Source organism: Cydia strobilella, chromosome 22, assembly GCF_947568885.1.
Source record: "Cydia strobilella chromosome 22, ilCydStro3.1, whole genome shotgun sequence".
NCBI lineage: Eukaryota > Metazoa > Arthropoda > Insecta > Lepidoptera > Tortricidae > Cydia > Cydia strobilella.
In genome coordinates, this window is record NC_086062.1 from 2,840,256 (window position 1) to 2,984,434 (window position 144,179).

The 144,179-nt window shown below is 37.1% G+C and overlaps 2 protein-coding genes and 1 non-coding gene across 3 annotated transcripts; 1 reads left to right on the forward strand and 2 right to left on the reverse strand.

The window, feature by feature from the left end:
* Positions 1–1,424: 1,424 nt before the first annotated feature.
* On the reverse strand, positions 1,425–1,497 carry Trnas-gga (transfer RNA serine (anticodon GGA)). Its single transcript has one exon. It is a non-coding gene; the product is annotated as a tRNA-Ser (tRNA).
* Positions 1,498–9,556: 8,059 nt separating this feature from the next.
* On the reverse strand, positions 9,557–46,230 carry LOC134751435 (protein boule). The gene is made up of 4 exons (XM_063686844.1): positions 45,520–46,230; positions 15,240–15,302; positions 10,477–10,657; positions 9,557–9,734 (listed from the first exon to the last, which is right to left on the reverse strand). Exons 1-4 carry the CDS (start codon positions 45,886–45,888, stop codon positions 9,589–9,591), a joined length of 759 nt encoding a protein of 252 aa, XP_063542914.1. The 5' UTR covers positions 45,889–46,230; the 3' UTR covers positions 9,557–9,588.
* Positions 46,231–50,452: 4,222 nt separating this feature from the next.
* LOC134751602 (dual serine/threonine and tyrosine protein kinase-like) lies at positions 50,453–105,130 on the forward strand. Its single transcript, XM_063687077.1, has 24 exons — positions 50,453–50,709; positions 61,887–62,005; positions 62,623–62,786; positions 63,566–63,682; positions 64,409–64,816; positions 65,876–66,063; positions 68,239–68,349; positions 69,231–69,355; positions 70,512–70,621; positions 70,764–70,880; positions 72,190–72,306; positions 77,252–77,366; positions 79,384–79,583; positions 80,473–80,611; positions 80,871–80,958; positions 81,635–81,802; positions 83,897–84,026; positions 85,510–85,720; positions 88,592–88,724; positions 89,813–89,991; positions 92,689–92,837; positions 94,424–94,586; positions 96,061–96,173; positions 98,925–105,130. The coding sequence occupies exons 2-24, from the start codon at positions 61,891–61,893 to the stop codon at positions 99,048–99,050; spliced, it is 3,486 nt and encodes a 1,161-aa protein (XP_063543147.1). The 5' UTR covers positions 50,453–50,709; positions 61,887–61,890; the 3' UTR covers positions 99,051–105,130.
* The last annotated feature ends 39,049 nt before the right edge of the window (positions 105,131–144,179 follow it).

Genomic DNA, 144,179 nt, shown 5'->3' on the forward strand with positions numbered 1-144,179 from the left:
GATCTTCTAATTACTACAATATCTTGCCTTTTTTAGCTGTGACGCCGGTGACTATATTTTTTACCATTCGTGTACTTTAATAGCGAAAGTATACCAAATTTATGAAATATTTTGATTGAATATTGTATCACGTCCAAGGTCATATTTCACTATGACTCTATTTTGTGCGTTTTATTAAAAAACGAAGACTTACATAATACTCACATCCCCTAATTCAATACTGCTTAATTTTCTTATTTATTTTAATTACTTGATTGTAAATTTATAATTTTTTGTCGAAAATGATCGTAACCGGTTATTTTTCGGACGTAACCGTAACCGAAACCGGTTATGAAGTTTGGCCGGTTATTGCATTCCCTAGTGGGCGCACGCACGCGGGTGCCATTGTACATAAAATCCTTCTCATGCATCCACTGCATCTTCTCAAATGATCTTTACGTCTAAGACCCTAATTTGTTTAACAAAAGCTATTGTTTCTCTTGTGTGAGCGGTCGGCCATTGCGTGACACGCGCTCAGAGACAATGCCACACAATGGCCGACCGCTGGCACAAAAGAAGCAATGGCTTTTGTTTAACAGGTTAGGGTCTTAGGCGTAAAAATCATTTGAGGTAATTTATACTATAATTGCGTTGCTCATAATTTTTCGTTAACTTGCTCATCCGCTCCGTGTACCCGCGCTAGCTAGAGGACACCCTAAGACTATATATTTATAAATAAGACATTTATAATTTCAAATGTTCGGCTATTGGATAAATAATTTAATTTAAAATAACTCAGGTTGGATGGGTTAAGAGAAACACTTGTAGGGAATCCTCATACTGTTTCACTTCCCCATTGAGTTATTATTACTATAGAGAAGCCATACTAAACAATGAAACTGTCGCAAACGCAACCTGTACAACGCGAACAAAACGTCGTAAGCGCCGTACAAATTCATGGCGCTTACGCGTTTGGGTCGCGAGATTCACGCTCCGCTTCTATAGCGAGGTTTATACTAGCAAGAACTTGCATTCAATTTTCGTTACATTGCGGTATCTGATCAACCTTTTGAATACAGTTTACTTTAGTAGTCGGCAATGTAACTTAAATTGCATGCAAGTTCTTACTAGTCTAAACCTCGCTTATGGTTTGTTGTCAAAACGACAGCAACTCATGGCGCAAAATACTGGTTCTCTGTGCTCGTTCTATACGTTAGTAATAATAGTACAATGCCCTTGCCCTATGTAGGTTCATCAATGACAACAATATCAAATTATTACTTGAAAAATATTTAATCAAACAATATAGGTTTTACACAACTTTGGGAACAAATCAAATTATTTTATTAAATATTTCTCATTTGTGTTTAAAGTAGTCACACTACTATATATAAATTATAAACTGAAATAGGTGTCATATATTAAAGAAAAAGTGACGAAGCCAGTGGTGAAGGCCGGATTCGAACCGGCGTCTTTAGCAATCCGGGCTAACGCCTTGAACCCCTAGGCCACCTCGCCACGGCAGAACCGGTCCCAATTTCTCGACTATATGCCATATTACTAAGACTAGGCGTCTTTGACCAACTCTAAGGGCAAGCAGTACGCGCTTCTTTAATATATAACATCTATTTTAGTTTATAATTTATTTATTTATTTAAAACATCAAAATTAAGCTGATGTATATTTTGATTCAATTTAAATAGCTACTAATTATTCACTAATAGGAAGAAATATTACACAAGACAACGTGACATGCATATATGACAGGTGTGGCGTATTATTTGGTGTCATTTCGTGACATATTTATGTTTTATAAATTTTTAATGACACCAATTATGAAGACGTTTTTTTTTGTACTTATAAGTAATTTATATATCTGACTGGAATAAATAACTAATATAAATATAATTTGTATACTATATCAGCGTATTGTCTATTGAGAGAATATTAAAGGCATGACAGGTATCCTTATATGACCCTAGATAGATATATATTTATATTTTATCTAATAAAATACCTAAACGAAGTGGCAGTTTTTACTTTTTTAAAGAATTATCGCAGTTTGCAGTGACATATAACATGAAAATACATGATAAATTTTATATTTTTAAATTACAAAAATTTATTAATTACCGATAATAATGTATGCATTCTTTAAAAACATTAAATTATATATGCAAGGGAATAAAAATACCTAAAGCTTTAAATAGATTTCATATACGCAAAGACTTAAATAACTATTCGATATCCATCCATATTATTACATTATTTTCTTACGTTAAATACTTAAGAGACTTACGCTATAACACACAAAAGTTAACAAGAAGGATAATAGATTTATAATAATTATTAGCATTTAAAATATCTATTACTCCAATAACAATATCACATACATTAATAACTAGACAATAATTATAATATAACAATCAACAAGAACATTCGATGATGCAATGGTGTAAGGTACATTCCAACACGCTCTGCCTATATATAAGACAAAAATACTTTTCTTTCTTGCCGTCTACTTCTTATTTCTAATTATACGTGTCTTATTGCTAGTGTCTTATTCATTTTACGTGCGTAGCGAAACACAGCAATGATTTACAAATGTAATTTTTGGTAAGAATATTTAGATCAGTACGGTTTCACTCACTATTATTTTTAATCGCTTTTAATTTTTGTTCTAAAAACCAAGATCAAATTACCTATAGTTTGTTGTCTGTATAACTGCATATATTTGTGTCACGTGATTAATGTTAGTAATATAATGTGGTATGGTGAAAAATGTGATATTACAAAAAAGAGTATTTTATTATAATTCGGTATATTTTGATATTTTTAGTAACGTTGAAATAAAAATGAGCGTTGTTTGAGCAACTTTATTTTTTTCTGGCGTTTTATGTTTCATGTCAATGTATTGCAACTTGAGTTTAATCGTTGACACAATCGATTATTAAATTTGTGTAATGGAAAATTATGGATCACAAAAGTAGTTGATTTAATGAATAATAAATCTCATGGGTTAGTTATTTTACTTTATCAGTAATACCTAATCAAGTACATATAGTTAATAATAAATTACGTAGTGTTGGCTTCGGCTCCACGCACGTCTCCCAAAGGTCCAGAACACGATTGTTCCGTGATGAGAAAGACATACAAATTACGTAGAAACTACAATGATAGAAGAATTGATAGTGCGTTCTTTGTTTATGCCATACTTTAGTAACTAATGGTATGAAGCTTTGCGTAGCGAATGGATCTTACAAGTAGTTAACAATTAAATTATGTATTGCTATAATTTTATAACTATCACACAGAAAATAATCACATATGTAACTATTTGTTAGTTCAATGTGTAACAAATGAATATAATTATTATTTATCTCCACGGGACTTAATCGCGTAAAATAGTTTTAAATTTACCTCCGACGTTTCGAGGACGGCGTTGTCCCCGTGGTCTCGGAGAAGACCACGGGAGATTTCAATCGAGACGAAGGTTTTAAGATCTCATCCACATGGAACCCAGTCATTAGTAAGTGTAAGCGAAACCAAATATCGAAAGTTGAAAAATCGAATATTGTGAGTGTTGTGTGTCGACCCGGTAGCATCCCTAGTGCGCAAAACGTTCAAGTTAATAAACAAGACCAAGTGCGGGTAGTTCGAAAAACTCGCGCGCCTAGAAGATGTTGATGTCAACTTTAGCCAGTCTTCTCCGAGACCACGAGGACAACGCCGTCCTCGAAACGTCGGAGGTAAATTTAAAACTATTTTACGCGATTAAGTCCCGTGGAGATAAATAATAATGAGTAAAAATCGTGAAAGTTTAAATAAATGAATATAATATAGCAAAAACTACTAAAACGGAACAATATATTTCGTTGAGTTGGTAATGGATTATACCCAGTTTTTAGCTCTCATTATTATTATTTTTTATTAAAAGATATTATGTTCTATAGGTAATAATTATTAAATCAAAATTATTAATGCAATTGGTTGTGGTTAATAGCTATAATTCGTTAAATTATTAAAAGTAACATATTGTTTTAAAAGATAAATATATTTTTTTCCTCTTACAGAGGTTACACGGTTAAAGTCGCCGAAAATCACAATTTAAATATATGAAATTTAATTGTTTTTACAAAAAAATCAAAAATGTAACTTCATTACCAACTCAGCAGGTCAAAATATTATTTGTTATTTCAATACCTATTTGTGGAAGACTAACAAATTAGTCTACAAAATTGTAGAATTAGTAGTCTATAAAATTCTACTGTTTTACGAATTTCTACGAATACTATTGCGTTGACACATGCACTATAATCCTTTCAATTACTTATTTTTGTCACTAAAGATCTGTAAAACTTTCTGACACTAGTATTTGACATTGGTGACGCCAACTAGTCGATGCTAGTTTTGTCAAGCATTACAGTTGTCAGACACTATTTACCAGTAATAACAGTAGGAAATTCCATTTTATTTCTTTCATTTAATGCCATTACTCGGTGTGAATTTTAAATTTTGAACTAAAATCGACTTATACATATTTTTCAGTTGAGTATTCAACTTTGGACCAAAAAAAAAATACATTAAACCAAATTATGTTATTGTCAAATTATTCCAGTAGAATAAAAAAAATACAAAAATGTGTAATTATTTGTCATTTGTTCATTTATTCGTAACTGAGAACTATTGCAATATGGTGTATGATTTGTCACTTGACTAAACAAAACTTGTACATACTTAATAATCAACTTAAATTAATTTTTCAAAAAGTCTAAGATTTTCGAAACCTGCTGTTCATTATTTCTAGCATCTGACATACTTATTTTAAACAGTATATCTAAAGGTATGATGATCAAAAACAATTATCGGTCTACATCAACTTGTAAAGGTTTCCAAAATGTGTTTGGGATGCAGTGAGACCATGATTGCGAAAATTTCAAATTCGGTATTTTACAGTTCTTAATGAAGGGATGGTGGGATTTGTGGGTTACTAATTAAGTAAGCAATAAACATAATTAATTTGCATACTCAAGGAAAAGTAGAGATGAGTGCTGAAATCCAGCCTTAAATATAAATCTAAATGTTTTTTTTTACAAACGAGTAAAATGTAAACGTCTAAAGGGTAAATTTCACAAAAGTTATATTCCTGTTAGATAGCCGAGTGCTAGTTACATTTAAATGTGTTAGTTTAATATTAAAATCATAATCTCACTTAAAACAAATAACATACATATATTATCCAAAAATTGGCAATGAACATGTCAACAAAATTCCAAAATTTAGGATCTTTTGGACTTTTTCCTTAGACGAATGATATTTATTATCTTAGTCTATGCATGTGCGAAACTAGGTATACACTGGTATCATTCATTCTTATAACAGCAAAGATTTCTAGATTCTATATTCTATTATGTCATCAAGGACCTAATTCACGACAACACAGATGTAATTAACAAGGGGAAACCTTGTGATTTCCTTTCGAATACAAGAGTCAGTCGAATCTTTATCATAATTTTGCTACGGCGTAATGATTTCAGCGGGAAAATCAAATAAAACTTTTATTAAAAGAAAATTCTAAGACGGATATATAAAATAAATATTAATGATAAATATAAAGAAGATCATCTTGACAATAATAAAGCAAACACTAAGGAGATTGTTGGTTATTATTGTACGATAAAGGTTTTCCAGAAAAATATAGTATCAACATGTTATAAAAACACAACATGTTGATACTGTTAAAACGATACATCATTCTACCACGAATACAAAGATGTACACATATTTTTTTCGGTTTAAAATTAAATCTTCTTCAAATATATATATTTTATACCTTTAGTCATTTCTCATTATGCAGTTTAGTTTATAATAAAAATTGCAAAGTAAAAATAAATGTAATATGACGATATAATTTAAATGTAATATTTAATTTTCCTCGCTGATAGCCTGCAACAACTTTTTCAACGTTTCTATCCTGAGATACAACACAAGCACACCAATCGCAACTGTATTGTCATCGTCCCTGTACTTTACAACTATGAAGGAGACTTATTTGCCCAAGAGCTTAACAATTTTGAAACAAAACTTAGTACAGTTGCAGCAAACATTTAAGAAGATATTAAAACCGTAGGGAATGAAAATTATGGTACTAAACAAATAGTTATTGAGGTTGGTAAGAGTAAAGTTATTATCAAAGATTTCGTTGTTAAGATATTTGAAGAGAATAAAAAAAAAAGCATAAAAACATGAAATTAAGTTTAAGGATTATAATAAATAAATAAATACGTTTTAGTTTTTAGTCAAATGGCAGATACAACTGATACTCAACGAATATAATTCAGGACGGAAGTTTAATATAAAATGGTTCGTGAAGTAATTGATAGCATCCGCTACCTGAGGCAAGCTATCGCACGCTACATACAAGTCAATACACTACATTGGAATCTAGATCATATCTCACTACAAATAGAATACAAATCAACATGACACATAGATTACTAATAACTATATTTAAAAGTTAGTGAATATGATCTTAAAATCACAACATTACAAGCCAATTTACTTAAGACTTACACATACCTAGATACCGAATACACCTACATATTGGATAACCTATTCGATTATATTAATATTGTCTAAATTACATCGTTTAATTTCACACCTATACGATCTAGCGAGAGATTATATACAAGTTATATAAAATAAATAACTATAGCATACTGATTTATTACTTTCGATATGTTAGGCAGTAAAGACACTAGGCCACGTAAAGTTGGTACAAGCATTGTAGTGATAGAGATATTTAAATATACTATGATAGATTTAAAAATTCTTGTACTGGAGTAAACCACTTTAAATCATCATCAACTGTGTGCCAAACAACGACTCAAACAATGGAAAATAATAAAAACACCCCGAATTATGTTTGACACATGAAGTTGATAAAATTAATAGGATACTTAATAAAGTAAATTTAAAGGAAGATAATTCATAAGTCGAGTCAAAAAGTACACTTTGAGCAGTGAAGCTATGCGATTATTCTAAACTTATAGCTAACAGTAATAGTTCGTAAAAAGATGATAAATTGACAGCATTTTTGGTTACACTAGTCGTATATGATGTCGAGGTATCATAATATAGTAATTGAGATAAAGCCTTACAACTAAGGCTGGTCATTTGACATACTTTGGTGAACTAGGTCTATTACTATCATGTCTCAAAACTAGTGTTTATACTCCTTTAGTATTTTCAATAAATTATTTTTCAAAAAAATCGTTTTTGATGTCATCACTATGTTCTTCTGGATCGTGTTGATTCTTTTTTTTTTTTTTTTTCAAATAATATTTCGAGTTTTCATTTTTGCGTTCTAACATTTTTAACAATTTACATAATCTGTCTCTGTTTCTGATTACTTACCTACTTCTTTTTACCAAATATGCCAAATGACATCAGCTGTTAAATAGTGAGAAAATACAACATCCAAATGATTAACATTCACGTACAACGTTACGTATAGATTTTTATTATTATTCCCATTCAAAAGCAACATGAAAGTTCGGATACTTGGTCCTATTATCCTTGCAACAAATAAATTTTAGATTTTAGTAGATTGGATATTCTATAAATCTATAAGAAACACAACTATGGCTACAAAGATCCCATTATCACATTCTTCATGCTTTATTGATTGTCTTTTAAAAGATTTAAACTTAACAATTAAAAAATGGTCTTTAGAATTCTTAACACGATGATCCAAATCGACTGGTAGCATGTTTGCAAGCTTGTGAAAAACATCACCGTGCTATGAATTCTCAGTAACAGAGAACATTGCCCCTTATCTACGTTATTATCAACTTGTTTTTTATTAAAAGGTGTAGCGGGCATTTCGCCTATAACATTATCATTAGTTATTGCAGGATTATTATCAATAATATGCCTAAAATTTTCCAACACAATTAAAACATTGGGTAAAGGATTATTGACTTCAAAATCACCACGTGGGTCATTATAGTTTGAAAATTTGTCAATTTATAAATTCTTCTCGGTATTGATTGGTGAATTGGTGATCTAAAATCGATAGTCCTTTATCACATTTTGGACCCCAGACTTCTTTCAACAGTAACATTAAAAACTAAATATTTAAAAAATATTTCTCTCTGTTCTAGGTATGGGAATCCGAAAACAATCTTATACTAGGGTAAACAAAACTCCTTTTAAAGGATAACAAGCAGTAACAAATCTGTCTTTTAGAGTTTATGTCTTCTATACTAGCAACTTATCTTTGTGCAATTCGTTGTGCTTACCATGCACAATCGCACATTCTTATGCTTATGAATATTTCTATAGATGTTTCAAACCACTTTAGAAAAGAGCGATTGGACAAATCATTCCAAAACTGTTTTTTTTTATTCACTATTTTTCATAAATAAATGTATTCCAATTTCCAGAACAAAATGTTATTTTTTTTTTACAATGAAAGCCACAACACCAAGACATAAGTTTTGAAAAATTACTCGTACTTATTAAGAATAGTAGACCATGTTCTAGTTATAAAGTACCTACATCATCATAAATTAAACTTAAAGAAATAAACATGTTTAAGATAATATCAATTATGATGCTGTAGGTAAAACACATCCGAGCATCAATGTTTAAAAAATACATAAGTATGTTATTATGGTGATTTGATTATATTTTCACTATTTGTACCTAACTAAAGCGTACGATTTGATGCATCTATAGACGTATAATAATAATGATAGCACGTGAAACCTGTTCACTCTTACATCTAACTGAAGCTAACTACATTGTTATCAATGTAAGAGATAGACGCCCTAAGACAAAATCGTCAAAAACAACACACCTGATTAGACAAAAGTCTAATTGAACACTTCTTGCACCACTTAAACGTTCCTAACTTTCATTGTCGACAATGAAATCGAGCGCGCATTAAGGAAAAAATAATAATGTAAGTTGGATTGAGCATGGTGATGTTTGGAAGACTTGAGTAAATGAACGGTCCAAAATAAAAACTGATTTTAATTTAGCTTTTAGTCCGGTGGGAAATCATAAAATAACTTGAAATGAGGAAGAATTGCGACGGGACTGATATACTAGATGCTGTTTTACAAAGAAAATTATTCAATAATTCATGGCCTATAATAACTTTATAATGTGTCACAATTAAATTCTCGTATTGTGGTTTCCCTTTACATGTTGGTATAAAAATTTGCAGGAGCAATATTATCCTCAAATTCCATTTTGCTCGCTTAAACTCTCTCGTCTACAAAATGTCAAATGTGAAGTGTTATCAATATGTCAACTACTTACAAAAAGCTGTCTTTTTCCATTCCTTTATTTACTGAGGCTAATATGTTGAAAGAACAATAAAGTTGGGTGTGTTGCAGATGGTTATTTTTTATGGACAACTTAGTTTTAGCTGAAATTAACTTTTGATAGATATTCCAGAAAAATATGACACAGGCATCATACAATAAGAAATCAAGAAAAATCATGACGACAGCATCTAGTCTCGGAAGCAAATGTTTTAATAAAAAACTAAATTCTGAATAGCATTTAGTCTCCATCGCAAACCCCTCAACGAACGGTTCAGTAGATATACGCAGGGTGAAGAGGGGGTGGCGGCACGCGGGGCTGCTTGTCTAGGGGGGCGCAGCATGAGGGCTCGCAACAGGCGGAGTATGGCGCTGGTACTAAAGTGTACTGCGTTGGCGGGGCGTAAAGCGCTGGGGTTGCTGAAATAATTTAAAATATTTAGATTATTTTATTTTTTGCTGAGGACCAAAGAAAAGTATATTATTTTTATCTCAATAGGCGCACATTTTATTTTTATTTGTATATTTTGCCCCTTTATTAGTTAAATTTGAAGAATATACCAAATATTGCTGGAAGAAAGTAAAATTAGTAAATTTGATGGTCATCTATTTATTTTAAAGAAAGAGGGGCGCAATATCATGAATTGAATAGAATAGAATAGAATAGAATAGAATAGAATAGAATAGAATATATTTTATTTGTAGTAATTGTACATCGTCATATTCAAAAATTATTTACAATTAGAAGAACAATACAATTATTATTAAAATTATAAAATTAATAATACATTCATGTTTATCCATGTATGAACACCAAGGACTTTCCTTATACTTTTCTCTAGATATCAAATTTAAAACAGGAAAAATAGGACTAACAAATTCTACACAGTTTCTTTAGAACAGATTCGGTACTTCCTCTACGACGAAAAAATTATTGATTGGTCCAACAAAGAATACGATGTTTTATACATAATATTTCCCTGGCTTTGCGGAAGAAAACTTCTTGAGCTAGATTAAAAAAGATAAAATGAGAGATTGAGAGAGATAATGAATTGATATTTTATGAGAAGAGTGATAGAACAACAGACATTAGAAGACAGGGATCAATAATTCTCTTCACAAAGGAGTAAAATGGGATCTGGTAAGTAAATAAATAAGTTACCTTGTCTATCAATGATGTACGTACTGTCAAACGGCAGTGGATACATGGCGTACGGTGGCGGTGGCAGTTCACAGGGCGCGCACGCGGGCAACGGCGCCAGAGGGGGCGCGCATAACAACTGGTAGCAGAGAGGGGCGGGGAGCGGTGCCGCCTCGGAGCCTAGGACTGGTAGTTGGCTCATCTGAAAATTTTAAAGAAGCTATGAAATTAGAGCTGAGACCTACCATTGACGGATTGATCAACGTCATTCTCTAGTACGAAGACTATAAAGAACAAATATGTTCGAATTTTGCTATTCGGTTTTGCCACTATACGAGTAAGCTAGATGACATTGTCCAGTAACTTCTCACCACTTTTTGCATACCGTCCTTTGCGGGATGTGCCTTTCTTATTGCTGTAATGCAAAAAACAGGATGAACAGTTATGAACAGTGTTCACTGAACACGTATGATTGTTATGGGATGCAGTAAATAATTGTTCTCGCAGAACTAGACCTCAGTGAGGAAAGGTTCGTATTGTTCAAGCCAAGGGCCTGACACTCTTTGATAGAGAAAGTCTTTTTACGATTCCTATAAGAGGAAAGAGAAAATAGTGCCATGCTTTGTCCTTATCACCGACCGGGTGGCATCATAGGTAGGAGGCGATGGCGAAATACCGAAATTTATAAGTGAAAGAGAAAAAATCCTATGCTGCCCAAATTTTATATGAATATTCTTTCTTTTACTCCCGGTCGCTCGGTGGCGCGTCTATAACTACTTGTATATACCATGTCTATGGTTCAAACTGAGTGTAGCGTCCATTTTAAACAAATGCAATCGAATGTGGCGAGTGCACCCTGCTCGAATCCCTTGGAATATCGACGCCACGCTGCCACTGTGACTGTCATACGTAGTTGTACACTTTAAGCAGTGTTATTTCCATCTGGCCTGAAGTTGACCTTACTACAAAAATTCAATCATGTTCCACGAAACTAGTAGCGCTTGTCAAGTTTATGTATAATTTAAAATTAAAGTAACAAGTGCTCGCAATCTTCGAGAATAGTCAGCACTTCTATTTTTCAGCGTTTACTGGTTCTTTCGTCATTTCTTTTATTTAACATCCTTAAATTTTTATTTCAAAATTCAATGGACACAAAAGTTCTAGTATTTATGTTCTGCAGAAATATTTTGCTGTAAGTACATGCACGATAAGATAACATTAAAAAATCTCAACCCAAATCTGATCAAAAGCAAATCTCTTCTACAGCATCCCATTGATCAGATCCAACCTTCCAGATGCCTCAAATATTCAGTCCGTATCGACCCGCTCTGAAATAGCTTACTCCACGCATAATTATTTAAGAAGGAATGGCAGGCGGGTATTCTAATGGTTAGGTTAGGTTGGCGAGTCTAATATGAACCCCGTTTTTTTAAGATTAGAATTTTTCTAACCTCAAAAGTAGTTTTAAAATAACCTTTTCTCCCTAAATGCTAGGGATCCTATTATAATAATATCTAATATTGCGGTACAATAACATGTAAACGACTCAAAAATTCAGTGTATAGTTACTCTGATTTAATGTTGGAGGAAAAAGTTACCACTACTTTAAATTTTATAATATTTGTAATAAAAAAACAGAGTACAATGTTTAGAACCATCCTACTGATTGCGCCATTTAATCTTACTAAAAAAACATTATTAACCACTCCAACTGCAAACCAAATGAATGTCAAAAATTTACAACTTTCAATATTGATGATGATTTTACAAATATTTTTAAAAATCGGATATTTGTTTCTGACACATGTGCCGTTTAAAACTTTCCAAAATGGCGAAATTTCGACATAGTAAGATTTCGGAAGTATAATTTTATACTAGAATCGAAATTTTTCATTTCTAAAATTTAAATGAAAGTTTCCTTCGTATCCTGTAACTATTTTCCTGATTTTTTTTTATTGGGAAACAAACAGCTTACAATCTTACACAATATGAATTAATATTAATAAAAAACAAGCCAAAACAGTTTCCACTAGTTAATTAACAGAAAAGCTCAAAGGGAACTTAATGAAATACAAAATGTAGAAAAGTAATTATTCAAAGCAATCAGGCAAACCAAAAGCTATTTAACTTGAATTTTAGCTGAAACCTATGCTTGTTAAGTCGAGAGAAAATAAAAAAAATAAAAGGCACAATACAATACTTACATAAGTATGCTAGGTATAAAATAAGGTACTAGTATAGTAGCACGTGCGGTTTCATTTAACAATAGACAAAGGATAAGCCGTAAGGGGACTGTTTGAAATCTAAACACCATAACTATAGGTAGTTATTAAGTGCTCATTTAGGGTTTTTTTTTTTGCCGAGAACTTATCGAACTTTTAGGAACTTACCACCACTTGCACATCTGCTTGTAAGTATAAGACTACGCTTAATAGACGGTATTACGCCTATAGGTATGGGATACGAAAATGCCAATATTAAAAAAACGTACAATATTACCAAAAGAGCATATCTTTGATGGCAACATACAGAAAACTATATGAGCATAAAGAAGATCTTTGTGGCGCTTAATGACGTCTTTTTCATGTGTAAAATAAAAATTAAATATCAATTTACTGTAATTACCATGACTTTTATATTCTTGTGACCACATTGCAAAAGTTAAGTAAGATGAGATTCATTTTTTTAGATTTTCGTAGCAATCATGTTCAAATATATTTTGAGATAAAAACATACCTATATGACTAAATGTCATAAATATGAATGCCATTTCTTTTACTTCTAAGGTCCATCGGACGGTAGTTAAAATAGTCCCTAATTGTCATGGTCGTCATGCATTAGAATTAGAATTTCATTTTCCCCTCACTAGCTCGGAAAGCCGTCTTTTATCCTTTAAAACAAGCGGGGAAAAACGCATTTTATCCACTAGTGGGGAAAGTAATTTGACCTTGGATGGAGCGTGTTTAAGTAGCTTTTGACAGATAACGAAACGTAAAACGCTCATAATAATGGTTCGTTCGATATTAATTATCATTAAATAAATGGTTTGAAAATTTAATAAAAAATACCAAATTTAGCTTTATTTAATGATTTTAAGTCATTAACCTTAAATTCCATAAGAAACATTTGTTTTTTTAAATGATGTTGAATGTAATTCTGAACGCACAAGTTGAGTCGATGCAATTTCAAAACGCATCGTCAGAAATGTCATTGTCAACATTGTCCTGAGACATTTTCTCACCGACACGTAAAAATACACAACTTCCAGAGTTTTATTCTGTTATAATATCGTATTATCGTAAAAAAATGAGTGATTCCAGTGATGAAGACGATCTAACGCCTGTGGATGTTGCACTTTCCTCGCTATAGTGAGGGGAAAAGTTTTGTGTTACACACGGGTGCAAATGTATTTTACTTCTCGTCTCGTGTGTTAAAACACTCGCTACGCTCAGGATTCTATTTTAGAATCCTTTCGCTTGCTCGTGTTTCAGTTCCACACTCGCGGGTGAAATACAACTTTGCACCCTTGTATAAACAAATAACTATTAATCAAGTAGGATTTTACAATCTCTTTTGAATCGTCAAAAGATCTCCAAGTCCCGGTTATCCTGGTTTGTAAGAGCAATCTATCGCCTCTCGATGAGCAATGAGAACATATGGGCCATTTGCAAAAGGTCGCGGGTTTGATGCCCTGTTTTATTAATGCGAGCCCTAATGTGGGGATGTTAGCATTCCAGTTTTGAGGTCATGGGTGGATTGAGGTTCATGTAAATACTTTCATGCGTAACGCATTACTAATGGGAAGGGATAGGCATGCAGTCGCCATCCGATAACTTATTTATTAGGCATAAAACACTTTGGGAACAAATAAATTTATTTCATTAAATATTTTGATGTGTTTTTTTTTGTAGAAACATGTTAGGTATATGGTATATATGTAAATTATGAACTAAATTCGATGGTATATACTAAAGAAAAAGTGACCAAGCCTTCCGGTGGCGGCGGCCGGTCAAAGACGCCTAGTTTTTCGAAGATTTTCAGGGCGTAAGTTGAAGACGCCGCTTCATATCCGGCCTTCGCCACTCGAGGGCCCTTGGTCACTTTTTCTATAGTATAAGACATCTATTTTAGTTTAGACCTAGGTATCGATGGGCGGATGTGGTGAACGCTGATCTGCGCGAGCTCCAGGTTCAAGACTGGCGAGAAACTGCACAGGACCGGGATCAGTGGCGAACAGTCGTGTTGGAGGCCAAGACACACTTTGGGTCGCTGCGCCAGAGAAGTAAGTAACTATATGACTAGATTACTTTGTTTTACGCTCCCAACTTTTGTAATAATCAAAAAATGCTATGGTTAATATATAATAACTGGCGGGAGATGGCACAGGATCGAGACGACTGGCGTACACTCGTGTCGGAGGCCAAGACTGATGTATGTATGTATGTATAAACTCTTTATTGTACAAAGACATAGAACACAAATATGGCACAGAAATAAGCAGTACAAAGGCGAACTTATCCCTTTAAGGGATTTCTTCCAGTTAACCTTTGAGTAGATGAGAATTGATGAAGAACGGCAGACAAATATAGCACTGCGTACAATAGACTATAGAGGAAAGTCAATAAATTTATAAAAGAGGGCGAAAATAAATAAAATAAGATAAAAATTTTAAGTCTCATTTTAGGTCGCTGCGCCATTAAGTAAGTAATATATAATAAACTGTGTGAAAATATCATCTATAATGTCAATATCTATACACGTAGACAGAACTGTTTGAGTATTACCTGCTTTCTGACCGCCTGTGCCACTCGCAAACGGCCCAGCGGTGAGAACATAACACCTCCACTCTGGAAATAAAGAAACAAACTAATGAGCAAGTGGTTAAGTGGATATTAAAGTATTTATAGTCATAGTGTATTTTTGGTGTAATGGTTATAGTCAGAAATGGTCAAAGCCGATGTCAATATTTGACATTTCGTGCAGTGCCGGATTATTAACATTTCATGCAGTCCAGCTTGCAACATTGCTGCACCAAAAAACACTGCAGCAACAATTTATCTTAGTGCTTTTCGGGTCAATAAAGGCCTAAAATCCGTATTTACTAAGTTCTTAAAAGGCCGGCCGCTGACCAAAGAAATATTTATAAGATCAAATCTTGTCGACTAATGTTAGCAAAAAGTTGCCTACCAAAAGTTATTGTTCCGAGGTCGCTTCTTTTGTGTATTTCTAGTATGTTTCCTAAAGAAGCCCAGGTCCTGTTTGGTTACCTAGATAGTGGCTCTAGACTTTGCTAAAGCAACTGTTTTTTGTCCTTCACATCTTCACATCCAAAAAATGCCGAAAACATTTCATGGACGCTTTGCAATTTGAAAATTCTCTTTACCACATTGCTAGTCCAAATGGAAAACAGGCCTAGCTGAGACTTTTCGCTCTCATCGCCGATATTTTTGGCAAAGAGCGACTCATCCATCTAACTTTCGTTGAAATATTTTTGGCATAATGGTTGTATAAATTAATAGTTAGCAGTAAGTTATATATTGTATCTGTTGCTTTTACCGTATACGCTATTAAAATCTGCAACCGCTCCTACAAATTATCTATGTCTCCACGGAAGCGATTAGGGTAGGGTAGGAAACAGTGGCTCAGTGGCCCCAATATCGCCTCTATCATGTTGGAATTAAGCAATGCAATTAATAATGCAATGTATATTGTTAAGAAATTAAATAAAATAAATAAATAAAATAATTAGGTTGATTGAGCCACTGTACCCGGCAATTTTTTTCCGAACCACTGTTTCCTACCCTACCCTACTACAAAAATAATGACCCTGGTATTTCCTCCATAAGTGCCCTGTTTGGAAATAAACAACCTAATCAGGTCACCGTCGTTTAATAGCCCTAATAAACAGGGTGGTTTGATAAATTCTGCCGTGTCACTGCCGACACACTATTTCTGCTTAATTTGAACGCATTGTTGCTACAGTAGGCGGTTTTACGGAAATGTATAGGTTAAGTTAGAGGAGTTAGCGAGTTTTACTAGTTAATTCAAATTTCGATGGACACAGACACAGTTTAACTTTTTTAGAGTTCCGTACCCAGAGGGTAAAAACGGGACCCTATTACTAAGACTCCGCTGTCTGACTGTCTCATGAACCGTGATAGCCAGATATCAAAAGTATTTACCTAACAATTTCTTAAAATACCCACACAAATTATATCATTCAAAATCTACTATTATTTTCAATCGAATGATACTATTTGTGTAATTACTTTTTGAAAAATTGTCAGGTAAATCACATTTTAAGTTTTGTCCCTATTCACCCCAGTTGACGGTACTTAGTTTAATTTCCCAACGCTTGTGCCTTACACCCTCACCTGTGCTAGCGTGTACGCGTACCTTAATTCGACAAAGGCCGGAAAGTGCCTTCCCGTGTATGTGATTTGCAACTCTGTCGCAGCAGCACGGGCCTTATACTCCAATTGGTGTCGCAAGCAAAGGCATCGAGACGATAACCATTATAACAATGAACCGAGAGTTATGATATGTGTATATGTGTAATTAGAGGGCCTACCACGAACCACACACACACACACACATATATTACACACATTACATACATACATACATTACACATTATACATTAGGTCGCGCAAGCTGAACCGATGCATGCATGAGATATAATTGACAGTTTGTACGGAACTCTCGGTGTACGAATTAAATAAACTTGCGCTTGACCGGTTTTTGACGCACGCACGCACGCACGCACGCATGCACACAAGTGCCAGGTTCTAAGAAATTCGTAGCTAGCGTAAGTCATTCTTTTAGAAGATGCTGGTGTCCACTTTAGCCAGTCTTCTCCGAGACCACGGGGACAACGCCGTCCTCGAAACGTCGGAGGTAAATTTAAAACTTATTTTACGCGATTAAGGCCCGCCGTTGTGAATAATAATGAGTCATTCTTTTCTCTGTAAGCAGTTTGGAATAACAACCCGGAAAGTGTACTATTTCAGAATTTAATACTAAAGCCTAGTTCGGACTAGTTAGTAATTTAGTCGAGTGGCGAGTATTTCGGTCACTAAAATCGTTCGCACTGCAGACGAACGTGCTACCTTGTGAGTAGGCAGAGTTTCAAAATGAAAGGCTGGTTCGGACTACCAGTAATTTAGTCGGGTAGCGAGTTATATTAGTTACTAAACGTAACTGAACACTAAAAATTTAGTCAAGTAGATTAGTAAAAGTGTTGGGGGAGGGTCACTTGCCAGAAAAAATAGAATAAAATGGATCCACACGACTAATTCACTGACTATTTAATATACTCGACTAAATATTTGGTGTTCGGACACGTAATACTCCGTAGTCCGGACTAGGCTTAAATAATCAAGATCATACACAGATTTTGTATCAAACCCTTTGATTCAGTTACCTTACCTATTATCTCACAATTATGGGCTATTAAAATATTTAAAAATATTTAGATCACAACGGTTACACTCACTAGTATTTTAAGTCGCTTTTGGCGACATGTTTCGGACTCATCGGCGTCGGGGGGTTAATTTCGATTATGGCGTAAATAATAGGGAAAATTCTACTGATCTGATTTTCATGTTTGGTTTAAATAGATTAAAATTTTTGTGTGTTAATAAGTAGTATAGTGTTGTATTGTGAAGTAAGAGTATCTATCACAATATACTAGAGATACTCGTCAAATCATAACTTAAGTAGTTTGAACGCTACGCGCAGTTGAGTCGGGTATAAAGAAGTAAAGCTCTCAGTTCTTACAAAGAAGACGTTTTTGCGATTCAATGAAATATGCAATAAGAAAAAATAGCTGCAATACCTTTTGTGAAACTGGCAATATTACTGAATACTTTATTAGATCTTTCAGGCATTCCTGTTATGAAAAGTTAGAATGTCTAACTTTAGCGATGTAATAACAGGTAATCGGTGGTCTTATTAAATTAATTTTAAACGGGTCACTCACGTATTATTAAGTCTAATAGCTCGACATGTTTCGATCCAATTTGCTTCGTGTCGTTGCTCCGTGAAGAGGATCCTCGTAAATTGGATCGAAACATGTCGAGTTATTCGACTTAATAATACGTAAATGACCCGTTTTAAAATAATTTTATATGTTTGAGTCTCACGGGAGTTTTATAGTTAAATCGGTGGTCTTATTAAAGCGATATCTTCCCAACAAACTTTGGGTAGCAGATGTTACAAGTAATGTAATAAATTGTCAGAATTAAGAACTGGATGGGGATTAAGATAAGATAAGATAAAATAAGATAAGATAAAATAAGATAAGATAAGATAAGATAAGATAAGATAAGATAAGATAAGATAAGATAAGATAAGATAAGATAAGATAAGATAAGATAAGATAAGATAAGATAAGATAAGATAAGATAAGATAAGATAAGATAAGATAAGATAAGATAAGATACATTTATTGATAAAATTGTACAAATATCATTAATATTGTATTGTATATATTATCTTTATTTTGTCTGAGAAATTGAGTAGTAGTAGTTGTACATTGTTGATTAGTTGTTGTCCCAGACACCGCTGGAGTGACGAAGCCCTAAAAGACCTGTCCGCCCTCGGAATACCCAACTGGCGTGAAGTGGCGCAGGATAGGGTAGAGTGGCGCTCTCTTGTGTCAGAGGCCAAGATCATTTTTGGGTCACTGACGGCCCGGCCACGACATCGCGCGGCGGCCATAGGTTGGAGCGAGACACAGCGATCGGACCTTTCGTTCCCACCTATGGCCGCCGATCGCCGCTGCCGCCGCCGCGCGATGTCGCGGCCGGGCCGTAAGCCAGTGAAGTAAGTACTTACCTATACTTACAGGGACGGGAAGCCTCAGGGAAGTTGTACATTGAAAATTGGAAATTGCTTTATACATCTCGAATATCTCGATACATATCAAATAAACGACAACGAAATAAAACTATGAAATCGGATTATATCGCGTATATTGAATTAATTATACATCCCGTTTCGAACCCTTTACAGTGTTCGTGGTCAACGGGTGACTGAGGAAAAATGTGCAAAACTACCCACATATAAAAATAATGAACCACAATAAACTTTACGGCTGGTTGTACATGCAAAATCGGTTCATAAAGCTAGTTATACATTACAACTATTTTCAAGTAAAGATATACGCGATAAAGCTACGCCGTCTCTAAGCCTACACCTCTGACCCGAGAAGATTTAATTCCCTCCTAAATTGTAGGAGGACATCCCAATATGGGATCCGATTTCATAGTTTTATTTCACCGAAGAAAATATTTTAAACGAAAACGAGCTTTTTAAGTAAAGTAATTGGCTTAACCTTCCCCACGATAAACAGTAAAAATGAACAGCCATGCAAATTATTCTGGGACGTGAGGATACAAACGTTGAGAGATTTATTTGGCACATAAAAAGGGTCAGGCAGTTATGTACGGGGCCAGGCAAATAGGTCAACATGGGGAAGTCTGGAATATAAGGAGCCCGATTCAAATCTAACAACTTGTTATGGTTTTGATTTTGTTTTGATACGATCTTGAAGATCACTTACGCTGATTAGTGCGTGTGAAATGAATTGAAAGCCTTGCGTGAGATGCGCGCCAATCACCAAGAAGATCGTCAAGATCGTATCAAAACCATAACAAGTTTTCAAAATAGAATCAACCTCTAGATATTTGAACTAATAGTACTAAAACGGCAGCGGAGGAGTTAAGGCGGATTTACAGAGGGTCAAATTATAGCTCAGTACTAATGAGTATCTTGTGAAGTTGAGACGCAATAAAAATTTGTTCTAACAGTTTGTTCAGACAGTAAACTCAGTTCAACTGACAACCTTTTATCGTAGGGTTATTAGTACCTACGTGAAGTCCCTGATTCAAAGTATATTTCTAGTGGACCTTTTAGTAACGCGAGCATTTAAAAAAAGTTTCTTATAAAACTATAAAAATATCTATATCTAATACGTTGCTGTGGTTTAGTGTATGATGATCCAATACATTATACATTATTATTATTTGTATCTCTTTGGATATCACGGGCCTATGCATCCCGGTCTTTTGATAGGCTTGCGTGGGGGATATAGATCCAACACGTAGAGGCCCCTTGGAGAGCTTTAATGTCATGTAGAACGCCTGCTGGAACCCGTTCACAGGCGCAACAATAGACACCCATGAACGGGTCGCAGCAGGCATTGGGACTATTGTTATTATTATTATTATTATTCAGAGCCCACTGTGTCCCACTGCTGGGCAAAGGCCTCCCCCCTCTTTTTCCACTCGTCTCTGTTTAATGCTATATCCGGCCAGCCTGTCAATAAGTAGTCCAAGTTATCCCGCCATCGCCGACGAGGTCTGCCGGATCCCCGGTTAGACTAGTGGGGCTCCCACTCCGTGGTTAACTTGGCCCACAAGTCATCCGGCATTCGGCAGACATGACCAGCCCAGTCCCATTTCAACTTGGCCGCTTTCCGAGCTACGTCTATTATTTGAGTCTTAGAGCGCAGCGTGGTGTTTCGGACTCGATCTCTTAATTTTACACCTAATATGCTGCGCTCCATAGCTCTCTGGCAATTACTATGGCATTACTATGTAACAATTAATACATAACTACGAAATACATTACTTGTAAATAGAGACATTAAGTGACAATATCTCCAACTTAAGCTTAAAGCATACGGGAACAATTAGAGGGAAACAGTAAATAGTTCCAGCATATACCTGTTTAAATTTTATTTTTCAATTTGAGGTACTACTTGGTTTAGGTAATAGCTACAAATAACCTAAAAATACAACACAAAAAAAACACCCAAATTGAAAATTTCTCCTTCTCATTCACAAAGTCGATAACAAAACAACGCTATCCAAAAATTCAAATAACATCGTCCGCAAAAATCTTCCCCTTCAGAAATTTCCTTAAAACTTTATCAGCATGGTGAAAATTTCGCATTTTCCTAAAGACCTTTAAAGACGAACAATAGCGAAAGATACACAAAAGGGAACTTCAGACGGATTAGACCCTTGGAAATACGGCAAGGATTCGCCAATCGGGGCCACGGGAATATATCCGGCCCGGATCCGAATGATAATTCATTAATATCCTGATTTGCAAGGACGTCTGGGCAATAATATTATGGCCGATTCTGAGCAACAATTTTCGGGGCTACGGTTGATATTTCAGATTTTAATAAAAAACCGGCCAAGTGCGAGTCGGACTCGCGCACAAAGGGTTCCGTACCATTACGAAAAAAAACCAGCAAAAAAATCACGTTTGTTGTATGGGAGCCCCATTTAAATATTTATAGTATTCTGTTTTTAGTATTTGTTGTTATAGCGGCAACAGAAATACATCATCTGTGAAAAATTCAACTGTCTAGCTATCACGGTTCATGAGATACATCCTGGTAACAGACAGACAGACGGACAGACGGACAGCGGAGTCTTAGTAATAGGGTCCCGTTTTTACCCTTTGGGTACGGAACCCTAAAAAGGGTTTGTTGGTTCGAATACTAATATATTAATCAATATTATAGGTAAAAGTAGGTAAGGTCTGTTTTTTCTTCCGTAGACTAAAATGACGTTTCATGTGTATGAGATGACATTTCTTAGTACCACATGAAATGTCATTTTAGTCTACGGAATAAAAAAACTGAATTATAGTAACGCGCAGAAATTCCGCTAACCTTTAACCGTTAAATAAAGAACGCTAAAGGGCAAGCAGCCTCTGGGCTTGCCACGGTTGTTTTTATGGATATTAGAACTACAGCAAACTAAAACCTCTGGGATGTTCCTTCTTATAAACAAAATAAGGATTGGCTTTCTTCATCAAAAATATCCATCACAAAGTTTATAATAACCATTCAAGTTAGATTCATTGTGCGACTGTTTTAAATTGTACTTTGTGATCACAATTTTAACGAATGACAGTAGAAGTTGATGGATTGATTTATGAACTGGTACCTACCGATACTCATTATTATTCACAACGACGGGACTTAATCGCGTAAAATAAGTTTTAAATTTACCTCCGACGTTTCTAGGACGGCGTTGTCCTCGTTGTCTCGGAGAAGACTGCATGGCTAAAGTTGACATCAACATCTTCTAGGCGCGCGAGTTTTTCGAACTACCCGCACTTGGTCTTGTTTATTAAGGCGGTTCCCTGAGCCAGAAGGCGAAAAATCTCCTTATATGATCCTGTTTTTCAAAGAGGCGTTGATATTCGTAGCCGTGGAAAAAATATATGTAGTTCTTGACTATATTATCTTTAATATCATAGCTTCCGATATACGAATTATGACACTTCGCTAGATACAATTAATTCCCAAAGTAACCTCTATCTCGGACTTTTAATCCAACTTTACTCGGTTATTTATTATGTCACTATAAATAAAAAAGAACAAAAAAACAATCTTAACTTAAATAGTAATTTCATAGCTTTCGAATTACGATATTGTAGGGTAACGTTTTTAAAATAAATAAAAATCGACAAAATTCGATCAAAATTGACACTTGGCGCGCATGATCTTTCCCGTTCTTTCTTGCGAAATGTGACAGAGATAGCGGCAAACCGATGGAACGGCCTTAACTTGAACGTTTTGCGCACTAGGGATGCCACCGGATCGACACAACACTGTCGATATTCGATTTTTCAACTTGCGAATTTGTTTTCGCTTACATTTACTAATCCACCGTTTAATTTAATTTGTCGTTGTGAATAATAATGGTTAAAAATCGTGAAAGGTTAAATCAGTGTGGTACCTCTACCAAATAACGACACGTCACCAAAATATACAACCAAGTGTAGTCACGAAAGTGATTCCGTATATGCCTAATCTCAAATAATGACCCCTTTTTTCCAAACCCTGAAATATGAAGTTTTCTAACATATACCGTTTATGAATTGTACAGAATACGTCAAAGACATTAGAATACTTTTACAGCCATTGAAGCGAAAAATCTTTCTGGACAGAGAACCAAATTTAACGTTTTCGATGCACAAATGTCTTTTTCTGCAAATGGAGCTCTTAAAATAAGCCGGGGATTATATCGAACACAGGATTAAGCTACAGTGAAAAATGTTGTTCCGTTAATCTGAATTATAATATATTATAGCGTAAAATGGGGTGAGTAGGGTTAGCGGGGAGAGTTGGGTTATGAATGGGGAGAGAAGGATTGAAAGAGGGTGAGATGGGTTTTTTAAGGTTACTGATACAAAAATAATGTATTCAAATTTAAAATAAAGCTACAGTAATACTCATAATAATAAAAAAACGATCCAACAATCTTCCTAAATCACCTTTATATGAAAACCCATCTCACCCCAATTACGAGGGACTACGGGGTGAGGTGGGTTTTCCTGTTTATCGTCAAAGCTGTGAAATGGAACTACCCAAAATAAAATAAAAACTAAAATACAAACGTCCGGAACACTTATTATATATACCATTCAGTTTGCATATGTAAAAATAAAATGTTATCGAGGCTTGAATGTTAGTTTTGCTCCTACTCACCCCATTTTTCGGTACTCGTATGTCATTCTTGCATTTTCCTCTATTCTTTTAAGAAATCTACTAGCTTAATACCTCGACTGAAACTTGAGATTAGATAAAATTTGGTATGAAGATAGTTTGAGTCCCAAGAAGGGCATAGTTTTATCCGGGAAACATTTAATGATGTAGACGAATTTGCGATTTATTTAAAAAAATAGTTATGTATAGTATATGCTCGAAGTATAGCCGTACTTTATATGTTTTTTTTTATTCATAGACCAACTGAGATCATTGTTGTTAGTACACATAAAGCTTAAATATATGGTTAGTATAATACACTATATAACGAATGTCAATAAACTTTATAATAAATTAATTAATTAAAAATTGAAAAGAAGTGAAATTAAATCAAACAAAATACAAAAAAAATATTTGGAAACGCTAACCGCTTAATATAAAAATGTCTTTTAAATAGACATCTGATGGATTAAAAACCCAATTAAAACCTACATATTTTATTCAACCAATTTGGAACCTTATTTTAATAGAATATAAGGTGTAACCCCTTAGCTGTATCTTCTTTAGGTAAATAGTTGCTAGTGTGAGAACGTGTATCGATTTGGGGATATTTCACAATTATTTCGGTCACGTCTTCTCTTGGACAGTGCGAAATATTGGGTCAAGATTTTCGGGTTTCTACGGAAATTGTTTGAGAATACTTAACTAAATTCTTAAAATTGAACTATGCCGTTGCCAAAAGGGAATAGGCAACAATAGTAATTTGGTCGTCTCTTCACAGGTACGGCAAATAAAAAATCGAATTTAACATAAGAAATAAAAGACTTTATTGCCCTGTGAATAAAATACAAATCAAGTAATAAAACATTTGTAAATAAAAAGGCATTTTGCCTTTATTTATATGTAGGTATCTAAGTTTTAAATTATGGCTTGTTGTGTTGGTCGATTTGTCATTAAGACAAAGGCCCCAGTGACAAATTAGCCGATTTCCAAAGGAAAAGCACCCACGAGATGGTCTGATGGTGTGAAGAGGGTGGTTGGCGGCAACATGCAGTGCGTGACTCATGTGGCTTATGACCGCACACTATGGAGACGGAGCATACATGGTCGCGATCCTCAGCAATGAGGGACCGAGGAAGAAGAAGAATCTAAGTTTTAAATTATGGCTTGTTGTGTTGGTCGATTTGTCATTAAGACAAAGGCCCCAGTGACAAATTAACCGATTTCCAAAACCCTAAAAGGAGGAAGTTATATATTTATCCTTAGTAAATCAATCATCACCTAATTGGTTAAATACCTTGTATAATTTACAGGACAACTCGAACGAACACTGACATCAGAATGAACTTTGAGTCATGTTATTAAGTTGTACTCTCGTACTTGGCCGTACATGTATCGGTGCGGGTTAGATGCACGTTTAACTAACAAGATTCAAATATCAATCTGACGTCAGTGTACGTTCGAATTGGCCTGTTAATTGCATACCGACAATGCACAAAAAAAAACACTAAATAAAAGCTCGTAAAATACAAACTTTCGAAGGGAATTCCGATCCTCGTAACAGCAAAAGAGCAGAATGAAATGCAAACAAAGATACCTGTAGTTCTGGACCAATATTGCCACGGACAATACCGTTCAAACATTCATTTCAATCTCTTTCAAGTTTACACCAGCAACAGCTTTATGGCATTTAAAAATCTAATTAGTTATTTGTACCTACTGATGTGCTGTCGGAAACTTTCAAAAATTTCGGAGTTTTCCTTTTAGATAACCCTTTAAATAGATTCAGACCTAAAATGAGTGACCTAAAATTACACTCGAACATGTTTGCGGAAAAGTGATACTTTCTGTGCTTATTCCAGAACCATATAAAAATGCTAAATAAACAAGTATTAGTTGTTAGTTTTCATTTAGCTTTATAGATGTCGTTAAATTATTGATCATCTTGTAAGAAATTACAGATTACTGGTCCTGATCCTAATTAAATCAGTTTATATGTTTTTGAAAAACACACTTTCTATTCCGAACTGCCAACTGCGAAAAAACAGAATGAAATTCAAACAATGATGCCTGTAGTTCTGAACCAATATTGCCACGACCGATACCATTCAAACGTTCTTCATTTCAATTGCAATTCCAGTTTTTTGTCTATTTTTACGTTTTTAGGAATAAGAATGAGGATTAACTACGTATAAATTAAAGTAAGTAGGTAAGAAGAAATGTTGTTATTTTTGATTTCTATCTAAGCGTGAAAGGTAAATAATACATGATTGTCCAAAACGGTTGCATTAAATTATTCGAAATATTTTATTTGGTAAAAATCAAATAATAAAAACAATTTTAACTATAAAACTCCCGTGAGACTCAAGCATATTAGATTATTTTAAAACGGGTCACTCACGTATTATTAAGTCGAATAGACCGAAACATGTCGAGCTATTCGACTTAATAATACGTGAGTGACCAGTTTTAAAATAATCTAATAAAAACAATATTTGAAATAAAATTGATATTTGTATCAAAATTAGCAGTAAAAAATCGAAGTCGAGTCGAAAAATCGAATCGGTTAGAAGCTGACATTGTAAAATTTGATTGTATACCCTTAATGACTGTGATTTTTATTTTATTTTATTTTAGTTGTACTCGTATTAATTTTAGTGTATTTTGAATTAATTAATTAATTAATTAATTTAAAACTGTATATGAATTTGCATGCCACTAAAATGGTGAATTGTGCTGAGCCAAGTTATTCTTTAGTCCATCACATTGTAACTGACCATGTTTCTCGCAAATAAAAAACTGAACTTTTTGAACTTTGTGCTTTGATTGTAATATGATAGACTTATAATTGACTTCAATACCATTGATGTGCAACCGGTGAAATCGCAGAAAAAATATTTTATCGAACTGTGATGCTTTATTCAGAGCATTCAAGTTGCGTTTGAAATGATATAAGCTCAAGATCCGTCGACTCAGCGTTCGAATAAAAGAATTTCTCAAAAGGTTAGCCATTGTCGAACTTGTCAGGTTAAAAAGGTAACTGAATCGGAACTCGGGGAAAGTTGGCTCTGAATAAAATATTACAGTTACCCAGAGCTCGTTTCAAATTTAACAACTTGTTCCTTGGAGGATATAACCAAATGAGTCAAAAGTGCATATATTAAACATATTAATAACGGGTCACTCACGTAAATAAAATATTAATATGTGTGTGTGTGTGGTTAATATGTCTGTGTCTCACGGAAGTTTTGTTATTAAAAGTGCATATACTTGGAAAATTTCGACATGCCGCTGTGGCCCGGTGGCCGAATGGCACAGGCACCTGCCGCGATAGCAGAGGACGCTGGTTCAATTCCAGCCTGGGGCACTGGAGGCCTTGGTCACTTTTAAGGGTTCCGTACCCAAAGGGTAAAAACGGGACCCTATTATTGACTCCGCTGTCCGTCTGTCCGTCCGTCTGTCTGCCTGTCACCAGGCTGTATCTCATGAACCGTGATAGCTAGACAGTTGAAATTTTCACAGATGATGTATTTCTGTTGCCGCTATAACAACAAATACTAAAAAGTACGGAACCCTCGGTGCGCGAGTCCGACTCGCACTTGGCCGGTTTTTTGTATCAGCGAGTCGCCGCTCATCGGCTATAAAGCTGAGCCATTCGCAAAGAAAAAACCGGTTAAGCGCAAGTTTATTTAATTCGTACACCGAGTTCCGTACAAACTGTCAATTATATCTCATGCATGCATCGGCTCAGCTTGCGCGACCTAATGTATAATGTGTAATGTATGTATGTATGTATGTATGTATGTATGTATGTATGTGTGTGTGTGTGTGTGTGTGTGTGTGTGTGTGTGTGTGTGTGTGTGTGTGTGTGTGTGTGTGTGTGTGTGTGTGTGTGTGTGTGCGTGTGTGTGTGTGTGTGTGTGCGTGTGTGTGTGTGTGTGTGTGTGTGTGTGTGTGTGTGTGTGTGTGTAATTATTATTTTATTTGATTGTTATTAACTTCTTCAGCAGTAACGTTAACATTTTTCTAATTTAAACACATCTCAGCTCTTAAAACTATACATTATTTAGCACATGTGCTAACCGAGTTAAAAATAAAAGCAGCCCGTACCTTTGTTAACGCCTGGCTGCCCGGTAAAAGGTAATAAGTCTAGAACTGACGCTTTGAGGGAAAACAAAGCTTTGTGGGTTTCGCTTTGCTTTGTTATTTGTTTCTGATTTGTTTTATTTAGGTAGCTTAGTTTGTCGAGAATTTGAAAAACTGTACTTGTTTGTTTGTTGGTTTAAATGAAAGAAGTTTTTTTATGTATAAATGTCAGTAATCTTTTCTAAACAGTAGCGATATAAAGATATTTTCAGACAACACAGTCTATTAATTTAAAATAATGATAATGTTGTGTACAATTGTAATCGTAATGTAAGGAATGTGTAAGTTGCTTATGTAAGAAAGATTCTACGATGTTGTTTGCCTGCATTATGTTATTGTACCTATCAAAATAAAATAAAATACAATAAAACAGAAACTCAGTTTGGAAATTCCAAATATTAGAGGAACATCATCATCTTCCTTGCGTTTTCCCGGCATTTTAGCCACGGCTCATGGGAGCCTGGGGTCCGCTTGGCGACTAATCCCAGGAATTGGCGTGGGCACTAGTTTTTACGAAAGCGACTGCCATCTGACCTTCCAACCCAGAGGGTAAACTGGACCTTATAGGGCTAAGTCCGGTTTCCTCACGATGTTTTCCTTCACCGAACAGCGACTGGTAAATATCAGATGATATTTCGTACATAAGTTCCGAAAAACTCATTGGTATGAGCCGGGGTTTGAACCCGCGACCTCCGGATTGCAAGTCGCACGCTCTTACCGCAAGGGGACCACCAGCGCTTCCAGCGCTCCAAATATTAGAGGATATTAAGCACAAATCAAAATATTTCATAAAATAATTTGATATGTTCTCCAGTTGGATTAGAGGCGACGGTTCAAATATTGGAGAACTCCGTTAAGAAAGGATTAATTTAAATGAAGCCCTTGAAGGGGTAAAATAGCCTTAGATATTTGAAATAAATAATATTAACCAACGCCAACAGTTAGAACCAAAGCTCGACTCTAAAGTGCTAACAAAAAAAACGGACAAGTGCGAGTCGGACTCGCCCACCGAGGGTTCCGTACTTTTTAGTATTTGTTGTTGTAGCGGCAACAGAAATACATCATCTGTGAAAATTTCAACTGTTTAGCTATCACGGCTCATGAGATACAACCTGGTGACAGACAGACAAACGGACAGACGGACCGACGGATAGACGGACAGCGGAGTTTTAGTAATAGGGTCCCGTTTTTACTCTTTGGGTACGGAACCTTAAAAACTATACTTATTACCCTTTGAAATGACAGTTGACACAATCGTAGACCAGGGGGCCGATTATATAATTTCGATTTCGTGTGGCTCCTTTGAATATATCTCCACTACTAGGCATTTAAATATTTTAAATTATGCTAATAGAATTGAAAACTACTGCTCAATACCACTAGATTCTCAATGTCTATTGCTCGTTTTTTAAAAATATCAATTCGCAGCTTTCCACAGATTTTCGTGTGACGAAATTAAGCGTTTGAAATTAATAATCGGCCTGAAGAAAGACTTATGTTTGTTGTGGTTTGGTTAAATGATGAGGGTCGATATTGTTTCACTTCTCATATACGAATAAGGTCGACCGGGTTGTTTACTTAAACGACTTGAATTACAAGTCATTTAAGATTGATAAAGCCTGTACTTTATGTAAACTAGTAGGGTCGCAAACGCGCGCCCCCACTATACTCTGATTTGTAATTAAATTCCAAAAATCTAACCTCACTCAGATCCTTTTTCTTTCTTAATAATGGAAAATATGTAAAGAAGTAAACTCAAATTTCCCTTTTGCATACTCTAGCATTTAAAATAAATATAGATGTATCCTTTTAGCTTTGTTTAGTTTCTTAAAACATACGGAAAAGAGAAAAAGTGAGGTTAGATTATTGGAATTTAATTATAAATCAGAGTTTAGAGTTGCAACTGTTGCAAGCGCGCATAGGCTGTGGTGGCTGCTTAAATCACGCGGGCCCCAAGCTTCTTTACCACCGTTTCAAGAAAATATTCTGCAAGCCTAACACAGTAAAACCCGCTTCAAAAGATTATGAAGGGATCATGTCAAAAACGCATCTCAAGCGGAAAGCTTGTTAACCGTGAAAATAATTTGTGGAAAAACGTTACTTAGGTATTACCCGGGAAATAATAGATATTAAACGTGATCAGAATAAGTGTAATTTTTAGCTACCTATAGTATTGACAAGCTTTTGGAAAAGTATACCAAATGTATTGTTAAATACAAAAACCCACCTAAGCCAGTAACGATGTTTCTATTTCTAAACATGACAATGAAACATAGCCAAAATAAAAAAAAACCTATTTTAATGCTCCACTCTCGTTTAAGCTAAGCTACACATTTATTGTGTAAAGTCGCAACGTAAAGTTCGAGTTAGTCCAAACGGAGACCTAAATAAAAATCACAGTATTTTCTTAAAGCTAAACAACGAGACCATACATTTAAGTCTTTGCCCATAACAGATGGATTTCATTTCGTGCCGTATCACGATCTGGCGTGTTCAGGAAATGAATGGATTTTTGGCGGCCATTTTGATTTTGTTTTCATTTTATTAAAGTTGGGGCGCTTTGCCACGCGGTGTGTGATTAATGTGCGGCTCTAATGAGTTTTGATATTGATGAGTTTAGGTATAAACTTTGTGTATGTATTTTTATGTTTATGTGCATAGTGCATGGTGTAGCAGATGGTCGAAGGTTAGTAATGGTGGTAATGCCAGATTAATTTCGACAGGCAAATATGCGTAAAAGGTATAGGCTGACAAGATTTTGTTTGGCCTTCGCCATGTTGCGGATTTTCAATGGTACTTGTAGGTACGCCATCCCGGTCCTGGGCTAGTCTCATTCTAGAAGTGCCCCGCGATATTTCGAATGTCGTCCAGCCAACGAGCTAACGGACGCCAGGCGCTTCCTTCATCCGAAAGCGGCCACCCACATTTTGGTCCACCTTTTTTTTTTGACGGAGTGTACCCACTAAACCCACTCCGGCGTTTCATTCTCTTTGCCGTTCGTGAGGGCGCACTGGGATCATTCCACCACGGCACCCTCCGGCAGCCCCGGCTTGTCGCCAGGCCACCCTTACAATGGAGGGGGGATCAGAAATGCTTGGTCCCCCCCCCCCCAATGTACAATGCGGGTTCGGTACCCGCTGGCCCACCTGCCATCACTACCTGACAACATGGTCCGCCAATTGATATTTGAAAAAAAAGTGAAATTGTGTTAAAGCTTACCTACTATCAAAGATAAATATAACTCCGTAATAGATGGATACAGTCTAAGCAAAAACGTGTCTCGAAAATCACGAAAATTTGATTCTCGATCAGATGGCGCCACTAGTTTTGGCCTACACTCGTATAGAGGGCGTTGACTGTTTCGTTTGTTATTTATAATTTTAACGCATACCAGTGAAAGAACATGGGTCAAAATCATATAAAAATAATTAATGCAAATAAAAAAATCATTTATCCATATTTAAATACATTTTATCGTATTTTTATAAATATTTATTTTTAGTTTTAAAATGTGTCGACAGATGGCAGTGAATTTACTGGGGTTACAAAATTTACTATGACAGTACCGCTCTAGTATAAGTTACTCTATGCTACTATTTAAAGGTGAATAATAACAGGTTTCATAAAAGGACATTAAAAAATGCTGATATGGTACTTTTTAGATGTTTTTGTAGCTATCTAATATTAAGTATAAAGGTACAGACAGGATACATTAAGGACATTAAGATTGGTCCGCGTTCGAAAACACTTAGGTACAGAATTTGAGCTAGACATCGTAATTACAGTCAAATTTACAAAGTTTTGTGCTTTTAATGTTTAGCTGAATGTCACGGCAATTATTTTCGACCTTTAACCATACAATAGAAGCTATAGTAAATAACATATTTCCAAAAAAGGAGAAGGTTATCAATTTGACCTTATTAAGGATTCCGTAGCCAACTAATAACCCTTATGGTTTCGCCATGTCCGTCTGTCTGTCAATTAAAATGAATGCATGTAAATTGTAAGAAGTAATGTTTTGAAAAGATGTGTCCCGCCGAGTTTCTTTGCAAGTCCCATATTGGGATACCTTCCTCCAGTTTAGTTTAGGCAGGCAGTTTAGAGGTGTAGGGTTAGAGCCGGTGTAGCTTTATTTGACGCTCATAAGCGCATTGGTAATATGCCTACTTGAAAAACAAACTATCTTTATCTTTATGAAACAAAAATGTGTAAAAAAACCTGAACAACAACATTCAATGAAAACTATAACAAACGTGAAGTTAAGCCGTTTAGTTATCACAATAAGTTTTTAATACAGTTGCTCAAAAAGTGCTACTTTTCGTAGCTGTTTAGCGTGCGGAAAGTTAGTTTTCGCGAACTAGTGCTTTTTACTTTTCTAATTTTTTTAAATTTTTATTTGTTCCAATTCATGACTACTTATTAATGAGTGTTAATAATAGTTTCCTTTAACCGTCGTAATCAACATAAAAACCTACTGTTAATGTAAGAATACGAAAAATATGCAGCTTTCATATTTTATTACTTACCTCTTCATCATTATAAGTATTTAACACGTTTATTATTTAATGTTGAAAAACCGTTCTTAATAAGTTGTCTGAATGGAACGGAACGCCTGTCAAAGAAGAGGCGTATTTTCTTACTGCAAGAATGTTTTAAGTTTCCAAAGGCAACATTCGATATTGTTTTTATAAATATACGATACACAAATAATCGTAAATAACGATATTTAGGTAATAATAGTACAATGTTTTAATATTTACAATTGTTTCTGTCTTATAGAACATGCATTTGAAAAAAAAAAACATTCATTGAAGTGGGTTCAATAATAATACCAAAATCTATTCTAGTCGAATAAAAGCTAGAAAAACACCTCTTCATAATATCAATGTCAATGATGTCAGTGTCACAGAATTAATAATATAAAAGTTTCGAATTCCATTCCTTACTTGTTGCTTTTCTTATTTTTTCGCAACTGTATTAAAAAACGTCGTTCGATACACGTGCGGATATGTCATTCTTCACTCGTCCCGAGTCTTGCCACTCGCCTGCGGCTCGTGGCAAGATATCTCGGTACTCGTGAACTAATGACATACTTTCCGCACTAGCATCGAAATGTACTATTCCTTTCGTAGTAAAAAGACGTATAAAGCGCTTTGAAGTTACTTCCTTTTTCATTAACAAACAAAGCATTGTCATTCAATACCGTGATTTTTATAGCACTGCTCACGGCAGCTAGCAGCAATGCAGCTCAAGAAATTCTATTTCATTTCTACCTTTTTAGTTCGAATAAAAGTGACGTGTCCAATTCGATTCATATTCCATTTCACCCGTGAACGAAGCTTTAGCTGGCACGAGGAAATTTAATGGAATCCCTCTCAATCCAACAGGCCAATTCGAACGTGCACCTGACATCTAAACAATATCGGATTGATATTAGAATCAAATCAGTTAGCTGTCATTCGCGAGGGCGTCTCACTCGCACTAATACACAAGTCCGAGCAAAATGACCGAATGTCCGAGATGATGAATGATGATGATGATGATGATGATGATGAGAATGACAGCTACCTATGTGATATTATTTCAGTATGATTCAAATATTGTTTTAATTGCATGTTCGAATTGGCCTGCCAGTCAGGAATATTCGAAGCAAGCCTTCCATGAATTTCATTTGAGCAAAAAGGACATTTTATAAGTATAACAGTATCGGAGTTATTAAAAATTTTCAGACTTTTAGACTTGCAAAAAATGCTAAGTGAAAATGGAGTGGCTTTTAGGAAACAGGGGCTTTTTAATAAGACTTCAAATTATTTGCAGAGTTTTTAGCATATTCTATTGGAGAACAACTCTTCGCGTCTACATATTTTAAATTTCGCGCCTTTTTCTACTGACAAAGAGGGTCTGCCAGAGTATATTAACTAATCCGGATGACTAAAACAATCATTGAATAGAAATAACAAAGGCGATAAATTTAGTTTTTTTTTAATTTATTTATTTGGCATTGAACGAAGTTAGTTTTTAGTAAGTAAGGCTATATTATACTAGCGACCCGCCCCAGCTTCGCACGGGTAAACCTTAACAAATTATACACCTAAACCTTCGTCAAGAATCACTCTATTGATAGGGCAAAACCGCATGAATATCCGTTCAGTAGTTTCTAAGTTTATCGTGACCAAGTTTAACTTACATACAGACAGACCCGGCGGGGACTTTGTTTTATAAGGTGTTAGTGATAAACAATTGAAATGTATTTTAATAAATGTAGTTTATTTTCAAAAGCAATTAACAAAACAAACATAATATGGCCGTATTTAATCGCTGTATAGCGATACCAATACGCTGCACGAAATAGTGGTCAGCCCTCTGGTAATTAAAATTAATATTCTTACCCAAAAAATCAAATTTAGTCACTCATTAATATAATTTCATATTTTTTTAAGTAGATACTTTTATACTTATACATTAACTTTATTTATTTACATACAAGATGTATGAAGATGTTGGTGTGGGATGCTACCTGCGTAGACAAACTGGCACCGTCCCACCTCCAACGGACTAATGTAAAAGCGGGCGGAGCGGCGGAAAGCGCCGAAATTTTAAAACGTAATAAATATAAGAGCCTCGGTAGAGAGTATCATTTCATTCCATTTGGAGTTGTAACTCTAGGTCCATGGGGTCCCAGCGCGCATAAGTTGTTTGCAGAAATCGCGAAGCGTCTGGTTGACGTTACTGGTGACCGAAGAGCTGGCGGCTTTCTCGCACAACGTATTAGCATTGCGATACAGCGGGGAAATGCCGCCAGAATCCTTGGTACAATGCCTCAAGGGCCTATTTTAGATTTAAGCTAGTTATTAATTTCGTTTACGTAGTACCACTGTATATATCTTATTGTTAATTTAGTTATATGTATTATGTGTTAATAAAAGCAATTTTACAAAAATGAACTTTCTAACAAAAAAAAAATGATAAGACAAAAAAAGTCATTCATTGTTGATAAGACTTATCTTTTCCTTTTTAAAAGTACTCCATTACAAAACTATAAAGGCAAATTGTTTTTAGTATTTATACTTTTTCCCATTTCGCAAAACTGAATGACATCCTCCAAATAGCCTCTTAAGAGCGCAGCTCTACATTTTCGTCGTTGAAGAATGTCTTTGAGCCCTCAGGAGTGCTCGAGTTTTTAAGCCTCAATGGAGAGCGGTCAAGTGGGAAAGGTACTTTTGACATAAGTATTTTGAGATTTGTATTAGTTTTACATTTTTGTCTTCGAGTTGTACAATCGCCATTAGATAATCAGAGCAGCCAAGGTGCTTAAAAACATCTGATAAAATAGAGGGTGGGTTAAGATATTTGTTAAAAATTTTGCCACTCCAATTTATCTGACGGTGACTGTAAATGGATCCATATTTGGATTCCACTTAATTGGGGTCAAAATTTTTTTCGTAGTCTTGCTTCTGACCACTCTGGCATGCTTTTATTTTCGTCCTTTATCCAATAAACAAAAAAAGTTAGGTGCTATTGTATGTCTTTCTAGCTGTAGATTATAATTCTCTTGAGAAAAAAATAAAAACTAAATTTCATCCCATACAAAAAGCTCCACTCCGTCACATTTTTTGGGGACAAAAAATATTTTCATTTCAAACAAAATTTTCATTTAATTTAATTTATTTTAATTTTAACTAATTGTGTAGTTATTGCAAAATAAAGAATTTTCATTTAAAGTCTTGCAAGGAGTTTTAACAAATTCAAAACTTAAATACCTAAATTAAATTAAATATTTGGGTATACATATAGCTAGTTTTGGTAGGAACTTAACTTATATTAAAGGTGACATTCGGATACCAATCGCAGCTATACTACTGTTACGGAATTACTGCTGCGGCTTAGACGTTCCCACTGCACTGCACACTATCGATCTCCTTAATAAAATGAATGACATTCGTTGCCACATTACTGCCGTGATTAGAATGTTCAATACGATTACGACACTCATTGTATCAAGGAAATATGACACTGTAACCACTGTTCCCATTTGGGATAAATTGACTTTTTATTTATTGTTTCTACTTTTATTGTTCTTGTGTGTTGTGTTTTTATTGTTTTAGTGTAAGTTTTGACATTGTAAATTTACTTATATTTTGGATTTGTAAGTATTTATCTACTTACTCTTATTGTAATTGTGTTGACAATCCTTATTGGAGCTATAATTTTATTTTCATTAGTATTGTTATTATTTTCATTTTTATTTTTATTTTGACGATCATGATAGAAATTCTTATATTTTTGACATTAATGCAAACTTATTATGTAAATTGTCTTTCATGAAATAAATCATCTAATCTAATCTAATCTAATCTAATATATTACGCGGCAGTAATAATGCAACAGTAATGACGCTACAGTTGACAACCGAATGTCACTTTAACATCGACAAATTCATCGACTTGATAAGCATTATTTAAACTTTAAAAAGTGCAATAAAATTCCTGCTTTAAAATAGTCATATTTTGCTAATAGTCGGCGAACGAAATCACCTTGCCTGGAGCGTGGGAAGAAAAGACAAGTCATTTATTTTAAGCTCTAAAGTTTAAAAATAAAAATAAAATGGCTCGTTTTCCCTGATTGTTCGAATGCGGACTGCAGAGAATACCCACGTGCACAACTAAACTATGGAAAGGTCACAGTTCAGTGCAATGAAAAGGAAAAAACTTTGTAAAAATTTATGATGGTATCTTTTAGTTTTTGATAAATTCATCGTGTCGTAGCAGGTGTCCAAGCATCTTTCCTCTTCTATTTTCTATATAAAGAAACTAAACCTAATTGAAGGCAGAGTTGAGGCAAGGAGACGGAGCGGGAGACCAAGGAGAACATACATAGATCAAGTAAAGGAAAAACTCAACGTCGTGTCGTATCAGGCTGTCAAGGAGAAGGCAGAGGACCGACACATATGGAAATCGCTCCACCGACAAGAGTATAACTCTTAAATATATGATGATGATGATCTTTTAGTACTTTCTAGTAAGGGTCTCCCTATATATATCGACGCAGCATCGGCAAACGCCGATAGAAAAAACCTTTATGTCTGCGCAGTAAGAGCAAAAAAGTCGTCATTCGGCTCGGCTCGCATCGGCCGACGCCTGCGGACGCGCCGACACTTCTTTCGCTCCTATTGTGTAGACATAAAGGTTTTTTCTATCGTCTTTTGCCGATTCCGCGTCGACATTATGTAAGGAGATTCTGACTACACGACGACATTACTGCTGTAGTTATGTAGTCGACTTTAATGCTGCAGGAACCGTCAAATTTTATATAAGTTTTTTTGATAAAAGAACTCTTTAGGCGTGTGTCTAGCATATTTATCACCTCCACTGCCTGCGCAAGCTACGAGCGTAGCCGATAGTACGGGAAACGGGATATGTAGCGAAAAGCGTCTTCGAACAGAGAACTGCCTGACAGTGAAAGTGTTAAAGGAATGTCCACCAACTAAGTCTAATTTAAAGTAGTCTAGCTCACAATTGGATGCTATATATTATGCTTTCCTCGATTGACTCTTCTAGAATAAACGAAAAAGTCTCAATTTAATTAATATTTAAAAAGTTCGTTTAGTAACGGCTCCGAATCAAGCCCCGAATTTGTTCATGCCAGCCGCGGCGATTAAAGTGGCGAAAGGTCAAGGGTTCCTCGTGTGACATAGTCTAAGAGGCGGTGCCTTAAAACCACTCAACTATATTCCAGTACTGTATGTACAGTTAGCAAGTAACGGACAAGTTTACGGATCAAAACTATCTACCACTCTCTAATAAATTAACAAAAAGATACTTTTCATTTCTCATGCTCTGAAAGAGGGTCATTATTGTTCTAAAAGGTGTGCAGAATATGAAGTGTCTGCACTAGAGCATTTTACGTTCGAAGTACGTTTTTTTAATTTTTTTTACGATAAGCAATTGAAATTTGAGTTTAAACGGATTTGTTATACAATTTCCATTATGATATTTAACTCCCCATTCCATAAATAACGATACTTTTGCCTGAATTGGTAATTGAAAGTACCCTCAAGAAATACTATAGAAATGTATACTTAGTCATGTTTTTTTTAAACATGACTAAGCATGCATTTTACTTTCCTCGTATTCGAAATGAAAAGTAGAGTGTTTAACTCGGGTGAAAGACATCATTTCAGCCTCGGACTATTAGCGCCAAAATACCTCGGCAGAAATGAGTGCATTTCATCCCTTGGTTAACAATCGCCTATTGAACGCGAACTGTTAGAGGTGTATCTCTGTTTATGTAGGCTGTCGGGCCGCAGATGTTGAATAATACGCGAAAACTGTCTGGACAGTATATTACACAATATTTACACAATCTCACATGAAGAAACAGAAAATATATACAAATAATAAGCTATTTACAGATAAATTACAAACGATGTGAAAACTAAACATAAACATTTGTCGCTCACTGCAAGTAGACCGCGGGCCAGGAACAGATTTCCATGGCCAATCGCCTCCCGGGCGAAAACTTGTATAGTGGTTAACGGCTATGTATGATGAAACATCGTGAACGTCAGCTGCCGCTCCGTTAGTGGGTTGAGGAATGGCAGCAAATAAATTTTATAAAAAAAATTTAGTCATCGCCTCCCGCTTGATACTTTGTTAGGTGATAGTTTAGATGCTATTTTGAATAAACAAAATCGTCAGCCGATTTTGTCGCTGTGGAAAGAACGTCGCTGGTCACATTCACATGAACATGTAAAAAAAAATCTTTTCTGTCATCGGCGTCATCGCCTACCGTTTGATACTTTGTCAGATGATAGTTTAGATGCTATTGTTAATAAAACAAATCGTCAGCCTGTTGTATCGCGGTGGAAAGACCGTGTTATGCGTTTCAGTAGCTGCCATTCCTCAACCCACCAACGGAGCGGCAGCTGACGATTACGAGGGTTCATCGTACATAGCCGTTAACTGCTATACGAGTTTTCGCCCGGGAGGCGATGACTGACCAAATTTGCGCCTGGCTCGCGATCTAAAGGAACTGAGAAAAAATATGCAATAAAAACAAAAGACGCGCGCTGGCAGCGGCATCCGTACCGGCCAAGCTGCCAGCACGCGCGCTGCAAAGAGGTCGGTAGGTCCGTCGCCTATAGTTTGGAAAAGCAGTCCAGAGTTGCACTGCTTCGTCTCATTTCGGGCGTAGACGCAGAGAGTCATACTGTCTTTGTTTTGCACTGGTGCTAGCGCCCAGAAGAAGGGGATGAGTGAAGTTTTTTTTGTTCTTATTTACTGACAAGATTTGCTTGACTAACTATACTTTTGGTGCGTTGTTTCATCCGCTACTGTTAATGCAATTGTACTACCACGGTTCACACTTCTCAAGTTTAACACGTACCTATACATAACCTATACTATCAATATCAATCGTCTTTTTGGTGTTGCCTTTTTCTTCCTTTTGTAAAAATATTTTTCCCTAGAACTGTGACATTCCAATAATATTCACATCTGAACGAAGATATTTTAGTTATTTTTGGTTTTGTTACGGTTATAGTTGGGAGTTACGGTGTTAAAAATAAAATTTAAAACTTTTGCGTTTTAAACACACACAGGTTTCACTGGTCGTTGTCGAAACGTCGGTAAATAAAGGTAACTAAATAAATTCGCTGTAGACTCGGTTGTAAGTGTGATTTAATACGGTGTTAAATGTATAAAGGTGAAAAACATATCATACGTAGTTAATTATCATTATCGTCGTCATATGAGCTTAAACACCGGGGTCAGCGAATGACTTTAGAAAAAAAAAGCAAAATTGGTATCCCGGATATTGTCGGCACTCAACCTAAAATATGTGTAATATTTTTAAATTTAACTTTGATATGAAATAGGTAATGTGTTGAAAATGATTTATAATTATAACACAAAGCCGGAAAGGTGGGCCAAAATGGTTACTGAGTGGGACCCACGGAACACCATAGACGGTGCGGGCCGGGGTTCGGGCAGACCGAAAAGGAGATGGCGGGTCGACTTGGGTGCATTCTACCCCAAATGGTGGAAAAATGCCGATGACAGGGTCGAGTGGAGAAAACGAGGGGCCTTTGCCCAGCAGTAGGACACCAAAGTAGGCAAATAAAAAGAACATTTTCTAACTAATCCGTTAATAAAGCTAGATTTAGGTAAATCGTTTCTGCCGCGGGAAAACAGTACTTAAACTAATGAATAGCAACTCGAGCTGGTGCCAAAATATCTTAATTGTACGAGGCACGACATATTTCCATCAGGGTCTTACTCGACTACGTCTTAACCGCTTAAACTCAAACATGACCAAACCTAGTAAATACTTCTTATCGAAGGTTCGGTTTTGCTCTATTTTCGGCCAAAACCGAACCTTCGGCCGAAACCAAAATCGATATGACTCACATAAAAATACCTATTTAATATGTCTCATGTACAGTCTCATTGTTTAAGTACGATATATATTTGGTGTTCTAATTTGTCCCTTCTGTTCCAGAAAATAAGGAAACACAAATGACCCCAATTTTAAGAGGCCAGTGTCGATTTTGGAGCAAAAATGTAAAATTGATAGATTTAGTCGTTGAAATTATACACGTTTTGTTACGTAATATCTAAATAACAAGTATTGGTTTCTATTAGCACGTCTTCTCATCTTGCCTTGTAATAATGAGGTCGCGAGCGTGCGACACCGGTAATATATGAAAAGAAGGGGCAGTTTTTAAAAATTCATCAAAAAATTATGATGGTAAATTATACAAATTGATGTATAAGAATAGTTTCAGCAAATGTTGCAAATTGTTTAAGTATCAAAATTACGTTGAAATTAAGTCGATTTTCAGAGAAATTGTCACTTGTTTTGAAGTAATTTCTGGAGAAAATTGAATTCGTTTAACTTTCATTTCCTCGAACTCTAAGTCATATAACAAAAATGTAATCTGATAAAGGTCAAGTACAGAATATGTGTAATACAAATTTACTATTTTTAGCAGTCCAAACTTTACGAAATTTACAAATAAGAGCGACAAAATCAGTGCTTTACGCGCGTTTACCTAAACGTCCATCAGAAAAAAAAATCATTACTAATTTAGAGTCTGTTTTCAAAAAAAAAATCAGATAAAAGGCAAGATAAGTAGACGTGCTAATAGAAACCAGTACTTGTTATTTCAATGAGGGAAACGATAGCCCTACCACCACTAACCAGTTGGCACCTCTGTTGATGGTGGTCCAAAAGACTAAAGAACAGCTGTCAGTCATTGAAGTGACAAGTGACATTTTGACATTTCGAACTATGGAAAAGACCACCATCTACACTAGCGCCCCTAGCGGCGAATTCATACGCGTTAGCCCTCATTAGGTAACAAAAGGTTTACAATTTTACCGACACCGGCCTCTTAATACGCTCGAAAACTACGTCGGATTTCGGAGTAATAAGTCACAAATTAGGCTCGCTAATTTTCGGAAACAATGTTGAAACAAAACTTCCTCAAGACTCAGATATATAAAGCAGACTACATCGGTCTAACGCTGCTTGCTCTAGATCAAGCTCCTCGTGATGGAGAGAAATACCCATGTCGAGCAAGTTTCAACTTAAAATACGTAAGATATCCGTTTGTTGTTCAGCCCGCGTTTGATCCTAAACTATTTATTTATTTAATTTTTACTGCACAATACATGATAGTATAAATGGTGGACTTAATACCTTAAGGCATTCTCCACCAGTCAACCAATGGGCTAACCCAGAAAGCTTAAGTAGGCGAAGGGTATTTATAAGTAAATGAAGACATTAAATTAATATTGATAATTGATAAACTATTATTTACTGTTGTTATTTTTTATTGACTCCTGCGGTGTCAGCATGGTTGCATTTTTATCACCTGTCACTATGCCTGTCACTTTCGCACTTACATACTTGTTAGAACGTGACAGGCATGGTGATAGGCGATAAAAATACTACCGTGCTAAGCCCGCTGCTTTCTTATTTAGAAATTTGTATTTATTTCTCACTTAAACCCCATCATGACTATCTTCTGTAAGCCTCTTACGCGAAGTAATCTAGACTCAATTTCAGAGCACATTCTGACCGTACATTGCAGCCAAATTGGTCAATAAATTGTGCCTCCCCCGTCGTTTCATAAGACCTAACACCCTCTAGGACTTTTAAGAAAAATCCTGTTTGCTGCGATTATTATTATAATTTATCTTGTTTAATGTGACTACTCTAACTATTATTATAATTTTTATAATTATAACGGTGGTTGCCTGTGAAGAAGTTAAACGCAACGATCGTACGAATAAAAAAAATTACTTGAATCTTAGCTTATTGGTAAAGCAATCGTCTTTCATCGCCAATCGGAAGATCAGCGCTGACCTTCGGTTCAGCATTATGCTGAGGCGAGACCATTTCGTGGTAAACTTCAACTCCTACCTATTTTATAAGTTTCTATAGCTTTAGTATACTTTTGTATGTAATTTTAGTTTTAAGTTTATCATGAATAAAACATTTGAATTTGAATTTGAATTTGAATGTTAAAAAAAACCTGACAGCTAATAATAGAATACTATATATTCCAAAGTCTGACTGTCTGTCTGTTACTTTTTGGCACCTAAACCGATGAACCGATTTCGATTGAGTCGGGGGCATATAGTAAACTAGCTTTTGCCCGCGACTTCGTCTGCGTGGACTTAGTAACCGCAGTTAGAGTAAGAATAGCACCTGGATAAGGTCTAATAGCAATTATTCAATTTGAGCAAATGCTTATTTTTTTACACAAATTATCAGCCATTTCATTAATTATCTTAATTCCACGCCGCTTTGGACCCTCTCAAGGGTTGATTTTCGGGATAAAAGTTATCCTATGTCCTTCTCCGGGACTCAAACTATATCTATGCTGCTATGGTTGGGGCTTTGAAAGTCCCATTTTTCGTTATATCTAATTATGCGTCTTATTAGCGACATGGCCATGGTCAGTTAATTTAATTTGCTACAAGTTTCATTTATAATGAAATGATAGTATAAGTTTATAGTAGTGTTTCTACTTAAAATAAAAACAAATTAAAGTATTTTCTGTAAATAATTGAATTTGTTCTAATACTTCTAACAGTAAGTTTCATTTAGTCAAGTTTTTCGATACCTTGAATAGTTTTTGAGATATCCGCTCTTGAAAGTTTTTTTAGGGCTCTCAATATTATCTTCATATCTACATCAGTGAAGCTGCTGGCCGTGTTTGGTATCGTTTTCGTATTCATCGGGGGTGCCGAATCCATTTATGATATCACATTGACACCATTCCGAAGTAATAACAAAAACTTTTTTTTTAACTAGACCTCTTGACGCCGCCTCTTGAAACCGCTGAACCGATTTCATTGAAATTTGGTACAGAAATAGTTTGAGTCCCAGGACAGTACATAGGATAGTTTTTATAACCAAAATCATCTTTTGAGGGTGTGAAAAGTGCGGTGGAAGTTTGTATGGGGAATCAATAACTGCTAAACCGATTTAGATAAAATTTGGGATAGTCTACATCTTTGATTTAGTTGAAAATGATACCAAACATGACTTTAAACCTAAACTTAAACAGTATTAACTTCAGGAATTCAGTTTCGGCAAAGAAGCTGAATTCCCCCCATCCCCCACATTTTTAAAGAATGATTTTTGAGAACAAAATCTATATTATGTCCTGTCTCGGGACTCAAAATATCTGTGTACCAAATTTAAATTAAATCGGTTCAGCGGTTTAAGCGTGAAGAGGAGTTTAAAAAAAGGGTATTTGTTTAAAGTTTATATGTTTTACCTCGGAATGGTGTCAATATGATACCATAAATAAATTTGGCACTCCCGATTTATACGAAAACGATACCAAACATAGCCTATTAGATTCACTGATGTAGAAGTCAAGATAAAATTGAGAGCCCCAAATAAACTTTCAAGAGAGGATATCCCGAAAACTATACAAGATATCGAAAAATTTGACTCAGTTAAACTTGTAGCAAATTTAATCAGCTTTCGGTTTGTCTAAGTAGTCATGTCGCTAAGACGCAAAATTTCCAAGATATAAGAGAAAAACCAAAAAAAATTGATCTTCTTTCCCCCCCGGCTCTAAGGCTAGGGCCGGAGACTTTTGATATGTTAACAAAGTTACGGAGTCAAAAATTGTGTTCCAAGCATTTCCCTCTATACCTTCTTATTGATTGGAATGACCTAAATGATATTTTCTGCTATATCCTCCTGAGACCCCCGGTACAAAGTTTTGTGCATATCCCACAATCTATTTTAAACTTTCATTGAATAACAAAGAGTTCCAAATTTAAAAACAAAACCAGTGCTTCTGGCTCTCAGAATATACGGCACAACTGACGTTTGAACTCATGATTTTTGATTACCACACACTTATGAAAAGTTAAGGGGGTAAGAACAGGGGTGTGACTGTGCCTATTTACGCCTTTCGTAACATTTTAGGCATTCTCACGAGCGCTTTTTCAACGCGCGTTATTAAAGCGTTTGATTGACACAAATGGAAACATGTGTATTTATTCACACGATGGCGGTAGCGCTTTTTATCAAGCGTTGTTGGATTTTCAACTTTAAGGCTTGGTCTTTAAATCAAATTTAGCTTGCGGGCAGATTCAAGCGCTTTTTAACGCGAGAATGGAGCCTTAGTAATATAATTATGTAGGGTCTAAAACCCAAAATTTCCTGACGAAATCTATGAAACCAGCTCCAATTACGATGCGATAAACAATTCCGAATAATATTTTTCCAAAATACAAAAAATCTCGCTTACTCACTGCAATCTTATCAAATCACGATAACGTGTCAACGTTGTTATCGTGATAAATTTCCATCTCGTTCAGAACTGGTATAATAAACTGACAAAAATTACACGCGATTGACTAAAATAGTTAGTGAATAATAGGAATTACATTTATTCAGTAGTAGAAAAGAAACAAGACCATTCATTGTTCGTGACCAGCAGCCGAACGTAGGCTTCGTAAAGTGGTCACAAAAGCAAATCAGCTACAGGCTCTCGTCACTTACAATTAGATGCAATCCGCTAGATGTAGGTACCTACGAGATGTTTAATAGTTTGTCTTCATCTGTCATTTTGATTTATGTATTTGTAAAGCGAGGTTTAGACTAGCAAGAACTTGCATGCAATTTTCCTTACATTGCGGTATCTGATAAATATTTTGAATGCAATTTACCTTAGTAGTCGGCAATGTAACGTAAATTGCATGCATGTTCTCGCTAGTCTAAACCTCGCTTAAGAAAGGAATAAAACAAATTAACTAGTTGCTTGGGTTGTTAAAGTTTTATGAATAAGGTGTAAACTTCATGAACCTTTGTGACACACAATTTTTTCTGTGTTCCTTTTATTTCTCATTCATAAAAAAGGCACTGACCTGTTTGACGATGAGCCGCGCGACCCTCGGGCTAGCAAATGTCACAAAGCCATAACACTTGGACACTCCAGCTCTGTCGTAAATGACCCTCGCAGCTGTTACAGTCGCGAACCCAGAAAAAAACTTCCACAGGTCCTCATCCGTCGTCGTCAGTGAAAACCCTCCTACAAATATCCTGTTGTGGATAACTGTCCCGAATTTAGGAGCGTCAGAAGGAGGCAAGCTGTCATCCGTGTCATCCTCAGGTGAATTCAACAATGCTTTCAACTTCTCATGAGGATCAACGCTCTTTCTATTATTCGCTGCACTTTCCTCAACCATATGAGCACAACTCGCGGATTCACTCCTAATGTATCTTTTAACTTCCATCTTTAAAACATGATCCCTTGTTTACTATGCTAACGCTAGCGAGGACTACTGTGGAGCAGAAAACAACTGAGCGCGTATCGATTTTACATGTATTTTTTTAGATATAGGTATAAACCGTGCGTTGCGCGGTAGGCGTACGGTTCAGCTGATTCCGTGGAGTGATGGTACGGCTTGAGATAAGCATGTGGACTCAGATTTTAAAGATACGCGATATAAATAGTGTTTGAGCTATTGTACGGCGCTATTTTTACGAGAAGCGAGAACTGGGTCAATGGTAGACATCTAGCGGCGGGATGCGGCAACTTGACAATTTTCGTTTAGTTTATTCATTGTAGGTGGCGCTTATTTTTTGAAACTAGTGAAAAGTTTTTTCTACTTTTAGAACTCATCGAAATAGGTGTACCTAACTTATATTGAAGGGAGCAGGACAATTCATAGAATAACTTATTTAAATGGGAGATTAACTTTGAATAAAAAGATTTCGGGTAGGGTTTACAGTTTCGAAAAGTTTTCAGTTTATCGGGTTTGAATCGGAAATTGGAAAAGTTTGGAAACATGTGAAGGTTTAACTTCCCATGTGCAAAGTATTAATGCACCTAAAGAAAGAATAAGAGGGAGAGGGGTAGGTAGGTAGGTTTCAAAACTTACAAAGCATTAAGAAAATTCTTAATTTATAGGTAATGTGCATTTCAAACTTAAATTACAATTTGGTTGAAATGAAAGGCCTAAAAATACACTATGGTGACGAGTATATTAACCACTTCGTGTTTGGGCCAGTTAGTCTCTTTCAGCAACAGACAAGTCAAGACAAAAGAATTCGAGCGTCGTGTCGAAAACGCCTGGAAGAGCTACTGGTCAAGTGGTCACCACACTGCGCTCAAGAACCCGCAATGCTTACGTTAGCGAGAAGACTGCTAGGCTGAAATGGGACTGGGCCGGTTACGTCTGCCGCATGCATCCAGACAGGGCTAGTGTAGCTAACAAGTGGATGCCAGAAGATAGGCGTGGACGCGGTAGGCCAGACGGAGATGGCGGGACGACCTAGATACCTTTATCAAGAACTGGCCGGAAAAGGCACTATATCGGGAGTCGTGAAGATCAAGGGGAGAGACCTTTGCCCAGCAGTGGGACACTAAATCAGGCTAGGAAGAAAAAAAACCGATGTTCTTTTTCAATCTCAGTATCTTTTTGCCCAGTTTATAAATATTACGCCATAATATTGTCTTCGGTTACCGCGATAGTTACTCATGAAATAAAGAGTCATGTAAAGAGTTCGAAACGTCGGGATGTATTATAAATTCAATATACGCGATATAATCCGTTTTCATAGTTTTATTTCATGAATATTACGCCACTTGCACTTTGCACTATACACAAATTATATAAAAAAAAGTTGTTCCGCCCTGTCTTGTGGGACTACTAAGATAAGAAAGACGTTTGATATCAGTAAAAAAATAAAATATTATAAAGCAACCATAGACATAGTATACTATACAAGTAGTTATAGACGCGCCACCGAGCCACCGGGGGTAAGAGAAAGAATATTCATATAAAATTTGGGCAGCATAGGATTTTTTCTCTTTCACTCTTATAAATTTCGGTATTTCGCCATCGCCTCCTACCTATGCTGCCACCCGGTCGGTGATAAGGACAAAGCATGGCACTATTTTCTCTTTCCTCTTATAGGAATCGCAATAAGACTATCTTTCTCTATTAAATAGTGTCAGGCCCTAGGAAGCAACGAACATTTTAACATTTTTCAACGCTGTTCGCTGGCCATCACTTTTATTACTCCACCGTGTACCGTGTACATCTCATTATACACATTATACAATAGCTAGCAAAAAGTTAATCTTTTAACGATAGAATTTTTTATTTTTTCATAAAAAACCTGGATGTTTCTGTAAATATTTTATAAAATTAACTATCGTGAAAGATTTTATTATGCAATAACAAAACGCAATTGCAAAATCTTGCAAAATGTCAAGTTGACAGTTGACATTGGGTTAGAGTTGCCACACGTATAATGAACTCCCTTAGCAACGGGTAATTAGAAAAATTCCCCGTTGCGCTGCTGGACAGCAGATTGTACCAAATAAACAGGTTCTATTTTTTATTAAACCTTTAAGGGCATTTTGAGACTGTACTTATTGCCTGTTTTAGTTTTGACTTACACAATCGTAACTTTTAATTTATAAAATTGACCCTTGCTCCTGCTGCCAGACAATGAGTACAATAATTAATTTTAGTGTAATACTTAAAATTTGCATTAAAAAAACTGAAAAAGTTGCAGATAGTTTGGACATAACAAAGAGTTAATAACAAACAAAAAAAAAATGGCCATTTTTTATGCTTTACATGTTGTCCATGGTAACAATTTGGTTTATCGTCACTACCCAGCAGAAAACGTAAGTTTGTGCAATTGCATGTAGGAGCTATCATATTATCGTGAACTGTAACGGTAAATCATGGACGGTGACGTCGACGAATACGTAAAAGCCTTGTACAGTTGCCATCAGATATATCGGAGCAGCCAAGGCACTCACAAATATCTGAACACGTCCCTATATTGTCAAGGCGTTAGGGTGCGTGTTCAGATATTTTTGAGCACCTTGGCTGCTCCGATATATATGATGGCGACTGTACTCCCAAATTGTGTTTTAGATTTTGTTTTTTATTTATTTTTTGGCACTCCATGTATCTAACTAACAGTGAAAAAGTTGGTTTTTAAAAATACCTATCGTTATGGTTGCCAAGAGCGTTCTGTAATCAGTGTATATTTTTGTAACTAATCCCTGCCAAATTCAAAAATATTGTGCCCTCCCCCCCCCCCCCCTCTAACATTTGAACCGAGCGAACAAAACAATTGAGAAAAAAAAACATGGAATAAAGCTTAATAAACATTTAAAAAAAATTGGGTATAATCGGTTGAACCATAAGCGAGTTTTTTTCCAAAAAAATCTACTTATTAAAACGACGTAAGAACTGCGAAGATACACCTGTGTCGACTGTGTCCTTTTGCTTGTATAACTTTTTGTATAGTATGAAAGTATAGAACTATCCTGATGCGTGGTCCGACACGCACTTGACCAGTTTATTGTTTCTTAGTTTTATTACTACGGTCATAGAAGGTTGTATAATGTATTGAAAACGTAACCAAATGGATAAAAAAACCGGGTACATTATTTTTCTCCGTAAAAATGGAAAGAGCTCATAATTCCGAGTAGAAATAAATAAATAATAAATAAATATAGGACATTCTTACACAGATTGACTAAGTCCCACAGTAAGCTCAAGAAGGCTTGTGTTGTGGGTACTTAGACAACGATATATATAATATACAAATACATAAATACATAGAAAACACCCAAGACTCAGGAACAAATATCTGTGCTCATCACACAAATAAATGCCCTTACCGGGGTTCGAACCCAGGACCATCGGCTTCACAGGCAGGGTCACTACCCACTAGGCCAGACCGGTCGTCAAATAATATGTAAATTCCTAAATCTAATGCAATAGTTGGGGGTACAACTTCAAATACAAATGCCTTACGTTTTAATAGCGCGGACTACAGCTTGGCAAAAAAGAGTAGAATATATTAGGGGCGCCACTGTCTATGTAAAACGTCTTGCATAATGCAACTATTGAGTTACTTTGACGTCTCTTTTGTATGAAAACAGTAAATGTTGCCATTATAAAAAAAATTAGTTCCATTTCTACTCTTTTTTGCCAAGCTGTAGTATGGATGGTATAGAAAGGATCGCAATCTCTTATGGCAGAATTGTTGTAAAAGTGACCGCTTTCAGCTTTAAATAATAGGTCCTAATCTCTCCGGTGGCGCTAGTTAGGCTCTGGGACATGAATATAACATGAACATTATTATATGGATTACTATACACTAAGTTAAAATGATGTGACCAAATTCTGAATTATTTTAATTTATAATTACTACTGACATGACACATTATTGTATTTCCGTTTTTCGCTTTAAGATATATGTAGGCTATGATTGGTTTTTAAGTTAAAACGATGTTTACTTTTGTAATTTTATTTTATGTACTCTGGACGTGTAATTAACTTTATCAATAAATATACAAATACAAAAAAAAACCATATAAGGCAACAAATAACCCGACCAAATTACGTAGGTTGTTTTTGGTAGTATTTCGGTGTATGGTGGCGCCGCCTAATTACTGTTTTTTGATGGACACTTTTCATACATAGAGATTTGGCTCCTTTATACAGTCTCCATGAGCTGTAGCTCTGTTTATGCTCTGATTTGTAATTAGATTCCAAAAAACTAACCTCACTCAGATCCTTTTTCTTTCGTAATAATGGAAAATATGTAAAGAAGTAAACTCAAATTTCCCTTTTGCATAATCTAGCATTCAAAATAAATATAGATGTATCCTTTTAGCTTTGTTTAGTTTCTTAAAACATACGGAAAAGAGAAAAGTGAGGTTAGTTTTCTGGAATCTAATTTTATTACAAATCAGAGTTTAGGATACTTATAAGTTTAAAAAATCTCTTAACAGGGAAACAACAATTTTGCACTGGCAACATTGACATTATTTCCATCGCGTACTTATGTGTGCAATGCGATCGTTTGTTTTCTCTTTTATTAATTTATTTCTTTTAAAGTCCTTGTGTTTATTTCCATTTCTAAAGCTTGTGTAACAATGCAATGAGAAAGTTTTAGCTTCCCTGACAATAACGTGCTCAGTGCAAGTTTTTGCGAACTTTCGCGTGTTTTGTTGTTGCTTCGCTCCAATTTTTTATCAAAATAGTCACTAATGAAGATACTCTGACTGGCATTGAGTAAGTATTTCGTTGTAAAATAATTACTTCATGACCTGAATAATTAACCATGTGTCTGTAACGCCAATTTATCGAGTTCTAGCTGTGTAAAATGCGTAAATTATGGGTACCCCCGAGTTTCACATTTATATTGTGTTGAGCTATTATGTTATAGGTATCCGGTATGTTTATATGTTACGTCAGGATCATAAATTGGCTAGAACAGGTTTTGCATTGAATGCATGTGGAATCTATGCTAGGAAGAGGACTACTTTTCCAATTCAAACTACATATATAAAGTTTAAATTGGGATGAATGTTTACATTTGCAGAACCTGAATGTTTCTAGAATGTTTTCCATTTAACAGAGTTAGGTAACATACAAACTTAAAAACTTTTTGAAACTACCCCCTTATTTGTTATTAAACACATCTTAAATTTAAATTTAATCTAGAGAATTAAAGAAAACAACATGTATCAAAAATGAACATAGTGAGACACTGCCCACTTTCTGTTTTGAAATTCAAATTGAATTTGAAATAGCCTGACATAGCTTTTCACAATTTTATTATACAAGGTGTAAAATGGGAGTGTTACTTTGATTGTATGATGGCGGCTAGCCCTCCGGGTTAGTGAGTGGTGCAAGTGGCCCTAAGGGGTTAATGCTAAGATCAACAAACTCTTTAAACTCTTGCGTTTTGTACACATAATTGATGACATTACCAAGTCTAACCCACTGGGCCCGTGTCTAGTCCTCTCCACTGAGCGTCACTATTATCCTGACGGGTGACGCCACTATGAAGACGGGTACAAAAATTATCATCAAATTGGGGACCACTTATTCAGATGTTGAAACCAAGGGATCTATCTTCGGACCAGTGTGCGGATATTGCTAGTGTTGCATGTTGTGCCATGGACAATCAGCATTAAACAGAAACGGGTTGATTAATTTATTTGTCTACCCGAATATTTATATAAACTAATGTCAGGTAGTTTAGTGTTGTTTACCAAAATCCCAATTGACATTTTGCTGGGATGTCAGTCTTCCATGGCAGCTAGTGCAACCTAGCTGAAATATCAGAAAAAAGGTCAAATAATGAAATTCAATCGCGTTAGACCCGGCAATAAATAATAGTAGTAGTAGTAGTAGTAAACTCTTTATTGTACAAATATACATATTAAAAATTACATGGTACAAATAATAAGATGTACAAAGGCGAACTTATCCCTCAATAATTATATCAACAAACTCTTTTGAGAGTAATTAAGAATTGATTTAATTTAATTTTCTGTAGGTGAGTCATCATAAGCCAATATTATTTTGTGCATTATAGTACACAGCTGTATCAAATATGTATGTTACATGCACAAGCTATTCTGTGCAGTCATGTTCTATTTTATACGATAATAGGTAGAATGCAAAACTTTGACTTTAACAGCCTCCTAGTCTAATCAGTTGTGACCCTGCCGATAAGGCGGGAGCTATGGGTTTAAATCCAGGTAGGGACATTTTGTGTTTTTATCACTAATATTTGTTTCTAAGTTATGAATGTTTTCTATGTAGGTATATACCTAGTCGGCTCATAAGTTCTGTCACTGGCCTTTAAAATTTAAATTTGGAACTCCTAAAACAAAAACCGTTCTGCATTTGAATTTCGAATCTTTATTAAATATTTGAGTAGTATAATTTTGCAATTTTCTGTTTTCTTCAACATGGAGTGGACGCTTAAAGATAGCCGTACCGCAATAATTGCACTATATCGTTGTGGTCACTCGCCGACTAAAATTTTTAAGCTACTTGAAAATTTAAAATTCTCTCTAAGATTTGTGTATCGTACCATAGAAAGATACAGTGAGGTCTCTAGTTTAAATGACAAGAAAAGAAGCGGTCGTCCGCGTACAGCTAGGACTCCAGCGGTTGTACAAGCAATTAGGGCACGCATTGCCAGAAATCCCGCTAGGAAACAAAAAGTTATGGCCCTCCAGATGGGTTTGAGCAAAAACACGGTGAAAAGAGTGCTTAATCAAGACCTGAGACTTCGTGCTTATAAACGAAAAACTGGCCATCTTCTCAATGGTCGGCTTAAAGCTTTAAGGCTTAAAAGATCTAAAGCTTTATTGAAGAAGTACGCTAAAAATAAGCACCGTTGTATACTGTTTTCGGACGAGAAAATTTTTGACATAGAAGAAAACTGTAATCAACAAAATGATAGAGTGTACGCTCGCAATAGTAAAGAAGCGTCTAATAGCATTCCCCGTATTCAAAGAGGTCATCACCCTTCATCTGTGATGGTTTGGCTGGGAGTTTCTTATGCGGGCGTCACTAGTATGCATTTTTGTGAGAAAGGAGTAAAAACTAGTGCCAAAGTGTACCAAGACACGGTGTTGACTAATATTGTGAAACCACTATCCCATACGATGTTTCTAAACCAGCATTAGGTTTTCCAGCAGGACTCTGCTCCAGCCCATAAGGCAAAGTCTACACAAGCCTGGCTCGCCTCCAATAAAATCGACTTTATACGGCATGAAGATTGGCCCTCCTCTAGCCCAGATCTTAATCCTTTAGACTATAAAATATGGCAGTATTTAGAGGAAAAGGTGTGCTCAAAACCTCATGCAAATCTAGACTCGCTGAAAAAATCTCTTGCTGCGGCAGTGGCCAATATCGACATGAAAGTGGTGCGTGAATCCATTGACGACTGGCCACGAAGACTTCAAGCCTGTGTAGATAATTATGGCGGTCATTTTGAATAAATGTTATACATTTAGATTCTCTAGTTTATAAGCTTTCAAACGCTGTACAAATTATACGGAATAAACTTAAACTTTTGATTTTATTTGATACTATGTATATGACAGAACTTATGAGCCGACTAGGTAAGTATTTATATAAACAGTTGTGTGCAATATAATAGCAGTCAATAAGAAAATGAAAATTAGGGGTTAACTATAACTTTAGATCAATTATATTGGAACTTTATAGGGTTCCGTACCAAAACCTAAAAACGGGACCCTATTACTAAGACTCCACTGTCCATCTGTCTGTCACCAGGCTATATCTCATGAACCGTGATAGCAAGACGAGCGGGGCGAGATAATTCGAGTCGGGGCGGGGCGGTGCGTGGCTGTTCTGTATGATAATACTATTACTTATTCTGTGGTGCGGTATCGGTGCAGTACGCAGCATTTCTTCCTGATTGGTGCGGAGTCGCGGGCGCGGCAATCAGAAAAAAATACTTCGTACCGATACCGCGCCGCCAAGTGGGGAATCCATGGTCTCGTTGACCTTGTATCAACATTACAAATCAAAATTACGCGTCATTACGGGGGAGTTCCCTTTTTGATATCTAATGACTTGACTGTCATCACCTACTATGAAAGAGTTAAATTTCGTAATAGTGTCGAGATTTACATGGGTAATAAAATTGTTAAATTAGGTTTAATTTTATCCTCATCGTAAAGTACTTAATTCTTTTCGAAGGCAGATAAGAAATTTCTATGGCGACATAGTTCAACAGAAAATAAAGTACTACATTTATATTATATCTATTAATTATTTATTTAGAATTCCGTTTCTACCTGTAAATATGGAAAACATTTAAAAAATTAACAGCATATTGGAACACAGTGACATGTTTATGATACTGGGTGATTTCCGCACTGGCAACGCGAACTGACCACAAGGTGACAAGCGAGCGCAAGCTGCGTCCGTTCTGTAACGTTGCGCGGCAATTACTATGTCTTGGCTAGACACCAAAATTGGTGTGGGCCGCATGTACTTGTAGCGACGCGACAAAATCGCGGAGTGAGCCGCGCCTGTCGGCAGACAGACATACCAGGCGGTCTAGCATAAGTTCTCGTTCTCGCGCGCGACTCCATATTTCTAGCGCGACTTCAAGTATGGACCCGCGCGCGAGAACGCAACTTATGCTAGACCGCCAGTTTTCAAGAGGCGGTGTCAATATGTGAATGGCCTTAATATCTTTACAATTGTTTTCCGAGCAGGTCTGTTGTTAAACAAATAACAAATTAGGTAGGTACCTATTTTGCCGTAGTACATTTGATAAGGATTTTGTGATCTGAATGAGTTAAATTACTTTAACAAGAGAGAAGTATATTCAATCTCTATATACAAAGTTTAATTTCTAATATTGTTCTAGTTTAATTAGCTATCTGCACCAGAATTCAAATCACCTACTTGAAATTGGAGTGTGTAAAAATAGATGGCGTTGTAATTGTCGTAAATAAAATGTGCGGAAATCAACCAATAACCATTGGTTCTCTTCTCCGCTCCGCTTTATCACAACGAATGCTATTGATTGGTGCCCACACATTTTATTTATGACAATTACAACGCCATCTATTTTTACGGACTTCAATTTCAAGAAGGTGGAGGTTCTGTTGTAGATAGTTCATTAAACTAGAACAATATTAAATATTATAAAAAAAAAATAAAAAAAATATTAATTTGAAATGACTTTGTATGGATATTGAATATACTTATCTCTGGTTGAATTAAAATAAATAAATAAAGTCATTTAACTCATTCAGATCACAATGTCCTTATCAAATTTTCTATGACAAAGTAGGTAGGTACTTAAATTGTAAAGACTTCTGACATCTCTGCCTCAGTGGAAAGGCAGCCTTTAGCCAGAAAATGTTGGAACTTTCATGTAAAATATTAGTCCTAATTATTGACTTGCCTTTGGTTTAACACATTGCCGCAGCAATTATTGTTCTGCCGACACTAGGTATATCATCGCGTACGTCATAGTCACATTCTAGAAATATAAGATGAAATTAAAATTTAGATACGTTAAATTATAAAGCCGCTATTTATAACGTCTGTCAAGTCTAATAAGGCCTTGATAATCATTTGTCCCTGTCCGCCATTTTTCATTTTGTGTTTGTTAAAAAGAGACAAAACTTTACAGAGGTTTCTGGAAGAGTCAATGTAGGGCATGAAGACCTTGTGAAAATTCAAAAACCGGCCAAGTGCGAGTCGGACTCGCGCACGAAGGGTTCCGTTTCCGTACCATTACGAAAAAAAGGCAAAAAAATCACGTTTATTGTATGGGAGCGCCACTTAAATATTTATTTTATTCTGTTTTTAGTATTATAGCGGCAACATAAATACATCATCTGTGAACATTTCAGCTGTCTAGCTATCAAGGTTCATGAGATACAGCCTGGTGACAGGCGGACAGTGGAGTCTTAGTAATAGGGTCCCGTTTTTACTATTTGGGTACGGAACCCTAAAAAGGTCTTTATCAATAGGGCACGTTCAGAAGATAGCGGTTTTAACAATGCCAATGCCACTCGCTTTATATTACTTTTATATTCTTATCTTTAACTAATCTTATCTTATCTTAAACTGGCTTTAGCTTAAAAACTGTAATAGATGTCATATATTAAAGAAAAAGTGAAGAAAAAAAAAAAACTCGACACGCACTCTAACGCCTTGACAATAGAGGCGTGTTCAGATATTTGTGAGCACCTCGGGCGCTCCGATATATCTGATGGCGACTGTACACTCATCATTTCAATCAAGGCCCACATAAAATTTTGGTCTTGCGAGCCACTGGATGGGAGCTGCCTTAACGCATCTACACTGCACTTCATCTGACGTTAGTTGATCGAGTCGTTAACGTTATCTTGTTTACACTCGCAAATACCTAGTTGTTCCTTAGGTTATCGCCTGTATGCATAGGGGCTGCAAGGCATTTCTTTTAAACGTAGTCGTAATGCCGCCATGATGAGACAATGGCTACACAGCAGTACACACCTTCCGTAAGAGCTAAAGTTTAACGCAGCGTCTTACGTAAGCGAACAACTCGCGAACGCGAAGCGAAGCGGCGCGGCGCGGCGGGCCCTTGGCGTTCGCGTTCGCCACGAGATCGCCCACTTAGGACACTTTTATAGGTATCAAAGGATTGGTTCACCCTGCGCCGCATGCCGCATCGCTTCGCTTCGCTTTCGCGTGTTGTTCGCCTACATAGTACGCTGCGTAAGGGGGCTAACGCAAAATTGTAGTTATATCATTTCGTAAATTGTTAGTGAGCGTCAGGATGGCAGGACCATGATAGTAAATTTATAGCGAGAGTTACTTCAAGTTTACTTTTTTTATTATGGTTCATTATATTTGTATGTGGGTAGTTTTGCACATTGTAGCTTGTCCTCAGTGACCTCAGTCACTCGTTGACCACGAACGCTGTAAAGGGTTCGAAACGTCGGGATGTATTATAAATTCAATTTGCGCGATATAATCCGTTTTTATAGTTTTATTTCATGAGGTACTATCGCGGTAACCGAAGACAATATAATGATTAATGACATTTAAAATAACAAGTTGTTGACATGACAGTTTATTTATTTTGTTCGGTAAATGAAAAAAAAATGATATGATAAGTTTTTATAAAAATATCGCTTAGCTAATTAGTTAGCACAATTTCACCATTATGCTATGCCCTAAAAAATCTTCCTCTGACTTACGAAAATGTATGGAATTGTTGCAGATCAATGAAAAACTACATATTTTTTGACCCAAATTGAGATTTCGTGTTTATTACACTTCCACCCAGAATGAGGAGCTTATCAAGCTTACCAAATTTTATCAAAATGTAATTAAAAAAAAATCGACATCAATATAAAAATCGGTCCATTTATCGCCTGTCACAGTGACACTTTCGCACTTACATACTTGTTAGAACGTGACAGGCATGGTGACTGGCGATAAAAATGCGTCCGTGCTTAAGCCCGGTACTAATACGAAAGTATATATAGGACTAAAGCCAAAACTGCTTAAATTTTATTAACACATGTCTTTCCCTGTTGATATTAATGTCTTGATGCTCGAATTCTATCGAATCTAGATGTTTGATTAATTTGATTTAACATTATGAATGGAAAATTTCCCCAAAGGATTCCAGCTCAGAAATAGGATGTGCAGTTATCGTTCGGTGAAAGGTCGCGCATCAACGTTTGACTTATGCACGAATCTGTATCAGTAGTATCAGTACCAACAGAAACACCTGATCAGAGATAGTCCTTATCTCGTCGCAAGAAGGGTTACTTATGTTCAGTTAATTGTTGATGATCTAGCAGAGCGCAAGAGAGTATCATGAGATCCGAACGATCCAAAAATGCTTTAGCTTTATTACTATAGCAACAAGATACAAATTACAACGACTGGTGGTCGGCCATCTTGGAAAATCCCCTCACAATCGCCTATAGGTGGACCTTATTGTATAAGGAATAAGAATTATCATTAACGGACGGTATACTGGTTTCGACAAGTGATTTGAATATTGTTTGTACATTGCTAATTTATTGACGTTTCTGTGATTTGTATTAATGTACTGTTGATTCAATGAGCTAGTAGATAGATAGTGATAATGTAGGTAAATATAGGTACTAACGTGATGTCATTTGTATTTGGATATTCATTTGTTATGTTTAGAAAACACTTGTACGTAGGTACCGACTTAAACAATTCTTTTTATGAAACGAGGATAGGCAGATTTGTATGGACACTGGTCCTGGAACCAATAAAAATATTGGCACACATAAAGATGTTTTGTGACCCAAAGACGGACATGAAACGTAAACAAATGAATTTTAAACATGGGAGCCACGGTAAATGAGGAAATTAAAATAAAAAGTTTTTCGAACTATTATGTGTTACATATCAAATGAAAAAGCTCATTGTGAGCATCTCAAATATATAGAATACATTTATAATTTTTGAATAAACATTTTAGAAGTTATTCAGGAAAATAGGCAAAACATGACCATTCCCCTAAAATACACAAAATAGTTATTTACCACTTCTTTACCTATAGATGACAGGAAAACCTATTAGAAATGTGCAGTCAAGCGTGAGTCGGACTTAATTACTAGTTTTTGATCCGACCCCTACGAGTTTTTAGGGTTCCGTACAGAAAGGGTAAAAACTGGACTATATTACTAAGACTCCGCCGTCTGTCTGTCTGTCCGTCTGTCAGCAGGCTGTATCTCATGAACCGTGATCTATAACAACAAATACTAAAAACAGAATAAAATACATATTTATATGAGGCTCCCATACAACAAATGTGATTTTTTTGCCGTTTTTTTCGTAATGGTACGGAACCCTTAGTGCGCGAGTGCGACTCGCACTTGTTTAAAAACATTTTATTCACGTTTCACATTTAAAAAAATCATTGTTAATAATCGTATAATGTAATCTTGGAACGCAAGTCCGACTCGCACTCGGCCGGTTTTTTTCACACTTAAGTATGATAAATAAAGAAAATTAATAAATAAATAAATGATGATGACTTGATCCCACTACACTTTAACTTAGGTATCTAATATTTATAAATCCTACATATATTTATTTACATTTTATAAACTAAATATTAGCAGTAGCGAGATTGTCGGTATATTCGCATAGTGACAACTATTATAATGTATGTGCCCCCATTGACCCATTTCAACTCTCCACCTTGTACTCTATAGGGGCAAACTAATAAAATACAATGTTGTCAAGAAATAATAATAGCAGAGGTTATCATATAAATCACGTTCCTTGTAGCCATAATAATAATTACGATTTTCTATACGTTTGTGGTTTTCTACATTCATTGATTAACTTATAAGTTTGAAATTGTTGCCGCGCCTTTGAAGCTGCCCAAATGTTGCAGCTCCTTTGGAGCTGCCCAAATGTTGCAGCGCCTTTGAAGCTGCCCTAATGTTGCAGCACCTTTGAAGCTGCCCTAATGTTGCAGTACCTTTGAAGCTGCCCTAATGTTGCAGTACCTTTGAAGCTGCCCTAATGTTGCAGTACCTTTGAAGCTGCCCTAATGTTGCAGTACCTTTGAAGCTGCCCTAATGTTGCATCACCTTTGAAGCTGCAGGCTACCGTAGGCTACGTAGTCCGTTTATTAGGGTTTCGTACCCAAAGGGTAAAAACGGGACCCTATTACTAAAACTCCGCTATCCGTCCGTCTGTCACCAGGCTGTATCTCATGAACCGTCATAGCTAGACAGTTAAAATGTTCACAGATGATGTATTTCTGTTGCCGCTATAACAACAAGTAATAAAAACAGAATAAAATAAATATTTAAGTGGGGCTCCCATACAACAAACGTAATTTTGTTGCCGTTTTTTGCGTAATGGTACGGAACCCTACGTGCGCGAGTCTCACTCGCATTGGTTAGTAGTTGCGCCGTACACTAGTTTGCCACCTTTGTATTATTTAAAACACTGCAGCATTGGTCTCACTCACATGGATATTATGAATATTAAATTGCTACATTAATCATCTATGATTGCTATTTCACAACATTACTGCATTAAACATGAATAGTGTGTTGTTTATTGCAAGGGACTAAGATTTAGTTTTCTTTGGAAGAAACTGAAAAACTCGTTTTCAATTATTTTGGTCAAAGAAAATCCAAAGTTGAAATTTTAAAGACAGTTGTAATTTACATTTACATGTTTTTATTTACATGTTTTGTTTTTATTCGCAACTCGTTTCGAATTTCCTCTTTTCCGCACTTGTATCGTAAATAACTATTACGATACAAGTGCGGAAAAGAGGAAATTCGAAACGAGTTGCGATAAATTAAAACACGACCGCAGGGAGTGTTTTAAATCGACACGAGTTGCGAATTACCTTTTCGCACGTGTATCGTACAACGTTTTACAGTACATATGGCCCTTTAAACTTTCGACATATGCACGAAAAGTGCTCTTTACGCACTAGTGCGAGAAAGTAGCACCATATGTACTGTAAATAACTATTTCAATTTCGTTATCAATTTCACATTACTTTTACTTAGTGCGTCTCTTTCGCTCCAATATATATTGCAAGTACGAGAAAAATGCTTTGCAAATTATGTCAAATCCAAGTCAAGATCAGATTTTAAAATTTGAATTCTGTTCCACACTGAATGAGGAACCTTCACAGCTGAATCTAACCGCAACTAGTAGAGAATGAATGACATAGGTATCATAGGTATATTATAAAAGATCTAAATTATATATTTATCATATATGATATGACCATACACGCATGTAATAGGTAAAGGTTGACTGGAAAGGATCCCTTATAGTCTCGCCTTTGTATATATTTTGTTTAATTGTTTTTAACCTGTTTTATGTAGGTATACAGTAAAGTGTTAAGATATATACATACATGTCGTTTGTTTTTACTACCTACTAGAAAGTTTAATTATTTAATTCAGGGGTTCGCCGCAGCGCCCTGGTGCGCCATAGACAGTAAAGAAGGGCCCCGTGAGGCAATCCTCCTCACCATGTATAGTCTGCATCTTTTCAAATGACTTTTTCGTTTAAGAGGGTAATCCGTTAAACAGTCTTTGTTTCTTTTGTGCGTGCGGTCGCCCATTGTGTACCGTTGAGTCTGAGCGCGTGCTAGGGCCCGTGCTATTGTCAGAGACAATGGTACACAATGGGCGACCGCACGCAGAAAAGGAACAAAGGCTTTTGTTTAACAGATTACCGTCTTAGACGAAAAAGTCCTTTGAAAAGATGCAGACTATACCTACCTATCTATTTCGAATAGCCTAGCTAGGTTTAGGCGCCGGAATTAAATTTTAAACTTGCAAATGCGCCGCGGACTGAAAAGGATCGGGAACCTGATTTAATTTAAGCAAAGATAGATATAACTCCGTAATAGATAGATACAGTCTAAGGAAAAAACGTGCCTCGAAAATCAAGAATATTTGATTCTCGTTCAGAGGGCGCTACTAGTTTTGGCCTACAGTCGAATAGATGGCGTTGACGGTTTCGTTTGTTATTTAACAATTTTAACGCATATCAGTGAAAGAACATGGGTCAAAATCATAAAAATAATTAATGCAAATAAAAAAAATCATTTATCTATATTTAAATACATTCTATCGTATTTTTATAAATCTTCATTTTTAGTTTTAAAGTGTGTCGACAGATGGCAGTGAATTTACTGGGGTTACAAAATTTACTATGACAGTACCGCTCTAGTATAAGTTACTCTATGATTTAAGTATATAAAGATACTTCTGGCCCCAACTACGCGAGGTTTATCGTAATAATGCGTACATATTTATGAAATGGCACTGTCTCCGGACCCTTACCATATCTAAGAATTATCATCTGGGTCTTAGCGGTGTATTTCATGTAATTTAATATATGACACTGTGTTTATTCGGTTACAGGGAAATGGCGGGCGGCGTGCTCTGGTCGCGGCGGCTCGCGGCGCGCATGCGCGTGCTGCGCGGGCTCGTGCGCGACACGCGCCGCTCGCTGCGCGACGTCGCCGACGCACTAGAGCTGGGTAAGTTAGAGGGAGATGGCTGGGTTAGAGTGAGACGGGCGGCGTGCTATAGTCGCGTGCTGCGCGGGCTCGTGCGCGACACGCGCCGTTCGCTGAGCGACGTCGCTGACGCACTGGAGCTAGGTAAGTTAGAGGAAGATGGCTCAGTGAGAGGGAGACGGGCGGTCGCGGCGGCTCGCGGCGCGCATGCGCGTGCTCGTACGTGTAGAAGAATGTCTGCCGACACACTGGAGTTCGGCAGACATTCTTCTATCTCTTTCTATTCTTGAACTCTTAGATACAACCGACCGACCGACCGAATGAACTGCCAGGAAAGCGTAAAAAAATACAGTTATAGTTTGAATTGTTTCTTTTATGGGAGCGCGTGGCCATTGAGAGAGACACAATGGCCACGCGCTCACTCAAAATAAACAATGGCTTTTGTTTAACAGATTAGGGTCTATAGCGTAAAAATCATTTGAGAAGATTCAAACTGTCTATTTACATGCCTAGATCGACACAGGCAAACTTTAATCCTACATAATAAATGATCGAATGATGAATGATTATGAATACAAGTTGTACTTATAGCATACCCGCATTATGACAACTTATTGTTTTATCAACAAATGTTACAGATATAAGGGATGTCACCGGCCGCGTAGAGGAAATAGGAGATGCATCAGGCCGCCCTGCAGCTATAGTGGTGCTAGGGACTAGTGCTGCCGCGCGGGCGCGCCTGTTGCACTGTCTTCTCGGACGTCGCCTATTGCCGGAGCCAGCGCCGACTCACTGCCGCTGGGTAAGCCACAGGGATGTTTCCCTTTTTAGGGTTCCGTACCCAAAGGGTAAAAACGGGACCCTATTACTAAGACTCCGCTGTCCGTCTGTCTGTCTGGCACCAGGCTGTATCTCATGAACCGTGATAGCTAGATAGTTGAAATTTTCACAGATGATGTATTTCTGTTGCCGCTATAACAACAAATACTAAAAAGTACGGAACCCTCGGTGCGCGAGTCCGACTCGCACTTGGCCGGTTTTTAGGGTTCCTTACCTCAATTTTTTTTATCCATTACTAAGGCCTAAAATCTCTTGGAATAACAAACTTTTAAAACTAAAGCAGATGCTTTGATATTCGCAAAACAATCAAAACCTATACGGCTATAGTCGTTAGTTTTCAAGCTGGCCCTTACGGCTAACTCTTTGTCTGTTGTAAGTAAAACCGCACGTGCTACTACCTGCAAAACAAAAGGTTCGGTCAGAAGGAGGAAGGAGGTACAAGTAAAGGGAATTATCCGAAAAACCAATAATGCCAAATAATTATTACAAATTTCAAATTATAGTCTGCATCTTCTAAAATGACTTTGTCGCCTAAGACGGTAATCTGTTAAACAAAAGCCATTATTCCTTTTGTGCGAGCGGTCGCCCATTGTGTACCATTGTCTCGCCGTGGCATCAATGATACACAATGGGCGACCGCTCCCATAAAAGGAACAATGGCTTTTGTTTAACAGATTACCGTCTTAGGCGAGAAAGTCATTTGAGAAGTTGCAGGCCATAATTTGAAAATTATTTTTTCAGCTCCGGATACAGTATGGTAGCAGCACCCAAGTGCATCTCACTCTCGGCAACTCGGAATTCGAGCTGGTCGAAGATCTGGAATGCAACAAGGCTCCTTGGGATACTTTGCCGCTTGAGGTAAGACTGATATCGCGTTGCTTAAATCAATATTCTTCTCATGTCTCATAGAGTTTTTCTGCGTGCGATTGTGGTGTCCGTGCGATTTCTAAACTGGAGATCGTGGGTTCGGAATCCAGGTCATACCAACTCGTTTCTCGGAATTTATGTAGGAACTAACTTATTTACCAGTTGCTCTTCGGTTAAGCGAAACATTGTAAAGTTAACTGGACTTAAATTTCCTCTTATTGTTGGACTTTGAAGGCAGTCGCTTTGGTAACAGTGCCTGTGAAAATTCTTTAGGTTACCAAAAGCGGTCCTGCGGTTCCCGTTCAAGGCAAACGAGAAAGCTCTAAGATAAGGACATCTACTGTACGCAGGGTCTCGGAATTGTCACTGTTTTTAACGAAACGGATGTTTGTCAGTGACAGTAAAGTTTGAGGGGATATTACCCTTACTAACGCAAAACTTGTTATATTCCTTGCCCTAGACTGTGCCTCTATTACTTGCTCGGAACATTCGTCAGCCTAAAGTTCTGGTTTCCTAGGAAAGCGGTGCCGTCATATACTTAGCGACCGTAATATTACGGACGCAAAAAGACTGCCGTTTTTACGGTGACATGTGGAAAGTTTCACGGCCGTGTAACCATTTCACCACCAATAATTTATTCAAATCTCGTGGTACAGTTAAACACTAATAAGGCTATAAACTTCAATGATAATGTTACTTTTTAAACCTCTTTTCCAGGATCTCATCCGCCAAGACTCAACTGACTTCTCAACAATGCTAGAAGTCGAACTGAACATTCCTATACTAAAAGACGGTCTTCGCATCATCGTCCCACCGGACATAGCTGCCGACGAGACAACCCTACCCAAACTAAAGCAAAAATACTTAGAACTGTACGAAAAACGAGATGTAATACTAAAACTGTTTAACCCTATATACTTATACGCGGTAGATAGGATAGGTAAAAATGTGTTCAGTGATGATATATCGAGTGATAACGTTGTGTGCTCTAAGAGTGAGGAGGATTTTTGGACTATGTTCAATATGTATCAGTCGCATAATAGTGAGACTGAGAAGGAATGTGTTGTTGAAAAAGTTAGGAAGTGGAAAGCTAGGGATGGTGATGATTTCGTGCTTACGGCGGAGGTGAGTGGTCCTTTTTAATTTAATTTGGTTTAGATACAAACTATGTGTGTAAATGTGACACGGTGCTAAGGTGCTACTCGTATGAAAATGCGATAAAGTTGACTGACAAAAGCGGAACAAATCCACTTGACAAAAAGAGGCTGTAACAGACAGACACACTTTCGCATTTATAATATTAAGTATGATATTATAAATGCGAAAGTGTGTCTGTCTATTACCTCTTCACGCTTAAACCGCTGAACCGATTTAGTTGAAATTTGGTATAGAGATAATTTGAGTCCCGGGGAAGGACATAGGGTAGTTTTTATCCCAGAAATCATCCTTTAAGGGGGTGAAAAGGGGGGTGGAAGTTTGTATGGGAAATCGATAAAAAGCAGATTGGATAAAAAATAAGCTACCCAAATTACTAACTCTACGCAGACGATGTCGCGGGCAAAAGTTAGTAATATTATAAATGCGAAAGTGTGTCTGTCTGTTACCTCTTCACGCTTAAACCGCTGAACCGATTTAGTTGAAATTTGGTATAGAGATAGTTTGAGTCCCGGGCAAGGACGTAGGGTAGTTTTTGTCCCAGAAATCATCCTTTAAGGGGGTGGAATTTTGTATGGGAAATCGATAAAAAGCAGATTGGATAAAAAATAAGCTACTCAAATTACTAACTCTACGCAGACGAAGACGCGGGCAAAAGCTAGTATAATAATAATTAAGACATTTAGTTCATAAACATGCATAGAATTATGTAAGAGTTATATATTATGTAGTTAAAAATTTAATTATACAAGTCTAAAGCGGAAACATTAACCAAAATGCCCCACACCGTTGGTCGTGTGAAACGCTGATTTTTAACATGTTTTTTTATACCATGTAAACTTCTAATTGTCATTTTATAAAATGGGGATGGGATGGGATTGACAGTCATTAGCAACTAGGCAAATAAATTAACAGTACATACAAGTAGATTGCAAAAACTCCTGTAGACAATTAAACCAATATGTTGGGCTAAGAAAATTCGTGTGAATATTTTAGAACATGGTCCTTAATCACTCATTAACTTTACAGAACTGCTTAGACCTCCACCAAATAAAAGAAATCAACCCCAATGCGCAAGTTCTCTTCGCATTATTCGCGGACAGCCAAGCCGGAGATCGAGTGGATCTCTGGTACGATGCCACAGAATCTACGGAAGAGCCGTGCTGTTTAGGAGAACTTCCCGAATCGGACCAGGAATTGGTGGAAGGCATTAGGAGGTGAGTTTCATATACGTTGGGAATATCTGCGAGTGAGTAGATCTTTGGTACGATGCCACAGAATCTACGGATAAACCGTGCTGTCTGGAGGGCTACCAGTCGGAACAAGAGCTTGTGGAAGGTATAAGGAGGTAAGTCTTTTACAAATACAAATAGTTTATTATCATAAAAGTTATTTATCAGTACGGTTTTTACTCACTATTATTTTTAGTCGCTTTTGGCGACATGTTTCGGATTCTTTGGGAATCCATCCTCAGGCACGAGTGTCCGCGGCGGTTGTTCGTCGTGCACTGCCCGCGCCGCCCGCCTCGTCGCTCGTTGCGCACGCGCTGATGGGGCGGGGGCGGGGGGCGCGGGGCAGTCCGCAGATGGAGTCGTCAAGTGAAGGTCTGGTAGGGCGGCTGTATCGAACGAAGTCAAGCACACTGCACTCACTATGTCCCCGCGATCGTCACAACACACTTGCCGCTTGACCCTAGGTATTATAGGCTTCCATGCAGGTGGCAACATCCAGCCTCCGTCCCGATTGAAATTAGGGCGGCGTGAAATTTCAATCGCCTCGCGAATCTTACGCGGCACAAAACATTTCTCCCGTACCAGTAATCTCGCTTTATCGAAACGAATGAAATGGGACGCGCCTATATCGTTCGCATGCTCTGCCACAGCTGAGTTCCTGGTGTCCATGTTCTTAACGCTGCGTATGTGTTCCGACAACCTAGTGGAGACATTCCTTCCGGTCTCACCGACATACGCCCTACCACAATCGCAAGGTATCTCGTATACCCCCGGGCTCCCCAGCGGGTCCTTGTCCTTTGGAGAGCGCAGCAACTGCCTGACTTTGGTATGGGGTCGGAAGATTGTCCTAATGCTAAAACTTCGGCGTAATAGGCGTCCAATTCTATCCGTTATCCCCTTAATAAAAGGCAAGACGACAGGTGCTCTCTCGACCGTTTGTACTTGCCTTAATGTACCCGTACTTGCTGCTCGCTGACTCTGTCTCCAATTGTACCCATTGCTCTCTAATACCTGCCTTACATGCTGCAGCTCCTCTTGCACGTACTGCGGGTCACATAGCCGTAAAGCCCTATTGATGAGCGCGCGTGGAACCGAAGACAAATGTGCGGGGTGATGGTGTGAGTCAGCTTGCAGGTACCGCTCAGTGTGTGTGGGCTTCCGATACACTTTATGAGTCAACCGGCCATGCTCGTCCCGCTGCACCAAGACATCCAGAAACGGGAGTGCCCCATTGCACTCCCTCTCAATGGTGAACTTAATCTTGGCATGCCGCGCGTTCAGATGTTCGAGTAACGGGTCCAGATCCTTGTGTGGCACCACAGCAAACACGTCGTCCACATATCGCAGCCACAGTCTGGGTCTATGTGGGCAACTCTCCAAAGCCCTTTGCTCAAAATCCTCCATAAAAATATTGGCCACCACTGGTGCTATCGGAGAACCCATTGCTACCCCTCATCCCATCCCATTGCTTCATTCGTTTCGATAAAGCGAGATTACTGGTACGGGAGAAATGTTTTGTGCCGCGTAAGATTCGCGAGGCGATTGAAATTTCACGCCGCCCTAATTTCAATCGGGACGGAGGCTGGATGTTGCCACCTGCATGGAAGCCTATAATACCTAGGGTCAAGCGGCAAGTGTGTTGTGACGATCGCGGGGACATAGTGAGTGCAGTGTGCTTGACTTCGTTCGATACAGCCGCCCTACCAGACCTTCACTTGACGACTCCATCTGCGGACTGCCCCGCGCCCCCCGCCCCCGCCCCATCAGCGCGTGCGCAACGAGCGACGAGGCGGGCGGCGCGGGCAGTGCACGACGAACAACCGCCGCGGACACTCGTGCCTGAGGATGGATTCCCAAAGAATCCGAAACATGTCGCCAAAAGCGACTAAAAATAATAGTGAGTAAAAACCGTACTGATAAATATTTTGAAATATGTCTCACGATAGTTTAAGTGCGATCATAAAAGTTGTTTACATGTGTATCGATATATCTTTTATTTGTTGAATTTCTTTTGAAAAATATCTGAGAACGAGTGGATCTCTGGTACGATGCCACAGAATCTACGGAAGAATCGTGCTGTTTAGGAGAGCTACCAGTCCGAACAAGAGCTTGTGGAAGGTATAAGGAGATGAGTCTTTTTTTGTTGAATTTCTTTTGAAGTTATCTTGAGAACGAGTGGATCTGGTATGATGCCACAGAATCTACGGAAGAGCCGTGCTGTTTAGGAGAACTTCCCGAATCGGACCAGGAATTGGTGGAAGGCATTAGGAGGTGAGTTTCATATACGTTGGGAATATCTGCGAGTGAGTAGATCTTTGGTACGATGCCACAGAATCTACGGATAAACCGTGCTGTTTAGGAGAACTATCCTAATCGGACCAGGAATTGGTGGAAGGAATAAGGAGGTAAGCCTCTTATTCGTTAACTCTTTATAAGGCGTAAGGGCGTCAGAAATTATGCGAAATTGAACCCTATCACTTTGAAACAGAGTTAAAAATCTTAGGGGAAATATATTCATACACCCTTTCCTGTGGAACGACAAATTTAAGGCTACCAGACGCTCGATATATCGACAAATTTACACCCGAATCGGGTAGCAGGAACGACTCTCATGTAATATTTAATATCTTTTGTACCTACTACATGTATGCAATTATGAAAGAATAAAGAATAAAATTTAATGACTGAGATATATTTGACGGTTTACTGATGTTTCGGCGAAAATTACTTGACAAACTTTCAGTTCCCAAACTATTTATCCCATATTTTTACTTGGGCGAAATTTCATTTCGCAAATTTTCATAATCCAACCTAACCTAACCCAACCTAGTACGTCATTTTCATTTCGCAAGTATGGGGTTGGGAAATGAAATGGTTGCAAAGTAAAAAACTTGCTAAAATTTCATTTGGGAAATGAAACTGATGCCATAAGTTTGTTGGGAAGTGTAATTTGGCGAAAAATATTTTGGCTAAACGGCGGTATCCCATATTTGGGTTTACTGATGTTTCGGCGAAAATTACTTGACAAACTTTCAGTTCCCAAACTATTTATCCCATATTTTTACTCCATTGTGTATCTTGACTCGGCACTTTTCTATAACATGAACATGACTAATTCAACCGAGTTAACTGCTTCGTATTATTTGTTCCAGACACTCGGATGATTCTCCATTAAGCAAAAGACTGACAGTAAGATATAGCGAAGATAGACTGGAAAGACTGAGCGAGGAACGAGTGGCCTTCATGAACGAGCTGTTAGACCAATGGGAACTTATGTGTAAGTATACGACAATTAGCGGTAAGAGCGTGCGACTTGCAATCCGGAGGTCGGGGGTTCAAATCCCAGCTCGTACCAATGAGTTTTTCGGAATTGATGTACGAAATATCACTTTCACTTATAGACAGAAATTATATTCTTTATTATAGAATATAATTTTTAGAATAGAGTTGCGATGTAAATTTTTATTTCGCATTTTCATAATAGTTACTCAATAATAATCGAATATAAACTGTTGTGAGACATACTAACATTAAATCATTTTACGGTTTAGACTCACTTGTTTTAGTCACTCGCGCGACATGTTTCGGAGAGCCTAGGTCTCCTTTCTCAAGCACTAATAGTGCGAGCAGCGTTCACGACGACCGTGTGTTGCGTACTGCCGCTGCCGCGCGCCGCGTCGCTCGCTGCGCGCGCGCCGAGAAAACCACGCAATACACGGTCGTCGTGAACGCTGCTCGCACTATTAGTGCTTGAGAAAGGAGACCTAGGCTCTCCGAAACATGTCGCGCGAGTGACTAAAACAAGTGAGTCTAAACCGTAAAATGATTTAATACTCAATAATATTCTAATTTCATTCCATACCCGAAAAGTGCCGACGAGACTAATATACTAAACCTTTGATGTCCGTCCGTCTGCCCGTGAGCAGATTAGCGATTCAGCATACAATGTAAAAGGCGATATCATAATGCGACGTCAAAGATATGCATAATTAAAAACCGGCCAAGTGCGAGTCGGACTCACACACGAAGGGTTCCGTACCATTAACTATAAAAACGGTCACCCATCCAAGTACTGACCCCGTCCGACGGTGCTTAACTTCGGTCAAAATCACGTTTGTTGTATGGGAGCCCCACTTAAATCTCTATTTTATTCTGTCTTTAGTATTTGTTGTTATAGCGGCAACCGAAATACATCATCTGTGAAAATTTCAGCTGTCTAGCTATCACAGATCACGAGATACAGCCTGGTGACAGACGGACAGACAGACGGACAGCGGAGTCTTAGTAATAGGGTCCCGTTTTTACCCTTTGGGTACGGAATCCTAAAAAGGAGTAAGTACTACGTTGCAAAAGTGTAAACATATTTTTGACGTCGACTGTTCAATACCAATTCTCCAAAAGAGTATATCTAACTTTTACCATTTTCTTTACAGTTCATCCGCCCCCAAAGCATCAAACAAAAAGTCAATGGCTAATAGTTGACGATGTCGAAATACTACGGACAGTCGAGAGCAAACCCACAGAACGACAGGAAAGCGACAGGGTCGTTAACACAAGGACTGGTTTAATAAACAGTGTTGTGGCGTTCGGTAGTGATTGTCTACAGGATTATTTGCTTGAGAACAGTACTAAGCTTAGTGAGGTAAGATATAATACGTTATCTATATCAGTAGGCAATATAACAGCGACGGGAAAGCGACAGAGTCGTTAACACAAGAACTGCTTTAATAAACAGTGTTGTGGCGTTCGGTAGTGATTGTCTACAGGATTATTTGCTTGAGAATAGTACTAAGCTTAGTGAGGTAAGATATAATACGTTATCTATATCAGTAGGCACCAGAATAGCAACAGGAGAGCGACAGAGTCGTTAACACAAGGACTGCTTTAATAAACAGTGTTGTGGCGTTCAGAAGTGATTGTCTATAGGATAAGGTATTTGTTGGAGAATAGTACTAAACTAAGTGAGGTAAGATATAAAAGGTTATCTATATCAGTAGGCAATATAACAGCGACGGGAAAGCGACAGAGTCGTTAACACAAGGACTGCTTTAATAAACAGTGTTGTGGCGTTCGGAAGTGATTGTCTACAGGATTATTTGCTTGAGAACAGTACTAAGCTTAGTGAGGTAATATATAATACGTTATCTATATCAGTAGGCAACACAATAGCAGAGCGACAGGAAAGCGACAGGGTCGTTAACACAAGGACTGGTTTAATAAACAGTGTTGTGGCGTTCGGTAGTGATTGTCTACAGGATTATTTGCTTGAGAACAGTACTAAGCTTAGTGAGGTAAGATATAATACGTTATCTATATCAGTAGGTAACACAATAGCGACAGGAGAGCGACATAGTCGTTAACACAAGGACTGCTTTAATAAACAGTGTTGTGGCGTTCGGTAGTGATTGTCTACAGGATTATTTGCTTGAGAACAGTACTTACTGTACGGCTTTCAAAAAGGGAACTTTTAGGGACACGTGTTCTCCGTTAATAGCGCATCTTTAGGAACTCTGGCAACCTTCTTCCCGTCACAAATAGTGCACACACCAATAGGTGCATAAAATTGTAAAAAAAAGCGCTTTCTCGCCAACAAACTGCATACGCAGTTTGGCGAGTAAATTTGAAATTGATCATGTATCCTTTGAAAAAAAAAAATGAAAAAAAAAAATAGTGTTTTTTTTTTATACCACGACGGTGGCAAACAAGCATACGGCCCGCCTGATGGTAAGCAGTCACCGTAGCCTATGGACGCCTGCAACACCAGAGGTATGACATGCGCGTTGCCGACCCTTTAAAAACCTGTACACTCCTTTTTTGAAGAACCCCATACTGTAAGCCCCTCGGGAAAAAAAGTGTGTGGTTAGGTATTGAAATTTATATAATAAAGTCAAATCGCGTGACTCGGTGAATTAGCTGAATCCACGGTGTTTTGTATCTATGCAATTATAAATTAAATTAAATATATCTTTATTTCAGACCCATAAGTCCATATGAAATTCCAATTATGTCATTGACCGAATACCTACATGAATCATATGATTTTGTGTCATGTCGGAGTGTCCGTAGTCGTCGCTCAGCTTACTCAATGTTCACATAAATCTTTGTTTCCAGATCCACGTCAAGTTAGTGCAGCAACTGATACTATCGTCATTTGAACTAGCTAGAGAGTTGCAAGTTGTTCCTAAGAAGATACAGTACGTCGCCGTACAGGAGAAGCAGCTTTTTGAGGTACGGTAACATCTAGTCTATATGGGATATTACTGCAATGTTCTGCCACCAGAGTGCAGCAGTAGCCCGTTTTGTAAACCATAGAGTAAGTATACATACTGTGCCTTTAACAGTTTTTTGACAAGTTTTCAGAGATAGTGTAATGAAATCGTTTATTGCAGACAAATAGTCCATATTAATTGGGTGAATCAACTTTTAAATATCCACATGATGAATTTATGGACTTATTTTTTTTTTCTTATATTCCATATTTCATTATTTTGTTTAAAAGATAATTTTCTATAATTTATAATTATGTATAGAGCAGAGCACTTTTTTTGCGAATTTAGTGAATTTTACTAAAAAAAGTTCACCAGCCTAAATCTGCTGTCCCCTGGACAACTATTTAAAATTATTTTTTTAACAAACCAGACATCAATTATTGTGAAAACAGTTATTTTACATACATTGATTAAACAATATAGTTTCATGTTTTATCTATAAATATGCCAATATCGCCCTGAATTTCACAATATTTCCCCTTATCATGTCCCCAGGACAACTGTGACTTCACAGGATCGGAACTTTTTAATTAAAACGCTATATAGTAATAGTAATGTAACAAAATTCCTCCTGCTACTTGGTTTTGTATTGTGCTATTGTATTTTTAAAACAATATGAATAATTCTGGATGTTAAAACGAAAAAAATAACAATAAGTGATTTTCAATTCAGGGACAACGTAGTTGTCCCAAGGACATATCTGGTTGTCCAAAGGACATTTTAGAGCCTACAATCTTCAGGAAGGTACTAAATAAAACAAATTTATTGAAGTATTAGGAAGCAGTTTTAATATTTCAGCACACCTAACAACATTAAGAATTGTGATAATACAATTCTTAATAATCAACAACTTTAAATCAACTAGTTAACATTTTTTATACTTAGTGCAGTCTTTGACAGTCTCTTTCTTATAATAAAAGATCACAATACGAGTCATATTCAGAGAATAATCTTTAAAAAATCTTAGACTAATTGGAGACCAACAGTTGTTGTTATACCCCTAAAATAAAAATCTTCTGAAAAACATTGGTATCCAATGAAAAACTTAAAATAATATTGACGCCTCTTTTCTAATTAACGTATCTATCGAAAAATTAGTTTTTCTTAACCTAATGGAGATCAACAGTTCCCTACAATAAATTACTTTTCAAAAACATTGGTGTCTATTGGAAACTTAAAATAATTGACACCTCTTTTCAATTGAATTTCCGGATTAGGAAGTTTTTGAACGATGTCTTCATAAGCAACATAGGAGACATCTTTTTCATTGAGGACAAATAGTTTCCCACCTTTAACACATTTCATAAATGTGACTTTAATTTCTCCATCGTCGTCGATATTGCTTTGAGCAATGCATGCGTAAATATCTACGTTTTCAAATATCTTTCTCAACATCCTTTTCCCTTCTCGTGCCTTTGTTGTCATGTAGTTTTTCTTTATAGCACGAGTTAAAGTTTTGTATTTTTCGTATAATTCATTTTCTGCCACGGTTCTTTTTTCTTTAATTTTATTTAATTCGTTTGCTTTACGATGAGCCCTCTTCTTAAATTTTTCAAATTTTTTTTTCCACATATTGGCTTGGCTTCGTAATTTTAAATTTTCTTTGTACATCTTAGATCTATCTCTACGGATTATTTTCCTTCCCCTTTTTTTGTTCTGTTCAGATTCCAGAGGTGCAAAGGGAGAAGCCGGCGGAGTGGGTACATATTGATCTTGTGGTATATTGATTTCCTGCAAAGTAGACGGAGAACTTGGTGGTGTTTCTTGCAGTATGTTTCGAAGTGCTTTTGATCTCTTTCTTTGTTCTTGTTTACGCAATTTCCATATGGTTCTGCAGTTTTTTTTGTCCTCAGGCTGCATAGCTGATATCGATATTTTGTTTTTATGATAACTTTCTCTTTTTTTTTCGCTTCCTTTCAGCCAATTTTTCTGGGTCTGCTTTAAGTCTCTCTCTATAGCGCCTAGATTTTTCCTTCTCCGTCAACCCCTTTGCCTAAAATGAAATACGTATTTAATATTGTCTTCGGTTTCCGCGATATCGACTCATGTAAATAAAAACCGGTCAAGTGCGAGTCAGACTCGTGCGCCGAGGGTTCCGTACCAACGGTATTTTTTTTACAATTTCAATCCATAAATTAAAAAAAAACAGTTTCATACAGACAGTTTTATTTACATGAAATACGTGTAAGCAAGTTATAATTACGGTAAAGATCCCCGTGATTGAAAAAAAAATGTAATTGTTGATATCTTAAAATTAACCTTATGTCAAAGCGAAAGGTCAAAGACTGGGTATTTACCCTATTTAACATCTTATCACATGTATTTACCCTATTAAAAATCTTATCACATCATTTTTGTCTAACGGACAACCAAAATGTCCCAAGGACAACCAAATCAGTTGTCCGAGTGACTAGTTGTCCGAGGGACTTTTCTAAAACTTTGAACCGTACAATAAAAATTAATGATTTGTTGTGTTTTATTTCACCCTTACCGTAACATATACATATAACAGAATCTAGTGCGACATAATTTATTCAAATATATTAAGTACTTACGAATTTGTGCCGGTGGTCCGATGGACAGACAATAAAACCACCCCGCACTCACCAACAGTACCCGACCGACTGACGCCGCGAGTGTCGTTTATTCAAAATGGCGGCTAGACCTATCAGATTACCAGGAAATTAAACTTGTTGTCAAGTGCCTTACTGCGCCATCTACATTTAGATTCCGTAACTAATTTATGGTTGTCCGATGGACCTGCATGACGCGGATAATTTCAAGGGACAAAATTAAAACGCAAGAAATTTATAAACGGTTTAGTACAAATATAAGAAATCGGTGTTTTATTGATGATACTTATCCATAAAAATGATTATGTGTATATGTATATCAATCCCACAATAGTATTTTTTTTCATGATTCAAATTTGTATGGTGCACCGTCGCAAAGGGACAATTTGACGTACTATGAAAACCATCTTTTGGTCTTTCGGACAACCATTAAAAACCGGATAAATTGTAAAAAACAATTCAATGTTTCGTGATGAAATGTTACGTAATATTACTGGGAACAGAATGGAATGCAAATAAAGCTCATTACCTTTATTATAAATTTGTAATATCGATCAGGGACTCTGTACGTTTGATGTTGAACATTAAAAGTTGATTCACCCAATTACACAACAATTTACAAACAGAATTAAAAATAATTAATCACAAAATTCATATACCAAGTCAAATAAATATAAATAAACGAACAATTAAATCATAAAAAAATTAAATTAAAATTGAAATAAAAAATAAAAAGATTAAAAATTCAAAAATTCAAAATCAACACATTTAAACATTACAAATTTAAAATGATTATATATGTATAATATGCGTTTGTATTATATGATCTTTTATACGAATAAATATAATATGGAATATAATAAAATATGACGTTGATGCACCAAGGCGGTTTGTTTGCAGAGAACCTACCGAGAAACACGAATCCGAAATTTCTCTATCTTCCTCTTTATCGCTCGAATATGCAAGAGTGACAGAAGATAACGAAATTTCGATTTTCTTGTTTTGTGATAGACCCTCAGGTTGTGGTAGTGGCGCCCCCTGCGCAGAGTTTTGAGTAATATTCCCTATTCACAAAATTCCATTAAAATAATGGCACTTATGGCGTGTATCTTATAGAAAAATAAGTGTAAACATGCCAGTATACAGTGTTTTATTGCGGAGTTCCGTATAGTCATTTATAATTAAATTTTTTATTAAATTTTTCATTCTCATGATGCTTTTTGAGGGCAAATAAACGAGTTGGTGTGCATCATCATCGTCATCATCATCAAATATTTGAAGTTTCCTCTACCTCAGGACATAACAAGACAATATAACAATCCTCCTCCTCCTCCTTTTTGGTACGGACGGCTAAGGAATGGAATACGCTCCCGCCATCTGTATTCCCTGATCAATATGACCTCGGTCTCTTTAAAACAAGAGTGAATAGGCTGTTACTGAACCGGTGAGCTCCATCTTAGGGCCTGTCTTCACTTTCCATCAAGTGTGACTAGGGCCAAAAAAAAAATAAGTTCCTTAAATTCAGATGACGAAAGAATTTAAATTGGTTCATCTAGTATCGTAAAACAATCATGAAACATACATAAAAAGCATGAGGCTAAGCATCTCTACGAATAAATTTTGTTCATTTGTGTTGTACGAGTATGATTGTTTCGAATTAACGTTCATTAAGATTAAGTTTTTATTTTTATATAATACTTTAAGCTATATGTATCACCTAGTATTAGCATAATGTCAAAACTTCAGCGTAGGAAGATGGTAATTAAAAATTGGAATTGTCTCAACTGACTCCACAAGACAGGCCTAGCCTAGTGTGGAGATCATAGGTTAATAAAACAATGTATAATTTTTTGGTAAATAAACTATTTTTATTTTATTTATTTTTATTATTCTAACGTTCATTTTAGCAAATACGGGTTATGACGCGCCTGAAGGCTTATCTTATCTTATGGTTTTCGGGGGCCCTTGCGGATACACTTCGACCCATAGGGATCTTTTGTGCAGTTACCCCCTAGGAAAGATCCGTCCGCTACTTAAGACCTTTTCCCACCATCTCCGTATGCCGGATGATGGAGCTAATGGGTAGCGTTTTGAATTCCTTTGGTTCCAGATAGCCGGTTCCAAAGTCCTTCATTCTTTGTCTGGCGAGGGCGTGACATTCACACATAAGGTGTTCTATTGTCTCTTCCTCTTCGCTACACATACGACAATCGGTGTTGTCAGCGTGCCCCATCTTAGCCAGGATTCCCTTGACCCCGTAATGGCCAGTAAACACCCCCTGAAGGCTTAGGATACGATTTCTTTAATAAAAATTGCTTTTATTATTTACAGACTATATACCAGAATTTCTCTGAAGGCGATAAGAAGAGTGCTCTAGTCGAGATGATGCAGGAAGTATTACAAGAATTAAAAGATGAAGTCAATAACATGGACTGGAGTATAGATGGTTAGTACTTACTATTGTAGAACCCGCAACTGCGTCGCAACAAACAATCGCGTTTAATAACAATAATAACATGAACGAGACATATACATTTCAGTTTCTAATTGATATATAAAATAAATAAATTCAGTTACTTCTCTTAAGGGTCCCCGGCAAGCTCGGTTCACCATACAAACGTAGTTCAGGTCTCATTTTAAAACGACTGGCTAGATTGCTCTGAAACTTTGAACTTACAATAGGATACGGTATATCTATGTCTGAAATTAGTTTATGTAGCTTCAGATACCATAGTTAAAAAAATACAGCGAATTTAAGTTTTTCATACAAAGCTTGATTTTGCTCTATTTTGTTTGTTTTATAAACTGAAGCTATATAAACTAATTTCAGACCTCGATATACCCCATGTCATTTTATGTGCAAAGTTTCATTACAATCCAACACGTAGTTTTAAAATGAGAGCGGAACTACGTTTGTATGGGAAGGTGCAATTCGGCCGAGCTTGCCGGGGACTCTTAAAAATTGGTAAACAAATAGGTACAGTCAAGTGTAACAATATGGGTGTAGACAACTTACTCAAAAATAGTTCTTAATTCGCTGACATAAGAGCTATGGGACATATTTTTGACTATGATTTGTGCACCCATATTTTTACACTTGACTGTACACGGCTTTTGTTTTGATTACATAAAGTGACTTATACTAGAGATTAATTATATAAGATGTATAAAGTCTAATATTCTATCTATAAATTTGTGCTAGAATATGGTAGATATTTTCCTACTAGTAAAATCAGAGTCTTTTTCGAACCGTCAAAACGATTAGGCACTATGGAATTTGTATAAAACTGTAGAAGTGACGTCACGGTCAAAGTCTCCACTTTTTTAGTTCTATCCGATTTATCAAATATCTGCTGCTTCTTTTCGTCCATTGTGTGAAATTGTTTATTTTAAATACAGGAAACATACTTATTATAGTTGGTCAAGCAAATCTTGTCAGTAAATAAGAACAAAAAAACTATACTCGTCGTTTTCTTTTGGGTGCTAGTACCACAGAATAACTAATAGTACTACCGTACAGAAAATTCACTCCTTCACAAAAGCCAGATTTAGGTATAAAATTATACCTACACTCGCCGCCTGCAAGCAAAATAGAAACTTATAACCGCGCACGAACCGTGAATCTTCTTTGCGCGCCGCAGTTTTATGACCGAGCTGCGAGTGTCGGCACGGGGTTGTCACTTGACAAGTTTTTGTACCTATACCTACTGATTTATTATTTTTAAGATAAATATGTAGGAATTACAAACGTTGATTCTGTAAACATAAAATTTTTAGCCGGAGATAGTATGTCTGATTCTCACGGAAGTAGGTATGCCACAGAAGTATGTATGTATGTAAACACTTTATTGTACGTAAGACAGATTACAAACGCAATAAAAGAACAAAAATATATACAATGTACAAAGGCGGCTATAAGGGATCCCTAAAAGTACTTATTCCTTTGAAAATATGTCGGTCAATATAGTCAGGAATTTAAAAAAAATATTTTTTCTGCTTCCTTGTTCTTCCGTTTATTCAGACATCCTTAAACAGAACATTATCTTTTATACAGATTAGATCGCGATTTAGGTTTCGAAGCCATTGCGTATTTACAATTTTGCGCGAGCGCCACGTGACACGACTATCGTGCGAGCCGAGCGGCAGCCCACTGCCATACACCGTCCCGGGCGGTGCGCCGGCCAAATATACCTAAACTGCGCAGTGACACCCCCCTGCTAGTACTAGTGTGAGACAGAGGTAGTATGATTCTCTCTGTCTATGTTTGAAATGAGACAGTCCTTTGACAAACTATAGTTAATGCACCCCGTGGGATCCCGTGTGCGATGCGTTCACTCGGACTGGCAAAAATTGACGTACAGCTATGGCACGATCAGATCTATTTGCCTACGCATAGTTTTAATTTTTATTTTCACTTGTTATTTTAAAGTAAGCATTAAAATGTTTTACAATTTATTTTTCAGAACTACCATGCCACCTAGATACACGCTACCTAATGACTAGTATGTCAAATTCAACCATTTTGAGTCAGTCCGTCCGTCCGTCCGGATCAGATTCAACATCGGACGGAGAAGAAGCAGTTTCTTATGACAGTTGCAGCTTCGATGATTATGATATTATACACAGCCATAGCAGCTTAGGACTGAGCGTGTTTAGCAAAGACGTGAGTACCTCTATTGATTAGAGCTGATAGGTAGAGTAATTTTTTTTATTTATTTATTTGGGAAACATACAGCACATAATAATACAATAAGGTAAAAGATATAGTAAGAACATAGGCCAAAAGAGTTTCCACTTATAGTTAATACAAAATTCCTTTGCTCCGAAAAAAAAAGTACAATTATTAGGTATTTTGAATTTAAAGTTGAATTTAACAATAACATTGAGTAATATTCCAGCACGATTAAAAATATAACAAGCATAATTTAGAATTTGGAAAATAACAAGCACAATTTTCAATTTAGAATTTGAAATCAAATAGGTACAATAACAATAACAATCATAACAATACAACACAACATTACAATTTTATTACTAGCTACGAGTTAACGAAATTTGCCATTTATTATATTTTTTTATTTTGTTTGATGACAGAAACAAATCTAATAAGTCGTAGTAATAGTCGCTAAAACAAAATTGTGACTTCACGACAAGCCGATTTCACACGCACACATACTACCTATCGGGTTTGAGCTATTCACAGCTCAATTGTTGTCAAAGATTAGACATTAATGGTCATTCATAGACACGCTACAAGCCACCATTGCTAATATTTTTTTGTTTCAATCTGATCATTTTGACTTAAGTATATGCGAGAAAGGGATAAAACAAAAATAACGAGTTGAGGCTTGTAAAGTTTTATGAATAAGAATGCTTTTGAAAATAATTTGTTACTAATTTTCCAATCGGGCGAGCAGAAAATACAAAAAAAAAAAGAGAAAACAAAGCCCATAACTTTAAACGAAAATTGTTTTAACAAATGTCGGTCTGATACGCACTAAGCCGGTTTTTTAAAGAATACAAAATATTTAAATACTTTCTTTGTTCATCAGTCAGACCAGTCGCCAGCCGAACGCATACCAATCGCCAACGAATCAGAATTGTTCTCTCTACAATTCAGCAGTACCTCAATATGTACGACGGGGGACTCCATATCTGTCAAACAGGCCTCATTGGATGTGCAACGGACTGGTACGTAAATATAACAGTATTGTACAGTCGCCATCAGATATATCGGGGCGGCCAAGGTGCTCAAAAATATCTGAACACGCACTTAACGCCTTGACAATAGAGGCGTGTTCAGATATTTGTGAGCGCCTCGGCCGCTCCGGTATATCTGATGGCGACTGTACGCAAGAAAAACCTAAATTACATGAGTACCCCGTTTCAAATATTACAAATACAACCATGATTAAAAAATGACTAAAACCGTGCACGTTTTTTTTTACAGTTCTCTCTAAGCTGAGTCGCAAAATAAGCCTGAAACTGGTTCCTTTCGTAGACTGTTTGAAACAGACGTATTTCGGTACACTACAGAGGCAAGCATTATTTTATTAATTATGTCAATTATTTATATAATGCTTTAAAATTATTTTAATGTAACATGCAGCTATAACTTAGGTTACTAACAATATTTTTATGGAATCTTGAATGTTCTGAAATTAATTTTTTTTTTCGTCTAATTTACAGGATATGGAAAAAAATTGCTCGCTAACTTTTTTTTATACCTACCATAGAGTAACTTATACTAGAGCGGTACTGTCATAGTAAATTTTGTAACCCCAGTAAATTCACTGCCATCTGTCGACACACTTTAAAACTAAAAATGAAGATTTATAAAAATACGATAGAATGTATTTAAATATAGATAAATTATTTTTTTTATTTGCATTAATTATTTTTATGATTTTGACCCATGTTCTTTCACTGATATGCGTTAAAATTGTTAAATAACAAACGAAACCGTCAACGCCAACTATACGACTGTAGGCCTAAACTAGTAGCGCCCTCTGAACGAGAATCAAATTTTCTTGATTTTCGAGGCACGTTTTTTCCTTAGACTGTATCCATCTATTACGGAGTTATATCTATCTTTGTACCTACAAACAAGAAAGTCTATTGAGAATGTTCTGTGTCAAGATTTGGATTGTTTGTGAAAACTCCCTACTTTGCAATGATACTCCTTTTTGGCACTAACGTAGTATATATTTCCAGGTGTCTAGATGCCCTAGAATCGACCTGCAGACAAGAGCTAGGTGGTAGACCAGCCAGCGAAGCAATGAGAGAGCTACTCTCAGTGACTCGTCAAGTGGACTTAGAACCTTGTGCATCTTTCTCCACGCTCAGGACGCTGCTAGAGGCTGCTAGAAGACTATTTCATAAGCAAGTATAACGTTAAACTCCTTAGATATAAAGCTAGGCGGCAGACCAGCCAGTGAAGCGATGAGAGAACTCCTCTCAGTGAATCGTCAGGTGGACATACAGCCCATTGCTTCTTTCTCCACGCTAAGAACGCTGCTAGAGGTTGCTAGAAGACTGTTTCATAAGTAAGTTATCGTTAGACTCCTTAGAAATAGAGCTAGGCGGCAGACCAGCCAGCGAAGCAATGAGAGAGCTACTCTCAGTGACTCGTCAAGTGGACTTAGAACCTTGTGCATCTTTCTCCACGCTCAGGACGCTGCTAGAGGCTGCTAGAAGACTATTTCATAAGCAAGTATAACGTTAAACTCCTTAGATATAAAGCTAGGCGGCAGACCAGCCAGTGAAGCGATGAGAGAACTCCTCTCAGTGAATCGTCAGGTGGACATACAGCCCATTGCTTCTTTCTCCACGCTAAGAACGCTGCTAGAGGTTGCTAGAAGACTGTTTCATAAGTAAGTTATCGTTAGACTCCTTAGAAATAGAGCTAGGCGGCAGACCAGCCAGCGAAGCAATGAGAGAGCTACTCTCAGTGACTCGTCAAGTGGACTTAGAACCTTGTGCATCTTTCTCCACGCTCAGGACGCTGCTAGAGGCTGCTAGAAGACTATTTCATAAGCAAGTATAACGTTAAACTCCTTAGATATAAAGCTAGGCGGCAGACCAGCCAGTGAAGCGATGAGAGAACTCCTCTCAGTGAATCGTCAGGTGGACATACAGCCCTGTGCTTCTTTCTCCACGCTCAGGACGCTGCTAGAGGCTGCTAGAAGACTGTTTAATAAGTATGTTGATCTTGCGACTTCATAAGGACACAGGGAAATTGGCAGTATTGGGAAAACCTGACGCCATTTTCACCCCTTAAGAGGCCGTAGTCGATTTTGGAGCAAAAATTTTAAATTGATACATTTAGTCGTTGAAATTATACTTGTTTTGTTACGTAATATCTAAATAACAAGTATTAGTTTCTATTAGCACGTTTTCTCATCTTGCCTTTTAATAATGAGGTCGCGAGCGTGCGTCACCGGTAATATGTGAAGAGAAGGGGCAGTTTTTAAAAAATCATCAAAAAATTATGGTGGTAAATTATACAAATTGATGTATAAGAATAGTTTCAGCAAATGTTGTAGATTGTTCAAGTATCCAAATTACGTTGAAATTAAGTCGATTTTTCAGAGAAATTGTAACTTGTTTTGAAGTAATTTCTGGAGAAAATTGAATTCGTTTAACTTTCATTTCCTCGAACTCTAAGTCATATAACAAAAATGTAATCTGATAAAGGCCAAGTACAGAATATGTGTAATACAAATTTACCATTTTTAGCAGTCCAAACTTTACGAAATTTACAAATAAGACCGACAAAATCAATGCTTTACGCGCGTTTACCTAAACGTCCTTCAGAAAAAAAAATCATTACTAATTTAGTGAGTCTGTTTTCAAAAAATTGATCTGATAAAAGGCAAGATAAGAAGACGTGCCAATAGAAACCAGTACTTGTTATTTCAATTTGGTAACAAAAGGTGTACAATTTCATCGAAGAAATCTATCAATTTTACATTTTTGCGACTAAAATCGACACCGGCCTCTTAAGGGATGAAAGCTATCCTATGTCTTTTATCAGGACTAAAACTATCTACGTGCCAATTTTCATCTAATAAATAGGTTCAACGGTTTATGCGTGAAGAGACAGTTACTTTCGCGTTTATAATATTAGTAGGGACTAGGTCTAACTTAAGAGCTAGATGGCAGACCAGCTAGTGAAGCTATAAGAAAATACTCTGTGCATCTTTCTCCACGCTCAAAACGCTGCTAGAAGACTTTTTCACAAGTAAGTTTGTTTTGAGACTTCTTGGCACTGAAGAATGGGTTGTACTGGGGAGACCTAACGCACTTTTAATTTATTAGGGGGTGTTTTCTTTGTCGTGTCCTGATACTTAAACCTCCATACCTAATTTCATCTAAATCGGTTTAGCGGTTTAAGCACTAGGCGGAAGACCAGCAGAAAGTAAATGATAATGTGTGAAAATCGGGAAAGTTTGTCAGTGTTGTGATTTGTTTCAGACTGCGGATCGTCGGCGGCGACGGTGACGGCCCCTGCTGCGTCATCAGTCCAGTATGGCGGCGGCAAACCGCACTCAGCTGTCAACAATCACTGAGCGCTACCAAACTTGCCCGCCTTATCGCTACACAGGTAACTTGCAAGTAATATTGATTACGGCTACAATCCCTACTGTGTCATCAGTCCAGTATGGCGGCGGCAAACCGCACTCAGCTGTCAACAATCACTGAGCGCTACCAAACTTGCCCGCCTTATCGCTACACAGGTAACTTGCAAATAATATTGATTACGGCTACAATCCCTACTGTGTCATCAGTCCAGTATGGCGGCGGCAAACCGCACTCAGCTGTCAACAATCACTGAGCGCTACCAAACTTGCCCGCCTTATCGCTACACAGGTAACTTGCAAGTAATATTGATTACGGCTACAATCCCTACTGTGTCATCAGTCCAGTATGGCGGCGGCAAACCGCACTCAGCTGTCAACAATCACTGAGCGCTGCCAAACTTGCCCGCCTTATCGCTACACAGGTAACTTGCAAATAATATTGATTACGGCTACAATCCCTACTGTGTCATCAGTCCAGTATGGCGGCGGCAAACCGCACTCAGCTGTCAACAATCACTGAGCGCTACCAAACTTGCCCGCCTTATCGCTATACAGGTAACTTGCAAATAATATTGATTACGGCTACAATCCCTACTGTGTCATCAGTCCAGTATGGCGGCGGCAAACCGCACTCAGCTGTCAACAATCACTGAGCGCTACCAAACTTGCCCGCCTTATCGCTACACAGGTAACTTGCAAATAATATTGATTACGGCTACAATCCCTACTGTGTCATCAGTCCAGTATGGCGGCGGCAAACCGCACTCAGCTGTCAACAATCACTGAGCGCTACCAAACTTGCCCGCCTTATCGCTACACAGGTAACTTGCAAGTAATATTGATTACGGCTACAACACCTGCTGTGTCATCAGTCCAGTATGGCGGCGGCAAACCGCACTCAGCTGTCAACAATCACTGAGCGCTACCAAACTTGCCCGCCTTATCGCTACACAGGTAACTTGCAAGTAATATTGATTACGGCTACAATCCCTACTGTGTCATCAGTCCAGTATGGCGGCGGCAAACCGCACTCAGCTGTCAACAATCACTGAGCGCTACCAAACTTGCCCGCCTTATCGCTACACAGGTAACTTGCAAGTACTATTTGATTACGACTAGCGTCTACTCTAAGTCAGTGCAATAAGTATTGTCATGAGCTCAGTGTAGACAGACCCCAGTAGACGGTAAGGATGAAGGTACTTTTGTCATCAGTCTGACCTGGCCTGCTTTCCACCGACATCATTTCATAACATTTCTATTTTATAGTATTCCATTATTTTTAACGCATTTAATTAATTGAATTTGTTAGACTTATATCGACCGTATAAGTGGATATATGGACCGTGATTACCTTTTGTATTTTTTTCGAGCTACCGATATTTCGACGCAGTTACATGCATCTTGTTCACGGATAACTGAACCTATAACCCGGTTGATATAAGTCTAGTGAAACTTACCGTGAATCATTCAAAACTGTAATTGAATTATTGTTATTTTACTTGTCAGATTTTAGAACGCCTCAGCGTAGCTCATGAGCGTTACCAAGCCGCTCTAACTTCACTAGAATCTGCTCTAGCCAGCCGGCTACACCACTCTGAAGACGTAAAACTCGCCATTAGGAAGAAATACGCCCCCACCTTCGCTCGGTTGTGCTTGGAAAGTACTTCGGTGTGTGATCTGCTTATGTATGGAACGCCGGAACTGGGAAGAGAGATAGGTAAGTTATATATGTATGCCAGTGGTATATAAGTGCCTTAATTGTACTAGAATCCGCTCTAGCGAGCCGGCTACGACACACTGAAGACGTAAAACTCGTCATTAGGAAGAAATACGCCCCCACCTTCGCTCGGTTGTGCTTGGAAAGTACTTCGGTGTGTGATCTGCTTATGTATGGAACGCCGGAACTGGGAAGAGAGATAGGTAAGTTATATATGTAAGCCAATGGTATATAAGTGCCTTAATTGTACTAGAATCCGCTCTAACGAGCCGGCTACACCTCACTGAAGACGTAAAACTCGCCATTAGGAAGAAATACGCCCTCACCTTTGCTCGGTTGTGCTTGGAAAGTACTTCGGTGTGTGATCTGCTTATGTATGGAACGCCGGAACTGGGAAGAGAGATAGGTAAGTTATATATGTATGCCAATGGTATATAAGTGCCTTAATTGTACTAGAATCCGCTCTAGCGAGCCGGCTACGACACACTGAAGACGTAAAACTCGCCATTAGGAAGAAATACGCCCCCACCTTCTCTCGGTTGTGCTTGGAAAGTACTTCGGTGTGTGATCTGCTTATGTATGGAACGCCGGAACTGGGAAGAGAGATAGGTAAGTTATATATGTAAGCCAATGGTATATAAGTGCCTTAATTGTACTAGAATCCGCTCTAACGAGCCGGCTACACCTCACTGAAGACGTAAAACTCGCCATTAGGAAGAAATACGCCCTCACCTTTGCTCGGTTGTGCTTGGAAAGTACTTCGGTGTGTGATCTGCTTATGTATGGAACGCCGGAACTGGGAAGAGAGATAGGTAAGTTATATATGTAAGCCAATGGTATATAAGTGCCTTAATTGTACTAGAATCCGCTCTAACGAGCCGGCTACACCTCACTGAAGACGTAAAACTCGCCATTAGGAAGAAATACGCCCTCACCTTTGCTCGGTTGTGCTTGGAAAGTACTTCGGTGTGTGATCTGCTTATGTATGGAACGCCGGAACTGGGAAGAGAGATAGGTAAGTTATATATGTAAGCCAATGGTATATAAGTGCCTTAATTGTACTAGAATCCGCTCTAACGAGCCGGCTACACCTCACTGAAGACGTAAAACTCGCCATTAGGAAGAAATACGCCCTCACCTTTGCTCGGTTGTGCTTGGAAAGTACTTCGGTGTGTGATCTGCTTATGTATGGAACGCCGGAACTGGGAAGAGAGATAGGTAAGTTATATATGTAAGCCAATGGTATATAAGTGCCTTAATTGTACTAGAATCCGCTCTAACGAGCCGGCTACACCTCACTGAAGACGTAAAACTCGTCATTAGGAAGAAATACGCCCTCACCTTCGCTCGGTTGTGCTTGGAAAGTACTTCGGTGTGTGATCTGCTTATGTATGGAACGCCGGAACTGGGAAGAGAGATAGGTAAGTTATATATGTATGCCAGTGGTATATAAGTGCCTTAATTGTACTAGAATCCGCTCTAACGAGCCGGCTACGACACACTGAAGACGTAAAACTCGCCATTAGGAAGAAATACGCCCCCATTTTCGCTCGGTTGTGCTTGGAAAGTACTTCGGTGTGTGATCTGCTTATGTATGGAACGCCGGAACTGGGAAGAGAGATAGGTAAGTTATATATGTATGCCAGTGGTATATAAGTGCCTTAATTGTACTAGAATCCGCTCTAACGAGCCGGCTACGACACACTGAAGACGTAAAACTCGCCATTAGGAAGAAATACGCCCCCATCTTCGCTCGGTTGTGCTTGGAAAGTACTTCGGTGTGTGATCTGCTTATGTATGGAACGCCGGAACTGGGAAGAGAGATAGGTAAGTTATATATGTATGCCAACGGTATATAAGTGCCATAATTTTATTAGAATCAGCTTTAGCTAGCTGGCTACACCAGACTGAAGACGTAAAACTCGCCATTAGTATAGAGAAAGATAGTCTTATTGCGATTCCTATAAGAGGAAAGAGCAAATAGTGCCATGCTTTGTCCTTATCACCCACCGGGTGGCATCATAGGTAGGAGGCGATGGCGAAATACCGAAATGTATAAGAGTGAAAGAGAAAAAATCATATGCTGCCCAAATTTTATATGAATATTCTTTCTCTTACCCGGCGCTCAGTGGCGCGTCTATAACTACTTGTATATACTATGTCTAACATTACCGATACAGCAGTCACTCTTACAATGAAAGTTTTGTTCATTCCATTCATACCAGCTTTCATGAGTCAACCTGTACCCCTTTCTTCGATTATAACTAGTGGTACTTCCGCTAGCCATAATCATAATCGAAGAAAGGGGTACAGGTTGTTTCATGAAAGCTGGTATATGTAAGGCAGGCAGGCAGATATGTTGTTTTGTTTCCAAAAGAGCTCCTTAGGGCGATCCCTTGTGACGACGTATCGATCGCTACTGCCTTACATATTCTAGAGAAGACATTCGATTTTAACTTAACTTTGCCAGTAGTATCGAAGAAGACATACCAGACTAAAGGGCTTATTACACTTTGCTAAATTTAGAATTCTAAATTTAGGATTAAAGTAAGGATATTCTAATTAGAATCAAGGATGGTTTCTGACAAGCTGAATGATTTTAGCATCCTAGTTAGGATAGGTGTAATAATATATAGTGCAGTCAGTCGCCTACGGCGGGCGGACGTGTCTAAATTTAGAACTGTCGTGACTAAATTTAGAACAGTGTAATCAGAAGCGTCCGTCCTATCCTAAGCAGTCTAATTAGTAATGACTAAATTAAGCAGTGTAATAAGTCCTTAAGACTTAGAAACAGACCGTTTCCGTGTGTCTCACGGAAGTTTTGTTATTAAAAAGACCGTTCAGTCTTAATCCTTTCTAATTTTCTATTAGGGCGCGGACAATATGGCGTCGTATACGCCGCGCGAGGAGCGTGGGGCAAGCATGAACCTGTTGCTGTTAAATCTGTGTTGCCAGCTGACGAAAGACATTATCGAGAACTAGCCATGGAGTTTTTCTATACAAGGTAAGGTTTTTTCATATAGCCCTATCAGGCCTATCATTAGTTTTGACACAGCATAGCGAGGAAGTCAGTAGGACAGTACATAACACTCAACCTTTTTTAGGGTTCCGTACCCAAAGGGTAAAAACGGGACCCTATTACTAAGACTCCGCTGTCCGTCTGTCCGTCCGTCTGTCCGTCTGTCTGTCACCTGGCTGTATCTCATGAACCGTGATAGCTAGACAGTTGAAATTTTCACAGATGATGTATTTCTGTTGCCGCTATAACAACAAATACTAAAAACAGAATAATATAAATATTTAAATGGGGCTCCCATACAATAAACGTGATTTTTTTGCTGTTTTTTCCGTCATGGTACGGAACCCTTCGTGCGCGAGTCCGACTCGCACTTGGCCGATTTTTTATTTAAATTTCGATACAAAGTGATGTTTGAGTGTAGGTAGTTGTGATGACGTCCAAAGACCAAATATGCTTAGGTCAATGACCTTTTATTAATCCATACTAATATTATAAATGCGAAAGTCTGTCTGTCTGTCTGTCTGTCTTTCTGTCTGTGTGTTCCCTCTTCACGCTTAAACCGCTGAATCGATTTAGATGAAATTTGGCATAGAGATAGGTCGAGTCCCTGAGAAGGACATAGGATAGTTTTTATCCCGAAAATCATCACTTAAGAAAGTAAAAAGCGGGGTGAAATTGATATAACTAATGAAGTGCCTGCTAATTTGTGAGCATAATCTGCTGTTACTAAGTCCACGCAGACGCAGTCGCGGGCAAAAGCTAGTAGGTAATAGACGCGTGACGTTCATAGTTGACAAAAATAAAATGCAGGCAATATTTAGTAGATGATTGTGACAATCTTGACACATTGGCGTCAGCCGTACCACTTACTCAATATAGGCTCCGGAACCTATATTTGATGGCTCACGATCGAGCGCCTGGTGCCATATCTACCTCCCTTTACTTTCATCCATGGCTTAGGTACAAAATATAACAAAATTTGATCGATTTTAATGGAAAAAACGTCCCAATTTTTTTTATATAATTAATTTTCATATGAATAGACACATGTCCTTAATAGCATTTATTTTTAGGAGTATCCCCCCTCACCCACGCATCGTCGCCGTCCACGGCTCCATAGTCCAACGCCGCGCCGGAGGAGCGTTAGGCGTCCTGCTCATTTCCGAACGAAAAGAAAGGGACCTACACGCCGCGGTACGAGCAGGTCTACATTATGTTGAAAGGATGAGAATAGCCTGCGATATCATCGAAGGTGCGTGGTAAAATCTTTCACTTTTGCAATGTGGATATAGGGTTCCATTTGATAAAGGTAGAGTTTCGTGCTGGAAGAGTGTTGGGTGTCCTGCTCATTTCGGAACGGAAAGAAAGTGACCTACACGCCGCGGTACGAGCAGGTCTACATTATGTTGAAAGGATGAGAATAGCCTGCGATATCATCGAAGGTGCGTGGTAAAATCTTTCACTTGCAATGTGGATATAGGGTTCCATTTGATAAAGGTAGAGTTTCGTGCTGGAAGAGTGTTGGGTGTCCTGTTCATTTCCGAACGGAAAGAAAGGGACCTACACGCCGCGGTACGAGCAGGTCTACATTATGTTGAAAGGATGAGAATAGCCTGCGATATCATCGAAGGTGCGTGGTAAAATCTTTCACTTTTGCAATGTGGATATAGGGTTCCATTTGATAAAGGTAGAGTTTCGTGCTGGAAGAGTGTTGGGTGTCCTGCTCATTTCGGAACGGAAAGAAAGTGACCTACACGCCGCGGTACGAGCAGGTCTACATTATGTTGAAAGGATGAGAATAGCGTGCCATATCATCGAAGGTGCGTGGTAAAATCTTTCACTTTTGCAATGTGGATATAGGGTTTCATTTGATAAAGGTAGAGTTTCGTGCTGGAAGAGTGTTGGGTGTCCTGCTCATTTCGGAACGGAAAGAAAGTGACCTACACGCCGCGGTACGGGCAGGTCTACATTACGGTCTACAAGGTACGTAACGAAATCTTATTGAAATGTTTTGAAAAGATGTGTCCCGCCGAGTTTGTTGCCGGTCCCATATTGGGATACCAGGGGGGGGGGGGGGGGATTAAATCTTCTCAGGGCAGAGGTGTAGGGTTAGAGCCGGCGTAGCTTTATTTGACGTTTATAAGCGCATTGTAATATGCCTACTTGAATAATAAACTATTTTTATCTTCTTTTTTTTATTTGATCAAATTCCATGATGGGCCAGGGTTAAGCACAGGCGAGATGCGTTGCGAGTAATGAAAACTGAAAATGTCAAAACAGCAACTATTTTTAAAGTTTGAATTGATGATTGATTTTCATAATCATCACATTGTATATCATGGTCGCGCCATCATCGTCGTAGTTGTTTTTTTTGTTTATCCATATGAAAAAAAAAAAAAAAAAAAAAAAAAAAAAAAAAAAAAAAAAAAAAAAAATACCTTGCTGCATGTAAGAAAAGCATATTTGTTTGAATTTGAACTTTAATAGTTGTCAATAGAGTTGAATATCATATCCGCCTTATATGGCTTCGTATGCGGTAATGGGTTAACACTTAACGAATAGTTCTATAGTAGACAGAAACACTTATTTTAAGCCCAACTCTAATATAGAAAAAAACCGGCCAAGTGCGAGTCGGACTCGCGCACGAAGGGTTCCGTACCATATCACGGCACAAATATCACGTTTGTTGTATGGGAGCTTCACTTAAATATTTATATTATTCTGTTTTTAGTATTTGTTGTTACAGCGGCAACAGAAATACATCATCTGTGAAAATTTCAACTGTCTAGCTATCACGGTTCATGAGATACAGCCTGGTGACAGACGGACGGACGGACAGCGAAGTCTTAGTAATAGGGTCCCGTTTTTACCCTTTGGGTACTGAACCCTAAAAACGTTGTGGTATAAAAACATTGTTTTGTATCCATGTATATTAATATCTAAGTATATGAGTATATAGTTGATAATGGTCTAAGTGCAATGTGATATTTCTATCATCCTTTCTAAACTATAAAAAATGTATACGTATTAAGCGATCTGACCATCGGTATCTATTTTTAGGGATCCGTACAAAAAAGGGTAAAAAAGGGACACTATTACTAAGACTTCGCTGTCCGTCTGTCCGTCCGTCTGTCCGTCTGCCTGTCACCAGGCTGTATCTCATGAACCGTGATAGCTAAAGCTTCACAGATGATGTATTTCTGTTGCCGCTATAACAACAAATACTAAAAACAGAATAATATAAATATTCAAATGGGGCTCCCATACAACAAACGTGATTTTTTTGCTGTTTTTTCCGTAATGGTACGGAACCCTTCGTGCGCGAGTCCGACTCGCACTTGGCCTTTTTATATTTTTTTACTTGTGTACACAACCAACCTTTGCTGCATTGCTAGAGCTAGCGGTGGTTTATTCCCTGATCCCTATAAGACAGTTTTACCTAGTTTAGGGCTCAGGACACTATTCCTAGGCTGTTTAACAATAGAATACTCCTAAAAATGTTATTCTACTATATATATGTAACATAGAGTAACTTATACTAGAGCGGTACTGTCATAGTAAATTTTGTAACCCCAGTAAATTCACTGCCATCTGTCGACACACTTTAAAATTAAAAATGAAGATTTATAAAAATACGATAGAATGTATTTAAATATAGATAAATGATTTTTTTTATTTGCATTAATTATTTTTATGATTTTGACCCATATTCTTTCACTGATATGCGTTAAAATTGTTAAATAAAAAACGAAACCGTCAACGCCATCTATACGACTGTAGGCCAAAACTAGTAGCGCCCTCTGAACGAGAATCAAATTTTCTTGATTTTCGAGGCACGTTTTTTCCTTAGACTGTATCCATCTATTACGGAGTTATATCTATCTTTGTATGTAATAAGCAGCCATTTATGATACATAAATAATTTTTCATTTTCATTTTTCATCTCCAGGCATCCGCTACCTTCATTCTCTGGGCCTCGTGCACCGCGATATCAAGATGAAGAATGTTCTCCTGGACTCCAATAATAGGGCAGCATTGTCGGACCTTGGATTCTGCGCCGCTGAGGCGCTCATGTCCGGATCTGTTGTTGGGACACCGGTAAGAATATTTTATTTAAAAGTTCAAGTTCTTAATTCAAACATTTATTCTGCGGGTAGGGCTCAATAGTTCTTATAATTCATGAAATAAAACTATGAAAACGGATTATATCGCGTATATTGAATTTATAATACATCCCGACGTTTCGAACTCTTTACAGCGTTCGTGGTCAACGGGTGACTGAGGAAAAATTACAAAATGCAAAAATACCCACATACTAAAATAATGAACAATCATAGACTACAAACTTTAAGGCTGGTTGTACATGCAAAATCGGTTCATAAGGCTAGTTATACACTATAATTATTTTTCAAGTAAAGATATATATATATACGCGATAAAAAAAAAAAAAAAAACTATGCCGGCTCCAACCCTACACCACGGACCCGAGAAGATTTAATTCCCTCCTAAACTGTAGGAGGGTATCCCAATATGGGACCGGCAACAAACTCGGCGGGACACATCTTTTCAAAACATCAGAATGTCCAGCATCATCCAACACTACGGTCTCACAGTCTATGTCTCGCTTGCTCCTTTATCAGGTGGACTACAGGATCCCAAGCTGGTGGTAGAGAAAAGCCATCTTCCCTATTAAAGTTTGGATATTTCTTAATCTCAATGGCCTCGCGCAGCATTCTGGGTATGTAACGCTTCTCCTTGGCAAGAACCAGAGGCTTATCAAACTTGATTGAGTGATTGGCTTTATCCATGACATGCTCACAGACAGCAGACCTAGGTCGACGGTGCTTGACATCAGCTATGTGTTCCTTCACCCGAGTGGAAATGCTCCGTTTCGTCTGCCCGACATATGATAGGCCACACTCACAGTCCAGCCTGTACACTCCTGCAGTCTGTAGAGGGGTATTGCATTTTACAGGCCTCAGGAATTGTGACATCTTCTTCATTGGCTTGAAATATGTTTTTATATATAGTTTTTTTATCGCGTATATATATATATATCTCTTTACTTGAAAAATAATTATAGTGTATAACTAGCCTTATGAACCGATTTTGCATGTACAACCAGCCTTAAAGTTTGTAGTCTATGATTGTTCATTATTTTAGTATGTGGGTATTTTTGCATTTTGTAATTTTTCCTCAGTCACCCGTTGACCACGAACGCTGTAAAGAGTTCGAAACGTCGGGATGTATTATAAATTCAATATACGCGATATAATCCGTTTTCATAGTTTTATTTCATGAGTAACTATCGCGGTAACCGAAGACAATATTAGTTCTTATAATTGTTAACCCTTTTTTCGTCAAAGACTTCAACTGACGCACCCGGCTACAGGGTTCACTATGACGCGCCGCACACGATACAGCCCCGAAGGGGAAACTAGGCCTTATGGTATTAGTTCAATTTCCTGTCGTTGTTTTTCTTCATTGAAAAGACTGATAGTGAAAAATAGTTTTTAATAGGTGTCCGTTTTGTGTACAATGTACACTTATTTTCAACGTTTTAATCTGTAACTGTCAGTCCCTATTATGTTTACAGACATCACGGACAACATATGCTTCCTTTAAAGATCTTTACAAAGTGTAAGGCGGACCATAATTATTGATTTTAAACTCTTCATCATCAGGTCCATATGGCTCCAGAATTACTCGCCGGCGATTACGACGCGGCAGTAGACGTGTATGCCTTTGGCATCCTGTTCTGGTATCTCTGCGCCGGAAACGTAAGGCTACCGGCGGCTTTCGAGGACTTTCAGAACAAGGAGCAACTCTGGACCAAAGTTAAGAGAGGTGAGAACAATAAACTGCTCATCAACAGGTCCATGACACCAGAGTTGTTAGGTAATTACAACGCAGCAGTAGACATACGCCTTCGGCATCCTTTTCTGGTACCTCTGCGTCGGCAACGTGAGGCTACCGGCAGTTTTCGAGGGCTTTCAGAACAAGGAGCAACTCTGGACCAAAGTTAAGAGAGGTGAGAACAACAAACTGCTCATCAACAGGTCCATGACACCAGAGTTGTTAGGTGATTATGACGCAGCAGTAGACATACGCCTTCGGAATCCTTTTCTGGTACCTCTGCGTCGGCAACGTGAGGCTACCGGCAGCTTTCGAGGACTTTCAGAACAAGGAGCAACTCTGGACCAAAGTTAAGAGAGGTGAGAACAATAAACTGCTCATCAACAGGTCCATGACACCAGAGTTGTTAGGTGATTATGACGCGGCAGTAGACGTGTATGCCTTCGGAATCCTTTTCTGGTACCTCTGCGTCGGCAACGTGAGGCTACCGGCAGCTTTCGAAGGCTTTCAGAACAAGGAGCAACTCTGGACCACAGTTAAGTAAGAGAGGTGAGAACAACAAACTGCTCATCAACAGGTCCATGACACCAGAGTTGTTAGGTGATTACAACGCAGCAGTAGACATACGCCTTCGGCATCCTATTCTGGTACCTCTGCGTCGGCAACGTGAGGCTACCGGCAGCTTTCGAGGACTTTCAGAACAAGGAGCAACTCTGGACCAAAGTTAAGAGAGGTGAGATCTGATTGATATTTGGGGTACCGAACGGTAGCTCTCGTAATTCAAAAAGGTAAAACTGCGAATTAATTGCATCCCTCTTTAGTAACTTATGCAAGACATTCATATAAACATTTATTCAGCAAATAGGCCACAGGGGCACTTTTACATGTACATTTTTACAAGCAATAAAATTAACCAAAAATTACAAAACACAATTACAAATATGGAATCAATAAAATAAAATATTAGATACTTTGTTAGAGATGTATCCAGTCTAAATGTCAAATTACACAAAAAAAAACTAATAAAAAATATACAAGCAACAGACAAGTACTAAATATGTTAGAGATGTAAAAGTCTCTAGGTGTCAGAGATTAAATATATATAATAAAAAAACGATCATCAAATTATCCTTAGAGGTGTAAAGGGTCTCCAACCTCCTCCAAGGGTCGTAAACAAGCAGTATTTTTTTGGTATTGGTGTATATTGGGCCTTAGCTGCCTGAAAATAATATAGAATATTTCATTTGTACCAATATCAAAAGTGACGAAGGCTTATTTAGTCTCATAAATTTTGTTTAATGACATTGGAATGGACTTTTACTTGTTTAGTTTGCAATGAAGTACTGTGCAGTGTGTGACTCTAGAGACGGAGGCCAAGATCTTATTGTACTTCGGTTGTCGTAGTCTTTGTATTTTGTACAACATTTCATGTTTTGTATTCAACATGGAACAACAATTGTTGCAGGACTCCGTCCGGAAAAATTGTCGCATTTCACAGACGCATGTTGGGCGCTGATGGAGACTTGTTGGAATCCTGAGCCTTCCCGGCGTGCGTTGCTTGGAGATATACAACTACAGGTAATCCTTCAATTAGCTCCATGCATGAATTTATTTTTATTTTTGGATTCATAATTTATATCGTTGGAACACCGGAAATGATAAAAATACTTTTGTAAACCTTAACATTATTTTATTAAAAAATATTTAAAATGTTGAAAATTTTTGAGCGGTTGAATCGCTTATAATTTTTGGCGCGAATTCGACAGAGCGTGATGACGTCACACGTTGGGCGGCCCAACTGACGTTTGCTACTAATGACACTAATCTGTCGAACGCGTGACGTCACGTGGCGTTTCGAGCGTTTCACTCACTAGCTTTTCGCGGGCAATTTTTTGTAATTTTTATTTATAATTCTAAGTAATTAAATGGTAATTTAAAAACGGAAATGCATTTGTAACATGATATAACGGTAACTAACATCCGAATAAAATATATTTCGTTCAAATATAAACTTCATGCATGAGGTTAATTCTGCGAGTCCTATCGACGCGATATTTAGTAAGCAGAAAATTTACCTCTAAGTTAGGATGTCTCCGAGACGCGATATCGAGTTTGACTTAGGGCATCACGTCTCACTCTTTTATTAAACAAAATGTGAGACGCAAATACGTATTGGACAGATGGAATACCATCCTTAGAGACGGAACCCAGAGGTTTAAGACATTTCAAAGTGTTGGAACTCAGAGGTTTGATACTATTCGGAATATAGAAGTTCCTTTTTAGGGTTCCGTACCCGAAGGGTAAAAACGGGACCCTATTACTAAGACTCCGCTGTCCGTCCGTCTGTCACCAGGCTGTATCTCACGAACCGTGATAGCTAGACAGTTGAAATTTTCACAGATGATGTATTTCTGTCCCGCTAAAACAACAAATACTAAAAAGTACGGAACCCTCGGTGGGCGAGTCCGACTCGCACTTGGCTGGTTTTTTAAATAGTGGGCTTGGTAAGTATTCCACTGCTGAATAAGGTTCTCTTGTCTATCCCTTTTTACAGTACTTCCGCCTTACATTATAGATATTTTTACTAGATTATTTAATGACTGCGTAACAAACGGAGTTTACCCCACTAACTTAAAAAAGGTTAAGGTTCAACCTGTGTATAAAGGAAAGGGCGAGAAACACGCGTTAAAAAATTATAGACCTATTTCGTTAATTCCGATATTTTCAAAAGTTTTCGAGCGGTTATTAAGCGACGAACTTATGTCTTTTTTCAATAGAAATGATATGTTGAATAAACAGCAATATGCGTATCAACCGGGCCGGTCAACAATTGACGCGGCGCGTGACGTAATAGGCAGAGTAATGGGTCACCTGGACGGGCGAAGGCAGGTCGCTGCGATCTTCTGCGATCTGTCACGCGCTTTCGAACTGGTAAGTCATCCGCTTCTATTAGCCAAGCTCGATCACTACGGCGTCACGGGTAACTATCACCGAGTAATTAAATCATTTCTTGATGCACGCAAACAGCTCACGTCCGTAAACGGTGCAAAATCTGATATCCTAGAACTCGGTCCCTGCGCAGTCCCCCAGGGCTCGTGTATGGGAAACAACCTTTTTATTTTGCTAATGAACGACTTCACCTCTGCAACTGACCAGGCGGAATTCGTCCTATTTGCTGACGACGGTTGTGTCATTGTTGCGGCTGAGACTTACTTCCTACTAAAAGTAAAACTGCAAATGGTCATGGATCAAATATCGGCTTGGTTTTCAGCTAATGGCATGGTGCTCAATGTTGAAAAAACCAACATAATACACTTTAGCCTACGGTGCCCAAGTGATCAATCACTAAATAAATTAAACGTCATGTGCAATGGCCAACCTGTACCTCAAGTCGACCAGGTTAAATATTTGGGACTAACCATCGATGCCGGCTTAAAATGGTCACCTCATATAGACGCGCTGTGCCTACGGTTATCTTCAGCTTGCTTCGCCCTAAGCAGATTATGCCCATGTATGGATTTGGCTAACGTAAAGAAAGCCTACTACGGCTACTTTAACTCCATATTAACTTACGGTATTGACCTTTGGGGCTGGGCTGCGGAACGTGAGCGAGTATTCAAACTCCAAAAAAGAGCATTGCGCATCATCGCTGGTGTTAGTTGGGATCATCCTGCAAAGGATTTGTTCATAAAATACAACATACTAACCGTACCTAGTCTTTACATCTTGGAAATGGCTAAGTATGTTAGAAGTAATATTAACCACTTCCATACCAACGCTGATGCGCACGGCTCCATCACGCGACGGCGACATGACCTGAGCTTGCCACACACACGACTGGCTAAAACTAAAAAATGCCTTAACTTCATTGGTCCAAAGATTTATAATAAGATCCCTCCGGCAATAAAGCAGGCCCCGAGTTATGCTTCATTTGTACGACAAATGAAAACAAAATTAGTCAAAGATGCATTGTACACCATTGACGAATTCTTTTTGTAAATAAGTATTTAGGTTGTAATAGTAATAGTTGTTTAATGTATATTTAATATGTAATGTAATGTGTAATCGTAAACAGACGGACGTATAAAATGTAAAATTTTATGAATAAATAATTGAATTGAATTGAATTGAATTGAACAGTGATTGCGTACATAATGTGCCAATTATGAATGGTAATAACATTCTAACGTATAGATTGAATCATACGATGATCGAATGCGAGCCAAAACTGGGAAGATTCCTGGGATCACATTTTGCAAAATATAAGTAAAATTAAAACTCACGTTTATCATAAAATGTTAGAAATAATATAAAAAATATTGTCCACAGCTGGAAGGCATCCTGCGTCATGCCCAAACGCACCCCGCGCCCTGCGTCACACCCGGCGCCGACTCCGACGACAGTCTGGACATGACGCTACACTATCGGCCCAGTGTCGACTTCACTGCACTATGATACCATCATCATAAAAATATGATACCATTTATTGCCACACAAAAAAAATGATAGTTTACAAAATATAACATAAAAAAAATTACATGCGCGGTAAAAGGAACGCGCTTAGCATATGCTGCGTCAGCCATTTCATTACAAATTGACTGCTGACGATATCGTCAGCATATCAGCCGAAAGACGTCCACTGCTGGACATAGGCCTCCCCAAGGGATTTCCATTCCACTACCGTCTTGCGCCGCTCCATCGGCTCCCATCAGGTTCTTGAGTGGCGACCACAAACCGAAAATCGCAGCTGGAAAAGACCCAAAATAAGATTGTTCGACGATCTGGATCAGGGCGCGCTATGATAACCACACTTAATAAAGGCCAAAATGAAATAAAACTATGAAAACGGATTATATGGCGAATGGGGATGTATTATAAATTCAATATACGCGATATAATCCGTTTTCATAATTTTATTTCATTAGTAACTATCGCGGTAACCGAAGACAACATTAAAGGCCAAAATGGTTAGAAAATCGAGTTTATAGTGAGTACGCCTGGTTCGGTGTCTATATCGCCCCAGTTAGACGTTAAATGTCATTTCCAAGGTTATTTTAACAGTAACGGTGAAGACGTAGGAAATAATGCCTTCGACAACAGTGAAATGGCATTATGGATCTCGAAGCCCTGCGTCACACCCGGCGCCAACTCGGACATGACGCTACACTACCGGCCCAGTATCGACTACACTGGACTATAATAAATGATAACTAACTTACACTTAACAATAACGAATAAATGAAATATTTAAAAAACACCCTACGCTATATCCCAAAAATATTCATTTTATTTTGGAACTTCAAATGCTGGATCGATTTGTATCAAACATAGCTAGGAACTACCGCAAGGAGACTCGCTTTCACGGTAAAAATCCACATCAAAATCGGTCCATTCGTTGGAGAGCTACCACTGACAGACAGACATTGGCGTCAAAACAAAGAGGGGGTTAAAAAGAGGCAAAACAGTTAGAACCAAATGAAGACCTCTAAAGGAGTCTAAAGTTAGTATGCCTTGTCTATCCGTCTCGAGCCATTTGGATGCTAAATGTCAATTTGAGAGGGTTATTTTAACAGCAGATTGCTGATAAGAGGCATGCAAAAGATTAAGTAAATACACTCACAACTCGCACGGAGTCTAAAGTACATGCCTTGTCTATCCGTCTCGAGCCATTTGGATGCTAAATGTCAATTTGAAGGTTATTTTAATAGCAAATTGCTGATAAGAGGCATGCAAAAGATTAAGACTGTATTCAACAGCAGTGAAAGGACATTACGAATATCGGGAAATACCTTTTGGTATCACTAATGTACCAACTGATTAACAGTTAGTTGCCATCAAATATAACGGAGCGGCTAAGGTGTTTACAAATAATTGAACAAAGCCACTATTATAGAGAGGTTATAGTGCATGTTCAGATATTTTTGAGCACTGCGACTGTGCGTCCGAAAATTATGTACCTAAATAATGATAATCTGTCTCTTTTTCTTTTATCTTAAGAGGCTGAAGACCTGTAAGTAGTGTTTATATTTTGTACTACCTTTTAGTTAGGGTTATATGTTTTTTTTATAAATTCCAAATATCACAACAGAATATCACAAACAAATTGTAAGTACATACACTAAGAAGTTAAGATTAACATCAATTAGTACAGTATTTTACAAATATTAGGTGTTAAAAAGTCAAATAAGAAATATATCACTTAGAATAAGATGTTCTTTGTTTCTTTAATATCAAAAATATGTTGTATTTGAATGTTAGATAAAATAAAATGTACCAAATAAAACGAAAATTTTATAATACGTTTCATCACACACCACAGTGTTTAGTTTGATGTCCAAATTTCATGAAAGATGGCGCTGTTACAAACGCAAACTAGGTAACGCTAGTTCATCCTAGAATCTTTATAGGAATCTGTCAAATATTTTATAATGTCCTAAGTCACTAAGTTCGATATTCTATTGTACTATATTAAAGTTCACTTTTGAATGCACTGTCAAGTGTCATACCGATCGAAGGACCACTTTGTTTATATTTGGTTTATACAGGGTGATTCAGGAGACGTGAGCAGGATTAAGCCTACACATTCAGTAACTTATAAGCAACTGTTTCGTAGGTATCAGTATTAGTGAGATTAACGTAAATGTTTTAGTCGTATTGAAAAAAAAAGTTATTAATTTATTTACAAGATGCATGGTCGCCCTACAATTAGAAAGTACTAAACTACCGATATTCTGTGTCAAATTGAGTGTCATCACTGTCATCAGTCTGGTTGCTTTTGAAAACTCGTATCTCACTCAAGTTTGACAGATTTTCTTCATAATCAAAATGCTGTCATTGCGGTTAAAGATGTTTTATGATTAAATTAAATTAATAAGATAATTAAATTTGTCCTTACCAAAAAGTTGAAAAATAAGAACAAATGTGGTATGTTGCAACTAAATACGACGGTGATCGATCAGTGAACAGTTACTGAGCGTGCAGGATTAGTCCTGCTCACGTCTCATGAATGACCCTATATAAGAATTATAAGATACAAGTTGCTACGTTACCAATTTTTTATTCAATATTTGACAGATTCCTATAAAGATTCTAGGATGAACTAGCGTTACCTAGTTTGCGTTTGAAACAGCGCCATCTTTCATGAAATTTGGACATCAAACTAAACACACAGTCTTCTTAAGATTATTCTTGCCTTAGTTTTAATAACTTCACTTTAACGTTTCTTTAACAATTCTTCTCTGTGACGTTCTTATTTAATAATTAGTTTATAATCAAGAATATGTGACGATTTTTAATGCCTGTAATTTTAATCTCTATGTCAACTTTAATAAAGTCCACATTCCTTTCAGTTCTTGGTTTTTACCAAGGCTCTTAATGTCTATGTGCATTTCAATGTATACTCTGTTTCAATCTTATTTGAACCTTACACTAACTGAATTAAGTAGCATTTCTTTTTGTTTCATTGTTTTCTAGAACAAACGAAAGTCACCCTAATCTTCTATACAACAAGGTTCAAATTAAAAATAGGGAAACTTTGTATGGTGGGCTTTACGAGACTATAAGTTCTTGTAGTCTCGATTTGTGTAATAAAATTATTTCCGTAAGTTTTAATATGAAACTTTGTATTTTTCAATGATAACGTAGCTAGTCTTCAAAAATAATATAATATACTACAAGTCTTGTTGCTATATTTTAAGAATCTAGGAATTTTCCAGTATTTTTGAATATGAACAAATTTTAATACATTTTAAATTAAATCCTCAAAAAATGTAGACTTAATGTGTGCTCTTAAGGGTGATGCTAATAATTTAGATATTTTGATGCGATGTGATGAGATAAATATGTTGTGTTACTAAATTTTAAAACATATATTATTTTTAAGGCTTTTGCTGATAGGTTTACGAGGATTTACTGTGTTAACAGCTTGAATTATAATGCAGGCTCCTCGCCATTAACTCAGCATATGTGGCTTTCCATGCCTTTCCATGCTTATTTTCCATGTGGACTCTTCTCTGAGGGAAAGGTTCCTTATGACCCTTCTCTGATGGAAAACCCCATATCTTTAAAAAAGAATTCTGGGTAACCTTACTATCAAGGCAATAAAACTCTTAATATATACCTATATGTATTCCATATAGTATATCAAATGGTTGAGCATATTTTATAAGTGCGTTGTAATTATTTTAAGCTATTTAAAGGCGTATGTGTTCCTATAGTTGGTCAAACTAAATTGGCAGTAAATAAGAACAAAAAAAACTATACTCATCCTTTTTTTGGGTGCTAGTACTAGTGTAAGACAGATATAGTATGATTATCTCTGTCTATGTTTGAAATGAGACAGTCCTTTGACAAACTATATTTTTGCTACAATATGATGAACATTTCCGAACATATTGAAGAAAATTTATTTTTTTAGCATGCTTTTCCCGGCATGATTAAGTAAAACGTGGAAAAAGATAAATGTTTTACAAAGTGATTTATAAACGCATCTCGTGGGCGTCCGCTAGCTGGCGCGGGTGCACGCACGCGGGTGCACGCACGCGGGTGCCATTGTAGGTAAAATCCGTCGCACGCGTCCGCGCCAGTTAGCGACGCACATACAATTTTTCGTAAACCCGATCACCCGCTCCGTCCAACCGCGCCAGCTAGCGGACGCCCTTATCTGTGAAAGTGGGTGTCATTTTTAGATAATTTATGATGTTCCTTTTGCCAAAAATATATGTACATTCCCGTTGCCAGGGAGGTTTAAGGATTATACTGAGCAACTTTTACTATGGGACCAACCCTGAAATCGCGAAAAAAAAATTGGCTGTTTCATACATTTTGGCTGGTCCATTTTCTATGGTACAGTAATTTTTTTTTTGCGATTTCGTGGTTGGTCCCATAGTAAAAGTTGCTCAGTATAATCCTTAAACCTCCCTGGCAACGGGAATGCACATATTTTTTTGCCACCCTGTATATGCAAACTTTTCTTTTAATTCGTCCCAATGAGGGCTATCGTTTTTTTGCTCACCAGTTGGCGCCTCTGTTGATGGTGGTCCAAAAGACTATAGAAAAGCTGTCAGTCATTAAAGTGACAAGTGACATTTGACATTTCGAACTATGGAAAAGACCACCATCTACACTAGCGCCCCTAGCGGCGAATTCATACGCGTTAGCCCTCATTGGAAAAGTCATTCTTTTAACGGGAGTCTTAAAACCGCCTAATGTTGGAAACATTCTAAATTGTGATAAAATATTTATACAATTCGGTGTTATTTTTGTCCAACAAAAATTGTATTTATTGAAAGTATTTATGCTTAACCTTAATATTTAAGAATCTCTATAAGTTTGTTTTGAGTTTGAGCTATTATTTTTAAGAAAGTTACGTAAAACCAGGGTGATTCACACATTGTCAAATAAATACTTTAAACACATTTACTACCGCACTATATCATTAGTAAATTGTCTTCGGAAAAATAATCAGACTATGAAAAAAAAAACGACTTTTATTATTCTAGTCCTTGTTTATCGCGAACAAATGAAATAGGTGATCGATGAAATACTAACAGGCCAATTTGAACGTACGCTGATATCAGAATGAGATCTAATTGATGTTATTCTCGCGCATTTCGTTCGTACTTGTATTGGCGCGGGCGAGACGCATGGTAGCTAAATAACGTCGTTCAAATATAATTCTGATATCAGTGTACGTTAAGGGGCCCACTGATTATCAGTCCACCGGACGATATCAGCCTGTCAGTTGTTCGGAACTGTCAGCAAAAAGTTGACAGTTCCGAACAAATGACAGGCTGATATCGTCCGGCGGACTGGTAATCAGTAAGCCTCTTTAGAATTGGCGTGTATGTCAGAATTAAAAACTTCAAAATATCATTAAATGTAAAAATTGCAAGTAAATACCACTCCAAATTTGATGTAATTACACAACTGTCAGATAAGGCAACTATTCGGCCTTCGTAAATGCAATTTTAACCCTTTCACCGCCAGACGTTCTTTCACGTTGACGTCAAGACTAGTCCCAAGCGTAAAAACGTTTATGTACGTCAATCATTCATTATACTTCACAAGTGTAGTGTTATTTCTGTACTTACTGTTGCTATTATTTTTCTCAGCAGTCTGAAACCTTTGAAGAAGTATTTTATAACATTTTACTGACTCCAAAAAATCGAGAGCTATTCCAAATACTTATTTCCCTTCTCGGTTAGGCGTTTTTTTTAGGTAGACCCCGTCGTTTCTTAACCAATTTTGATTTTAATTTTTTGTATTTCACATGATTATGTTTTTAAGGTTGTTAATTTTTTTTTTCTTCATAAAACTCAGTAAGTTACTCATACCTTTAAGGCATTGGGCGTCTAAAGGATATTTTTTTAAGCCCGTTCGGCGGTTGGCGGTAAAAGGGTAAACGTGAATGTATTAAATTTAAGCGGGTTAACATTTGTTTGTCCGTTTGTAAGTTTTGCTTCCATTATTAACTGCTTTTTTGCCTAAATTCGGTTCCTCCACGATTGAATGCATGTTTTATGATCGTTGACCGTACCCTGTTTATTATAAGTTACACTTTGTAAAAATAAAAGTATTTTTTATAAATATTACTTTTTATTTTTACTACCATGTTAGCAGCTGATCTTTAATTAATATTGATTTTTTCATTTTCTCTTTCCTCTTATAGGAATCGCAATAAGACTATATCTTTCTCTATCAAAGTGTCAGGCCCTTGAATCTATACATATATTATTATACTCTTTGTCTACAATTTCTTGTCGGACTTTCACCAGGTTGTGAAATTTGCATAAACGGTCGGGTCCGAAAGGGTCCAATAAGTTGACGTGTAACGACCCTTCAAACATGTAACAAAGGGCATTGTCAGAACTAAAAGATAATACTTATAGGAATAATCTACATAGAACACGATTCAGATAAAACAATTTGTTACGGTTTTGATCTTATTTTAATATGACCTTGAAGATCGCACACGCTGATTGGAGCATTTGAAATGAAGTGAAAGCGAAAACGCAGAGCTACGCGCCAATCAAGACATCTATGTAACAAGTTGATAAATTTGAATAGAGCTCTTAATATCAATCAATAGACAATGACAGGTAGACCAGCGGTGGAACAAAAATGGGTTTTGATAATATTAAAGTTACTTCTTTTTCGATATGTCATTGTTAGCATGTTAAATAAAGACTTTCGTAAAAAGTTAGAAATTTTTAGGGTGAGCGTTCGGATATACTGAAATATTTTAATTTTTACTAATAACTTTGTAAATATAAAATTAAAGTTACAAAAAACTTTAACATATTTAATACCACTTTAATTTATACACAATATTCGGTTTTTAGAAATCTGGAACATGTGCTTTCTGGTGAACTTAAAAACATGAATTATTTTGTAAATAAATAATTAGAGTAGCTGATATTGCAAAATTACGATATTATGGATCAGCTTATTATACCTGTAAAAAATTAGAAATGTAGACAATGTGCTTCTCTAGATATTGATTTCTGGTTAAGCAGTATAGCCAATATTGAATTAAAGTTTGTAGAGTTAATATTAAACGGTCATGACAATGATCTTAGTTCCCACACAAAAGATTAGAAATATATAATCAGTGCGTCACTAAATACTGATACGTATGCATTCCGTGCTTATATTTACGTTACATTTCAAACGCGCGGCATGTTCGCGCGCGCCGCGCTGTGCGCCGCCGAGGCAGCGATCAAACGGTATTGATATATAGATCAACGGGCTAGCGGGTAACCTAACCTTGCCAGACGCGTGCAAAATAATTTTTCACAAAATTCAAAAAAATGTTCTAAAATCAATCTGTAATTTTTAACCGACTTCAATTTCATAGAAGGAGGAGGTTCTGTATTCGGTTGTGGCTATTTTTTTTTATGTATGTTCACCGATTACTCCGATACCCGTGGTCCGATTTGAGTAATTCTTTTTTACAGGTTAAAATTAAGTATCTAAATGGTCATAAAAGTAATAAACCAGAACATTTGGTCGTGTCGTATCTTTAACCTTGCCAGGCGATCTAAAAAGTATGGCACTTACTTGCACGCAAAATTAAGTTTGTTTACTATACAAATTGTATGCATTACAAAGTTATCTTTGCACGCAAAATTAAGTTTCTCTACTATACAAAGTGTATGCATTGCAGTTATTTTTGCACGCAAAATTATGTTTGTCTACTAAACAAAGTGTATGCATTACAAAGTTATTTTTGTAGTACAGTAAATTAAAGACCACTAGGTAGGATGTACAGTCAGCAATACTATTCGCTTAGCACCTTTGCATACAAACTTCTATACAGGGGTGGTATCTTTTCTCTGCAGCTGACTGTACAATGTGATTGTAACTATGAGGATGGTGTATATTTATGATATATGAGGATATTTCTATTAAAAGTTATGTTAGATTTTGAAATTTTTATATTGAGTATATCTACTTATATAAAAAAATTGAATTTTGGTTATGGAATTTTATATTATATAACATACAAAAAAACACAACAATAAACAAAAAAAATAGGGCTGTATCTCCTAAACCGCCTGTCGCAGCGCAAAAATAATAAAATGTTCGTTCCCCTTTAAATAACACTTAATATATAAAAAACAATAAATAAATATTATAGGACATTCTTACACAGATTGACTAAGTCCCACAGTAAGCTCAAGAAGGCTTGTGTTATGGGTACTCAGACAACGATATATATAATATACAAATACATAATTACATAGAAAACACCCATGACTCAGGAACAAATATCTGTGTTCATCACACAAATAAATGCCCTTACCGGGATTCGAACCCAGGACCATCGGCTTCACAGGCAGGGTCACCCACTAGGCCAGACCGGTCGTACAATGAAACACAAAAAGAAAAAAATATCTTTACACGGCTGTATCTCCTAAACCGCGCGTCGCAGGACAAAAACAATCATCAAATTTTCGTTCCACTTTAAGAAACCCTCAATTAATATTTAAAAAAAAACAAAAAAATCCGAAAAAATCTTTATAAGGCTGTATCTCCTGAACCGTGCGTCGTAGCGCAAAATAATAAAATTTTCGTTCAACTGCAGTGGACCCTTCATTAACATTAAAAAAAAGAAAAAAGAAGAAAAAAAAATCTCCTAAACCGTGCGTTGTAGAGTAAAAATAATCTAGTTTTCGTTCCCCTTTGAGAAACCCCTAAGTAACATACAAAAAACACAATGAAAAACAAAAAAGAAAAAACAAAGAAAAAATCTTTATAGGGTTGAATCTCCTAAACCGTGCGACGGAGCGCAAAAATAATCAAATTTTCGTTCCATTTTAAGAAACCCTTAATTAATATAGGTATAAAAAAACACAAAAAATCTTTATAAGGCTGAATCTCCTAAACCGTGCGCCGTAGCGCAAAATAATAACATTTTCGTCCGCCTGCAGTGGACCCTTAATAAATATTTAAAAAAAAAACAAAGAAAAAAAAACAGAAAAAATATTTACAGGGCTGTATCTCCTAAACCGTTCGTTATAGCGCAAAAATAATCAAATTTTCGTTCCCCTATCAGAAGCCCCTAAGTAACATACAAAAAACACAACGAAAACATAAAAGAAAAAACAAAGAAAACAATCTTTTTATAGGGCTGTATCTCCTAAACCGTGCGTCGGAGCGCAAAAAAAGTAAAATGTTCGTTCCCCTCTAAGAAACCCTTTTTTAATATGAGAAAAAACAAAAAAAAAACGAAAGAAATATTTACACGGCTGTAGATCCTAAACCGTGCGTCGTAGCGCAAAAATAATCAAAATTTCATTCCACTTTAAGAAACCCTTAATTTATATTTAAAAAAAATCTTTACAGTACATATGGTGCTACTTTCTCGCACTAGTGCGTCAAATAGCACTTTTCGTGCATATGTCGAAAGTTTAAAGGGCCATATGTACTGTAAAACGTTGTACGATACACGTGCGAATAGGTAATTCGCAACTCGTGTCGATTTAAAACACTCCCTGCGGTCGTGTTTTAATTTATCGCCACTCGTTTCAAATTTCCTCTTTTCCGCCCTTGTATCGTAAATAACTATTATAAGGCTGTATCTCCTAAACCGTGCATCGTAGCGCAAAATAATAAAATTTTCGTTCCATTGCAGGGGACCCTTAGTTAACATTAAAAAAAAGAAAAAAAAACAGAAAAATATCTTTACAGGGCTGTATCTCCTAAACCGTGCGTTGTAGCGCAAAAATAATCTAATTTTCGTTCCCGTTTGAGAAACCCGTAAGTAACATTCAAAAAATACAATGAAAAACAAAAAAGAAATGTTTGTATCTTTTAAATATTAAATATTAATTTTTAAATATTATTAAAGTGGAACGAAAATTTAATTATTTTTGCTCTTCGTTCCGACGCACGGTTTAGGAGATGCAACAACCCTATAATTTCTTTTTAGTTTTTCATTGTGTGTTTTGTATGTTACTTAGGGGCTTTTCAAAGGGGGACGAAAATCAGATTATTTTTGCGCTACAACGCACGGTTTAGGAGATACAACCCTATAAAGACTTTTTTTAATTTTTTGTTTTCTTCTTTGTTGTTCGATTATGTTTTTTGAATGTTACTTACGGGTTCCTCAAAGGGGAACGAAAATTTGATTAGTTTTGCGCTACAACGCACGGTTTACGAGATACAGCCCTGTAATAGTACATTTCGATGCTAGTGCGGAAAGTATGTCATTACCTCACGAGTACCGAGATATCTTGATATCGGGGCGAGTGAAGAATGACATTTCCGCACGTGTATCGAACGACGTTTTTTAATACAGTTGCGAAAAAATAAGAAAAACAACAAGTAAGGAATTCTAAACTTTTATATTATTAATTCTGTGACATTATTGACATTGACATTATGAAGAGGTGTTTTTTTAACTTTTATTCGACTAGAATGGATTTTGTTATTATTATTGAACCCACTTCATACAACATTGTAGACATTGTATTGTTTTACAAATATAAAACATTGTACTATTATTACCTAAATATCGTTATTAACGATTATTTGAATATCGTATATTTATAAAAACGATATCGAATGTTGCCTTTGGAAACTTAAAACATTCTTGCAGTAAGAAAAAACGCCTCTTCTTTGACAGGCGTTCCGTTCCATTCAGACAACTTATTAAGAACGGTTTTTCAACGTTAAAAAATAAACGTGTTATAATACTTATAATGATGAAGAGGTAAGTAATAAAATATGAAATATGCATATTTTTCGTATTCTTACATTAACAGTAGATTTTTATGTTAATTACGACGTTTAAAGGAAACTATATTAACACTCATCAATAAGTAGTCGTGAATTGGAACAAGTATAAATTTAAAAAAAATGGAAAAGTAAAAAGCACTAGTTCGCGAAACGTCGTAATCAACATAAAAACCTACTGTTAAAGTAAGAATACGAAAAATATACATATTTCATATTTTATTACTTACCTCTTCATCATTATAATACGTCTATTTTTTTATATATTGAATATTGAAAAACCGTTCTTAATAAGTTGTCTGAATAGAACGGAACGCCTGTCAAAGGAGAGGCGTTTTTTATTTCTGCTTTAAATTTCCAAAGGCAACATTCGATATTGTTTTTATAAATGTACGATACACAAATAATCGTAATTAACGATATTTGGGTAATAATAGTACAATGTTTTATATGTACAATTGTCTTATAGAACATGCATTAAAAAAATCTTTCATTGAAGTAGGTTCAATAATAATAACACCCAGCTAAAAAAACACCTCTTCATAATGTCAATGTCAATGATGTCACAGAATTAATAATATAAAAGTTTCGAATTCCTTACTTGTTGTTTTTCTTATTTTTTCGCAATGACATACTTTTCGCACTAGCATCGAAATGTACTATTCTGTTTTTTTTTTTTTGTTTTTTTTTTAAATGTTAACTAAGGGTCCACTGCAATGGAACGAAAATTTTATTATTTTGCACTACGATGCACGGTTTAGGACATACAGCCTTATAAAGATTTTTTGTGTTTTTTTTTTTAAATATATCAATTAAGGGTTTCTTAGTGGAACGAAAATTTGATTATTTTTGCGCTCCGTCGCACGGTTTAGGAGATACAACCATATAAAGATTTTTTTCTTTGTATTTCTTTTTAGTTTTCATTGTGTTTTCTGTATGTTACTTAGGGGTTTCTAAAAGGGGAACGAAAATTAGATTATTTTTGCGCTACAACGCACGGTTTAGGAGATACAGCCCTCTAAAAAAAAATTTCTGTTTTTTTTTTCTTTTCTTTTTAAATGTTAATTAAGTTTAACGAAAATTTTATATTTTACGCTACGACCCACGGTTCAGGAGATACAGCCTTATAAAGATTTTTTTGTTTTTTTTGTTTGTTTTTTTTTTAAATATTAATTAAGGGTTTCTTAAAGTGGAACGAACATTTGATTGTTTTTGCACTACGACGCTCGGCTTAGGAGATACAGCCGTGTAAAGTTCTTTTTTTTCTTATTGTGTTTCATTGTGTTTTTGTATATTAAAAGTGTTTTTTAAAGGGGAACGAAAATGTTATTATTTTTGCGCTACGACGGACGGGTTAGGAGATACAGCCCTATATTTCTTTTTTTGTATATAATATAATATAAAATTCCATAACCAAACTTCAAATTTATATATAAGTAGATATATTTAATATAAAAATTTCAAAATCTAACATAATTTAATAATAGCGTCGTAGCGTAAAATAATAAAATTTTCGTTCAACTTAATTAACATTTAAAAAGAAAAGAAAAAAAAAAAGAATTTTTTTTTTAGAGGGCTGTATCTCCTAAACCGTGCGTTGTAGTGCAAAAATAGTCTAATTTTCGTTCCCCTTTGAGAAACTGCTAAGTAACTTACAGAAAACACAATGAAAAACTAAAAATAAAAACAAAGAAAAAATCTTTATAGGGTTGTATCTCCTAAACCGTGCGACGGAGCGCAAAAATAATCAAATTTTCTTTCCACTAAGAAACCCTTAATTAATATATTTAAAAAAAAACCACAAAAAATCTTTATAATTCTGTATCTCCTAAACCGTGTGTCGTAGCGCAAAATAATAAACATTTTCGTTCGCCTGCAGTGGACCCTTAATAAACATAAAAAAATAAAAAAAATAAAAAAAAAAAACAGAAAAAAATATTTACAGGGCTGTATCTCCTAAACCGTGCGTTGTAGCGCAAAAATAATTAAATGTTCGTTCCCTTAACAGAAGCCCTTAAGTAACATACAAAAAACACAATAAATAACATACATCATAAATATACACCATCGTCATAGTTACAATCACATTGTACAGTCAGCTGCAGAGAAAAGATACCACCCCTGTAAAGAAGTTTGTATGCAACGGTGCTAAGCGAATAGTATTGCTGACTGTACATCCTACCTAGTCTTTAATTTACTCGTCTTTAATTTACTGTACTACAAAAATAACTGTAATGCATACAATTACTTTAGTAGACAAACTTAATTTTGCGTACGAGTAAGTGCCATACGTTACTTTTTAGATCTTCTGGCAAGGTCAAAGACCCGACCAAATGTTCAAGCTTATTTTTTTGTGACTATTTAGATACTTAACTTCAACCTGTAAAAATTATAGATTGCCTCACGAACATTTTTGGAGCCCTAAAAAAATCTTAAAAAATATAAGGGTTGATTTAGCCCCGCTACCCTGCAGCCAGACCTCCAGTGCTGAGTTAGGGTATGATAGGAGAAGTATCAGGCAAATTTTCAGCTTGCCTCAAGGACCTACTCCAAAATGTCTACCAGCTCTCGGACCACTAAGTAACTACAAATAATCAGTCCACATAACAAATATTTTGTACTCATTTTGAAGTCATAATTACATTAATTTCACGTAATATCGGCATCTAATGTATGTGCACGGTTAACAAACTAATGAATGACAAGAAAAGACAAGCAGCGCTTACGAAGTTGAGCGGGGGGTGGGGCGACCGGGCGAGGTACCTATAGGTATAGATAGATACGAATGCTACGATAGGCTCCCGCGTGCCGCGCCGGCACCTTGACGGACCAGCGCGGCGTATGTATGAATTTCGCGCCTTTTTAAATAGATTTGGCTATAACAATGGAAGCTACACACAAAAATTTCTTACTTTTCATAATATGGTTGCATATATTATTTTATAGTATGAAACTTATCTTTATAGACTTTAATTCAATATTGGACCTTACAGGACAAAAAACGCATATTAAAATTTAAGCAGCAATCATATTTTTCTAATTTTTCGGCTTTGTCTATTAACTTAAGAATTTAGAGATATTATTGTGGATTTTTAAAACTTTAATTCAATATCGACAAAATAATAAGCTAATTTTAGTTTGACAAAGAAGCACGTTAATTTTTTTTCTAAAAATGTAACAGTTTAAAGCGTCATACATAATTTAAACGATGAAGCTTAAACTTTGCACTTTAATTCAATATTCAAAAAGCATCAATCAAAATATATAAATACCTAATTTATACCTAACGCTCGTTCTAACTTTTCGTCTTAAATTACAAATATGCTTAAAAACATGTCCCCTGCCATATAAGCATCACTTTTCCTTCTTTAGAATTATCATAACTTTAAGGTCAAAAATATGGTCCCACTATCGGTCTAAGGATAGGATAGCGGCAACATAAATACATCATCTGTGAAAATTTCAACTGTCTAACCATCACGGTTCATAAGATACAACCTGGTGATAGACAGACAGACCGTGAATCATTCAAAGCTCAAATATCATCGTTCATAAACTTGTAGAGACATATCTGCTTGTAAGGCTATTAAGCCCGCTCCAGACTACGCGGAGCAAAGCCGCGAACGCGAGTGTGGAGTCGATTTCGCTAATTAGCGTACTAGACTCCACACTCGCGTTTGCGGCTTCGCGCCGCGATTCGCGCAATAGTGTGGAAGGGGCTTTAGATAACGGTTTAATAGTAGTGTCCAGTATGGGATACTGGAGTCAGAGGGCTAACGCGTATGAATTCGCCGCTAGGGGCGCTAGTGTAGATGGTGGTCTTTTCCATAGTTCGAAATGTCACTTTTCACTTCAATGACTGACAGCTGTTCTTTAGTCTTTTCATAGTCTTTTGGACCACCATCAACAGAGGCGCCAACTGGTGACCAAAAAATCGATAGCCCTCATTGAACCATGGGTCATATATGAAACAACCTCAATAACTAACTATAATCAGGGTCGGCAACGCGTGTGTAATATATCTGGTGTTGCAGGCGTCCATACGCTACGGTAACTGCTTACCATCAGGCGGGCCGTATGTCAAAGTCAAAGTCAATATAATCTTTATTCAAATAGGCCTAGCAACAAGAACTTTTAAATTGTCAAGTTTTAAATATATATTACCTTAATCTAAATATCAGAGCAATTTATTGATGCAGTTATTATTATTCTTAAAAACATTGAATTATTATAAATATGTCAAACTTAATAATAAGAATTCACAAAAGGATCGTCAAACACCAAAATTGTATAAAAAATACTAGTCTAGAAACTTTCTAGAATAAAAATCTAAATGTCAAAAAATACGGATTACCTAATATATATAGGTATTCATTGAATTATCAATTTCATCATTATTAACACAATAATAAATAATTAATTATTTCCAATCACAATCCCACGGTGTTTGTATGCTTGATTGCCACCGACGTGGTATAAAAAAAAACGAACAATAAGCCGACTGCATCTACATATTAGGTTATTAATTAACATAACTCTTTGTAAACACAATTGCTTCAAGAAATCTGACGTTTATAGCTGTTTCATGAACTAAGTTAGTGATTTAAGTATGTGCCATTAATTTAAATTTGTCAGTTCATCTGCATTAATTAAATCCAGTTAATAAGCAATGTTCGCACGCTTAATCAATATAATTGCATAATAAGTCATATTTGCATAGTTTTATACTTTGTTACGAGTTACGAACCTACTGAATCGCATTCAAAATAACTTAAAATTTTATGACGATAATTTGTTGCTACTACCCACTTGCACCATCCCACTAACCCGGGGTTAAACCGTTAACCCAGTGTCAAATTGTACTGGTAACTCCAGGTTTAACCGGTTAACCCCCGGTGTAGCCGACGATTGCAGCCACAGGTGGAGAGGAGCGAAATAAGGACAACTAGGGATACTTTTTGAGGCAAGTGTTAGAGCGCATGGACATGCTTGTATCGCTCGGCGGCGTATAGGGAACTGGCTGATGATTGGTCGATAGCCAAGGCTCGTTGCACGTTGTTAGTGGGATGGTGCAAGTGGCGCTAAGTATTTTTTGTAATTTAATATTTTAAAATTTCTTGTAAACGTATAAGCCGTGAACTTATAATACATTTTTTGGGTTTCGTACCCAAAGGGTAAAATCGGGACCTTATTACTAAGACTCAACTTTCCGTCTGTCTGTCTGTCACTAGGCTGTATCTCATGAACATGAACGGTGATAGCTAGACAGTTGAAATTTTCACAGATGATGTAATTCTGTTGCCGCTATAACAACAAATACTAAAAAGTACGGAACCCACGATGGGCGAGTCCGACTCGCACTTGTCCGTTTTTTTTTAACAAACAATATGACGAAATTCAGCAAGAACACGGTGTAAGTATTCATTCATTCATTCAAATTTCGAAGGTATCGGTTAAACATATTAGATTATTTTAAACCGGGTCACTCACGTATTATTAAGTCGAATAGCTCGACATGTTTCGGTCCAATTTACGAGGACCGTCTTCACGGAGACACGACACGTCTTCACTGGTCGAGGGCGCGGCGTGTACTGCGGGCCAAAGCCCGACTCGCCCGGCCGCTCACGACAGACGGCGTCGGCGGTGCCGGCGACGTCACCGTTGCTAGGATAGCTCTACCCTCCGTATTGCGTTTGTCAAATGTCGGATCGCACACAACACTCACGAGCTATTCGACTTAATAATACGTGAGTGACCCGGTTTAAAATAATCTAATATGTTTGAGTCTCACGGGAGTTTTATAGTTAAAAGTATCGGTTAAACTCGGCGAAACCTACAAATAAGTACCTATATAATAGTTCATAAAATAGAGAAATTCCAACAAAACTGCTAAGGGTCAAAGGTCCCCCGGCCCGGGTCTTATTTCCATAATGAGCTGGCTGCCGCGTCAAATTGGTATGTGAACTTGCTAATTCTGCATATCTAGTACGAGTATCTACCTACTTAGATAAGATAAGATAAGATGTTTATTTGTAAAAGTCATGTACATGAGATGTTATTGAAGTTATACAGGAAGCTTCCATGACACCCTGTCAGGGCACACAAATTGTCTTATATCTAGCTTATTACTAAATTACATTTAAATTTCATTTACAGGCCATGCATGCTATTATTAATAATTGGTTAGAGACATTTTTGTATATGTATGGGGTATAAATAATTACAATAATAAATTCAATGTCAATATTTGCTTAATTGCTATGCTTAATAGTTACTTTCTCTTATAGTCTTGCAAATAAGTTTTGTCAGTAGCAGTAAATAAATAGTTAGAAAGTTTAAAACTAAATGGTTTTTGAAGTAAAACTTATTTAGGCGCGACCAGAGTAACTCAGTTATTTTTTCTGACGGAAGTAACGCTCAGTAGTGACACACGCACAATAGGACACACGTCAAAGTGCCAACATAGCGATAAACGTCTTCGTCAAAGAAGTTTTACTTCAATCGCGCGTAAAGATTACACGAACACACTTTTCAACATCCAGACTTCCGGTTCGAACGCCATCTTGATAGTAGCCTCGTGATTAATTCCTTTGTTTGTTGCTCATTAAAATTGTTAAAAGTGTAATATCGATAGCTTTATTATACAGTAATATAATTTGTAAGTGTGCAGTGAATGGAGAATTAATCTCAAAGCGTGTTTAACCACCATTTTGGAGTCAACGGCCGGTAGTCCACGTGCTTCTCGTAAAATCCAGCTATCGGTTTTACGAGACAATAACAACAATAACTACCGAACAACGTCGTGCTCTAAGATCATTTGGTATTTCTACCTCTAACCGTGTCTGGCTAGAGCCCTAGTCCATAATTTTATTTACCGTACACTGGCTGAAGAAAATCAAGAAATATTAATTCGATCCCACGTGGATCCCACTTTGACGTTGGCGAAATCATCGACAGTATCGATGGAGCCATACTACTTAAAGATTGATTGATTGATTGACGAACACACTTTTTAGGGTTCCGTACCCAAAGGGTAAAAACGGGACCCTATTACTAAGACTCCGCTGTCCGTCTGTCCGTCTGTCTGTCTGTCTGTCACCAGGCTGTATCTCATGAACCGTGATAGCTAGACAGTTGAAATTTTCACAGATGATGTATTTCTGTTGCCGCTATAACAACAAATACTAAAAACAGAATAATATAAATATTTAAATGGGGCTCCCAGACAACAAGCGTGATTTTTTTGCTGTTTTTTCCGTAATGGTACGGAACCCTTCGTGCGCGAGTCCGACTCGCACTTGGCCGGTTTTTTCTTTTCTAATTTAAGCTTTTGAGAAAACGGCATTGGCAGGTCTTAAATTAAACTGTAATGATTACACGTCAAGACCTCAGGGACAGGAAATAGTAATTGCTTCTTAAGGTCGTGATTTGTGGCCTTGGCTGTATTTCAATCGTTTGCCTAAATCCGGCCTATCCGCGGAAAATGGGCCTGTTAAATTGTTACCAATGGAGTATCAGTATTAAAGGCTTATAACAAAAAAAACATACATACACATACATACATATAATCACGCCTATTTCCCGGAGGGGTAGGCAGAGACCACGGATTTCCACTTGCTACGATTCTGCCATACCTCTTTCGCTTCCTTCACTTTCATAACATTCCTCATACACGCTCGCCGGTTTAGGGTGCTCTTGACCTGGCCTTTCTTCAGGATTTCCCCGATCTGATCAGAGAAAGTCCGCCAAGGTCTGCCCCTTCCAACAAAAAAACAAAAAACAATTATTAGTTAGGCAACACAGGCCCATACAACAAAAACAGGCAATAAAAACATTGATTGATTGATTGACAATAATTCCGTACATGGCGGGATTGGTAGATCGTTGTTTCTCTCTCTCACGCTGTCTCCAATTGTCTCTTTCTAAAGACCGATGGCAATATTTATCGCCGGGTATAAATCAATGTGCATCTCGCTCGCACAACTATAATAATTGCTATGTGCTACCTCGCTTGAGCTCAAACAATGGGAACGAATAGCCAAAGGCAACATTTGTATTCAAAGCGACATCAGTCATTCCAGCGAAGCTTACCATTGACTCCAGCTTGATGGAAGCAAACGGAAGGTACAGTCGCCACCAGATATATCGGAGCAGGCAAGGTGCTTACAGGTCATCACAAGACATCTTTTAGGTAAGCATGATCCATCGTAGACTGCATCGGCACTTACCATCAGGTGAGATTGCGGTCAAATGCTTGCCTTTTTTTAATAATTAAAAAAAAAAAGTATCTGAACTCGCCTCTATTATCAAGGCGTTAGAGTGCGTGTTCAGATATTTTTGCGCACCTTGCCCGCTCCGATATATCTGATAGCGATTCTACATAAGCACTTGGACTAAATTCACATTAGATTTAAGACGATTATAAGGAAATACAAACTGCAAAATGTCTTTTAATCTAAAACGAACGGTTTTTTAAACTTACTAGTACGGTCAAGGTATTAATGAAAATGAAAAAAAATTAACGACAAAAAATAAATAAATATCGACAGAAAAAAAATATGTATGCGAGATCTTATTGCCCATACATTAAGGTAGTGTGACAGTAGTTATGGCCAAAGTGGCCAAATATAAGTAATAGTACTACCTTACAGAAAGGACATGGGATTCTCCAAGAAGCGGGTATTTAGGGTTCTCAAGGGTCGGCAATTCTTAAGTGGCTCCTGTGATGTTGCTTATGTCCATGCGCGACGATGACTGCTTCGCATCAGGCGGCTCGTCTGCTCATTTGCTGACTATCACATAAAAAAAGGACACTTCCTACAAACCCGAAGTTTGACAGCGATTTAGGAACGAATCATGCTGTCCCGTTCTAATGTATGGCACTACCCCTTTCGGCTATTTAGGGTTGTCAAAATTCAAGTCATTATCTTATCTGTGATCGTGCAAGCAAAGGGACGTTAAGTTGTGCCCCTAATAATTGCTCGGAGCAATGCTAAGCCGAACGGAGCCGAGTTTGCCCGAAAGGAGGAGTGTCTCCCCACTGGCGTCACTATACCTATATTTGATGCTAACTATACAATTGTACATACATTCTTATGGGTAACGTTCTCAACTCATTTGTCGGGGCATCGATCGCTTGGCAACCTTTAATCCATACTAATATTATCCATACCATAGAGTAACTTATACTAGAGCGGTACTGTCATAGTAAATTTTGTAACCCCAGTAAATTCACTGCCATCTGTCGACACACTTTAAAACTAAAAATAAATATTTATAAAAATACGATAAAATGTATTTAAATATGGATAAATGATTTTTTTATTTGCATTAACTATTTTTATATAATTTTGACCCATGTTCTTTTACTGGTATGCGTTAAAATTATAAATAACAAACGAAACAGTCAACGCCCTCTATACGAGTGTAGGCCAAAACTAGTGGCGCCATCTGATCGAGAATCAAATTTTCGTGATTTTCGAGGCACGTTTTTTCCTTAGACTGTATCCATCTATTACGGAGTTATATCTATCTTTGTCCATACTAATAAATAAATCCATACTAATATTATAAATGCGAAAGTCTGTCTGTCTGTCTGTCTTTCTGCCTGTGTGTTACCTCTTCACGCTTAAACCACCGAACTGATTTAAATTAAATTTGGCATAGAGATAGTTTGAGTCCCGGAGAAGGACATAGGATAGTTTTTATCCCGAAAATCATCCCTTAAGAAAGTGAAAAGCGAGGTGGAATTGAGATAATTAACGAAGTGCCTGCTAATTTGTGTGCATAATATGCCCAACTTGAATGATTGCCATGAGAATTTTTTCAGGCGCTATACTAACTTTAGCTGCTGTTACTAAGTCCGCGCAGACGAAGTCGCAGGAAAAAGCTAGTTTGCAATAAGATTGAACCTATACCTTGTTGAAAAATGCAAAGTGGGTACCTTTCTACCTTTCTAAATGTCTTCACCGTAGTTAAATCACACTTTCAGCCTTCAGGAAACATTAATTGCTTCACAAGATTGAAAGGCCGATCTCCATCTGTATGCAAAGCGTCGGCCATTTCGATTCGGGAGAATTAAGCTGGCCCGAATTCTTTTTGTTTACATTGTAAAGGGTTTTACTAATTAAATTTTCGTGTATTTGGCTTCGTTGTAATAATGTTTCATAAGGCCGGCTTGTTGTTTGAAATATAATTTTAAGCGTGAGAAAAAATATCATGAGACCTATTGTTTTTAAAGATCGTATAAAGGGGCCCACTGACTATCAGTCCGCCGGGCAATATCGGCCTGTCAGTTCAAACAAAAAATTGACAATTCCGAACAACTGACACGCTTATATCGTCCGGCGGACTGATGGTCAGTGGGCCCCTTTAGAGTAGCAAGTCTAATTAAACTATAGAGTTGGCTCCTAACTCCCAGACTTAGTTGGATATCAGCCGGGCTAGCACATGATTGACGCGACAGTATCTCGCCGCGATATAGAATACCCATCCCCCTTTAATTCATACAGTTAGTAAAAGACAGGTAGTCTATCTCGCGGCGAGATACTGTCTCCGAGGAATTTTTCGGATTAATCCCTGCCGCCTTTTTCCGCCGTCGCTCTACGCGACAACATTTCCACCCTCACCATTTAGATGTTTGACAGTCCTCTGTGCGTTTCTCCAGAAACTTCCTACCACGCACAGCCAAACTGTGAAATGAACTGTCGTCTGCGGTATTTTCGGACCGATACTACCTACAAACCTTCAAGAAAAGAGCGTACTCCCATCTTAAAGCCGGTAACGCAATTACTAACCCCTCTGCCCGCGCAGCATGGTTCCCCTATCACTAAGTCCGTCACTTTCGCACTCACATACTTGTTAGAACGTGACAGGCATGGTGATAAGCGTACCGTGCTACGACGCCTGGTCTTGCAGGTGTCCACGGGCGACGGTAATCGCTTACCATCAGGCGATTCGTCAGCTCGTTTTCCTCCTATATTATAAAAAACAAAAAAAAAACTATACCTATAATAGGGGAATAACACATGCATGTCGAAAAATTAAAAATATAATATAAATTATGTCATTTATTTTGGCCAATATCAAAGATACTCGTATCGCTTGAATGTTAGTTTAGTTGGATTAATTACCTTCCATGCAGATACAGAATCGTGCGATTTGTGAGGTATCTAAATGACGTGACACATACCAAATACATAAGGAGAATCCATAAAGCATGAAAATTCCGTTTGCTTTTCGCCTTTAAAACTTTCGCGGTTTAAACACATATTAAATCACATTTAGAAACGGGTCTATCGCGAATTTATTTTGTTACCTTTATTTACCGACGTTTCGACACAGGTTTCACTGGTCGTGGTCGCGGCTAACTGACGTCCCAGCAAAATGTCAAAACAGAGATTTGTGTGACTACCCCACGAAAAGTGCATTTAAAGTTCGAGGTAGACATCACATTTTCAAACCACCCACTACACATAAAAGTTAATTATTGTCAATAGTCCGACAGACTATTGACTCGTGTCGTGTCGGACTATTGACAATAATTAACTTTTATGTGTAGTGGGTGGTTTGAAAATGTGATGTCTACCTCGAACTTTAAATGCACTTTTCGTGGGGTAGTCACACAAATCTCTGTTTTGACATTTTGCTGGGACGTCAGTTAGCCGCGACCACGACCAGTGAAACCTGTGTCGAAACGTCGGTAAATAAAGGTAACAAAATAAATTCGCGATAGACCCGTTTCTAAATGTGATTTAATATGTGCTTTTCGCCTCTCCAGTCGCACATTGCGGGGTCAAACATCTTTTGACACGGCCCTCAACTGATTACCTTTCCTTTACAAAAAAAAACGCTTACACTCGCCAAATCTAAATAGCATTTGAACGTCGGTAAAAAACAGGTCTGATGCGTAACAGATAGGCAGTATAGAATCCTTCAAAGGCTCGTATTCCACAGACACAGTGAACCGGTAAAGGGGACTGGCATTTACATAATATTCTATTTTGAATATTTGTGTTTTTCTGGGTTCCGCCTAAGGATATTTCTACTGATACATACAATATGATTGAGTCATGCTCAAATCTATTTTTCTGAACCCTACGTTTCAATACTCAGTCATTTATTGCACATGATAGTTACACAGACAGGTGGAATATAACATAACTCGCATCGTATCACGTGTTTTATCACATCGCGCGTCCAGCGCGCTGCGCGGCGAGCGACAGTAGGTACAATCGAGGCCATTCCCGGTAATAAGTTTCTAAAAGTTCTCTGAAAGAGAAAGTTTCTAAAAGTTCTCTGCCTCTAATATGTAGAACATTAAGGACATATTCTATTTTGAAAAATATTCTAGAGTTGCAGATACTTTTGGTGGGTTGTTTCATCTGCTATTATTGATGATGACTATAGCACAAAAATATTAGTAGGTAAATATGCGATACAAGAGAGTTGACCCTATTTTTATACAGAACCCGACCCGCTGGAATGGTTTGCCGGATCACAGTCAAATCCGTTATAAATATTATATCTCTCCGACACCACAAGTTACCCCAAACGTTTTATATATGTTAATCACCGAAATATGAAGCTGTTAATTTACATATCCCATCAAAACATGTATTTGGATATATACATATATGAGTGCCGTACTTTTTAGTATTTGTTGTTATAGCGGCAACAGAAATACATTATCTGTGAAAATTTCAACTGTCTATCACGGTTGATGAGATACAGCCTGGTGACAGACAGACGGACAGAGAGGAGTCTTAGTAATAGGGTCCCGTTTATACCCTTTGGGTACGGAACCCTAATCAATGAACGAAATTTTTATGTTTATGTTTAATAGATTTTTCAGTGGCTCCAAATGGTTCGTGTAATATAACAATAAATTTTTGTTGACAACTAATTTATTTATTTATTAAAACTTTAATTCACAGTAAAAAATAGTAACAAAAGGCCCACTTAATGTTACACGGCATTCTCTGCCATTTTTATTGGGCACAACACAATCTAAATTAAAAAATTTTTTTTGTACTCTGTAACAAATGACACATGTAAATATGTCCTTCAGGATGGCGCCGAGTAATAGGAACGGAAGCGAGCAGGAACGTCGCATTTGCCGTGATCAAGCCGTTTTTGTACAAACAACCCTTACTAACTCGGCCCTCGTTAGAGATACAACTTTTGTCCGAGAGCACAGAATAAGGATTATGGATGGTATAGAAAGGATGCCGAATCTCTTATGGCAGAATTGTTGCAAAAGTGACCGCTTTCAGGTTTAAATAATCCTTTAATTCCTAATCTCTCCGGTGACGCTAGTTAGGCTCTGGGATATGAGTATATCATGAACCATATAAGGCAACAAATAACCCGACCAAATTACGTAGCATGGAGACTGTATAAAGGAGCCAAATCTCTATGTATGAAAAGTGTCCATCAAAAAACAGTAATTAGGCGGCGCCACCATACACCGAAATACTACCAAAAACAACCTACGTAATTTGGTCGGGTTATTTGTTGCCTTATATGGATCATGTTATACTCATGTCCCAGAGCCTAACTAGCGCCACCGGAGAGATTAGGAACTATTATTTAAAGCTTAACGCGGTCACTTTTACAACAATTCTGCCATAAGAGATTGCGATCCTTTCTATACCATCCATATTACGTAGGTTATTTTTGGCAGTATTTCGGTGTATGGTGGCGCCGCCTAACTACTGTTTTTTGATGGACACTTTTCATACATAGAGATTTGGCTCCTTTAAATAGTGTCCATGATAAGGATGTCACAGAAATGACAGGCTTCAATGTCCGTGTTAGAAGTATTAGAACAAATTAAATTATTCCATCAGGTGATCCGTCTGCTCGTTTACCTCCTATTTCATAAAAAAAATACAGAAATTACTTTAGACCTTTAGACCTATCTATCCCACGCAACTCTTTGCTACACAAAGGAACAATAAGTAAAATTATATTCAGTGTGATTTTTTGTGCAAATATTTTGCAACAACTTTCTCGCGTCTGTTTGAGTTAGCCTTTGTCTTCTGATTACGACGGACTTGGAGACGTTGTTTTTGTCAAGTTTCTTTTCCCCTCACTAGCTCGGGAAGCCGTCTCATGGCCGTACCACACCATCGCACCGCACCAAGGTCATTGTGCGACGCATCCATAAGTAAGAGCGAGAAAGAGATATCGCTTTTTCGCTCTTACTTATGGATGCGTCGCACAATGACTTTGGTGCGGTGCGACGGTGTGTTACGGGCTTTAGAGATGAGCAGCAGCCATAGAGTTGACTAGACGCTGACGCTCGGGAGACGCAAGTTTGGGGTGGCCCTAAAAACTAGGGTAACAATACACTCCTTTTTTTGGGCAGTCGTGTAAAAAGGCACCTATTCATTATAGGTAAGTACTAATAGTTATTTGTTATATAAGGGTGCAAAGTTGTATTTTACCCGCGAGTGTTTCAACCTACGGCCGTAGCACGGTCGCATTTTGATCACCTGTCACCATGCCTGTCACGTTCTAATTAGTATGTAAGTGTGAAATTGACAGGCATAGTAACAGGCGATAAAAATGGAACCATGCTGCCACCGCTGGTTTCAACATACGAGAAGTAAAACACATTTGCACCCGTGTGTAACACAAAACTTTTCGCCTCACTATAGCTAGGAAGTGCAACATCTACAGGCGTTAAATCATCTTAATCACTGGAATCACTAATTTTTTTACGATATTACAACAGAAAACTCTGGAAGTTGTGTATTTTTAAGTAAGTCGGAGTCGGTGAGAAAAGTTTTAAAGTAAAATTTTTGTTGACACTTGACAATGTTGACGTTTTGACGATGCGTTTTGAAATTGCATCAACTCAACTTGTGCGTTCAGTTATAGGCAACATCATTATAAAAAAACAAATATTTCTTATCATTAAATAAAGCTATATTTGGTATTATTATGATTCTCAAAATATTTATTTAATGATAATTTATGTCGAACGAACCATTATTATGAGCGTTTTACGTTTTGTTATCTGTCAACTTCGCGCCGCTTCGCTTCGCGTTCGCGAGTTGTTCGCTTACGTAAGACGCTTCGTAATATCGCGCTGCAATACTGCTGCAGTAATGCTGGTGTAGTATGAATCCGAATGGTACATTTAACCATGACCTGACATTAGATCGACCTGCGTAAGATCATCCTCAAATATTTACCTAACACCAGTAATTATTAGAGTTGGCGCGGTAAACTATTCAAGAACAAGTCAAGAATACTCAAGTAACTCATAATGGCAAGTTAGACACTTGAACAAAAAGCTACGCCTGTCCCAATGTGGACTTTATTAACTTACTTCATGATTTAAGTCTCCATAAATCACATTGGTTCTAAAATTTAAACTGAAATTTAGGTATCTATAAATCTGACTAGATTTTATTGACCGAGCGTTAGCGAAGCGTTAGCAAAGCGTTAGCGAAGCGTTAGGATAGGACATAAAACAGGTATATTATTTACTTACTGATTTTATCTACATACATATCATAAACCATGACATGCGTGAAAAAAGTTTTCTTTGCCGCCATTTGACGTGCAATTTATCTTTTAATTAGTTTGTACGTAAAAAATAATTTGTTTTGTTGTTTTTAAAGTAACTCTAGGAAAAGTTTTGTGTAAAATATGCGATAAAGATATTTCGGAGACGCCACCTCATATCCGCGAATTACGCCAGAGAGCAACTATGCCCCAATGTCGGCTGTAATATGAGGTTAGTGAATATATCATAGAAAGTTTATAATATGTGTGTAGATAAAGCAGTGTATGTAACTGTACATAATTAGGCATTAAAACACTCGTGTGATTCTATTATGAAACTCACTACGTTCGTTTCATAAACGCACACTCGAGTTTTAATGCCTTTCATTATGTAGCAGTCACATAAACTACTATTAAAAGAAGCGTGCGAATATTGCCATGTTTGTTTACACGCTTTAGGGAGGAGAGTAGCGACATCTACCCTAAGAATATTCTATCTTAACGACACCAGTCCGAAGTTCATATTGAAAATTCAATACTGCTGCAGTAATGAAATGAAATGAAATAACTTTATTTCAAGCAACTAGTGGCCCATAGATACCTTAAAACTAGCATACATGTTACAAACAATATATTTTAAAACTAAAAACTGAAATAGTACATTTTACAACTAGTGTAAAAAGACATTTCACACGTGTTGTAAACGATGTTTTTTAATACAATTGCGAAAAAATAATAAATTAATATATCATTAGTAGAATCATACCACCAAACCAAACCAAAACCAAAAGTACCTATATATACAGCTAAGATACGCGAGCTGCCGCAGCCCGCGATACCTTCATACTCGTGCGCGCCCCGGCCGCGGCCGCCGCGGGCCCGGCGCGGGTTGGTCAACGACACCTCCTCATAACTCATGAGGCCCTGGTACCTGCTCCGCGCTAAATTCAATTTTAACTGCGTTTCGAAAGTATGGTTTGGAACTAAAAAGTAAAAAGCACTAGTTCGAGAAATTGAGCTTCTCGCACGCTACGCAGCAACAAAAAGTACCACTTTTTGAGCAACTGTATTAAAAAATACATTATAGTTGCGTTGTATGCCGCGGAACCGATGGAACTTGATCTTGACACCCTTCGGCCAAAACTCCTCCTTATTGGAATAAATTTAAATGCTCGTGTAAGTAGATAGGTAGTCTGAATCCGAATGATTCTTTTTACGCTCCATCTTGTAGTTTCCATGGTGATTTGTTTTAAAAAATGTAGCCTAGTAAAGCAATCTAGCTCTAGATACCAAGCAATTAACTTTCCTTTATGAAATTCAACACTAATTTGGTTTCAAAATCAAAGACTACTTCAAAGTGAAGTGATGTTAAACATGATTATAATTTCTAATTTATATCTTTATAGCTGCTGAGGCAAGGTATTTAGTAAGATGATTGAGTTTAGGTAATCAAATTGCCTTAATTTTGATGAATAATTATAAGAAAGTTAACGTAGAGCCCATACCATAGACCAAAGTGCTGGTGGCCGGGCGGTAAGGGTAAGAGCGTGCGGCTTTCAATCCGGAGGTCGCGGGTTCAAACCGCGGCTCGTACCAATGAGTCTTTCAGAACTTATGTACGAAATATCATTTGATATCCACCAGTTGCTTTTCGGTGAAGGAAAACATCGTGACTATCGTGAGGAAACTGGACTAAACCCAATAAGGCCTAATTTCCCCTCTGGGTTGGAAGGTCAGATGGCAGTCGCTTTCGTAAAAACTAGTGCCTACCTCAATTCTTGGGATTAGTTGTCAAGCGGACCCCAGGCTCCCATGAGCCGTGGCAAAATGCCGGGATAACGCGAGGAACAAAAAGAGGTTCATAATTATTTATATTATTTAGTCTTGGAATTTAATTGTAAACGCCAGTTATTCATCACTTTTCTCATCAACTCCTTTTGAATAATCAGCAGCACCCTTCATTATTAAGTTTCTGATTTGATTTGAAATCATTACACAAACTATTTGATTGCGTTCTAATGATGTGAGACAAACAGAGAGTTTCCTAACGAGTGACGATTGCTGACTCGTTTAACCCGCCGTGGGAGATGGTGAGGGATTTTTACTATAACTATAAAATTAAAAAATTTAAAGCTATATCCCAAAAATATCCATTTGATGCCAAAAAAAGATATCATATTAAATCACATTTAGAAACGGGTCTATCGCGAATTTATTTTGTTACCTTTATTTACCGACGTTTCGACACAGGTTTCACTGGTCGTGGTCGCGGCTAACTGACGTCCCAGCAAAATGTCAAAACAGAGATTTGTGTGACTACCCCACGAAAAGTGCATTTAAAGTTCGAGGTAGACATCACATTTTCAAACCACCCACTACACATAAAAGTTAATTATTGTCAATAGTCCGACACACAACACTCACAACATCCGCGCACACATCCGAAGATAGATCCCTTGGCTTTAACTTCTGGATCACTGGCCCCCAAGTTGCCGATAAGTTAAAACCATCTTCCCTATTAAAATTTCTGGGGTGCTTCTTGATTTCAATCGCTTCTTGATTTCTTCGCTTAATATGTGATTTAATATGTGTTCAAACCGCGAAAGTTTTAAATGTTAAAAATAGATATCATTTTGGAAAAGAGCTGATACTCTTCAGACTGCTGGATTAATTTCTATCCAATATAGCTAAGAATCACCGCAAGGAAACTAGCTTTAACGTAAAAAAACCGCATTGAAATCGGTCCATCCGTTGCAGAGCTACAATGCCACTGACAGAGACACAGACAGACAGACATTGGCGTCAAACATATAACACCCCTCTTTTTGAGTCGGGGGTTAATAAAATGAATTGAACTACCTTTCCAAACTTGTTAGTCAATGGGATCCATATTATGTAAAAAGTATACATATACACATTTTTAAAATAGGCAGGCAGAAACATGTATATTAAATAATAACATACACCAAAAAGATGTTTCGGCTTTAAAATGAACCATTACAGAAATTTACCTAGGGGAGACCCTTCACCAATTTTTTTTGAAATAGGAGGCAAACGAGCAGACGGATCACCTGATGGTAAGCGATTACCGACGCCCTCAGGTACTCCGAATTTCCCATCAATAAGTTAATGATCGATTAATCTGTTTATTTTTTGACCAACTTAATATGTATTCATCTTTACCTATTATATATAGGTAGTGCAAAATATTGTTTTTATTCAGCAAATGAGTCTCCAAAATTACAAAAACAAAAAACTTATGAACAAAGTAACTTAACACTACATAATAAAACTAAAGAAAAACACTAAAACTAACTAGAAAATACACATTATCTATACTAAACATAAACCCCATTCCGACCCCAACCCTGTCCAAACGTGCCAAATATACTTGCGGCATTGCCGCGCTGGATAGCAAGCGATATTTGTTGGACCAAGTAGGAGCCTGAACGGGGATCGCAACCTCTATCACGCAAACGCCGCCCCAAGTCCCTTACCAACTTAATGATTATGTACACTAATATTTTGGTTGCGTTAGAGTAATATTTAATGGCTGTATGCTTGTTTGCCACCGATGGTATAAAAGAAATGAAATAATAGAAATATAGACATCTTCAGCATTCTTATTATTTGTATAGGTAGTCGTCTAGTCGTTACTCGTTATAAATATTATGGCTCCTGGTCTATAATTTAACACCTCGCCACAGAAGAAGTAGATATAAAATTGTGCTCACAACGCACACTAGTGCTATTTTCGTTTGCAAATTATAATTATCTGCACCGTACATTCCATGTTGTTTACGTATTTAAATATTTAGGTAAAAAAATGTTTTAATTAATACTAATTACCAGGTTTTTTCCTAACAATATTTATTGTGTAAGTATGTTATTTTTGTAAATACATCAACATTTATTTTACGGTTTTAGTTTATGTCAAAGATGCTAGGTAAGTCTTTATAAACGAAGAATAACAATAGACCTAGGACAGACCCCTGAGGTACTCTGAATTTTACTTCAGTTCCACTATGCTGAGTTTTATTAAGTAGGTACAACTATTTGTTAGATATCTATAGTTATTTTAACATGATGACGTGTGACTTAGAAATAATCATACTGACCATAGGTACGTTTTTAATTTTAAAATGATAGTTCCATGCAATCAAACGCCTTCGAAAGATCACGCCTAATTTTTTGAATTTAAAATCTAGCGTTTTAAGCTGAAAGTGCACCATCTTCATCTGAATTTTCCCGCCCTAACCCAATCAAGTCAGCCAGCTAACTACATTATGTTTGTTCGTCATATTTGCTGATACCTTCTCGGGAGTGATTACGCGTATGCAAACACGTTTATATTTGGTTTGGAGCTTTAATTGGTGATTCGTTGGCGTTAATTAGGTTTGTTTAAGTCTGGGTTAGGAAGGTAGATGTAGGAATATTTTAATGGACGATAGGCGAAAAAACCCTTCAATACAATACTTTATTCATAAAATACAATAGCTTCGATAGCTTTGTAGAGCAAAACCAAGTAGCTGGCTTTTCCTGCCAAATTTTAATGTCATAACATGTTATTGTGTGTCTTAGAGGCGTGTAATATAATCTGCATCTTCTCAAATGACTTCTTTGGCCTAATACGGTAATCTGTTAAAATAAAGCCATTGTTCCTTTTGTGCGAGCGGTCGCCCATTGCGTACCATTGTCACTGTCACGCACGCGCTCACGCGCGCTCAGACTTAATGGTACACAATGGGCGACCGCTCGCGCAAAAGGAACAGTGGCTTTGCAAAGGAGCAATGAAAATATGTTTGTGAGCTCGACTGTACCTACAATAAACGCCCACAAGCTACAGTAACCGTTACAACATCCATACACTTTTAACCGACATAAAGAACCCCACAAAAACACAAAAAGAAAAAAAACAGTCCCAGTCCACTCGTTAAAAGATCACCCCCATTCCAACGAACGCCATAATTGCCCCATTTCCACCCCGCATACATTCAATCCAAGCTCAATTGTGAATTCAGGGAACCTTCACTCAATTTAAAAGGTAGTTGAGAACTCAAACACTCAACCCTTCCAATTTAGGGAGCAAATACTTCGGCGCTGCCCGATTCTGTAACTTGGAAGATGCTTAGTTTGCTAGTTTCAGTTTCACTGGTTTGTTTGTCTAAACTTTAAGATTTTCACACGTGAATTTACTAAACGGGAGCTTAAAATGTTATTACTACTGTGTACAAGAGTAAGTACCTACTGGTAGCTATGGGGTATTTAGATTAAAAAAACCGGCCAAGTGAGAGTCGGACTCGCGTTCCAAGGGTCCCGTACACAATATTTAACAATGTATTTTTTTATGCGAAACGTGAGTGAATTGTCTTTAAAAAACCCGGGGTCGGATCAAAAACTAAGTAATTAAGTCCGACTCACGCTTGACTGTACATTATTAATAGGTATTCCTGTCATCTATAGTAAATATTATTTTGTGTATTTTATTCAAAATTTTAGACCCAGTAGTTTCGCATATAAAGGGAGGGAATGGTAATTGTTTGCCTATTTTCTTCAATAACTTCTAAACTCTTTATCCTACATCTCAAAAGGGGACTCTGCGTGTTGGCTTCGGCTCTGTTCCGTGATGGGTACCTATGGACAACAAATAACAACAATGTATACATTAAAATTAAATGTCATAAAATTCATGAATGTCATAAAAATTCTTCCCACGTTCTTTCAGTTTAATTATTCGCTGAAGAATTTTGCAAACGCCAGTGTTCTAAAATCATACATTTTAAAATAAGACGTCCAGAATCGGAGGATATAACCAAACGGAGTAGCCATTAACAGGACTTCCCCTCTGTCAAAAATAGTCGGCCAATGGTCATACACAATGTACGGACTGACGTTTATCTGACATAGATAGTGACGTAACGTATACATTTGACGTTCCCCTCCCCCCCAAAAATCGGCAGACTTTTTTGTACAGAAAATTACAGACGTGGCGTCTCCGTTTGGTTATATCCTCCTAGTCCAGAATACACCTCCCTTGAATCGCAGTGTCTTGCTACTTAATATTAATGTGCTGCCCGCCCGCTCGCTGATATAAGCACTGGAATAAGATGGAACGTAAGGTAAGTCATTATAATGTACATTTTAGGTGTTCTTAGTGCTCTTTTTTTAGAATAAAATATAATGGAATTACTATAGAGGAGATTAGTCCAAAACCGTGACACCGTACAGAAAGGAAACTTCCTACAAAACCGAAGTTTGACAGCGGTTCAGGATCGAATCATGCTATCCCTTTCTAATATATGGCACTATCCCTTTCGGCTATTTAGGGTTGTCAAAATTCAAGTCATTATCTTATCTGTGGTCGTGCACGCAAAGGGACGTCAAGTTGTGACAACCCTAATAATTGCTCGGAGCAATGCTGAGCCGAACAGAGCCGAGTTTGCCCGAAGCGAGGAGATTCTTACTAGCTACTTAGATAGTTTCAGATCTTGGTTATTTTATTAAAAAAAGTTGAAATACGTTTGTACTTAAATATAAATTAAATAAGAATAAAAGGTTTTAGCGGCCCTAATATAATAGTTCCATGAAATGTATTACTATACCAATATGTCGTACGCTAAGGTAATTACAATTTGTATTTTTTATGCGATTATGTATGTATGCGATTTTGTATGCGATGTGTATTATGTATGTATGTATTAAAGATCAACAGACATTACTTTGATTGTTATTGCATCCCGATTTTAGGTCAGCAGATTTCTACCCCCTTTCCCTTATTATCATTAGGCAAATGCCCTTACCTTACCCAGAAATGTATCATTCTTATTACAAAAACTAGTTTTTCTGAGTTTTAGGCCTCGTAAACCTCTGTAGTGTCTCAGTCAATTAAAGAAAAACTAAATCTACATTATGTTTCACTAAAGAATCCTCTTAGAGCGGTACCGTCATAGTAAATTTTGTAACCACTGTAAATTCACTGCCATCTATCGACATACTTTAAAACTAAAAATTACGATTTATAAAAATACGTTAAAATATATTTAAATATGGATAAATTATCTTTTTATTTGCATTTTTAATTTTTATATGATTTTTACCCATGTTCTTTCACTGATATGCGTTAAAATTATAAATAACAAACGCCCTCTATACGAGAGTAGGCCAAAGCTAGTGGCGCCATCTGATCGAGAATCAAATTTTCGTGATTTTCGAGGCACGTTTTTTCCTTAGACTGTATCCACCTATTACGGAGTTATATCTATCTTTGGTTTCACGATGATCGATTGAGGAATGCGAACTGCAGAGCAGAAGAACCCGACAGATGAACGGCCCCTATAAAGAAATAATAATAAGCGCAAATTTAAAATCTGGGTCATCGGTATCGAGCACACACCTTTGGAGATAAGTTAATAAGGTTTTTACAATTAAGGACGCTGCACACAGTACGAGTATCTTCACAAATAGATAGTTGTTTACAAGTAGATAGTTGCTACAGAGATATATGTAGGCGAAAGTAAATTAATAAATATATTATGTATTTTATTCAATATTTACTTACTTATTTATTTGAGCCTAGAATTTCCCTTGAATTTTAAATTTTAACAGAAAGTATAGGCACCTTATGAAAATGACACTTATTCTAATTACCTAGTAGCCACAGCATCGGTACGTCACTTAATTGTTCAGGTGCGGTCGCGACTGCTTCGAGCAGTAAATGAGGCAATACAAACGAACACAATAATGCTTTATTAAACACCTGAATGACAACAACTAGGTGGTCGTAATTTGAGACATTGTCAATGGGTTATCGGTGCTACGGCCACTTAATTCAAATGCAAGTATCTCGCCACTAGATAAGTTTTTTGTCAATAATTAATACAATGTTTTATCGCTGACTGTACTTTCAGGCAACTAATACTTATCGAGACAATTATAACAAATCCGAACACAATTAGATTGCGTTGTTTTATCACCGAATTCCTATAGCCACCTTCATCAGATCAGTTCGATGGTTCTATTATATTACATTGTCAGTAGCACCCAACTTACATAAAATATGCATGGCAAGTTTTGTCTCAAGTAAATAATGAGAAGTGTCTCTAATTTATCTTGCAAGATTTGATCTATACATACATATAAGCCATGTCGCCAAAAGCGACTAAAAATAATAGTGAGTAAAAACCGTACTGATTGAAATATGTCTCAATAGTTTAAGTTCGAATACATATAAGCATTGAAAATGTTAAATAAAAAACCAACTGATGACTGACTAATGACTTGTAAAAAAAAACAACTTGCACTGTATGATGCGGACTTTAGAACGGACTGTAGAAGAGTATTGCAAAGGACCTGAGTGTTCTGTCGATAGCAGTTGCAGCTACGGTTTAATTAGTGTTTTTTTTTACTGATATAATTATGAATATAGGAAGTTCTTTTGTGGGGGTTTAAGTAGGTATAATGTTGAGTTAAGTGTTAATGTTTTAATTGTAAATAATTATAAATCTATCCATAATGTTGACATATATTTTTATGTTTGATTTACATTAAAATATAAAAACATAAATAATTAAATTAACTAATTAAATTAATTAAAAATATCTACATATATTTACAAGTGTTAATTACATTAAAGAGTTTTATACATAGGTACAGATCTACCTACCCGAGTCTGAATTAATTGAAAAATTTAAAAGATAGATAGATGGGAAATCCGTTTATTTGTTTGCCACAATATACAGAAAAAATACAAATACAAAATCATTAGAAACACAATTTTTTACAAAATTTAAATAGAAAGAAAAATACTTTGAAATACCGTTCCATAACTATAGGTACATATAAAAATCCTGTGCGTCGCAGCAAAACAAAAGGGTTCTTTTCATTCATTCATTCATTTATTCCTTTATAAAACATAGTTTTACATGTCAAATACAGTATTTCATATTTACAACTATTTACATCTAAGTTACATAGCAAAACACATCAGTATGAATATAATGTTCTGGTTGAGTATTTACGCTTCACGGCACTGATATTCTGCCAGGACCGGATCACGTCAACCAAGATACAGTGTAAAAGATGAAATACCTACCTATTCAAAGTTAGTAGTTACCCAAATACCTTCTTTATAAAACTTAGGATGCAAACATGTAAAACTTAGGTACCTTTAACGTAAAAAAAGTATCATACAACGGTTCCTGTTCCCCCTTTTTTAAATTTTTTCGACAGGGTTTTTAAAAGATACACGACGGGGGAATTTATTTTTGACCTTCAGTACCTACAGTAAATTATAGTGTCCCCTCATAAAATATATTTCTTAATATGGATTCCTTGAATGGGCAAAACATCCTTTCCCAGAATAAATTCCACATTTCAAGAATAGATACTACATTTACACACTATTCTACATTCTACCGACGGCCACGGCGAAACAATAAAAGTACCCTTTTTACCATTTTGACAGAACCCTAAACCCATAGTATCTGTACTGTATAAAATTTCACCCAAGTCACGTCATTGTACACAATACCATTCCTTTAAATTGAAATAGGTATCGATAATCTTAATCCTTTTAACCCCTGAGCCGTGGCCACTTCAGATTTCCAAAATGTCTTAACTACCAACCATTTTTTAGGGAGTTAGTCCCTTTTGTGTGAGAAGCGAAAGCCCATCCCAAAGTATTACTTTAACGAAGTCCCTATTGTTCTTAGAACAATGCCTTGAGATCGAAATGATGACTTAAAATTTTCTTTACTACAGGTTCTCGAATGTTATCTATTTAATATTGGGTCAGAAATGGAGAGATTCTCAGGAGAGTAAGGTCATTTAACTATTTTGGCTCAGTGATCCAAAGAGAATCTTGGCCTCCGAAACGAGAGCGTGCCAGCTGTCCCGATCCTGCGCAACTTTCTGCCAGTTACTGACGCAAAGCAGTTGGCAGCTTAATAGCTAGCTTTATAGCTAATGCCGATTCACGATATTCGCGACAATGACCCTCTGTTAAAAAATCTTACCAATCGACTTCCAAACCTCAAGTAAGGGCCTCAAGGGCCCTTAGAAGAATTCGTGACATTAAACAGGCCCCTTGTAAATAAACGAAGGGATTTGGCGCTGGAAAATTGAAAAATGTCGCCTTATCTCGTGGAAATAATTACGATCTCTTAGGTTTTGTTTCGCGGTGGAAAGGGGAGTAAGTATTTTTAAAGGATTTATTAAAGGCCGGATAAGTCATTTGCTTTGGTAAGAGGCTTTTTGGGGTTCACTGTGAAACAAGTTACTTACTTACCTCGCTGGCTCAGAGACCCGAAGTGGTTCTTGGCCTCCGATACTAGGTTTCGCCATTCGTTCCTATCCTGTGCGATCCGACGCCATTCAGCCGCCTGGATGTCACATAGGTCCTTCTGGACCTCATCGATCCACCGGCAGAACCAGTCATGAAACAAGTTACCGTCAAATATTGTTTGATACACGCTTTTATTGCCGACTGTACTTTTTCTTCTTTGCATGTCTGTCAAGTACCTACATCTCGAGATCTTTACCCATAGTATCTGTACTGTATAAAATTTTACCCAAGTCACGTCATTGTACACAATACCATTCCTTTAAATTGAAATAGGTATCGATAATCTTAATCCTTTTAACCCCTGAGCCGTGGCCACTTCAGATTTCCAAAATGAGTACCTACATCTCGAGATCTTTCAAATCGGCCTAGAATCCATGTGTTTACGTTTTTTTTACCAAAGCATCATGATACAGATCAGCTCCATGTTAGCATATTGCATTGTCATCACCATCAGAAATAGGTAAGTACCGTAATATGGGGTGAGTAGGTCTCGCAGGGAGAGTTGGGTTATGAATGGGGAGAGAAGGTTTGAAAGGGAGGTGAGATGGGTTTTTAGAACTACTGCTACAAAAATAATGTATTCTAATTTTAAATGGAGCTATAGTAATACTCATAATAAAAAAAAACGATCCAACAATCTTCCAAAATTCACCTTTGTATGAAAACCCTTCTCACCCCAATTACGAGGGACTACGGGGTGAGGTGGTTTTTCCTGTTTATCGTCAAAGTTATGAAATGGAACTACCCAAAATAAAATAAATACTAAAATACAAACGTCCGGAACACTTATTATATCCACCATTCAGTTTGCATATGTAAAAATAAAATGTTATCGAGGTTTGAATGTCTGTTTTGGTCCTACTCACCCCATTTTACGGTACATAAGTATGCCGAATTTCAGCTCAATTAGATACACGGTGATTATAAGTACTGTGTAATAAAAATGGACAGTAAGAGATAAAAAAGCGCAATATTGTCTTAGGTTACCGCGATAGTTATTCATGAAATAAAAGTAATAAAACTATGTAAACCAATTTTATCGCGTTTCCAACCTGTTACAGCGTTCGAAGTCAAGGGGAGACGGAGGAAATATATATTAACATCTGTCAAAATTACAATGTGCATTTATGATGCACATTACCCACATTAACTTCATCACACCTGGCTTTCGCTGTTCCCACCACCTGTATGCCGACTAGGGTTTGCTCCCGGTACTGAGTTTGTATGGCCAAACAAACCACCATACAAAGCCATACAAACTCGGTACCGGGAGCAAACCCTAATGCCGACGATCTGCAACCTTACGTCGAGTGTGAAGTGAATAAGCTTTCCAGTTCCATTGACAAGCTTAACCTGGACCTCTTTGCACAACCAGCAATGGTCTGAGAAGAACCTTTTCGGGAACCCATCTAAGTACCAAGCCATGTTTAATATGTTTAATACCAAGCCATTATTATTGATAGTTCTCGAAATTTATCTTTCAACAGTAACGATAGTAGAAGCAGTATATCTCTTTTGTGTACTTGTGATCGTAAATTAATTGTAATTGTAATTAATATTGTGCATGGCAGATTTTATTTAAATGTAAAATAATTAATTAATTATTAGGCACATACGTAAATAATAATATGTATAATTTTAGATTAAATAAGTATGTTTGTACGATAGATGGACGAAAAAGGTTACTACATGGTCTGGCCCAGTCAACTATAGAGGTAAAGGGCGCCCCCGAGAACGGTGGGCTGATGACATAGAAAATACGGCAGGAAAGAACTGGAAAAGCAAAGCAGGAGACCGAAAAGTCTGGAGACTATTGGAGGAGGCCTATACCCAGAAAGGGGCCTTAGCTTATTAAGTTAGATATATATACTCTTTAAAACTAAACACAACTGTAAATATTTTTTTTTGTAAGTTAAGGAAATAAAGGCTTTATTATTATTATTATTATTATAAGTATGTTTCCCTATGTGGAACTATGTTGCCGTGCCCTAACAGGGCGTCACATGAACAGCTTATATAATTTAAAAACACCTGTACCTGCTATGTGATATGCAATAAATGATTTCAATTTCAGTATTAGTACAATTTTAACGTGCATACAGAACCCGTTAAACCGATGTGCCGCCATCTTAGCCGTGTTGTTTTTTAAAGTGATTTTCCCTTCCGGATAATAAGATGATCTCACGACTTATAATAAAAGGTTTCTCAAATTTAAGTAAGTACCTACAAACCTCAGTGGCGTAATAAAATGAATGGATTTAAATTTAAACTTAATTTATTCGTGATAAAACATCTTGCGATAGGTTAAGGTATGCATAGTATATCATTGAAACCTAGACGCTGGCAACATTTTTTTGCTCTATTGCAAAGCTCATTCCCACTTATATTTTAATAATTTAATAAATTCAGAAGCAATTAAAATTGTATCAGTTCTAAGACCCACTCGAAAATTAAACATTTCTAAATAATTTAGATAAATAATTTTATAGATAATTATTACAATTGCGAATCCTCCGGGTACGTAGATAACGAGTGTTATCAGGAAAAGTAATTAAAACTCGGGTAGTTTGGCCACTATCTCGAGTACCCGGTTGTTTGATATTGTAAAATACTGTAGGTACTTAACTACCTTTGTTGGTGACCGTACGGCCACACAAATGGCTAAAAAACACCATCTATTAATGTTTAAAAATTGAAAACAAGAAACAAATGCCCTCTCTAGGTAAACTACAGATGCAGTGCATAATTTTCCATCGTATTTTAACTAAAAAACTCCCGTGAGGCTCAAACGTCGTATTAAATTATTTTAAACCGGGTCACTTACGTATTATTAAGTCGAATAGCTCGACATGGTTCGGTCCAATTTACGAGGACCGTCTTCACGGAGCAACGACACGACACACACACACATACGTACACGGCGCGCCCTCGACCAGTGAAGACGTGTCGTTGCTCCGTGAAGACGGTCCTCGTAAATTGGACCGAAACATGTCGAGCTATTCGACTTAATAATACGTGAGTGACCCGGTTTAAAATAATTTAATATCCATCGTATTTTCTCGGAAACATTCGTATTTGTCATGCTACTTCAGTCAACCTCAGTACTTTTTGTACCGAGACTGACTGAAATAGCATGACAACGTTTCGTATGTACCGTAAAAATACGATCGTTTACCTACGTTTCGATCTGGTCGACTGTGAAACGCCCTGCCGTTAGATATGAAGTGTGCAAAAACTCTTCAACTACCGAAAAAACTATTTTGTCACTTCTCGTTTCATTAAAGTATACGTAAGGTGCGTTGGGATAAGATTAAAAGGGTTTTCATGAGGGGTAAGACAAAAAATCGCCCGTATGCCGAAGCATTACGGCCCGGCCACGGCGAGCGGCGGCCATAGGTTGGAGCGAGACACAGCGATCGGACCTTTCGTTCCCACCTATGGCCGCCGCTCGCCGCGCGCCGCGCCGCTTAGCGTTCGCGTCGTTCGCCTACGTAGAACGCTGCGTAAACTTCTTGCTCCGGCGTCCGGACACGAACGATTATGCTAATTGCCGTCGAAACCCTAAAATATACTAATTAGAGGGTTCACTAACGGAGCAATCCTCGTTTACGGTTCCATGTTTCCAGTGCACTGATTAGATAGAAGATTAGGAATCACATAATGTACCTGTACTCGTTAACTATGAAACAAATAAGAGGGGGCGTAAAACCAGAAAATTAGACGGAAACAAAAGATGGGCGCATCTTTTGTTTCCGTCTAATTTTCTGGTTTATAAAATAATAATATAATATAAAACGTGTAATTTACAACTTGAAATGTAATAAAATGTAATAAAAGTTCTAATAGTTTTAAAATGGTTACAATTTACCGTTCAAATAATCCTCAATTAAGTAGGTGTGTAGGTAAAAATATGTCTAAAAAATGTTAGGATGTTACCGATCGATTTGTCTAGGTAGACACTATAGATCGACTTCAACTGTTCCATGTCAATGTCGATCGATGCCATCGATCGATTGGTGCGGTAACACCCTTATTGGTCTAAAATTATAAAAAAATCGCTTGTCAGCATAACTCAATCCGTATATAGAACGTAGTGATTATATGCTCTTTGTCCGTATAATAGAAACACGGGTATATAATGTTATTTCAATAGGCATTACCAAGAAAAACAATAAAATATGAAAAAGTAATCATGCTTTTTATATTATTCTAATGCAATTTGTTCAACTTATGTTAGAAATATTGAATTGAATTAGTTTTGTTTAAATGTGTAAGCTTGGTTGCTGACATGTTTAGCTCAATGATACGTGTTTGGACGAAGTTTTGTATGTGGATATTATGGATCTCACTATCTATCCCGGAAATCGTTAACCGTAGACATATATTACTTCGTAAAGACCGGCCGTGGACCGGCCTTACGAGCACTACGAATGGGGCCGATACATTGGAGTCGAAATCGTATTTAGTTACACCAGCGCGCTCAGTCGTGTGACGAATTGCGCAGTGGAAAGGCGTTGGTGTTCGGTCGGAATTGTATGCATACTTTGTTTACAGCAATGGTGACGCCTTTCCACTGCGCAATTCGTCACACGACTGAGCGCGCTGGCGTAACTAAATGCGATTTTGACTCCTATGTATCGGCCCCATTCGTAGTGTTCGTAAGGCCGGTCTTTACGAAGAATGTCTACTAGCGACCCGCCCCGGCTTCGCACGGGTGCAATGCTGATGTATTATACATATAACCCTTCCTCTTGATTCACTCCTATTTAAAAAAAATATAATTAATATTATAAACATAGTAAAATACCTTATTTCTAATCTCTACCAGTAAAAAAATTAATACATAAAATATAAACAAAAAATCCTAGTTCAAACAACAGTTAGGTAGTTATATTTATATCAGTGTATTGATATCAAAGCCGTAAATTATGTTTTTACTTGGCATTACATGAACGGAGTGTAATGTATGAATATTAGTGTTTTTAATTCTTTGGGACGCCGAATAGCCCAAACGGGCTAAAGGTTAAAATTTGACGGGTGTTTGCGTCTTTGCCAAGCGTGTATGGTTACCTAGTTTTTTGGGACTGTAACACGTGTAATTATCATATTTGGTAATTTTTAAGTTTATTTGACACACTACTATCATAAGCACAAAATGGGCCATATTATTATAATTATTTGTTACAGTATAATATAAATCGTATGCCGTCCAGCAATGAAAACACGCACCATTACCATATTATAGTTTTTCGCCCGTCCTATATCGAGGCCGACAAAACGGCCCTTATCGCCGCCCCTGCTTTAAGTCATGTCGTGGCTATTGCTACAGACGAGTAAAAATATGGACTACCAACCGGCATCTAAGTTGCATTTACATTGGCATCGCTTTTCCGAGGTTGCGGTGGCGTGCTGGTTGCCTTGATCTGCGTTTAAAATAACGGCAAGTACCTATTTAACTTTTTAAAATGCAAAGTAAACTTGTACGATTAAATTTCCTTATTTTGTGACAACGCCGCTTACTTTCAGTAGTAGTAGTAGTTAGTAATCACTTTATTGTACACAGGTTTACATAAAATTTACAGAAATAGAGGTACAGCAATTACTTTTAAATCTTTTAATACACTTATTGTAAAGACCGCTGTTTAAAATGAATATTAACACTTTTTATTGAGTTACTCCTCCCGGGTTAAAATTTATTTTCTTTATTTAGCCGGAACCGTGGCATTAGTGAAATAGTTATTTGTTATACAAGGGTGCAAAGTTGTATTTTACCCGTGAGTGTTTCAACACACGAGAAGTAAAATACATTTGCGCCCGTGTGTAACACAAAACTTTTCACCTCACTATAGCGAGGAAAGTGCAACATCCACAGGCGTTAGATCATCTTCATCACTGGAATCACTCATTTCTTTACGATATTATAACAGAAAACTCTGGAAGTTGTGTATTTTTACGCGAGTCGGTGAGAAAAGGTTTTAAGTAAAAAAATTGTTGACAATGTTGACATTTCTGATGTATGAAATGTCAACGATGCGTTTTGAAATTGCATCGACTCAACTTGTGCGTTCAGAATTATATTTAACATCATTTTAAAAAAAACAAACGTTTCTTATGGAATTTTAAGGTTTATGACTTAAAATCATTAAATAAAGCTAAATTTGGTATTTTTTATTAGATTCTCAAACCATTTATTTAATGATAATTAATATCGAACATACCATTATCATTAGCGTTTTACGTTTTGTTATCTGTCAAGCTACTTAAACACGCTCCATCCAAGGTCAAATTACTTTCCCCACTAGTGGATAAAACACGTTTTTCCCCGCTTGTATTGAAGGATAAACGACAACTTTCCGAGCTAGTGAGGGGAAAAGAATATTCCAACAATCATATTATTATTTCGGTATTTTATAACTTCTTCTTCCTCGGCATTTTGCCGGCATTTTGCCACAGCTTATGGGAGCCTGGGGTCCGCTTGACAAACTAATCCCAAAAATTGAAGTAAGCACTAGTTTTTGCTATCTGACATTTCAACCCGGAGAAGAAACTAGACCTTATTGGGATTAGTCCGGTTTCCTCGCGATGTTTTCCTTCACCGGAAAGCAAAAGCGACTAGTAAATATCAAATAATATTTCGTACGTAAGTTCCGAAAAACTCATTGGTACGAGCCGGGGTTTGAACCCGCGACCTCCAGATTGAAAGTCGCACGCTCTTACCACTAGGCCACCAGCGCTTATCGGTATTTTATAACTATGCGAGCCAATAAATACGCACAACTGATTTTGCTAAAGTGAAGTACTAAATTAAGAAGTTCATCATCATTGGACCCGGGTATGTCCTTAAACTACGTCCAAAAGAGAGGTATGGGCACTGTGAATGACATCTCGCTTTGTGTGGTAGGGCACAGGACAGCGGATGTCATTCCAGATCTAGAGCAGAGCCCAACTGGGGAGGTACCTCCACCTTACAGAAAACCGCAGCCATATAACACTAGACCCTACTAATAGTGTTGTGTTCCTGCCAGTGAGTAAGGTTGCCAGAGCTCGAGGGAGAGGAGTGTTAGGGTCGGCAACGCGCATGTTACTCCTCTGGAGGGCCATTTTAAATACGATAGTGAATAAATATGAAATTAGTTTTCCCCTTAGAAAGCGTATCATTAAGCTCGATCAGTCGTGGATTACAACGGAAGTGAAACTGTACAAATCATTATTATTTGACATGATAAAAATAAGAGATAGGCAGCCCAATAATGAATTAATTGACGACATTATAACGAGTATGCAACTGCACTATAATAAATTAGTAAAAAATTGCAAATCTAACCACTACAATAAATTAATAAAATCCAGTAATAATGTATCAAAAGCTTTGTGGTCAGTAGTAAACAAGGAGCGTGGAAAAAATAACAGTCCTGTGTTAGATGTCGCAGATGTCATCTTAGATGACGATGGATCAGAGTTCCCTACCAAGAAACACGCGATGAATGCGATTAATTGTAAGTTTTTGAGTGCTGCGCGGGCGTGCGGGGCGCCGTGCGCCGATGTTACGTGCGCTCTGCGCGAATTGCGTGCTGCAAGACCAGCAGCGACAGGAAACCTCTCTCTCCAGCCATTTACTGCGGATGAGGTTCATCGTCTAATAACAACAACAATACCTCCAAAGGCCTCGAAGGATGTGTACGGCATAAGCATGAAATTACTAAGACTAGCCCCAATCCCGCTCGCCTTTGCTATGGCGGAACTCTTTAACCACTGCTTAGATGAGGGCAGTATGCCCCCTTTGCTTAAGACCAGCAAAGTAGCTCCGATTTTCAAAGGCAAAGGTAAGAGAGAAAATATGGATGGATACCGGCCTATTTCTATCATCCCAGCGGTATCGAAGGTTCTCGAAAGTGGCCTGAGCAGCCGCCTTTCCAACTTCTTGGTCGCTACGAACGCGCTGTCTGAACGCCAGTATGCGTACCGTACGGGGCACTCGACAACGTCTCTAACTCGAGAACTAGTCCGGCGTATCATGGCTGCCAGGGAAGGTCAACAGCAGGTCGCAATCTTGTGCTGTGACCTTTCCAAGGCCTTCGACGTTGCTGACCATGCTGTGCTAGCGGCAAAGCTGCAGCACTACGGCATTCACGGCTCAACGCTGTCTCTATTTACTAGCCTACTTAGAAATAGATCCCAAATTGTAGTAGGCGACGGCGGAAAGATAAGATCAGATCCCTTGGAAGCGACCATGGGTGTTGCGCAGGGATCATCAGTATCAAATATCCTCTTTTCCCTGCTTCTTAACGACCTACCGGAGTCAATTCAAGCTGCCGAAACTCTAATGTACGCTGATGACGTTGCCGCAATTGTTACAGCGCCTACCCCTGACGGTTTACAGCAGGGTCTGAACATCGCGGCAGCACAGCTGTCTAGGTGGTTCGCATGGAACGGGCTAGCCTTGAATCTAAAAAAGACGCACTTCTTACACTTCAACTTGTCGG

Coding starts and splice junctions, on each gene's coding strand:
- LOC134751435 (XM_063686844.1), bottom strand. CDS start 45,888: ATGGAAGTTAAAAGATACATTAGGAGTGAATCCGCGAGTTGTGCTCAT. Junction 15,303..45,519: donor CGCGGCTCATCGTCAAACAG/GTCAGTGCCTTT, acceptor CTTTATTTCCAG/AGTGGAGGTGTTATGTTCTC. Junction 10,658..15,239: donor CACAGGCGGTCAGAAAGCAG/GTAATACTCAAA, acceptor TAAAATTTTCAG/ATGAGCCAACTACCAGTCCT.
- LOC134751602 (XM_063687077.1), top strand. CDS start 61,891: ATGGCGGGCGGCGTGCTCTGGTCGCGGCGGCTCGCGGCGCGCATGCGC. Junction 79,584..80,472: donor TGAGCGTGTTTAGCAAAGAC/GTGAGTACCTCT, acceptor TTTGTTCATCAG/TCAGACCAGTCGCCAGCCGA. Junction 89,992..92,688: donor AGCCTGCGATATCATCGAAG/GTGCGTGGTAAA, acceptor TTTCATCTCCAG/GCATCCGCTACCTTCATTCT.